At 43.7% G+C, this 103,952-nt stretch overlaps 3 protein-coding genes across 17 annotated transcripts; all 3 read right to left on the bottom strand.

Annotated features, from left to right (window-relative positions):
• Positions 1-37,932: 37,932 nt before the first annotated feature.
• LOC310870926 (mitochondrial coenzyme A transporter SLC25A42) lies at positions 37,933-55,053 on the bottom strand. 2 transcript variants are annotated; one of them, XM_083782303.1, is made up of 9 exons: positions 54,753-55,053; positions 52,049-52,095; positions 50,406-50,560; positions 47,689-47,800; positions 46,975-47,000; positions 46,123-46,289; positions 45,516-45,632; positions 43,749-43,900; positions 37,933-43,021 (listed from the first exon to the last, which is right to left on the bottom strand). In XM_083782303.1, exons 3-9 carry the CDS (start codon positions 50,490-50,492, stop codon positions 42,711-42,713), a joined length of 972 nt encoding a protein of 323 aa, XP_083638429.1. In that variant the 5' UTR covers positions 50,493-50,560; positions 52,049-52,095; positions 54,753-55,053; the 3' UTR covers positions 37,933-42,710. The 2 variants fall into 2 exon arrangements, with proteins under 2 accessions (XP_083638429.1, XP_083638428.1); XM_083782302.1 differs by lacking the exon at positions 52,049-52,095.
• Positions 55,054-57,256: 2,203 nt separating this feature from the next.
• Positions 57,257-65,283, bottom strand: LOC310870311 (armadillo repeat-containing protein 6-like). Of its 3 annotated transcripts, none has more exons than XM_083781484.1 (10): positions 65,258-65,283; positions 64,890-65,033; positions 64,603-64,667; positions 63,990-64,391; positions 63,661-63,820; positions 62,581-62,726; positions 59,943-60,074; positions 59,659-59,796; positions 58,529-58,823; positions 57,257-58,243 (listed from the first exon to the last, which is right to left on the bottom strand). In XM_083781484.1, exons 2-9 carry the CDS (start codon positions 65,008-65,010, stop codon positions 58,593-58,595), a joined length of 1,395 nt encoding a protein of 464 aa, XP_083637610.1. In that variant the 5' UTR covers positions 65,011-65,033; positions 65,258-65,283; the 3' UTR covers positions 57,257-58,243; positions 58,529-58,592. The 3 variants fall into 3 exon arrangements, with proteins under 3 accessions (XP_083637610.1, XP_083637608.1, XP_083637609.1); XM_083781482.1 differs by lacking the exon at positions 65,258-65,283 and adding an exon at positions 65,117-65,247 and having other exon boundaries at positions 64,890-65,019; XM_083781483.1 differs by lacking the exon at positions 65,258-65,283 and adding an exon at positions 65,117-65,247.
• Positions 65,284-66,816: 1,533 nt separating this feature from the next.
• LOC310871423 (transcriptional repressor p66-alpha-like) lies at positions 66,817-97,632 on the bottom strand. 12 transcript variants are annotated; one of them, XM_083782933.1, is made up of 12 exons: positions 97,474-97,632; positions 85,905-86,485; positions 81,609-81,747; positions 80,652-80,780; positions 80,000-80,077; positions 78,957-79,082; positions 77,551-77,742; positions 72,594-72,876; positions 71,740-72,083; positions 71,187-71,294; positions 70,204-70,465; positions 66,817-69,115 (listed from the first exon to the last, which is right to left on the bottom strand). In XM_083782933.1, exons 2-12 carry the CDS (start codon positions 86,480-86,482, stop codon positions 68,979-68,981), a joined length of 2,376 nt encoding a protein of 791 aa, XP_083639059.1. In that variant the 5' UTR covers positions 86,483-86,485; positions 97,474-97,632; the 3' UTR covers positions 66,817-68,978. The 12 variants fall into 12 exon arrangements, with proteins under 12 accessions (XP_083639059.1, XP_083639067.1, XP_083639066.1 ...); XM_083782941.1 differs by having other exon boundaries at positions 71,187-71,291; positions 77,551-77,763; positions 97,474-97,631; XM_083782940.1 differs by having other exon boundaries at positions 77,551-77,763; positions 97,474-97,631.
• Positions 97,633-103,952: the final 6,320 nt, after the last annotated feature.

Genomic DNA, 103,952 nt, shown 5'->3' on the forward strand with positions numbered 1-103,952 from the left:
AATGTCTGGCATTTTTTTACTGTATCTTTATTATTCTCTTTGTTTTGGTTGGTATTATTATAAGTGAATTATTTTCATGGATTAGATCATATTTTCGAATTCCTCTCTCTGAATGTCTCCGCATTATTGTCGACCATTCATCCTCCTGAGCTGCAATTATGGCATACGCTGTCGAATGCAGAGCACATCATTGGAGATGCGTTCAGAGAGGTGGATGAGTGTCCGTCTGTCTGTGAGCAGCGGCAGAGTGCCTGGGAGGCAGGTTACACAAGCTGCACGTTGCGTTTTGTTCACCCAACATTTATAATCAAAGTGTTACTGTTTACATTTGCATTTGCATCGTGCGGAGGGATGTCGAATGCTAAAGGTGAATTTTTGAAAAGCACACTTTTTTTTTAACCCTTTTTTCTCCTCCCTCCTCCCACAGATGGAACGCAGGAAAGGAGTGGGTGGCTGGGAGGATGATGACTGAACTATACTGTGCGAGCAGCTCATCATCATGGCCCGGGGGCGTCCTCCCTCCTGTGGCCTCTCTACCTCCATCCGGGGGGTCTCGCAGAGCCTAGTGAAGCCCAAGCACGGAGCAAGTGAGTGGGCTGGCAAGGATAAAGAAGCTCCCTGATGGCTACCAGCACCTCTGGAGCTAACGGCGTGGTGGAGAAATCAATACGGAGGAGAGAAGAGAGAGCCTCAGCAAAGCCCTGAGTGGGGTTTCCCCGTGTTCGTCTGTGGCCTAGGGGGCCCGCAGGCCTCCGAAGGACAGGCCTCTCTCGCCCCTCCCCAGCCTGGGCCCGGGCCGGGGACCCCTACCCCACCACACTGGCTGTGTGTGGTTCTGCCGGAGGGGATCTCTCCCAAAACAAGACCCCTCGACACTCCCAGAATGCACAAACAACCACCAAGAGGGATATCTCCTTTCTCTTGACTTTTTTTTCGTCTTTCATAAGATTGACGTACCCTTCGCAATGTCTGCCTCCGGCTGTTGTAAAATAAAATAAAATAGGCATTTTGGGAATTCTCCTTTTGGCTAAAATCTTCCTCCTCAAACGCATCCTTTTGTTAACTCCCCAACCTTTTTTCTTTCACATTTGACGAAGAGACAGTAAGGTCTTTATTTTCTACCCTGCACCACTGTGGTTTATCACAGCCCAGGTGTTTTTGACGAACCCAGAAACCCTGACACATTTGGCACAAACTGCAGAGGCAGCCATTGTGCACTTCCCAACTTTAAGCACACTCAGTGAAAAGCAAAGCCGGCAGGAGCAGAAGACCCGCTTCTCCACTGCAGCAATCCCAGCCTCTGACTCCAGAGGGGATGGAACCAAATGAGACCGTCTTTGCACCTAACATGGCAAGTACCTTTCTCTCTTTTGTTAATTTACCTCTGAAGAGAGTATACACTCCAAATAGTGTACACCACTGGTTCTCAAATTGGGGTCCGGGGACCAGCAGTTCTTGACAGGGTTTCAGGGGGTCCCCAGCAGAAACAGGTGAACCACTTTAACCCTATTTTATCCTAAAGTTATTCAAAAATAGCTGAGATTCAAGTTCACCACATGATGCGTTGCCAGCTTGTGCTGTAGATCGGCTATTTAAAAACAAAATGTAAGAATTTACAACAATTAGAAAAATGTGGAATTTTTGAACATTTTAACAAGACAAATCTTCTCTCAAGGGGGTCCTTGTTTCGGGTAGGGGTCCGGCAGTCAAACATATAACATTTGGTGTTGTTTGACATGAAAATGTTTGAGAACCAGAACCACTGGAATACAAACTATTTTTACAATGGCTAATATTGGCTATGCTTTCTTTATCTGATGTAGCATTGAGTATGACTAGCGTATTGGCTCTATAGACAAAGCTGTCATTTCATTTTCCCTTGGATGGAACAGAACCTAACGACATACACTACTGTTTACTATAGACACATGTGGAACTCAAAGACAATCAACACAGGGATTGGCTGATAGGGCAAACAGGACACTGGTGGCTCAAATTAACAATCAAGAGGGTTGCTGAAACAAGACAGACAACAGCTACAAAGACAACAAACACTATAGGTACTTCAAAATGAAGACAGCAGCAAAGTGAAACCTAATAACAACCACATAAAACAGGAAACAGTGTCACTACAAAATATATCCTGACAAATACAATTTACCTTAACAGAGAAATTACACGCAAATTGACAGTGTGTGTGTAGTCTAAAAACAGATTTCAAGTTTAAAGGTATCGAACATTGGTTCCCAACCTTTTTATACTGAAGTACCACCTCAGAAAATATTTGGCTCTCGAAGTATTCCTAATCCAATAATGCTGCTGCTCTGACAAAACTCTGTCTACTCACTAATCAGCACAACTGATGATATTTCTAACGTGATTAATCCGTTCTCAAATCTTCTATTAACGGCTAGGTGTGCTGTCATGTTCATTTCAGCACGGCTGGATAGCCTATTTCAACCAATTGCTTGGTCAGAAGAACTACCTGTATAAATAACACCATATAAATATTTCATTCCACTTTTGTCTTTTTTCTCCTGTTTTGGGCCCTCCTCTGTGTTTCACCAGAGGGAGGCTCAAGTACCACTAGTGGTACTTGTACCAGAGGTTGGGAACCTAACCTATGGTATAGAACACCTATAGTCAGACAACCCATAGTGAATTGTGATTGGTGATGAGTCACACCTGCTCTCATTGTGTGGGCGGCCAGCGGGTGATAGGATCATATATTACAGGACTGAAGAGGTGTTGTTTTGTTAATGACCTGAAGAAGATCCACAAAGGATCGAAAGGTCTCTTTGTCACGAATCAGTTTGTAAAACTGGCGTACCCAAAAGCAGAACACTTAAACAAAGTCCAAATCCAGGGGTGTTTATTAAAAAATACAAAGAAAGGGAAAACAAGGGTTGAGTTGGTGACGTGGTTGGAGCAGGTAACAATAAGGGTCCATTCGTACATTCTCAGAGTTATGGCGGTCCTTGTAATTGAAAACGTTTGAGAACCAATGACTTCTTAGAGCATCGCTAATACTGAAGATGCTGGGCTTGATTGATTGATTGATTGATTGAATACCTGTTAAGATGTTTGTTAACAGTTACAGGTCAGAGGTTATGCTAAAAGATAACATAAAAAGCCTCAGGGGGGGTCTTGTTTTCCATTTGTACTCAATTCAACAACATCAATACAATACAATACAATACAATACAATACAATACAATACAATACAATACAATACAATACAATACAATACAATACAATACATATCGGTAGAAAACTCAGTAGAATCTAAAGGTATATTACTATATTTACAGAGAAAGGAGGGGTGGGGGCTACCTGAGAGCAGCAGAGTGCCACCTTGTCTCCATACATCATACACAATAGAAATGTCAGAGAAATATGTGTGTGCGTGCGTGCATGCATGGATGCGCGTGTGTGTGTGTGTGTGGGTGTGCGCACACGTGCGAGGGTGTGTTTGCATGCACGCGCATAAGCGCATTGGTTTTAGAAAGCGCTCGTCGGCCAGATGCGGCAGTGTGTGCTCCGGAGCTCCGCTGGTACCCAGGCTGCCTCATGTCGTCACAGCAATGCAGCATGGGTTGTTTACATCCAGATGGGCACCGTTTCAGACAAAATGGCCGCCCACCACCCCCCCCCCCACAGCCCCTGTTCTTTGCCAAAGATGGCGGGCGCGTCGTCTTCTGTGCCGTTTGCCATCTGTGCGTCCGTCCGTCTGTCCGCTCGTCCACTCGTCCACTGGCGGGTTGCCGTATGCAAATCTCGGGGGCTAATAGCATTTGCATAAACACTTCATTTGGCTGTTTTCGGGGGAGACGCCGCTAATTGCACCGGCGAACGAACGCGGCGCTCGCGGCGAATGAGAGCGCTGTTTATTGTACGTATGATGCGTAGATTGTGCTCTCTTTTTTTTCCTCCTCTCCTGGGGTAATGTGTGTATATTTGCACTGTGAGATCATAGGAGTTTCTGATATGTGTCGGTGTGTGGGAGATAAAAGAGACTGGCACTATACCGTCGTACCATATGGGACGTGTGTGTGTGCGCTCGTGCGTGCGTGCGTGCGTCTGTGTGTGTGTGTGCACGCGTCTGGTGGTTAATTCCCTTGTATGTAAATGTGGCACCGTACAGAAGATTAAGCAGATTGTCTCCATGCATGTCTGACATGCATGTAGCCAGACACACACATGATGCACAGAGGGAAACATCATTACGCCAACTCAGTGTTTCTCAACCTTTTTCACATATTGATATTGATATGCGTCGGTACGCGGACCTCGTATACTGAAGCCCGTTCGCTCATGTACCATTTGTTTTTTATTCTACGCATTCTACGACCACAATTGACACTATAAAATCCCCAGTGTTAATTTAACTCCCGAGTGCGAAACAAAATGGAGCCAAACGGACCCTTATGGGTCCATTTTGTTCCATTTGATTCTGTACAGTTACAGAACCGTATAAGGGGGCTATTTGGACCCCTGGTGGTCCGCGGACCGGACGTTGAGAAACAGTGAGCAGACACACACACACACACACACACACACACACGCACACACACACACACACACACACACACACACACACACACACACACACACACACACACACACACACACACACACACACACACACACACACACACACACACGCACACACACACACACACACACACACACACACACACACACGCAGATTGTAATTAAGAAGCTGGGCTCACAGGCCCGATGAAGTCCAGACAGACGCACGCCATAATAGTCTCATTATCATGCACATGGGCTGTCTGGTTACCATGGCATTGAGAGGGGGGGGGGGGGGCTGTGGCACATGAAACATGAAAATAAAATATGACATGAAAGAAAATGGTGTAATGATAAATAATCCTATCGTGATGGAAGAAGTACTCACCAGTACGCCAGTAAAAATAGCAATACCACAATGTGAAATTAGTATAGTAAGTAAGTAAAGGGCACATATTCAATACCACAATGTGAAATTAGTATAGTAAGTAAGTAAAGGGCACATATTCAAAGACTATTTTCAGATGAAGTATAACATAGGGGGTTGCAATAATTATCTAAATCAAAGCGACTTAAAAAGTAACAAACATTGAGCAATAATTGTAGTGGAGTAAAAACTAAAGTACCATATTTGCCTCTGATATGTATAATAGTGAGTATATTAAGTACAGTAGGCTAAGTAAAAGTACTTTAGTTATACTATCCACCCCTGCTAGTGGTGGAGTTGTTTAAAACAGCACATCATCAGTATGTTCCAGTCAGACAGGAGCGAAATAAAGAGGAATCACTTGAGTTTCATCCCAGAGCATTTTGAACCCCTGAATAACAACTTGCTTATCTGGTTAAAAAAAAAAGGAAAAAAAAAGGCACACTATGTATGGCTGATCTAATAACTTGACATAGCAGTCAAACTATTGTTGTCAGCAGTTGTTTCATAATCAGAAAATTAAGGTTGCAATGGAACCACGTCCTTGCCCCCCTCCCCCCACCCGAGGAAAAGAAAAACAAATCTGCAGAGTATCGTTTCGTGGCCCATTTCGATGCGAGCGCCTCCATTTCGGGGGCACCACCACCACCACATTTATTCAGTGTGAACCGTGTGAGCGAGGGCGGGGGACACACAACCAACGTTGGTGTTTGCACGGCATCTGCAGCGCTTGTACAGTTATAGGTCGGTGTGTTACTTTGGGGCAGCAAAATGGCGGTCACGCGAATCACGCATGAGGGTCTGTCTGGCCCCGGTCGTGGGAAGCGAATACGAGTTTGGTTGGGTGGGGTGGGGGGAGGGAGGAGGGGCGGTGGGGATTTGGGGGTGTCTGGCTTGTGATAGAGGGATGTGCAGTGCAGTCTAGACTGCATGTTGGGGTAGTGGGGAGAGGGGGGGGGGGATGGGGGGGTGGGTGGGTGGAGAGAGAAAGATGGGGTGGAGGGGTTATTATTTGGGGTGTAGGGGGGGGTGTCTGGTTTGAACAAGAACCATTAATGAGGGACTGGGGGGGTAGTTTGTCTGGGTTCACATTTAAGTGTGTGTGTGTGTGTGTGTGTGTGTGTGTGTGGGTAATTTACATAGTCGCTGTGAAGAGGGTGCCCATATGCTCGGCAAAGAGGCACAGCCAGTCACAGTCTCTCGCATGCATGTGAAGAAGGACTCAAATTAAATCCCATCGCCTATAGCCTACATTTTAATTTCTCTGAGACACGCACGTACGCACGCACATGCACGTGCGCGAGCGCACACACACACACACACACACACACACACACACACACACACACACACACACACACACACACACACACACACACACACACACACACACACACACACACACACACACACACGTACACACACACGTACACACGCACAAGCACACGCACAGACACACACACACACACACACACACACAGTCAGTCCAACAGTCAACGTTCATATTCTACACCCGAAGCCTCGTGTTTGTTGAACACCTACCTCACTGTTTCTGCGTCTGCCCGTCGCTGTCCAATCAGAGGGTTTGAAGAAGCTTTCAGCCAATCAGGTCGGGAGCAGAATCAGGAAGAGGAAGGGAAGGCGAGGCGAGGAGGTTGAGTCGTGCGTTATGGTTGACCCTTTATGTGCCAGAGAGAGAGAGAGAGAGAGAGATGGAGGAACAAACAATGTAAGCGATGGAAGATGGGAGATTGGAGAGAGGACGGAGGGAGGGAGGGGTGCAAACTGCAAAGCAGTGAAATGTGCATGAGGCTGATGTTTGGACCCCCAAATTGATATGTTTTTGGCTGCGGATTGTGCGGAACCCCCATTTTGAAAGATTTTGTGAGAGATTTTGTAAGAGAAGATGATGTCAACCCCTTTTGAAAATGACACATCTACAAGCTCTTGTGACCTTTAGGCTATTTTTGAATAAAATAGGGCTTAAGTGTTTAAACTAATTTAAACTAACCCCTCAAAGACCCCCCCCCCCCCCCCCCCCCCCCCGGGCTGTCCAGCACCACACTTTGAGAATCAGTGCTCTAACTTAACAGGATGATAAAAATGTATTTCACCAATTTCTACGAGAGACAATTTCATGACCAAAAACTGAACGCTATATGCATGCTTTTATTGCATATGTATACGATGCCGTGTCACTTATTCTTTCCTCGCCAAGTTGAACTGTGGGCGGGAGAGGGGAATTAAATCACGTGAATCGTCTCAGTCAGTCATTATCAAGTGCAAATAACTGCGAGGGGAGGGGGTGTGCGAGCACAAGGGTCCCCTGAAAGGAACCGAGTTGGCGAGGGGCTTTTCACAGGGGCAGAGAACACTAGTCAGACAAGGCAGGCGGAGAGACAAAATGCTGATCTCCATAATGTGCCATTTATGTATAGTGACGGTGTAGTGATGGGTGATGGTTGGCGGGCCATAGTCCTGGAGGTCTGGGACCGGAGCGTGGGAACATCAGGGGGACATATGCAGAGTAGCCGGAGGCTCTGGCTAGACGGCCCTCTGCAGCAGCAGGTGAAAGCAGGACCCCAGAGTTCATGGGTCAAGGCCAATGAGGGGGTCGGTCGGTTGGCCGGCCTGCGTGCCTACTTGGTCTGTCTGGGTCTCCCGGTATGCTAATGAAGTTGGCAGGCTGTTTGATAAGCTAGTCTGTCCATTGTTTGCGCTGGGAGTTCAGACGGGTTCATCAGAGAGATGAACGTGTGTGTGTGTGTGTGTGTGTGTGTGTGTGTGTGTGTGTGTGTGTGTGTGTGTGTGTGTGTGTGTGTGTGTGTGTGGATGGAGACTCCGACTACAGTCTCATCATCTGCAGCCATGCCGTACAGACATGGGCAGCAGACTGGCAGTGGCTCAGGAGTTAGGGGTTAGGACTGGCAGCGGGTTAGGGGTTAGGGGCTTGGACTGGCAGTGGCTCAGGGGTAGAGCGGCCGCTTGGGAACCGAAAGAGTTCCCGGTTTGATCCCTGTGGGCTCCCCCAGAGTAGGCATCGAAGTGTCCTTGAGCAAGACACTGAGCCCTTAATTTGCTCCCGACGAGCCGGAGCCTTGCATGTTATCCTCCGCCATCGGCGTGTGAATGTAATGCACAATCTATGTAAAGCAGGCACTACTGTACATAAATGCACCTGCACCACCACCAGACAGAAAGATGGATGGATGGGCAGACAGAAAGATGGATGGACGGATAGACAGTCAGACGGACAGACGGGCTTGCCTGTTATATTAAAGTCAGACCTCTCCTTGCCGCGGTGCGCACACACGTGACATGACCGCCTGGAAGGGCCCTTTCCTTTCCTCGCCAACATCTCTGCTTGATGTGACATTTGTTTCTGTGAGTGGCACATTGGTTCCTGGGCTCTCCTCCAGTGTGGCGCCGCTAGTAGCCTTTGTTTCATGGGAGATTGACGGCAGCTTTGTACTGAGGGGACTCCACGGTCCCACAGCGGAAGGAGAAAGCCATTACAGTAGACACAGCCAAATCCACACACAGTGTCAATTTTACTTTGCCAGTGTGATTTTTTTTTCCTTTTTCTTTTAAACCCATTGAGACCCGAGACCGGATTCTACACATGTCTTCCAAATCGTGACTGAAAATCAGTCAGTGGTTCCTCAAACTATTTCATGTCAAGAACCTCCACACATTATCTGAAAATATGTTGTTCCTGGGACCCCCCAGAAGCAAAGATATGAGTTTAAAGTGTTTGCTGTGAAGGAATATATATTTCCATATTGCTATTACTAAATGTATGAAATCCAGATTTCCTTCTGAGGTTTTTGTTGTTTTTTGGTTCTTTTTTCCTTTTTTGTGTTTCTTTGTCTGTTCTTTTGCTTTCTTTCACTTGGATTAGCAAACGTATGTTGTGATATTTTATTTTAAATGGGGTAGTACACCTTTTTGGACCACTTTTAAAAATGTCCTTTTATGTACTGTACTACATTGTTTGTCAAAAGGACCGAAATAAACTAAACTAAATATATATTCAAAGACTAAAAAACTGCTAAAGTTTAAAATACTGCTTAAAGTGGTTAAAGCTAAGGTGATACACATGCATTCCAGGTCTTAATGGGTTACTTGACAATGTACTGTCCTACAGCCCAGAGGACACTACAGGGCTGTGAATCTTTTGCTACAGTAAATCATCATTTGATTCCAGTTCTTGGGGTCACGACTCACGATTCTATTAGAAAGTAATTATAATCTATAATTCAAAACATATATTTCTTTTAATTCACAATAGTCATATTGTTGTCATCTGGACTGAACAACCAAGTGAAAAAGCTTAAACTAAAAATAAATATATAATAGCCTACTATAGAGAAGGGTGGCTTGTACACATTCTTGGTTTTGATGGTTTCTTAGAATAGATCAGTGGTTCTCAACATTTCCCCAAAATAATCACATTTTAATTGGGGACCCCCCACCCTGATAAGCACTTGGAATGTATAAGATGAGGCATTAAAAAAAAATTGGCTCGATTCCACAGATAAATATTGGGAAAATAAATGAGCTAGCTAGATCGGCTATTTTCAAAATGTTTTCCTCTTTCTTATATTATTTGACAATTTGGCTAATGTTTACATCACTCTAACACAAACACATCCCGGTCTTACAAGCCTCGGCTACTGCGATTTTCTCTCACACAAATTCAAACCATTCGGGAGATAAGAGTTCAGCACCACAGTGCAGACGGGCCCACTTCAACTAATGAACTAAAATGTTTATAAGAATTGGCACATCCGGCGGCCAAACTATTCCAAGTACAAGCATTATAAGGCCACGATTTATAAGCAGGTTAAGTGAACTTCAATGAATAACATCACATTGCAGGCAGTGACAGTAACAGCTGTACTGTATAGCCTATTAGCCTTCTGTACCTGTTAATGATGTTTCTTTTGTTTTTTTCTACTCACCTAAGGCTGTGGAGGTTCCATGTTTAACGTACTTCCAAAGTGTGCACATTGTTTAAGTCACAGATGCATGGTTTTCATATCGTAAATATATGAACGTTGGCTAAAAGCTTTAGTCCACGTGGGTTCTTGTTTACTACTTGGTAGGACAGGTGGATAACCTGTTTCCAGTGTCCCATGAGCCTTTGCGTGAAATGTGGCCATCACTTCCTCTTGGCTGTAGCCAAAGATTGTTAATTTAGGAAGATAGTCCATCCTGATTTGAGCCACTAGAGGCGACATGGTACACAAATCCTACAAATGGTCTCCTAAAAAGGCGTCCACCTACTTCATGCAGATGGACTGCTGTGCAACGGAGATGGCATGTCTTGCTATTACCATCTTGGTTGTTGTTGTTGGCCAGTGTTGCCATATTTTGCAAACAGAAACAAGCGGCCAGGTCTATGAAAACAAGAACAAAAGAAGCACTGTGTTTTACCACTTTACATCGACCATTTGGAAATCGCAGATCTACAAGCTCACAGCAACACGTTGTGAAGTTTTAGATCTGTTATTTTATAAACAAATATTGAGAATAAATTGTTTGGTACAAAATATTTTCAGATTGAGGTGGACAATTACATATTAATCTGGGGGTCTTTGACGTGAAAGAATGTGTGCCCTTGGATATGATTGAAGAATCCACAATAATGTTGTACTGTGATTCAGAATCATTGATAATAAGCAACATTAAATTGACACAGAATTGTACTGTGTGTGTGTGTGTGTGTGTGTGTGTGTGTGTGTGTGTGTGTGTGTGTGTACGGTACTACATAGAGCAGATAGATGTAATTCTTATGGAAAAGCTAGATTTATGTTTTCACGAGGTCAAAAATGACAATCTCACTAATGACCCAATCAAGACGTTCAAATGTAGGCTACACGTCTCATCTCCAGTTTAATCACATGAACTTTGCGGCGCAATATCTTGCACACATTTTCACGATCATTGTTTTATTGGTATCTTTTTTTAATGACATAAAATAGTAGCTATGAAAGTTGTGTTGTTGTTGTGGCGCATCGTGAGCTCAGAGATCCGCTAGTTCGGGGTAAGACAAAGTATAGGCTTGGGCACTTAATCAACCTTCATCGATTTATCTAGTGCAGGATTTTGTTGTTGCTTTCAGAGGCAGCTGTAGCTGCTGTACTTGTTCTCCACTCCTCTCACGAGCCCATGTGTCTCCGACTCAGCGAGATAGATGATGCGCGGACTCGTGTGCGTGTGTGTTGTGTGTGCGTGTGTGTGTGTGGTGGATGTATTTCTGAAGTGTCCCTTAGCTTAAGTGCTGCTGTATCCGTGAAAGGTGTCATTGGTGTCCCTTTAAGAGAGAGAGAGAGCATTACCTCATCAGGGCCTGTGTGAGAGGCTCGCTCTCTCTCTCTCTCTCTCTCTCTCTCTCTCTCATTCCTTTATGTCCCTGTGCGTAGGCTTCATTAGCTCTGCAGAAAGGGACAGTCCCCTCAATAGACCCATAGACCTGTCTCAACTGGCACGGACGCCGCCTCTGTGGGAAGACAGGGTCCGTGCGTGCGTCCGTGCATTCCGCGCACGCACGTGTGTGTGTGTGACTGTGTGTGTGTGTGTGTTCCCACACCTTTCACAGGCCATCAGGCCTCATAGTCTCTTACTCATGCCTAAAGGAAAACCCAGCCGTTGAGACTGCGTATCTCTCTCTCTCTCCCCTCTCTCCGTCTCTCTTTGTGTCCCCTATTCTATCCTTCTCCCTTGCATGTGTTCCATTTTATCCTCCATTTCCCTCTTATAGAGGCATTGGTCTCTCAGATCTCTTACAGATTTGGACGTTTCAGCTCTCTGCAACAGATTTGGCTGTTTTTAGGTGTTATCTGCATGGCTGGTGAAGCTGTGTTTCACTGGTTTAGTCTTAACTATGTCTAATTCGACCACCTGGGGCAAAGGAGGCTCTTTAAATGTTGTTTTATGGAGCGAATAATTGAATGGAATTGAACTGTCTGTCATTACTGAGGAGCAAATAACACTGCTGACTGGCATAAAGAACGATTCATACCTTGTCGTATGCCGATGTTGCGTGCTGAAAGTAGCAGATCTGTAAGCTCATGCACATCATGTTGCAGTGAGCTTGCAGATCTGCTACTCTCAGATATTAGTAAATGGCGTGAACCCTAGTCAACAAACAACAGCGTAAATAGTCACATAAGTAGAAGGCAAAGAAAATACTTTAATGTTTCAAATAAACTATGATACCAGGTAAACAATGAACCTGTAGCATCTGGCCAAAACAAATAATCTACTTCTGTGCAGCTTTCTTTTCTGCACACTGTCAATATGCACCAAGCTATTGACGATATTCAGACCGCGGCCATCTTGCCAGTAAGGTGCTAACTAGTGCAACTTCCCATAGACATGCAGCCCATTCATCCAAACAGAAAGGTCCTATCTAATTGTATTAAACGACGTCAAACTCACCAACATTGCAGCTGTATGGAAAGCTTGAATTATCCTCTTTCAATCTGTAATGTTTTTGTTTAATAAAAATCCACTGTAGACATGTTATTATGAGCTACTTCCTGTCAAGAAATACAAAAGTAGTGGAGTTTGGAAGCACTCGTTTTTAGTAAAGCAACATCCTGCATTATGTGCAAATTCAAAACAGGTGGTACGCAGGGCTGTTGAGTGATATCCAACGAGCATTCCCAAACTCTGACAAAAATAACCTGCACGGAATTTCTTGAAATGAAGTAGCTCATAACATGTTTACTGTGTATTTTTATGAAACTAAAACTTTACAGATTGAAAGAGGATAATTCAAGCTTTTTTTTTTTTCTTTTAAGCATTTGAGAATATAGAATAGAAACACTGTGAAGGTGGGGTGGAGAAGGGAGATCATCTCACCTAAGAAATAAAAAAATAACGGGGCACCCATTTTTCCCCAACAGGCACTGTCTGCAGACAGCTAAGTCGTGGGGTCCTTGTGTAGTAAGGGGGAGGAGCCATGTGTAGTGCTAGGTGCTTGTGGAGATGATTAGCATGCCCGCCCGCCTTCCATCCATCCATCCATCCATCCATCTCCGGCTCTGCTTATTGTTACGATGCTGCATTAATGATCCCACAATGCAGCAGCCTAGCTGTGGAACAGAACACATGCCACTGACACACACAAAAGACGATGGATGCATACACAGTGTCATTGTTATGTGTAAACCTTGCATGTCCAAAATCGTTACTATACTTATAAGCTCTTGTTTATACGTTTCATTTGTTGAATATTTATAAAGCCAAGGGACACATTAACCACTCTCACTTTCAAAATGTGTTCAGAAAAATAAATTAAAATGTAATTAAATAAACAGTTACAAGCTTATTGGGTTCGAGGCGCATCAGCTACTTTTGTGAGACACGATGAAGTAGGCAGTAGGGCATTCATTGACAAGAAAACCTAAAAAGTTGAAATATGGACACTGGTGTATGCATGAAGTTTTCCTTTGACGTGTTCATATCTTGGGTCTTTTCTCCTTGCTCTTCCTCTATCTCAGTGGTGTTCAACCTTGATGATACATTACATACAATACATACAATAACGTAACTCTTGAGAGTATTAGGCTGGAACGATGCTGCCAAATGTGCCGGGGACCAACAGGCAAAGACACAGAAACAGGAATAGGGGTAAAATGAAATGTATTCAATAAAGGTTTACATCTAGGGGAGGAGAACATGAGGAGAGATCCATGGTGACCTATAAAGGAGCCTGGAACAAAACAGAGAACAAAGTTAACTTGAAAAACGCACATCTACAATGTTGGAAACCACACAGTCTTCTACAGGCTGTTACACTGACCACAATAGTTAACTTTCAAGCGTTGGGCGGCAGTTCTCAGCAGCTTATATTGGCAGCCTCCCTTGATGACGATCTGGAGCAGCTGGGCTGATTGGGGTCAGCCACACCTGAGCTGGCTGCTGGGAGACGCCTGGCCGTTGACGGATATGATTGCACCCACATCTTTATAGCTTGTAAACCTGTGATGTGACAATAAATAAAGATTCTTCTGATTCTGTAGACACTAAAATACTGCCAATATGCTAACTCCCAAAGTAGAATTAGCACTCATTAGAAGTCATTATTACCCACAATACTGCATGGCCGAGCTGAATACACACCTCTGAACGTCACACAGAAACACACGCAGTATTGAATCACGTGTCCCTCTTGGTGTCCCACAGAAGCATAATAGTGCATCCCTTTTATTTGGATCTCTCGCCAATGTGGCATCCATCCTTTACCCGTATGATAATAAAACATCCAAAGATAATATGGGCTGTCTCGAATCCTGATAGCCACGTAGTTACAGTAGGGTGCATAGTATCATATACCATATTGATGCAAAATGCAATTCCCCGGTTCGATTCCCAGGACAATTTGCTGTACCTTGTCATTTTCCTATATAGGCTCACCGCAATCCCCAACAAGAAAGGGTTAAAAGTGCTTAAAATAGATAAGATTACATTAAACACTTACTGTCTGTATGCCCCATTCTATAATTCTGTTTTTGTAGGAGAAATCTAGTCCACATATAGTTAAGTCTAGTCTAACAGATATTTTCAGGCTGTTCAAATGCCGGCCGTTTAACGCGCACATACAACTGGCAGTTCCAAGTGCGTCTACTCTGCAGCACTGGCGGTGTGTCCTATGGATTTGTTTCTCTCCCTCTAGTCCAGGTCACCTCTCTGGGGTCTGGAAAACTGGAGTGAAACTGGAGTGAAGAAAACTTCATTATAGACCAGGGAGGAACGGGAGGCCTTGACTCAGAAATAGAAGCCTTGATGTTATGAGGGAGAGAGAGAGAGAGAGAGAGAGAGAGAGAGATAGAGGGATGGTTGATGGTGGAGATGACCTGGTTCGGGGTTCCGCAGGGATAGAAACACTTTCGCTTCCTGCAAAATGAGGTGGGATGAGCTTTTTTAATGCACATGCACATACTTTAGGTCCACGAGCGCATGCACACGCACAGGCACACACGTGTGCACACGTATACATGCACGCACACGTGCAGGCACGCACACGTACGCATGCAAGTCGCACGTACGCACACACACAGACACGCACACACATGCAGACATGCACAAACTGGTTCCTGCTAAGTGAGTCAGGACTAGATTCACAGATCTCTTGTTGAGACAGCAGAAAAGTCGGTGTCCCAGATTCAAAACAGACCTAGCTCCAACATGCAGCACCTAGCCGTTAGCAAAACTCTGATTCCAGCGTTTCCCTTTCATTCATGTTAGCATTTTGGCAGTGTTCAGGTTTTACTTAAGTAAAAATAGCAATGACAAAATTATAGACAGGCCATATCTCATCCCATAACCCTTATCCCTAAACTAATTTGCCTTTTAAAATAGTTCAAATAGCCTATGTACAAGCTCACAATGTCTCGATGTACAGTAGATCGGCTAGTTGAACTATTTTAAAATGTTTTTCAAAATAGTAAAAAATGGCAAATACGTTTACGGGATTAAGGGATAAGGGCGGCGCAAGATGGAGCTTAGAGGGCTTTTCGTCCATGCTAAACCCCTTATCCCTAAACTTCTTTGCCTTTTTTTTTTTTACTATTTTGACAAACATTTGTGAATAGTTCAAATAGCCAAATACAAGCTCGCCACGTGTCGATGTAGATTGGCTATTTTAGCTATTAAAAAATGTTTTTCCATATATGGAGCTGGCCTGTTCATCACAAATATGTCTCCATATATGGGCATAAAAGGGACACAGACAGATGGGTGGAGCGGGTACTCTGACGCGGGTACAACGGGTATTGCATAGCCGGGTGGGGCATGGATCTCAACCTCCATCGTTACCGACTCGGTGCTCTACAGCCGGGCAGCGGCCTAGTATAAATAGACTCTGTGCTCTACAGCCGGGCAGCGGCCTAGTATAAATAGACTCGGTGCTCTACAGCCGGGCAGCGGTCTAGTATAAATAGACTCGGTGCTCTACAGCCGGGCAGCGGTCTAGTATAAATAGACTCGGTGCTCTACAGCCGGGCAGCGGCCTAGTATAAATAGACTCAGTGCTCTACAGCCGGGCAGCGGTCTAGTATAAATAGACTCGGTGCTCTACAGCCGGGCAGCGGCCTAGTATAAATAGACTCAGTGCTCTACAGCCGGGCAGCGGCCTAGTATAAATAGACTCGGTGCTCTACAGCCGGGCAGAGGCCTAGTATAAATAGACTCGGTGCTCTACAGCCGGGCAGCGGTCTAGTATAAATAGACTCAGTGCTCTACAGCCGGGCAGCGGTCTAGTATAAATAGACTCGGTGCTCTACAGCCGGGCAGCGGCCTAGTATAAATAGACTCAGTGCTCTACAGCCGGGCAGCGGTCTAGTATAAATAGACTCAGTGCTCTACAGCCGGGCAGCGGCCTAGTATAAATAGACTCAGTGCTCTACAGCCGGGCAGAGGCCTAGTATAAATAGACTCGGTGCTCTACAGCCGGGCAGCGGTCTAGTATAAATAGACTCGGTGCTCTACAGCCGGGCAGCGGTCTAGTATAAATAGACTCGGTGCTCTACAGCCGGGCAGCGGTCTAGTATAAATAGACTCGGTGCTCTACAGCCGGGCAGCGGTCTAGTATAAATAGACTCAGTGCTCTACAGCCGGGCAGCGGCCTAGTATAAATAGACTCAGTGCTCTACAGCCGGGCAGCGGTCTAGTATAAATAGACTCGGTGCTCTACAGCCGGGCAGCGGCCTAGTATAAATAGACTCAGTGCTCTACAGCCGGGCAGCGGTCTAGTATAAATAGACTCGGTGCTCTACAGCCGGGCAGCGGCCTAGTATAAATAGACTCGGTGCTCTACAGCCGGGCAGCGGCCTAGTATAAATAGACTCGGTGCTCTACAGCCGGGCAGCGGCCTAGTATAAATAGACTCGGTGCTCTACAGCCGGGCAGCGGTCTAGTATAAATAGACTCGGTGCTCTACAGCTGGGCAGCGGTCTAGTATAAATAGACTCGGTGCTCTACAGCCGGGCAGCGGCCTAGTATAAATAGACTCGGTGCTCTACAGCCGGGCAGCGGCCTAGTATAAATAGACTCGGTGCTCTACAGCCGGGCAGCGGTCTAGTATAAATAGACTCGGTGCTCTACAGCCGGGCAGCGGCCTAGTATAAATAGACTCAGTGCTCTACAGCCGGGCAGCGGCCTAGTATAAATAGACTCAGTGCTCTACAGCCGGGCAGAGGCCTAGTATAAATAGACTCGGTGCTCTACAGCCGGGCAGCGGCCTAGTATAAATAGACTGGGTGCTCTACAGCCGGGCAGCGGCCTAGTATAAATAGACTCAGTGCTCTACAGCCGGGCAGCGGCCTAGTATAAATAGACTCGGTGCTCTACAGCCGGGCAGCGGTCTAGTATAAATAGTCAATACCTCAAAATCATTCTCAAGTCCAGAACTTGAGTAATGTACTCAAGTACTCCTTATAATGTACTCAGTAATGTACTCAAGTACTCCTTCCACCTCTGCATTTTAGCGTTGCGCCTGAACTGAATAACAATAATTATCAGGTGACGTATGTGCATGTGTGTGTGTGTGTGTGTGTGTGTGTGTGTGTGTGTGAGCACAAGCGTGCGTGCATGCACTTGAATCTAACAGACAGCCTGACCCTTGACCTTTATCCCGCTGTGAAGCTTTGGTTCCCATAGGATGGGGGCTCTAGTACACACACACACACATATACGCACGCACACACGCACGCACGCACGCACACGCACACACACACACACACACACACACACGTGCACGCACGCACGCACAGGGTGAGTCGCCGGGCCACCCATTCAGGGCTCAGTCACGGCCACTTAGAGCACAGCGGACTGTGAGCTTCAGAGGAGCTGTGATCCAATGACATGTGTTCATCATGAGTGGAGCGGAGTGGGCCGCCCGCCCGACGTCTTTGTTGGACCCACACAATGTTCCGACTGCGTGTGTGTGTTCTTTATTGCTATACTTGTGAGGGCCAAATGTTGTTTCTCGCTCTTTTTTTCTCTCTCGTTCTCTCCCTCTTTCCTTCTCTCTTTCTCCCTCTCTTTCACTCTCCCCCCGCTCTCCCTCTTTTCCCCCTTCTCCCTCCTTCTCTCTTTGCAAAATAATATATGTTAATGACATTTACAGATTTAGAACACTTTCCTGGGGGTCTTTATGTGTGTAATATGTGGTTTTAGATTTTTTTGATTTTAGCAGTGAGCCCAGTGTCTCTGATGTCATGGACACTGGGCTGGGCTCACTTCCTTCCTGGACTACAATTCCCATAATGCTTTGGTGCACTGCTGCTCCTTGTGGATAGGGGGAGGGCTGTCTTACTGAGACAACCTTGTTACTTAAGTTAAATGTTACTTAAGTACAGTACTTGAGTAAATGTACTTAGTTTACTTTTTACACCATTGCTCTCTCTCTCTCTCTCTCTCTCTCTCTCTCTCTCTCTCTCTCTCTCTCTCTCATTCTCTCTCTCTCTCTCTCTCTCTCTCTCTCTCTCTCTCTCTCTGTCCTGTGCTCCTGATGCGTAGAAAGGATTTCCCTAGCTTGTTACCATAAGAATATCATCTGAGGCCACGTCGTACACAGCATTGCGTGTCCTGTTTTCTCGGCCGCTTTTTATGTTCCATAAATGTCTTTGTGTGCATGTGAACAGGGAAAAGAAAGAAGCCCCCATTGTAGAAGCAGGGGGTTTGTATGAATGCTGTAGCCTACAGTTTGTTTTGTGCAAAAGAGACGTGATCCGCTTAGGTCTGGCCCCTCTTGTTGTTCAGTTTCTCCAGTGTGTATTATGTAGGCCTATATGTATTTGTCACGCATTTAAGGTAAAGGTCTTTTGTTGAAATAATTGATAAGCTCTACATTCTGATATAGTAATCATTTCCAAATGGTGTTTGTTCAGTGACAGAACTCTCTGCTTCTCCAGCTCTTAAGTAAACAGAAAATTCAGGTTGGGATGCCAATTTTTATCAATTCAGAAGAGAGAACTCATATATAGGATTCAGGATACAGGTATACAGTTGCAACCCTCAGTCACAACAGACCCTAAACATACACGTACAAGCTACACACATGCACCATATGCGTTTTCATCGGGAGGGGAGACAATTGATTTTAACACTTTTAGCACTCGCACCTATAGTGACTGCACCTTTTCAACCCCATGGATGGTGGATCGGGCTACTAATGAGGGGAGCAGAACATGACACATGATGTATGTAAGCACTTAAAACAACTTCATTGTGGTAAACAACACAGTCTCAGTTTGATAGTATAGTCTAGTTAGTAGAGAGTCAGTAGAGAGAGACTGACATAGTCTCACACCATTTTCAAAGCATTTGGAAGTTCTGCCTAATAGTCTGTAGGTTACTGAAAATCTGTAGAAAATCAAGTGGATAGTCCCCCGCCCTGCACGCACGCACGCACGCGCACACACACACACACACACACACACACACACACACACACACACACACACACACACACACACACACACACACACACACACACACACACACACACACTTAAGTTTTGCCTGTGCTGTAGTGTCTCTTAATGTGTAACTCTTAATGCTAACCAAATTAGTAGCCTAGCTAGTGTAGCCTGCTGCCTGCCGCTTAGTAGAAATGGAAATTCAAAAATGTATTTAAAAAGTTTTGTCGCAAACGCTGAATGATTGGTCGAATACTGTACCTCTACCTTCCCGTTCTCAACTTTTATGGGGCAGAATTACAGTCTCTCTGTAGCATTCAAAGACTGCGGCGGAGAAGTGTCTGGCTCTGAGAGACTAATTGGGCGGTGAACGTTGAAAACCGGGACATTATAGTGTTTTACAGTTATTTATTCGGGAGGACACCCAGCTTGGAACCGGGACACTCCCGAAAAAAAAAGGAAAAAGAAAAACTGGGACATCTGGTCACCGTAATTCTTAAAACTCTCCGAGTTAAACTGTCACTAAGGATTGTACTGTACAGTGCAGATGACAGTAACATAGGCGCTCTTCTTTGTGTTCGTGTCTTTGAGGGAGGGGACACACACACACCATGGTACATGTAGGTCCCATCTGAATACATGATGACCCTATACGTTGGAGCCAGCATGGGCAGATAGATGTACACCCCCCCAGAGGATGGGAGGGGGGGGACCCAGACATGAAACCATTATAATGGCCCCATGTCTGAAATAGTGCTTCGGTCCAGACATTATAGTCCATTTGTGTTAATTTAAAGAGATAGGTACTTCATCCCCAAAATGACTTTTTTTTTAACGCAATCAATTACTCACCCCACGACGCCGTGCGTTTAGTCCCCATGAGTTTAAGGCTCCAGAACAACTCTCGCACTTCGGGGAGAATCCGAGGAGAATATATATCGCACTGTGGAGGTTATACATGTAAGCTAAGCTTTAGAGATGTAGTGTTACTCGTTAAGCTTGGCCTCCTATTTTAGTTCAATTAATCAAATATCTGAATATTGGACCAGGAATGTGTTTAAACAAAAACAACCTCCATTAATTCATTATGTTGAGTAATTGATTGAGGGAAAAAAGTCATTTTGGGGATGATCTACCCTTAACTCTGAGAGGGTGCAACGCCTCAGCCGTATAGGTGTCACATGTTGAGACTTGAGAACCCAAATGCATAAACGATATGAATGCTAACGAATGATAAAACGCACTAAGACATGTTTACATCATGGGTCCTGACTGGGGAACAAGACTGATACACATGAGGGCTGATTACAAATCAGATACAGCTGGGCCAAACAAAAGCATATAGAACCAAGCAAACTAGACCAGGGACCAGCCGAATACATGGAAATGACAAGACCTAGTCACGACAATCAATGACACAACGTCTGTGAATGTGACAATGGGTCCATTTGATTCCATGGACTCACTGTCATTATGACCTGAGGCCGATTCTACAAATGTCTTCTAAATCAACATACAGTAGGCTTTGGCTTTCTGAAAACCCTATGTTGCTATATTAGTGGTGCTCAAACTTTTTCATGTCAAGGACGCACAATATTATATGTATATGTATGCACAAGTGACACGCTGTGAGCTTGTATATCTGCTATTTTTGAATAGCTTTGAGCACTTGGAAAAGCGCTATAAAAATGCAATTCATCATCATCATCATCATTAATTAGGTTGTGGACTATCATGGTCAGTATCATCATGTCAGTATGTCCGTACCATTTACAGATTTAAACACACACACACACACACACACACACACACACACACACACACACACACACACACACACACACACACACACACACACCCCCCTCCGGCATAGTAGTGAGTCATTCCAAGTGCCTCTCCTTACTGTACTGTAGCTTATTATAGGGGAGGCAATTGTGTGCGTGCGTGAAGTGGTACTGTATGTTTTTTTTCGTTGAACATCGGTCGGTGCCCTGCTCTGTTTGCTCTGTGTAGAATTCACTCCCCTTTGTTGCTATATGGCCGTTTCATATAGAATCTGTTACCCAGATCAAATGGCAGAAAGATTAGACCCATTATCTCCTCCTATAGTCAGATCTTTATCCTCATCAGTCACGACAATGCAAAACCAGACAGTAGACGTGTGTGTGTGTGTGTGTGTGTGTGTGTGTGTGTGTGTGTGTGTGTGTGTGTGTGTGTGTGTGTGTGTGTGTGTGTGTGTGTGTGTCTCCCAAGTTTTCCCCGAGGCATAATTTTGGTAGTCCCCACTGACTGTGTTTCCTCTCAACACCCACACTCCAGACTTAGAGGTCAAAGGTGACAGGATCCAGACACACACACACACACACACACACACACACACACACACACACACACACACACACACACACACACACACACACACACACACACACACACGCTGCCTCTCCCTCGATATACTAGACTCAGACGCAGATCTGGTTTCTAGCATTTGACCGCATCTCAAAGTCCTTTGTAATTATGACAATGCAAATGGAAATAACACATTTTGTTTGTCTGTTCTGTGTCTCGGTTACACGCTGCACGAATCTCACTCTCTCTCTCTTATTTGTTGTCTTTTCCAGGTCTGCGTTAACAGCACGTAATAAGGAGCCTGCAAGACCTCTCTGGATTGGACCGACCGAGACCCCACGTGACGCCTCGAGGCTGTCTGATTGGCCAGCTAGGGGCTGTGACATCAGCACGTCGTTGGAGGGAGGGAGAGCCGTTAGGCGGACGGTGCCAACAGGAAGACATGAGGGGCTGCATGTGGATATTTGAACCTCCGCCGTATACAACCAGAGATGGAGAAAGGAACCATCCTTTGATTTGTATGGGTCCCTTTATTTTTGGTTTCCTACATTTTGTTTTAAATGTATTATTATTATTTTCAAAACATTAAAAAAAAAACATGCCCAACAAAGCAACATTATTCATGAATTAAATTAAATTAATTTCAAGAAGAAATCTAAGAAAAATCTAAGAAATTCCATCAATTAGAAAACAAATGTTTAATAGCCGATCTGCAAGCTCACAGAGCTTCTAGATCTGCTATGTTCACTAGTTTAAGTCCCGGGCAAATTACATCAAATTTCTCTTTTGAACCACTGATATTATAGCCGGTTCACTGGAAAATCCTGAATGTTCATTTTTAACGGGTCCATTTGGTTCCATTTGTACGCTCTCAAGAGTTACAGACTCGTAAGGGTCCATTTGGAACCCCATCAAGGAACCATCATTTGAATGAAATATTCCTATTTTCCTCCACCTATAGGTATTACAATAGCTTGTACACTGCACAATCCTAAACACTCCTCAGCTCCAAATGAACGCTGCCTGCTAGTAGCCAGTAGCCATGGTGTAAATATACAGTAATCGATTTCTTTCTTCTACTTTAATTTTCTCCATTTGTGTGCATATACAGCTATTCATTGCGAGTCATGTAATCATCACAATATTCAACAATGTCATGGCATATCGCATGTTTTTCTAATATTGTGCAGCCATAGTCCTACAGGCCCATTTGGTTCCATCTGTACACTCTCAGAGTTACGGACCCGTACAAATCCATTTGGTTCCAAACGATCAATCCTCGTTTGGAACCCAGCTAAATAGCTGGGTTATAAATGGGAAAGTTAAACACTCGGGATTTAACTGTGTACGGATATAAAAAGCATGCGTTATAATATGCTCCTTCCCTCTAACTGGGACGTTTCTAGGTTGTAAGGACACTGGAAAATGAGAGTCCTATCCCCAGTAGAGAGTCCAGGCCGGGGGCCTCCCCCTCGAGACTTTTTTGTATTTCGTTTATTTCTATTTTTAACAGCTTAAACGCCTTAATCTGCTGCATTCTGAAGTGAACCTACATGCACAAGTATCGAGGAAAACCTCAATACAGTAATAGATATGTCACACCACGGCCTGCCCGCAAAATCCTTCCTGGAAACTAAATGAAAATGATTGCGTTCAACGAATATGATCCAGCAGATCAGAATAGATGCAGATTGTCATTGGGGGTTGACAACAACACAGCATCTATATACTGCTACATTATGAGATTCAAACTACCGGTATCCAAGATGAAACATGGATATACTGTACTTGTATACAGGCAGCTGATATTTTATCATCATTAGTTGTGATACCTACTTTGTCGTGGATGTTATGTCATTTTTGATGATGATGATGATGATGATGACGATGATGATGAAGAGATATCATCATTGGAACATTACAGTGATGTCACGCTACTGTAACTTATGTTGTCCTTGACTTGACATACTGTAATGATGCCCCATGCCATGGCCACGCACATCGCACACACACACACACACACACACACACACACACACACACACACACACACACACACACACACACACACACACAGCTTTGCATGTAACTTTGCATGTCTTCATCTTTGATTTAAAAGACACATAATATACCACAGAAATACTTAGCATTACACCCACTGTGTATCCCCCAAGACAATAAACAGTATTATGCTAAACCCGCCTTTAATAGAGCCCAGATACAATATAGCGTAAAAGGCTGCCGATCTACAAGCTTACAATGTGACGCTATGTGATCCGTGAGCTTGTAGATCTGCTATTTTAGCTATTTGGGGACATTTGTGGCTATGCCATGCCCAATATAGGCATGCCAGCTCGAAGGTGCTTAAGACCACACAAGGAGTTGTCTAAATGTTTGCAGTCGGACACGATTGCAGCGCCATGAGCAACCATAGCGAAAGAAAGACGGCACTTCATCTATATAACACTAACAATAAAGTCTCAATAATTGCACAGAGTTGACAGACCAACACAGCAGCATATAGCATGTGTGAGCTAACTATATGCTTAGCCTCTGTTGGTGCTAAACTTTAGTTGCATTTAGCAATTTGGGTGTTTTTTATTTAGCAACAGTAGGTTAATCCCCATGAAGCTGACATTTCATATCTCTAATAAACAGAGCACATGCAATTTCTTAAACACTTAAGCCCTGTATACTGCACTTTGTTGTGCCACAGAAACAGCTGATCTACAAGCTCGCAACGCATCACATTGTGAAGCGTTGTGTTCTTATATGTCGGCTATTTTAGAAAGAATTTGAAATGTTTTGCCTATATGACACGCCACATTGTATACAGTTGTCACCTTTAGTCTTACATTCTAAAAACAATGGTGTTGGCATCAGTGCTGTTTACTAGTCCATACAAGACATAAGCTTGTGACTCTGCTCTCTTGCTACTTTTTGACACATACTACTACTCTCTTCAATTGAACTTGGACACACACACACACACACACACACACACACACACACACACACACACACACACACACACACACACACACACACACAAATGGGATATAAATCATAAACAAAAAGAAAAAAGAAAACAGAAAGGGGGGTTAGACATTTGTATTGTTCACTGAAATAAAATGTGTTATTGTTATTAATTAACATAATTCATCAAATGCATTCTCTGTTCCTGTTTAACTGTTCAGTGTTTGAGTGCATGGAGAATTCTTGTTTTCAGAATGAAAGAACGAACGTTTTTATATTCATCTCTTATGGCAATGATGTTGACATGCACTGTTTCACCAAGTCAGGAGAATCATTTGATCAGCCCTGAAGCTATCATCACACGTTCAACTGTTGTTTAAATTGTAGGTCATGCAAAAATGTAATGAAACGATATACTACTGTATCTTGGCCTGTATCATTCTCACATAACATTGCTTGTTTCTTATATGTCAAAAATAAAGACATGCACTACATTTGACCTCACTGCACTGTGCATTTATTATTGTATTGTATTCACTATATACAGTGATGAAGTTTGAAGTTTCAGGGAAGTAGGCTATGTGTTGGAATTTATAGCCTACTATTATTGTATTTATGGTTCATTTTTAAATTAATAATTTCTATAAAAGAAACGTTTTAGCAGAGCAGGCCCTAGTCAGTGAATGTAACCCAGTTAGTGTATGCATTTGTGAAGTCAAGACATACTGTATATTTATGAGACAAAAACCTATGCCTGATGTTATACTGCCTGATAGGCGACTGTCAGAAAATACAGCAATAATTAAAATTATAACAGTTTTAAAGTCAAATAAAATATATAATGATAATCGAAAATATGCTTAATATGGCACAATAGTAGGCTACAGGCCTAATAGGCTAATTGATTTATTTGTGTTTGTTTGTAAGGAATTGTATCATATATTAGGATAGGCTATACATAGAAAAAACTAGGCTATATATGTTTTATTTTACTCTTAACAGTATAGTTTTTATTTTATACAGACATTTTTAAAGAAAATGTGAATAGGAGTGTTGATAATTCTTATCAAATTAAAACGAAATTTAGGCCCACCTTAAAATATGAATTGTGTGATTTTAAATTAGCCAAATCACACATTGATAACAAAACAATGATGCCTGAGGTTTTTAAATAAAATCTTCTAAATTTTCTCATTATTGTTAATAGCCTATATAGCCTATACAATAATGAAAAAATGCAACATAATTAGAAGAAGATATTTACAAATCTCAGCTATAGGCAGCATTTGTGTCTTGTGTTGGCCCAACAGTTTTACTGTAGCCTACATTCAACCCTGTCTGATGATCCACTTGTTTACTAAAATAGGACTATAATAAAAAATTATACATTTATTGTTGACTAAACGAACGCAAAATAGAGCCAACAGAGTTGAACAGGAGAAATAGACGCTTTAGTTGTCTCCTAATTTAGCATATAGAGCTATCCTTATCAATCATGCTAACTTGAATAGCATGTAGGCCTAGTGTGTAACTGTGTATGCTAATTTCCAAATATATACAATATATCTAAAAAACCGACTAATGCTACATAAAATTCACATTGATTTCACGCACGCACGCACGCACGCACGCACACACACACAGTCACACACACACACACACACACACACACACACACACACACACACACACACACACACACACACACACACACACACACACACACACACACACACACACACACACACACACACACACACACACACACACACACAGTACACACACAGGAATACAGGAATACCCTTTCCGTATGGAATAAAAAAGCAGTCTTCAGAAAGTATTTTTTCTACATCATGTGGATTCATCTGACATTGCAGAATAGTGTGAGACAGTAGTAGGCCTATACTACACTACAATACTGCTAAGGCTTTATGGCAACTGGCAAGGCACTGCCAGAGCCAATTTAATGAGGCACTATAGGTTCAGTGTGTGTGTGTGTGTGTGTGTGTGTGTGTGTGTGTGTGTGTGTGTGTGTGTGTGTGTGTGTGTGTGTGTGTGTGTGTGTGTGTGCGTGCGTGCGTGCGAGAGAGAGAGAGAGAGGCGCAAGGAGCACTGAGCTAGCTATTATTATTATTATTTGAATAAATGCAAATGGGCTTTCCCCCTATTTGGCACCGTGCCAAGTATCTATAGCAACCACATTTTCTGCTCCTTTATCTTCCTTCATTTTGTCCCTCCTTCAGCCCCCCCCCCTCTCTCCTTTCTTCACAGAACGCGTGCTCCAGGACACACACACACACACACACACACACACACACACACACACCTCTGTCAAGTTCAAGAGCACAGAGCCTGGTCTGTTCACACATGGATGGAAACCACTATATACATCCTGTATCTCCGCACGCGCACACACACACACACACACACACACACAAACACACACACACACACACACACACACACACACACACACACACACACACACACACACACACACACACACACACACACACACACACACACACACACACACACACACACACACACACACACACACACACACACACACACACACAGTTGCTGTCAGGGCTGAAACCTGTAACTCCAACTTTTTATATTTTTTGATAACTTAATGCTCGCAGCCCTATAGGCCTACTACTTCAGAGTGTCACACCAAAATAGTGAAAACATTTTCAATATTATTATTATTATTATTATATAGGCCTATATATTTTTAAAGTAGGCCTATTGTTTAAATGATAATAAAAAAATGAATGTTTTTTTGGACAGATTACAGGGATAGTATGTTGACATGGCTGGCTACTGGGCTCTCGGAAGCTTTGGATTTCAGATCAGTTTCAAATTTTTGTCTTTTGTTTGTGAAAGAGAAAATAGCAGATGATCTATATAGGCTCACAATCCATTGCAATTGTAACCTGTTAGATCAGCCATTTTGGTTATGAATATGAAGTATAGCGCCTAGCCTACAGCAGGCGGTTTAGCTGGCTTTACGTGGGGGTTTTCTACGTGGGTTTTTTGCGTTGTTCATTATGAACAAAATCTAAACTGTCACGTAAAAATAGAGATGAATTAAAATCATTATATAACTTATATATTATTATATTTATATACTACAATGGCTGAGGCTAAACCGCGTTCAAATGGCCAACAATGCTGCAGTGTTGTGAGTTGGAGATTATCTCCGTCAAGGTCAAGTTCAAACTCACAGCATGGCCATTAGCCAAGGAGCGGCAAGATCCTGCTCCATCAACCCTATCCTCATCCAAGCGCTATGTTGCACTGACACCTACCGGTCACCTGGAGAAACTACACCCACGGAGCCCCCAGAGGGACGCTTCTGTTATTCTTGGTAATGTGGTGCCCTCTGTTGGCTACTTGCAGCTATTAAGATGGTTACTTGATCGTCAATCGTACATTTTGGCAGTTGTTAGTGTGTAGGGCAGGCGGCCTAGTCCCATTACGTCTAGTCTATTCTTCCAAGCATGTACTTGTACAGTCTACAGAGCTTTAAAAAGAAAACATGTACTGTGTATCGTATGTAGACTAGTAGCCTACCATCCACACACCAATGCCACATTTTAATATTGCATTATATTACACATATAGGCTACAGATATTAGAACGCAATTTATGTTAAGGGTCAAAGATGATTTTAATTTTTAAATCTAAATGACAAATGACTCACGCCCTGGAGAAAATGACTCACATGAAGATGGGGATGGAGAGCCAGCGAGAGTTAAACCACTTTAAACCATATGTTGGTTGACCGGAGTCCCCCAGGGCTCAATTCTAGTGTATTTTCTGTTTTCGGTAATTGTGGAGAAATCTTTCGCTGAATATAGCCAAACGTGACGAGTTGTGACCTTGTGGACCTGCTATTTTCAGAGATAGCTTTCCCCACAATACGGGATGCTGGGGTTTTAACTTTAAGTTGTTAAAGAGAATCCAGAAACTCAGAGTATTAAAAACCTCACCAGTCCAGTAAAGATACAAAGGAGAAAACGATAAAGCTGAGACAAAATGTGGGCAGGGCATCAAGGCCACTGTGGCCTGATGGGCATATAATTTCCACGGAGGCCATGCCTGGCCTTCAGGGCCTCCATAAAACCCTGCCCTGAACACAGTTGAATACCTTACAGTCTTAAGGCCTATTCATAGTCTAGCTTTCGGTGAAGGTGACCACCGAAACATTGGTTAGTAAAAACAGGGAGATGTGTTATGTGAGCAGTGACCACAGCAGCAACCACAGCAGTGTGGCATCATGTTGCTCCGTTTGTAAGCTCTGTAATCACGTAAGTTATCTGCTCTTGTGATAAATCAGGGGTTCATAAAGTGGGGTCAAAGGGTCGCCCAACATAGGTAGTTGACATAACAAAATGAGTTCATCCACTTTAACCCCTGTACAGTATGTTCATCTACAGGCTCACAGTGTGTCACACGCAGTGGGTTTGTACATTATGAAAAATGTTGAACATTGTAAATGTTTTACCAAACAACTCTTCTTCGATAGGAGTGCCTGGCACAATATCTATTCAGATGGGGGTCTGTGGCCTTACCGGCCTAATACAGTACATACATTTGGGGGTCCTTGACATGAAAAAAAAGAACCACCAAGGTTGTTCAATGTCTAGCTTTCAGTTTTAGCTGTGAAATAAGTCAAATAGAGAGCGAATCTTTTACAACATTCAGCTTTATTCAAGACTGTCTCACAGATACACCGTCATCACTAAAAGACTGCACACAGGTCACAGCATTAGTAGGAATACATTCTGTTGGCACAAATCACTACAATATACAAAACACTCTTCAGAATATTATCAGTGTCCAAAGAACGGCAAGACGTGAGCTACAAATGTCATAATTATGCAAATACACAAATGTCATGCTTGTATATCTGTATTAAGATTACAAATGATGAACATTAAAACAATCCAATTTGCATGGGCTATGTTAAGGTCTACTGAAATTCAGACGGAAGAAATCGCAAACTTTTTTTTTTTTTTTTTGGAATTATCTTTTTCCACTTTCCACCTATTTAGGCCACTTTCAGGTTTTACAAATATTTTTGTGCCATTCTTAAAAATAGAGAAACAAATCAACACTAGTCATAAAAACGAAGTTACTGCACTTTGGCATTGGTTTGATTGTCTTCGGGTGCTGCCATTTCTTACAGTGTGCAAATTTATCAGTTTTTATGTCCATGAGTGAACAAATCTAGGCAAATGGACCAGTTCACTCAGAGTTAAATGAACGGAAAACGTTTTGTCGTAGGTTACTTTTCGTGAAAACAATTTGGTGCACTTGTAGCTCCAACAGCATGCTACTGTCCTCCTCTTCCAGACCCATATAGTCCCTTACTCAACTCAGGTTAATGGAGCCGACGGTTTAAGTGTGCTTTCACTGGGCTACAAGGTCCTGCGTCACCACAGAGGACAGAATCAGGGACAGTTCCAAGGGATGACCTTGAACTGGGACAATTTAAACTTTTACTTCCATCGAGGCGACTTCAGGCTCGAAGTGTGGAGAACTCACTTTCATTACCCACCGCACTTGTTGAAAATACCTAAAATGCGTTATCCTTTCCTGCCTTACGCCAGGGCTCCACTGGGCGCGTTGCGTCTCCGTCGCGTCACGCGTGCGGCATGACAACGTCAACGTTACGCTAGAGGTGCTCCACCGCAGGCTTTTGAAAACTGCGCGTCAGCAACATTATTTTATACATGACTGGACGCGTGCGTGCGTCAAAAAACGAACCGGGGCAATTTTTGAGTCACCGAACGCAGCACAACGCAACGCCACGCGGGCAGTGGAGCCACCCTCCATTGATTAAAAGGGCACATTCCCGACACTGACGGAGACGCGACGCAGACGCGCCCAGTGGAGCCCTGGCGTTAGTTGTGGCGCGACAACGGGTCAGTATCGGATTGGCAGTGTTTCCAGGCCATTATTCATGTAACAACATGTCAGCCTAGAATTGAGATCTGTGATAACCTGCAAGGCAGTTCATTCACCCAAAGGGTTACAAAGTTCATAAACATGAACGGGACCTGAAATGAATACATTCAATCACAAAACTCTTTTACAATCCCTGAACTCCAAACCACTCGTCCTTGTTGGATATTAGAAAGAATGAAGGCGAAAAAACTAATTGCAAAAAAGGTCAGTAAAAATACTTTAGTAATAGTAATTGCTATTCCTAGCGAGGCACTTGACAATCAGTAGCTTAGAGACAAACTAAGATTCCAGTCATATTTGACACAGCACTCAGACTCCGTACTAACAGACAACCATCACTGGTTTAAGATCAAGCCGCCATTTGACACACTGATCTAGTATCGGTTTAACGTCATCTTCACCTTTCTCAGTTAAAACAAGCGTTATTGGTTAATGAACTCAAACACTGACATTTCACTGCAGCAGCATTGACCATTTTTACACAGCGGACATTTTTCTGACATCATACTTGGGGTGGGTGGGGTAAGAGAACAAGACAGGATTAACAACGCGATGCTTCCCTGTGCATTCGGTACTTGGAAGTAGGCCTGTCACAATTATTACATGATCGTCTACTCGCAATTATTTCAGCTAATCGCAATTATTTTGTCATAATCGTTTCTATGTTGAAAAATGTTCATACATTAAAAAAGCAATTTCTGCATGTTTTAACCATTTTTGGTCAGCAATTGTTGTATATTCCAGGTATTCGTGAACAGTTCAATGCCAAAAACACAATTAAATCGTTAATCACAATAATTTGTGTGAATATTAAACGTCGACTTAAATTTGTAATCGTGACAGGCCTAGAGGCCATGCATTACTCAATTTTTGGGCAAGATTTGGGTGAAATACATTCATCCGGGGACACAAATGCTGTTATAGACAGCTGATCCCTTTAGTGAGATGCTGCAAATTATGTCAAATAAATTTAAAAAGCCAGCCGTGTGAATATGGTAAATGTACACATAAATGAGACATCTGCACATCATATAATACACTCTACAAAGCAGAGACAGCTGTCCCCTCCCAGTGAGTGAAGATGGTACGACCCTTATTGCATCACCAGCCACTATACCACCAACCTCCTTCTTGTTGGGCTGATCTGCATGTATGCTGCTCACTTTGTGCCGATATGAATGTGGCCTGAATATGATCAGGTGTGTGCTTAGATGTACAGCGCTACATGAATATGATCAGGTGTGTGCTTAGATGTACAGCGCTACATGAACATGATCAGGTGTGTGCTTAGCTGTACAGCGCTACATGAACATGATCAGGTGTGTGCTTGGCTGTACAGCGCTACATGAACATGATCAGGTGTGTGCTTGGCTGTACAGCGCTACATGAATATGATCAGGTGTGTGCTTAGCTGTACAGCGCTACATGAATATGATCAGGTGTGTGCTTAGCCGTACAGCGCTACATGAATATGATCAGGTGTGTGCTTAGCTGTACAGCGCTACATGAATATGATCAGGTGTGTGCTTAGCCGTACAGCGCTACATGAATATGATCAGGTGTGTGCTTAGCCGTACAGCGCTACATGAATATGATCAGGTGTGTGCTTAGCTGTACAGCACTACATGAATATGATCAGGTGTGTGCTTAGCCGTACAGCGCTACATGAATATGATCAGGTGTGTGCTTAGATGTACAGCACTACATGAACATGATCAGGTGTGTGCTTAGATGTACAGCACTACATGAATATGATCAGGTGTGTGCTTAGCCGTACAGCGCTACATGAATATGATCAGGTGTGTGCTTAGCCGTACAGCGCTACATGAACATGATCAGGTGTGTGCTTAGATGTACAGCGCTACATGAATATGATCAGGTGTGTGCTTAGCTGTGCTGTACAGCGTGACATGAATATGATCAGGTGTGTGCTTAGCTGTACAGCACTACATGAATATGACCAGGTGTGTGCTTAGCCGTACAGCGCTACATGAACATGATCAGGTGTGTGCTTAGATGTACAGCGCTACATGAATATGATCAGGTGTGTGCTTAGCCGTACAGCGCTACATGAACATGATCAGGTGTGTGCTTAGATGTACAGCGCTACATGAACATGATCAGGTGTGTGCTTGGCTGTACAGCGCTACATGAACATGATCAGGTGTGTGCTTAGCTGTACAGCGCTACATGAACATGATCAGGTGTGTGCTTGGCTGTACAGCGCTACATGAATATGATCAGGTGTGTGCTTAGCTGTACAGCGCTACATGAACATGATCAGGTGTGTGCTTGGCTGTACAGCGCTACATGAATATGATCAGGTGTGTGCTTAGATGTACAGCGCTACATGAATATGATCAGGTGTGTGCTTGGCTGTACAGCGCTACATGAATATGATCAGGTGTGTGCTTAGATGTACAGCGCTACATGAATATGATCAGGTGTGTGCTTAGCCGTACAGCACTACATGAACATGATCAGGTGTGTGCTTAGATGTACAGCGCTACATGAATATGATCAGGTGTGTGCTTAGCTGTGCTGTACAGCGTGACATGAATATGATCAGGTGTGTGCTTAGCTGTACAGCACTACATGAATATGACCAGGTGTGTGCTTAGCCGTACAGCGCTACATGAACATGATCAGGTGTGTGCTTAGATGTACAGCGCTACATGAATATGATCAGGTGTGTGCTTAGCCGTACAGCGCTACATGAACATGATCAGGTGTGTGCTTAGATGTACAGCGCTACATGAACATGATCAGGTGTGTGCTTGGCTGTACAGCGCTACATGAACATGATCAGGTGTGTGCTTAGCTGTACAGCGCTACATGAACATGATCAGGTGTGTGCTTGGCTGTACAGCGCTACATGAACATGATCAGGTGTGTGCTTGGCTGTACAGCACTACATGAATATGATCAGGTGTGTGCTTGGCTGTACAGCGCTACATGAATATGATCAGGTGTGTGCTTGGCTGTACAGCGCTACATGAATATGATCAGGTGTGTGCTTAGCTGTACAGCGCTACATGAACATGATCAGGTGTGTGCTTGGCTGTACAGCGCTACATGAATATGATCAGGTGTGTGCTTAGATGTACAGCGCTACATGAATATGATCAGGTGTGTGCTTAGCCGTACAGCGCTACATGAACATGATCAGGTGTGTGCTTAGATGTACAGCGCTACATGAATATGATCAGGTGTGTGCTTAGCTGTGCTGTACAGCGTGACATGAATATGATCAGGTGTGTGCTTAGCTGTACAGCACTACATGAATATGACCAGGTGTGTGCTTAGCCGTACAGCGCTACATGAACATGATCAAGTGTGTGCTTAGATGTACAGCGCTACATGAATATGATCAGGTGTGTGCTTAGCCGTACAGCGCTACATGAACATGATCAGGTGTGTGCTTAGATGTACAGCGCTACATGAACATGATCAGGTGTGTGCTTGGCTGTACAGCGCTACATGAACATGATCAGGTGTGTGCTTAGCTGTACAGCGCTACATGAACATGATCAGGTGTGTGCTTGGCTGTACAGCGCTACATGAACATGATCAGGTGTGTGCTTGGCTGTACAGCACTACATGAATATGATCAGGTGTGTGCTTGGCTGTACAGCGCTACATGAATATGATCAGGTGTGTGCTTGGCTGTACAGCGCTACATGAATATGATCAGGTGTGTGCTTAGCTGTACAGCGCTACATGAATATGATCAGGTGTGTGCTTGGCTGTACAGCGCTACATGAATATGATCAGGTGTGTGCTTAGCTGTACAGCGCTACATGAACATGATCAGGTGTGTGCTTGGCTGTACAGCACTACATGAATATGATCAGGTGTGTGCTTGGCTGTACAGCGCTACATGAATATGATCAGGTGTGTGCTTGGCTGTACAGCACTACATGAATATGATCAGGTGTGTGCTTGGCTGTACAGCGCTACATGAACATGATCAGGTGTGTGCTTAGATGTACAGCGCTACATGAATATGATCAGGTGTGTGCTTAGCCGTACAGCGCTACATGAACATGATCAGGTGTGTGCTTAGATGTACAGCGCTACATGAACATGATCAGGTGTGTGCTTGGCTGTACAGCGCTACATGAACATGATCAGGTGTGTGCTTAGCTGTACAGCGCTACATGAACATGATCAGGTGTGTGCTTGGCTGTACAGCGCTACATGAACATGATCAGGTGTGTGCTTGGCTGTACAGCACTACATGAATATGATCAGGTGTGTGCTTGGCTGTACAGCGCTACATGAATATGATCAGGTGTGTGCTTGGCTGTACAGCGCTACATGAATATGATCAGGTGTGTGCTTAGCTGTACAGCGCTACATGAACATGATCAGGTGTGTGCTTGGCTGTACAGCGCTACATGAATATGATCAGGTGTGTGCTTAGATGTACAGCGCTACATGAATATGATCAGGTGTGTGCTTAGCCGTACAGCGCTACATGAACATGATCAGGTGTGTGCTTAGATGTACAGCGCTACATGAATATGATCAGGTGTGTGCTTAGCTGTGCTGTACAGCGTGACATGAATATGATCAGGTGTGTGCTTAGCTGTACAGCACTACATGAATATGACCAGGTGTGTGCTTAGCCGTACAGCGCTACATGAACATGATCAAGTGTGTGCTTAGATGTACAGCGCTACATGAATATGATCAGGTGTGTGCTTAGCCGTACAGCGCTACATGAACATGATCAGGTGTGTGCTTAGATGTACAGCGCTACATGAACATGATCAGGTGTGTGCTTGGCTGTACAGCGCTACATGAACATGATCAGGTGTGTGCTTAGCTGTACAGCGCTACATGAACATGATCAGGTGTGTGCTTGGCTGTACAGCGCTACATGAACATGATCAGGTGTGTGCTTGGCTGTACAGCACTACATGAATATGATCAGGTGTGTGCTTGGCTGTACAGCGCTACATGAATATGATCAGGTGTGTGCTTGGCTGTACAGCGCTACATGAATATGATCAGGTGTGTGCTTAGCTGTACAGCGCTACATGAATATGATCAGGTGTGTGCTTGGCTGTACAGCGCTACATGAATATGATCAGGTGTGTGCTTAGCTGTACAGCGCTACATGAACATGATCAGGTGTGTGCTTGGCTGTACAGCACTACATGAATATGATCAGGTGTGTGCTTGGCTGTACAGCGCTACATGAATATGATCAGGTGTGTGCTTGGCTGTACAGCACTACATGAATATGATCAGGTGTGTGCTTGGCTGTACAGCGCTACATGAATATGATCAGGTGTGTGCTTAGCTGTACAGCGCTACATGAACATGATCAGGTGTGTGCTTGGCTGTACAGCACTACATGAATATGATCAGGTGTGTGCTTGGCTGTACAGCGCTACATGAATATGATCAGGTGTGTGCTTGGCTGTACAGCACTACATGAATATGATCAGGTGTGTGCTTGGCTGTACAGCGCTACATGAATATGATCAGGTGTGTGCTTGGCTGTACAGCACTACATGAATATGATCTTAGCTGTACAGCACTACATGAATATGATCTTAGCTGTACAGCACTACATGAATATGATCTTAGCTGTACAGCACTACATGAACATGATCAGGTGTGTGCTTAGCCGTACAGCGCTACATGAACATGATCAGGTGTGTGCTTAGCTGTACAGCGCTACATGAACATGATCAGGTGTGTGCTTGGCTGTACAGCGCTACATGAACATGATCAGGTGTGTGCTTAGCCGTACAGCGCTACATGAACATGATCAGGTGTGTGCTTAGCCGTACAGCGCTACATGAACATGATCAGGTGTGTGCTTAGCTGTACAGCGCTACATGAACATGATCAGGTGTGTGCTTAGCTGTACAGCGCTACATGAACATGATCAGGTGTGTGCTTAGCCGTACAGCGCTACATGAACATGATCAGGTGTGTGCTTAGCTGTACAGCGCTACATGAATATGATCAGGTGTGTGCTTGGCTGTACAGCGCTACATGAATATGATCAGGTGTGTGCTTAGCTGTGCTGTACAGCGCTACATGAACATGATCAGGTGTGTGCTTAGATGTACAGCGCTACATGAATATGATCAGGTGTGTGCTTAGCTGTACAGCGCTACATGAATATGATCAGGTGTGTGCTTAGCTGTACAGCGCTACATGAATATGATCAGGTGTGTGCTTAGCCGTACAGCGCTACATGAATATGATCAGGTGTGTGCTTAGCTGTACAGCGCTACATGAACATGATCAGGTGTGTGCTTAGCTGTACAGCGCTACATGAATATGATCAGGTGTGTGCTTAGCTGTACAGCGCTACATGAACATGATCAGGTGTGTGCTTGGCTGTACAGCACTACATGAATATGATCAGGTGTGTGCTTGGCTGTACAGCGCTACATGAATATGATCAGGTGTGTGCTTGGCTGTACAGCACTACATGAATATGATCAGGTGTGTGCTTAGCCGTACAGCGCTACATGAACATGATCAGGTGTGTGCTTAGATGTACAGCGCTACATGAATATGATCAGGTGTGTGCTTAGCTGTGCTGTACAGCGTGACATGAATATGATCAGGTGTGTGCTTAGCTGTACAGCACTACATGAATATGACCAGGTGTGTGCTTAGCCGTACAGCGCTACATGAACATGATCAGGTGTGTGCTTAGATGTACAGCGCTACATGAATATGATCAGGTGTGTGCTTAGCTGTACAGCGCTACATGAACATGATCAGGTGTGTGCTTAGCTGTACAGCGCTACATGAATATGATCAGGTGTGTGCTTAGCTGTACAGCGCTACATGAATATGATCAGGTGTGTGCTTAGATGTACAGCGCTACATGAATATGATCAGGTGTGTGCTTAGCTGTACAGCGCTACATGAATATGATCAGGTGTGTGCTTGGCTGTACAGCGCTACATGAATATGATCTTAGCTGTACAGCACTACATGAATATGATCTTAGCTGTACAGCACTACATGAATATGATCTTAGCTGTACAGCGCTACATGAACATGATCAGGTGTGTGCTTAGCCGTACAGCGCTACATGAACATGATCAGGTGTGTGCTTAGCCGTACAGCGCTACATGAACATGATCAGGTGTGTGCTTAGCTGTACAGCGCTACATGAACATGATCAGGTGTGTGCTTAGCCGTACAGCGCTACATGAACATGATCAGGTGTGTGCTTAGCTGTACAGCGCTACATGAACATGATCAGGTGTGTGCTTAGCTGTACAGCGCTACATGAACATGATCAGGTGTGTGCTTAGCTGTACAGCGCTACATGAATATGATCAGGCGTGTGCTTAGTCTGGCTCAGCCAGTGTGATTTCTGGTATAGCGGGGCGGGTGCCGGCTGGATGCCTGGATCAGTCCTATTGGTTCACCAAGCGGAGTGCCCGCCCCCTTCCTCCACTTAACCCTCCTCCGTTGGAAAACAGCGGAGAATACTCACCCCTTCAGTTCAGCCACTCTGTAGAACTGTAGTTCACTCGCACTCACCAATGTGGCTCGTTTGCCGAGGCGTTTCTTTTTTCTTGTGACTAAACGAAACTCCTGTGGTCTCCGAGGCTAGTGTGTGCTTAGCTGTGCTGTACAGCGTGACATGAATATGATCAGGTGTGTGCTTAGATGTACAGCGCTACATGAATATGATCAGGTGTGCGCTTAGCTGTACAGCGCTACATGAATATGATCACGTGTGTGCTTAGCTATGTGAATTCCAGATTCACAATGACTGAATACAATCACGACGTCTTTCAACACAAGGATAAGATGACGGTCACAATGGTCTGGACAGAGACGGGGGACGGGGGGGGTTTAGCCCAATTTATACCTAGTCTATATGACGGTGTCCGGCGCTGAACAGTCGATCTACAAGCTCACAACGCGTTGCGATGTAGACGCATTGTAGGCTTGTACATTGTTCGGTGGGAGATTGCATGTATGATGAAGCAAAAATTAAGCATTGGGTAGAACATCTAGTCTAGTACAATACTGGAGTCTCTATAGAAGTAGGCCAGTCTCTCTCTCTCTCTCTCTCTCTCTCTCACACACACACACACACACACACACACACACACACACACACACACACGGTCGTACCCACCCCTAAACATAAATACCATGGTGGTTTATTTCTGAACTCCGTCTGTGCACAATCAGAGAAACGGAGCATCACGGTAGTTCAGACAGGCACGCAGAACCGTTCTCACGACTATTTAAGCACCAACACTGTCTCACTTACGCATCTACAGTACAAGCTTACAAACACGTATTGTACGCTTGTAGATCAACTATTTCTGCTATTTTGTGGAAAGATATATTCTTTTAATTATTAAATATGTCAGTGATATCCTTCTGTATTTGTTAGAAAAGATTGCACATCTTCCATGTGCAATTTGTGATTACAAAGCCTAAAAGGCAAAGGGAATTCCTAATTCCTAATGTTCGATGCAAGACGCAATTAAATTGTTAATTGCAATTTGTGGGACAATTAATCATCAACTTAATCCTGTAAGAACTGTGTATATTTAACCCATTTAGACTCGACGTCGAAATCTAAAAAATGTCTTCTAAAGACAGTTTTCTGAAATACCCGTTTCTATGTCAGAGCCTCAGAGGAGCTCAATATTTCATGTCAAGGATCCCAAAAATGATGTAATTGGCCACCAACCTCCATCTGAAAATATGATGTTCCAGGGACCTCCCAGAAGAAAAGATTTGAGTTTAAAACGCTCTGAAAGAATATATATTCAAAGATTTGCGCCACATTTGTGATTTTTCTAAAATAGCAGACCTACAAGCTCGTAAGCTGCTATGAGCTTGTAGATCTGCTATTTTTCAATAGCTAAAGCATAACATAATGCTTAAAACACCAAAAGAGGTTCCCACCCAAAATGGGTTAAGTCTCTGCTAACTCAAGAGTCTGTAACACTTGCGCACATCGTTCTGAAGCATCGCCGGAGCAAAGCCACACATAAACGTTTTTTTTCCATCTAGACGAAAGTGCCCAGGCCAAACCAACCAAAGTGGACGGAGCCAAACCCCCCTCCGCCCCCCATTACCCCCACTTAAAAGTGTCCAGCTGCTCTCTCAATCTGCAGAGCGAATGCTGACGGCCAGTAGGCCATGCTCTCTCTCTCTCTGTGTGTGTGTGTGTGTGTGTGTGTGTGTGTGTGTGTGTTTTCTCTAAATATAGAGACTACGGACACGAGGACTGCATCAACACTGTGTGTGGACGTGTTAAACTGTCTTGGCAGCCTGCCCACATACTGACTGCATGGATGTGGTCGCATACGTTTTGACACTCCTCACGGCTCACACGTTAATGTCCAAACGTGAGAACTTTACGGGCGTTCCGTGTTTACACAACATCCTCCCTGAATACATACTGGACACGTGTTACATACCATACTTAACCGCTTGAGCCTGCGGCGAAAACAGCCGATAGGTTGAAAATGGTTAAAGTAATAGGCATTCAAACACTTTCTGTTCGACAGAGCTCGATGTGAGCCAGGTTAGCAAAACTAGAGGCTGCTGTATACAGCTCTTCAGACTGTGGAATCGAGTTAGTTCCACATACAGTAGATTCCACAGGTTCCAATGGGTTGAAATTTGATCAAGTCTCTTTCAAAGCTGGAAATGAGAGAGACAATTCCTTCTGCAATCGTGAAGGGAGGCAAGCTCATTCGCAGAGAAATCTGGATAGCAGAATGTCAGGCTTAGTACTATAGGCTGTGGCGTCTATGGGTCAAACTTTAACGGTTGGCACTAGAATTGCAATATAGGCGTAATTCAGTGTGGTTCTTCTGAACGTGAAACCTCAACCTCTAAGAAAAAAAGAGAAGCTCCCGTTTCGATGCGACCTGTGTCGTCTTGTGAAAAAGGTCAAAGCTCACAGCTTTTGTTATTGGATTTCTAACACGGGATAAGATTATTTTATTTTACCGACTGAACTGTTGAGAACCATTCATTCCATTTTATGACACACACACACACACACACACACACACACACACACACACACACACACACACACACACACACACACACACACACACACACACACACACACACACAATTACGATTGCAGAGAGCGTGACAGCCTATCCGTTAGAAATGGATTCTGGGTCATAGTGCTGATGAGGGTAAATATCTACAGTAGTATATGGCACCATAGCTGTGGTTACGGTTCTGTCATTTGTAATTCCTAAAAGGGTGACAAATGATAGGCTACTGCAGTTATTTGCCTGCTATGTAGTGGGTACTACAATACTATTATTATTATTATTCTGAGTGACTACATTTATCCTATGATGAAACACTTCTGTCCTGATGGGAGTGGTATCTTCCAGGATGACGATGACAAGGTGACTGGTTTGACGAGAATTATAAAATGATTATGAATAATATACTGTACCTACACGAGGGGCCTCATATTTAAAAGACTGCGTAGCTTTCATACTGAAAGATGGCGTACGGTACCCACAAAACATTAAAAAGACATTCACACAGAAACCTCTGCATACCGGATATAAATCTGTGTGCACGGCACGCCAGGTCTTGCGCACGTCATACACCCCAATTAACATGAAATTGAGTCAGTGTGCACAAGCCGAATAAAAACCCACCAGTTAACTCCCACAGTTAATCATAAATAGTTAAAAATGATGATGAAACCAAGCATGATGGAGTGGTACTGTGGTAAAGCACAGACTTGTACAGTTAAAAAGATAATGGTTAACAGAGCACCATCTCTGTGATAAGTGTAGAATTATTAAAACTACAGCCATCGTCATAGTCATCATAGATACTGCACAGTAAATTGAGTGATGAATACATGAAACAGTTGTTAAGGTTCTGTACTTACGGATGCAACAAGTATGAATCGGGCCCATTTAAGGGCCTTTCACACAGGGAGAGACACTACACCGCCATACTCGCTTGCATCTGTGAGGTCGCATTGCGCTCCTCGTGTGAATAGACAATTCATTGCATAGACAAACGCTCAACACAAGGCGGGCATGTATGCAAGATGAACGTGAACTTGAACGTGCCCACTTTGTCGCTATACGTCTGTCAGGTATCCTGCCTAGCTGCCCGCTCGTCTCAGTTTGACAATTAATGACCAAGCACGTCAATCGGTCCCTGTGTTAAAACTTAAAAGACTATCTCCACCAAACGAGGGATTACCTTTTGTTAGAATGGTGTTCCTTTCCGTCCAGTAGACTTCCAGACACACCAATCTATGCCAAGGTACATTGAAACTATTCTGGGGGCTCGTGGTGAACCAATACCTTACCAAGACACTTTATAATTGGTTTTCCCTTTAAAATGCCACCCTTACGTACTCTCTCTCTCTCTCTCTCTCTCTCTCTGTGCGTGTGTGGTCTAATTCCTTTAAACCCAATTCAAACACAACAAACACAATCTCATAGGGCCACATGTGACGAACAAAATTAAATGTCACCAAGGGGAGGGGTAATCTAGTTTGCGTTGGAAGGGTGTCTGCGTACACAAGGCAGTAAGGTGGGTAGGAGGGGGCTCTGTGATTGATTGACACACACCCGGGGGTTGAGAGAGAGGCAGGTATTCTGTGTGCAAAAAGAATGAAAGAAAAACTGTAGAAATGGAAAATGAAAAATTGAGCTTATTGCACTTGGACATACTGTACAGGACATGTACCTTGTGTACAGGGTTGCCTTACCTCGTGCCCGTGGGGGGGGGGGGGGGGGGGGACTCGCTCGTCTCGGGACCCCTACGTGCACACGTAAAAGCTGTTAAATAGTACACTCAACGATGCCCACAAAATCCTGAGCCAGTTGACGTTAGGAGAGTGATTGCTCGTGCTACGAGGTGAACCCTCCTTGTGTTCCTCTCTTCGCCTCAACTCGCCTGGTCAGTCTCACGACGGTGCCGCTCGCCGGAAAAACAGCTCCCCGCCCCGGCGCGGCGCAGCTCCAGCTTCACCGATCGGGGCTATTTGTAGCCCGCTTGTCTGAGCAGGATCTGCGTGAGGTCGAAGGTGGTGAAGCTGATGCCCACGGCGATGGGCCCCTTCACCCAGTTCATGCTGAGGCCCTTGTACAGTCCGCGGATGACGCCTTCCTCCGCCACGATCTCCCGCATGGTGCCCAGGATGGTGCCGTACGTGTGGCCCGTGACGCCTGCCGTCTGCATGCGGCGCCGCACCACGTCCAGCGGGTACGACGCCGACTGGCCGAGGAGGCCGGCGCACGCTCCGAACGCCAGGCGCTCGTACGAGTAGGGCTGATGCCGCCCGCTTCGCTCTGGGCGGGAAGGAGTTACAAAAAGAAACGAGTCGGTTGGTTAACTAGGGCTGTCATGATTACAAATTTGAATTTAATTGTTGCACAAGTAATTGCGATTAACGATTTAATTGTGTTTGTGGCATTGAATATTGGAACATAAAGAATACATTCAAATGTTCGTCTGGTAATCGAAAAATGCACAGGGCAGATATGACAAATAACTGAAATATCTTATCTATAAATGTCTCTGTCTGTACAGTACGTGTGTACGTCTGTAATGCACGTAACTCGAGAACCGTTCGTCCCAGACTTCAAATTCGACACGCGCGTTCCACACCCCCACAGGGCGTGCAGTGCCGGTGTCGGTCGGACCCATGGTTGTCCAGAACCGCCACAAAAGGCCTCTGCCTGGGCTCTGGACAGGACCCCTGGCCGGGCTCTGGATAGGGTCCCTGTCCAGAGCCCGGGCAGGGGCCCTGCATAGACTCCATATTTGGGCATGCCCGACAAAGAACTCCATATATGGGCATAAAGGGACACAGACATAACTGTGGGGCATTCATTAGCAACTTGCATCGTTCCAAGTAGGCCAGTGCCCAACAGGAACCACTGTTCCCAAATCATCACAATGATTTGGGAGGGGAAAAGCAAACATTCCACATATTTTAAAAGCTCTCTCATTTTAGCATTTCATTTCTTAATTCGTTTTTGTATCCATATAAGGTGTAACATCAGAGCGTCGTACCTGCATGGAGCTTCTTCAGAGTCTCGTAGGTGAAGAAGCTCAGCCCGGCGTAGGGCATGACGCCCAGGATGGTGGGGGCGAAACCTCTATACAACGTCTTCATGCCTTCTTCTCGTGAGATCCTCACAAACACATGCATGATGTTACTGTACCTGAGCACACAGGGGGAGATGGAACGACTCAAGCCCGGGTGTCACATTATGGATTATTGTTTTGCCTCATCTATTTTCTATATATATATATATATATATATATATATATATATATATATATATATATATATACACACACACACAATTGAGAAGTGTATCCCACGATTTTGTAACCCATTTTTCACCCCTGTGTCAATTATCTAATGTGATCCTGGGCTCTACACACCCTCCGCCAACCTGGGGAGAGCAACGGACTTGAACTCATGCTTCCTTCATGCCTGAGTGTCCAAGTTGCTCCTTTACACCTGACAGCGGGGAGTTTCCCTGGTTGGACGTAGCGTGTGGAAGGAACACGTTATTCCAACCAGTTCCTTTCCCCGGCTGTGTGCACAGCTTTGTGCACACACAGCTTTGTGCACGGTTCAGATGGTCAAATCATAGACCGTGACGTATGCGGAGTATGCGGAAGTGCCGTTTATGCCTGCACTTTGTGGCCGTGACGTCACTGACATCACCTCTGCGTTTTCAACCCGGCTTTGTGGGTGTTCGCAGTTTCCCTTTCCGTGATGCGATGGACCGATTACACAGTGCCCACACAACCTGCCCAGAACGGGGAAAAACACTGTCAGAGGGCCAAAGACACATCGCTGTGTGTGTGTGTCTCTCTCACTCGGACACACGATCTTCACGGAGAAACGACAACATGGACCGCGTGGCATTAGATGTGAGCACGCTGCAAGAGCGCATATAATTGGCCCTCACTAATGCTAATTATAAGATCACAAAGAGACGTCCAACACACTTCAGCCAAGTTGTGGGTAGGGGGATCAGTGATGAACAGTGGGGACAAATTGAATATTAAAAAGAAAATCACTTAACACAAATTTAGAACAAACATGGGAAAATAACCAGAGTTACAAGCCAACAACACATCACATTCTTATTAGCAAGATACACTGTTGTACTACGGAGTATGAATTAGGCTTAAAGGTGTAGTGAAATGAAAAATACGTTTTTCACACGTTTAGACCATATCCGTGGTCATCATATGGGCATCCATACCAATGGATGACAAAAAGAAAATGGGAAAATTCTCATTTGTGCGTTTTTATATTAAAGGTTCATACAATTAAAAATGTATTACATCCTTAAAACAAAAACGTGTTGCGTGATGACGTGTAGAGAAGAGATACACATCAATAAAAGCCAATGAAGCTCACCCATTTGTCCTCCAAACACAGGTGGTTTTGATTACAGAAATACTCATTTAATCTCATTCAAGATGACATCCAGACAGTGTATTACTCGTTTTAAACATAATAATCACGCTAAAATATGTACATTGGTTATGTACAGGTTAGAAAAAAATCCCCTGGCTTTCCTGCCGTCTCTCTGTCACTTTGTAAACAAACCACTCTGCATATGTGCAGGTGTCAGATCTATGTCCCTGTCGTCCCATAGCCTGGAGGGATGCGACACTCTGATTGGTTCAGAAACTAAGATCTTGCCGTCTTGAGGCTGAAACTTCTAAATAAAATGCCCAAAAAGCCATTTCACTATACCTTTAATATACCACTCTATGATTTTTGCATAAGCGTCCAGCACAAGTCCTTACATCTCCTTGGGAGTGACAGCCATCCTGGCTCGTACCATGTCCAGGGGGTAGGTGAGTATGGCTGCGGTGGTACCAGCCATGGAGCCAGCCAGTAACCTTGGAAATGGAGGCAGGGCTCTGGAACAGAGAAGAAAGATTAAACACATGGATCAGAGTGATGCTCATGGGCAAAACGGGGCCCCAAAATCAGCAGGCTAGATCAGGTGATGCATTGTGAGATAAATTGATATTATGGCCAGAGGGTGGCGCTAGAGGATAGCTAGGAGGATGGAGTCGGTCAAATAGTGGGTTCATCTGCCGGGAAGCATAAATGCACTGAACATGTTTCATGGCATTATGTCTATTAGTTTATTTTATTTGTCACGTTTTTGCCCTGGCTAGCTTGTTCATGTGTCTACATAGCCACATGACATGACCCTGTGGCTACTGTAGCCACCATACAGCATCATCTGAAATCGGTTGGGGTGGCTTGGATATTTGATTATTCAGAGAGCGTTGCTGACTCACCGTCCCTCAGTTGTGTGTGTGTGTGTGTGTGTGTGTGTGTGTGTGTGTGTGTGTGTGTGTGTGTGTGAGTGATTGCGTGCGTGCACAAAAAGCCACTCACTTCCCCTGGAATCCATAGTAGCCTCCCAGCAGTATCTTGTACTGCTCATGGGCACAGAACTGGATGGCAGCATACGGGATGACTCGCACCATGGTGGCAGAGTTGCCCCGCCACAAGCTGAAGAAGCCATCCTTCAGGTAGGTCCTGTAGATCAGCCTGTAGGCCTCCTGCATGGGAAACACACACACACACACACACACACACACACACACACACACACACACACACACACACACACACACACACACACACACACACACACACACACACACACACACACACACACACACACACACGTATGAGCAGCAGGGAAACACATGCCATGAAGGAAAGATCCAATACAACAGGGAAATAAACGTGAATGGAAAATGAGATAGAATAAGTCTGTGTGGAAGGAATTTAGTGGCATCAGAGAAAAACAAAATAGAAAATAAGAGATTTCAGACTGAATTTGTACATTTGAAAATGTAAATACAACATTTAAAGATGCAATCTGTTATGTTCTACCCGATATCTGAACACCTGCTGTTTAATATGGAAAGCCTGTTTGTTAACTGCACTTTTGAGCTTCACGCAGTACCACTTGTCCACCAGCAGGTGTCCTACCCGACCACAGGATATAGTTAGTGTACATTTCTCAATAGAAGAGCAGGGAGAGCATCTCCAATCACCAAGATTATGGAATGAAGATTTAACTGTATTTAGGTTTTTTTCAAGGCCTGGGAATAAGAGGAACACGCCCACACAAACTGTGATACAGGCAAGTACTTAGGACTGTTTAAAAAATAAAGACCTTTGTTGGTAAAAGAAAAACAACACTCTGGAGGTGAATCTTATTTTCCGCCGACATACCTTGGCAGAGAATCTGGCTGAGGACACTGCAAAGAAAATAAAAACAAAAAACACATCAAGCTCAAACATTCTTCATCATGGAAACACATACATAGCCTACAATTTAAAAGAATCTTGTGCAATTAAGACTTACAAACCATCCATTGTTTCCCATTCTAACCATCAAAAATGTATCTGGGGACCCCCTGGAAACCCATCAAGGACCACTGGACCCCACTGTGTAGACCACTGTTCTAGACCAGGTGTTTAACAGTAAATGAAGTATAGCGAAGTAATGAAGGATTTGTTGATTAAAAAAAAAAAAAATCTTTCCACTAGTAGAGAACTGAATGACCTGGTGACCTATGATGACTATGCGTGTAGTCATTTACAGACAAGTTGAAGGTCAAGAAATTCAACAGAAAAAGGCAGTTAGTGCACCGGATTGTCTGGTTGAGTCATTATTTTTAGGAAATTATTAGTAGTCAATGGTTGAGAAACAGTGGGATACAAATGGGATGCATAGCAAGTGTTACAAAAGCACTAATCTTAGCCGATATCCCCACCCAACACAACAGAATCAACGCAACCAGGTTGATTCTAAGTCAGGGTGGTGGTCCCTCGTTCACAATCAGTCGAAAACCCCTGTTCTAGAATCTAGACCATTCTGTGTCCATGTCCTATAATCAAAACTATTTTAAGCCAGCAGAAGTATAAATGGAGCATCCAGCCTGCCTTGGAAGATGATTTTGGTCCTGTCCAGTGGGGCTACAGCCGTCTTTGCTACGGCTCCAGCTAAAGCCCCCGAGAGGAGAGAATTGAGGATGGACGGAGTCTGCTTCAGGCCCTGCACACAGAGACAGAGAGAGAGAGAATATAGTCACTCTTACATTGAGTGAAACATTAGATTTTCCCACTGGTAAAAACCTATTTTCATTTAGATATTTAGCAATTTGCTGATTACATTGTAGTAATAAAACATGATTACACACTAGTCACTAGTAGCCACCTAAATCAAATCTCCATTTCTGCCTCTTAGTCTTAGGTTAATGTTTTTTTCTTTGCTCAGATTTTGAGGGGCGCTAGGCCCTCCTATGCCCAGCTTTCCAGGTTTGTGCAAACAGTGACCAACAAGCTTTCAAGGTAGTAGCTGGTCGACAAGCTTAATCAATGATAGTTAATCGATAATTGCTATTTGCGATTAAGTACCAATTGTGACACGGTTAAATGTATATAATGCTCAGAAAAACAGGTCTATGTCTGGATGGAGAGGAGAGGGCAGGTGTATGCATGACGAGAGCCTGTTTTCACACCGATGTCAGTGCTAAGGAAAACGCGAAGGCACAGCAAATAGCACAAGCTGGTACAGTATGTGGGCCGGATCATAGCCAGGCGGTACGGGAGGGGGGGGCACCTTTAGTAGTGTTCTACTACTAAACATAGCCTTGTTCAAGTAGTATTTGAGGAAGAGTAGATCATTAAACGGGGCTTATCAGGATAATGGCTGAATGTGCTTTCAAGTGATGTTGGGCCAGATGTTTTCTCCCACCCTGGAATACGTCACACCTTTTTACTTGATAATGAATTGTTACATACGTAATTGCAATTACCAATTTTACTTTGCATTGTACTGTAGCGGTTTGTTGGGGCGAGCTCGCGTCGGGGTGCCAGTCAGAGACCCAGTCTGACAAAATAGGTAAAATAATAACAGCCCCAACCACCGTACAAGGGATAGATAAATAAATATATCAACCCCTGGAACAAACAGTAGACACACAACAATACCATACAGAATCATAAAGGAAACACGCACACACAGAGGACTTCATTTAAGTGAGCAGTGTATTGTATATTCAATCAACAGTGACCCCAAACCAAATCAAATAATAAATGTTCAATGTTCCGTTCCCACGTCACGTCACGTGGGAAACAATATGACGTACAAATAATGTTCAGGCACGCAGCACCAGTATCCACAGTTTATTAATTGAGTGTTCCCCCAAACAAATAAAAGAACAAAACAAAGTCAGTCCGAACGTCAGACAGTCATGGTCAGAGCGCTGTGTAAATCCCTTACTGATAGTTGATGACGCGGTTAGCGTTTCCTCATCTACGATCCGGGGTGATCCACACCGACACGGTGTTGTCAGCGACGCCAGCGAGAACCGGGCGTCGGACGAGCAGCCACGCTCCGACGAGGAAATCACTACTCTCACAGTTGGGGTGGTTTTGTGTTGGCTAGTCCCACTGCTGGCTACACACTCTGCGTGCATGTGCATGTGCATGTGCGGGCTTGCGTGCATGCGCGTAGTTGAGTTTTACAGGCGCGGAGCGCCACAGTACATGGGTTAGCATTATGAATAAATATTACATTACTGTTTTGCTTTTAGGCTTTGTAAACAAACACAGCACAGATAAGACATATAACTATAATATTCAAATTAATTACTGACAAATGTAATATAAAAGAGTTGGAAAACTGAAAGAAAGATCTTCCATATGTATAGCTTAGCTTCTCATACAAGTCCAGGCCTAGCCTGTTAGCCATTCCTACTAGGCAGAAGAGGATGCCGCCCGCTGCTGTCGTCTCTCATCTCCATATTTTTACTTTATTTTTTTTCCCGTAAATGAAGTGGCCTACTTCATCACACGACGTCGACTATAGCGTCACACAATAGTATCAAAAGTAGTAGAACTGCAGGCTCGAAGCGCGCCGAGAGACACTTTTACGTAACTAGTTTTGAATTTGAATCCCGAAAAGTATACAGTACGTACAGGTAGGGCTGCACAATCTCGATTTCCCTCCACAAGAATTGACGATTCTCATATTTTCCATGAAAATATGCATTATAAAAACATTAACAATAACATAAGAGCAATAACTCAAATGTATTGGACTGCCAACTAGTGCTGCACGACTATTCACAAAATGAGACTGCATAGGTGTCCGACTCTAGATCTCGACCTTTCAATTAATTGTGCAGCACAACCTACAGGGCTTGTAACCGATTCCTTCAGACACAGAGGATATACTGTAACTAATTGACTAATCTAATTTGGCTTTTAACCATTTTCAACCTGATTATAGGCAAAATAATAGTCCAAAATTGACAAGAATGATCCAAAACAGTCAAAATTGCACATCTACATGCTCACAATGCATCACGAATCATACGACAGGGAAAGGCTGTGACAAGACTTTAAGGAATTTCTGGGTGTCAACACAACTGCCCCTCTGCAGTTTATCTTAACCACACTTTCAACCCAGTGTCACCATTATGGGCCTAATAGGGACACTACCTAGTACCTTCCAAATATTCCCAAAATAGTGCAAACAGCAGACCACAACACATCACAATACGATACGTTGTGAGAGCTGGTAGATTGGCTATTTTAGCACGAGACCATGATCGTACGCTGATCATCAATGTAATTTCACGCCAGTAGCTTACCTCTGGTTGGCTGGAGGAGGCCACCGGCCGCACCTCTGCTTGTGGGAGCGCCACCCGCTGTTCCTGGACTCCATTCCCCATCCCCATGGACTACACACTGATGTCACTGGACACACTCATGTACCCCAGCCTCCAGGGGGAGACAGCACCAGATGCTGCCAATGACAAAGAGGGAGAGACATTCATCTTAGATGAGGCAATGAAATATCAAGACTCAGGTGGGCTGACAATTCCTTTCATCGTGTCAACAACACAATCAATGCCCAAATCGTAGTTGTAGACCTTACACTTAAAGGGTGAAATTATTTTTCATACAAGCTCCCGTTATTTGTAGTTTACAGGAAAAGGAAGAAGAATAGAGTTGGAAAGAATTGAAAGTACAAGCCAAGGAAAACAACAGGTCAGATATTCCAAATATGCCTGATATGAGTACCGAATAGAAGAATACAATATCATACTCAGTGGAAAACGATAATTATTACAATGGAAAGGGCAGATAATCTGACTAGGATTTCCATTTTTTTTAAACTAGGCTAATTGTGTGTGTTATTTTAATCTGCTTTGATATCTCTTTTTTTTTTGTCTGCAACACAACAACACTGTCTGGTACGACAACATCACACAATGTCCGCCGGTGTTCCCATGAGCAGCAGAGTGGAGAGAGAGAGAGAGAGAGAGAGAGAGAGAGAGAGAGAGAAGGGGTGGGGGTTCAAATGACACAGATTAAGGAGGATGGATTTTCATGCGACCGTCCATCCGGTAACGTTACATTCAGGTGCGACTACGTCAGGCCATTCAGCATCAGCAGTGAGTTGCACAACCATAACGAGCCTAACCTACCCTACTGTATAATTCATCAATAAGCATGGAAGCAGATATCTCAGAGTCAAATCACAAAATCAGTACTAAACTATTAAGACACACTGATGGAGCCAGAAGTGGAACCATATACTTATTACTGGTACCTAAAATAGCATGTACATACTGTACTCATTGTGTCACATTATTGAAGATGTATGTATAGAGGGTAGGGTATGCACGTGACATCTGGAATTGGAAGTTATGCAGGAGCAGCCTACCGAGTGGCAAAAAATACTTTCTGGCCTCGTCCTTGACAGCTCCTACATCCAAACAGAAAGGTCCTATCTGATTGCATTAAACAGCGTTGAACTCACTTTGCCACTCGATTTGCCTCTCACTTTATGCATGCAAATACCTTGCCTTTATACGTTTGAATAGGGCTTTTTTCACAAAAACATTGGTCAGTTATCGTTGCGGTTTAGGAGTCTCCAAAAATGGGATCATCATCAGCGTTGGACAGACCGGTCCAATCGGTCGGTCAGGCTCTACATGCACAACTGTTTTTTGATCAATCGGATTGTTGTGTTGTCACAGCCGGGGATATTCCAACTGTTGGGCACACACACCTTCCAAAAGCTATAAAAAGGCCCTGACTAAGCCATGCAGAGCTATGCAACAACACACAACAGCAATATTGTCCTTAGACTGACAACTTTCATGACCTCTCTGGGTGAAAGGTGTCTGTACAAGGAAAGTCAGCCAACCCATGGGCCCCTCCAGAGTCCACACGCATAGAACTGTCAGGAGTCAGGACTTAACTATACTAGACATACTATACTTACAGAACACAAATAGTCTCTGGGGTGGAGCTCATTAAACAGATCAGTCTCTGGTGAAACAAGAACACCTAGAAGTATTTAATACATTCATGGGTGGATGAAGAACTGATATTAAACATTTGTGTAAGTAAAGGTACCAAGTTTAATTCCTACAAGAAAGAACGTACAGAAAAACTTCTAAATAAGGCTAATCATTTACACTCCACACAATCAGTCTCGCTTGAAAGCCAGCAGGTCAAAGTACCCCTTAGTAATAGTGTGAGGAAGGGAAATCGGGGGAAGAAAAGATGGATAGAGGCAGTGATGAGATGACAACAGAGAGAAAGTGATAGCAAACAGAGGGGCAGTTGACATGGGCGAGTAGTCAGGGGCAACTATGCTTGGCATCACCACAATATAGGGCATCAGGCCAGACCCTGGAAAGGGCCTTAATAGCCCCCTTATCCCGGCGCCTCTCCCACCTCTTCACCCTCACTCCCCCTGGCCCAAGCGTGCCCTCTCCCTCCCAGACTCCATTCACACAGCAGGCATATCAGTTTACACTTCAAGCTGGTGGGAATATAGGGTTTGTCTGGAGCTTTGCTACAGCTGCAATGGAGATGATTGAACCACTTGCTGTTTCCACAATTTATTTTATATCCATTAAAGAACACTGAGGATTTCACTGAGTGTGAACTGAACACACAGTCATCTGTTGTAATAATGGTCAGCAAATCATCAAGCAGTGGTGACAGTCTGGAAGGTCATAGTCTATAGATAGATGCTACACAACAGCATTAAAAAACATGATATGTGTTATGACGACTGACATTATCACTTTATGTATGATTCCAATGATTACACTTTCACTGGCACTGCACGGGCACAATCACTTGCATACAGTACGCACTTAGATGTACTGTATGACATGTCCCTAGCCCCGACGACCTTACAGGCATATGCAAAGGCTCAATTTATGTAACTTAGATAGCATTTTATGTAGACTTATAGTACTTGCCATCTGTTTGCTTAGTTATTAGAGTTGTAATAGTAGTAGTAGATTGATTGTTTGATTGAAGTATGTATTAACAGTTTTCAGAATGGGTACAACTACATTTCACATGAAAGCACAACTTAATACAAATACTGTTACTGTAGACTGATAAAGCATTACACTTGTTTACAACTGGGTCCACCATTTTCAATTCATCAGAAGGTAACCTTAGACCCTGCTGGGACACAGACACTTGTATATTGTATCCCAGATAAGATCAGAGTAGATAGATAAAAATATTTATCATTATTAATTGCTGTCAGATTTGCAGTATAATTATTTGTTTTACACGAAAGTTACATTCATTTCATCCCTTCTTCACCTGAGAGAGACAACACATTTTACAACCCTGTCTAGTAGAGACAAGACATGTTACAACCCTGTCTAGTAGACTACAGGGTCAGGGTTATAGATAGCCGCTCTCGGAACCCTCCATAAAGCTTTTCTGAAATTTGGATGTCGCTTTGTGTAGGGTCCCTGTACATATCTATATTTTCGTATGGGAATTTTGGAACGCGGACATAAATATGCTCGGTAACATCATATCTGCGCAGTTTGACGGCCTGTTTTCCTTTGAGGGCTTCTGAATCTGTAAACTATAAGTACCTATACATACCGCTGCGAATATCTCCTGTGACGCGGAAGCCGTTAAGTATTTTTAATCTTTGTTTGACCGATTTGGTCGCTTTGATTCTTCTTGTTTATTGACATCCAATTGTACCGCCTCCCGATGTGCGGTTGGCTTGTGCCGGCTACGTCCCTGCCTCTGATCTGCTCTGTCATAGCTATAGCGCCACTAGCTAGCCAGATAGGCGGTACAATGAGGTGTCAATAAACAAGGAAGGAAAAGAAGAATCAAAGCGACCAAATCGGTCAAACAAAGATTAAAAATACTTAACGGCTTCCGCGCCACAGGATATATTCGCAGCGGTATTTATAGGTACTTATAGTTCACATATTCAGAAGCCCTCACACGAAAAAAAAAGTCGTCAAAGAGCGCAGACAGGCCGTAAACACAGTGTTTTGTTTTATTTATGTCCGCGTACCAGGTGGCAGGGTAGAGCTGGAACAGGACCCCATGGTCTGGGTCTAAAAAAAATCAGAAACTTCAGTACCATTGGGTTCTGCTTGTAGGGCTAGGTTATAGAATGTGTTGTCTCTCTCACACTTGCACAAGACTGATTCTTCTTGCTGTTCTTTATATATCGATGTTTCAAATGTCTGTCACCTGCACAGACAGGTAGTTCCTCTACATCACAATCACTGCTGAATCACTTCTTTTATTGCCATTTTTAAGCATGCACATTTCAAAATTGATATGCAATTTAGCACAGACTACTTTGCCATTTTATTTTGTTTCCTCGGTTCGTTTGGTAAAGTTGAATATATTGTGAAAGTGTTCTGTGGCAATTTGCATTTCAATTAAGTTTACACATGTAATCGGGTATTTTGTGCACCAGTGGTCAACGCGTGCCTACACGTTCATAGAGAACAGTCCAGAAGATTTCGACACATTCCTGTGTCTTTGAAGACAAGACAACAAGTTGCAACACATTATATTAACCTGGCTCGGCTTGGCTGTATGGATCCACACTCTTTACAAGAAGCCTTATCTTTGCAAGCCATTTCCAACCAAACGGTGACTTATCCGAGCATAAACTCTAAACATCTTACCTTACAGATTCTTGACACCAGTCGTTGCTTTCTGTCTCTCTCTGGGGTGTTATTTTAGGGTCGTTAGCAAGGTTGCTGCTAACAGATTCTGCACACCAACTGAGCTAACGTTTGTTGTTTGGCTAACGTTATTAACAATACAACCTGTTGGATAATGTTGATAACATCCAAACACGAAAAAATTTAACATTGTCTGTTGTCTGTAACCTTGTCATGTCCTCCTAAAGGCATTTTCTCTCACATATTTCCAGGACTCGTTGCCCCCAACTGTGACTTTGGCTGGGATCGTCCATGCTGATAAGTGTTTTACTACTGTCGCTACGCGGATGGACCAGCCGATTGACAAGGGCGACCACCGTGGCATTGTGGGAAATGCAGTCAGTGGGAGGTAGCGTATATTTGATAGGTCCGTTAGAGGGGCGTGATATGTGAGCACGCCAAAACAATGATGACCCATTTAGTAGCCTCGGTCCCAGCCCCCAGGCTTACTTATCTGCGACCCATCTAGGCACTTTTTGCTCAATAACTGAAACTGTATAAAGGTCTGCTTTCCTTCTTCAAACCTTTCTATAACATTTCTATGGTATATTCCCTATCTCTCTTGGACAGCCAGGCAGGCCACTAGGAGGCAGGCCACCGGGCCTGATTCTAGAATTCAAGCAGTCCAATTATCTCAGTGGAAGCACACTAGCCCAGAATATAGAATATATAAGTTAGGCTTTTATAATTACCACGTGCTACGCCGTGCAGATTTCTGCAATGGGTGTCATTACTTACCTGATGTTTTCTGAGGCTGATTTGAAAACTGTCAAGTGACATTTCTTCCTCAGCCTATAGTGGGAATATAGGCATGCACGGCTTGGGGAGTGGATATGCTCCTGAGGAGGAGGATTCTAAAAACGACTTATAAATCCTAAAGCCTTGTTTATACTTCACTGTGCAACGGTCCTATGCTGGAAAATAGCAGATATGCAAACTCACAGCCCATCTCATTCAAGACACTGAACTTGAACCAAATGCATGGTTAAATGGGCCCTAGGCCTAGATGCAGAAACTAACTAGAAAAAGTGCCCTTCTGGGCACAGGTCTCCACCAGGAGGATAGGAGAGGCTACTTGGCTTTGCGTTGGTGCATCTATCCAAATGGTAGCTGTCTGCAGCAATACCGTACTATTTTCAGAGTTGCTTGCTACACTACTAACTGCATCTGCAACACTGTGGTCAGCCTGTCTGTGGTTGCCGTGGTCGGCGCGTCTATCATGCGCTGTATATTGACTGGCTGTTTGATTGCAAACTGTTTTGTGGTGTCTGCGCCCGCACTCTTCACAGTGAATGCCCTGCATTCTACAATTACGCGCGACATGCCTGCCTTCCAGACATACAAAACACCTGCCTTGTTTCCTCAGTGTTTCTCTTAGTTCAACAGTCAGTTCAGTACAGTTCTTGGATTTGTGATTACCATTACCATTACAGAATATGCATTTTGAAACTCTCTGAAACTCGCAGCATGGAATGCAGCTGTCGAGACAGCGCCGCCGCTGTAGGGTTTCCTTTTTTCCGTTCTTTTCTCCCAGTTCAAGTTGCGCTCTGAGCGCTCTCTTGATTCTCTCTCTGGGGGATCATGCGTTCCTTGCATAAGATTGGCCGTTCTCTCACGGCTCTCCACTTCTTTTTGTACAAATGACATTAGGTTTTTTACACTGAACGTATTGTTCTTTCCATCACCATCCTCATCACCGCCAGTTTGACGAGTGAACCCTAATGTGATTTCCTCCGGTATCATTTTCATGAGAATTGGGCACAATACGTTTCCATACGTGTCGGATAGGGATACACGTAAACAAGTGTAATGCTTAATTGGGTCGTCCACTCACAGTTAACAGTCTTTGTATTGAGTTTGTGCTTGAAATGTACTGTAATTCTGCAAACTGTTAATAAATATTTAAATCAATCAATACTACTACTAGGCCTACTAATATAATAATAGACAAAGCAGACTAGAAATAAAGGTAACAGAACAAGTAGGCATCAAAATGCATTTCTTCTTTCTATTTCCATCATATGTATAGTAACTGGAATTTCAGATACTTTGATCTAAAATATGTCAGAATTCATTTTAAATGACTTATTTACTTTTAATCCGAGTTTGGCACCTCTATACATTTCAAAGCCCCTCATCCCCTATACAGTCCAGCACAGTTCAACACTTTTATGTATGTATGGCACTTTGTAAACCTGCATGGTTTAAAAATAAACTAAACTATATAGTTATGATTACACCTGCACATCCTGTTACACTACCACCCCAACGATCATATAGACATATAGATCATATAGACAACATATAGACTCACAAGAACATACTCACATTTGACAAACAATGTGATTCCTGAATATTCAGAACATTAAAGGTGGAATAGATGAAAAGGTGCTCTTGTTGCAAAATTAAGTTTGCAGGCCAAAGGAGTGGGGACCAAATTAGTAATTAAATTATGAGATGGCAAAGGGCGACAGCACTTGTCAGAAGCCCAAGAGGGCAAAGCCAACGCTCCCCAGTCGAGTAAGGAGGATTATATTAATGTGGAGGTTGAATGGGAATGATACCAGGGAAAGATAAGACCCCCCAAACCCCTAACCAAGGTGACTACACAACCCAAACCTCGACCAATAGAAAGTGTGTTATAAAGCTCCCGGTGTGCGGTAACTTGGTACGGTAACAGAGCGATTTGTTACAGCTTCCCTGCACAGTGGACAAAATGAACACCATCGTGTAGCTTGTTGCCCTCACTGCATTGCATAACCTCTGCTTCAAGTTATTTCCTTTACCGATAATTTGTTTCCTAGCTACTAATGAGATTTAAAAACATACAAACAACTATAAATATCGTTTTAATCATTGTGTGGCATTTGTTTTGATTTTCCATACACAGATGTGAGTCCTCCATACACAAGAGCAGCATGCAGACAGAACAATCAGTTCAACAGCAAATGCTGATTTGCTCTCTTTTGTGATACCTGATGAAGGTCATAGACCAAAAACTCTAACTCTGACTCCAGTAGCCTAATAAACTACTGCTAGCTATAAGTGAGGACAGTGTGCGGGACTTCCTTTTTTCTCTCAAACACATTTTGTCCAAGCGGGGTCAAGAATGTAGGGCATTGCTTAAAAATAAAATACACACATACTAACACCGGGGCTCCGCGTCACCGTCAGGGAATGTTCCCTTTTTAATCAATGAAGGGTGGCTCCACTGCCCGCGTTGCATTGCGTGACTGCATAAAAATTGCCCCGGTTCGTTTTTTGACGCATGTGACGGAGACGCAACGCGCCCGGTGGAGCCCCAAAACAAACAGACATGTCAGAAAACAAAAGTAAAACAACACATCTAAACCAGGACTGGGCAATTATCCAATAACATATCAAACATCCGAGATGTTTGCCTCTGTAATCGAGGCAAATGTTTGTAATAATTGTGATCATGTCATCCAGCCCTAATCTGAATCATTCGAACAGGGCAATTTTTCTGTCGAGCCTGAAAACCAAGAATGTTGGGTGCAAAGCTAGACAAATGGTTCTCAACGTCGGTTCCGGGGACCACAAGGTATCCAAATGGACCCTTCGTATCTGTCACTCTGAGTCTGAGGGTGTGCAAATAGAAACAAATAGACCTGTAAGGTTCCATTTGTACACCCTCGCAGTTGAATAAAAAATTAAGATTGTAGGCTATAGTGTACCAGTTTGGTCGCAAGAAATAAAGAAAAAGAAAAATGGGGGACCGTGGCCTAATGCATATCCAACTGGGGATCCTTGAAATGACAAAGATTGTAGTTCCAAAGACGGCTAGTTCCAACGGTCGTTGGCTATGCTGCCCTTCTTGCCCGTCCACAGCTCTTTGAGCTCCACTTTACATCCCAGGTCTCTCAGGGCCGCTCGGAACACATCACCATCTCCCACATCGTTGAAGGAGCGCAGCGCCTCCAATATCAGGGCCTCTGCTCCCATCTCCAGGATGGGCTGGCTGAACGCCTCAACGCGCCCCACCAGGTTCCTCAAAAGCATGCAAGCCTGTTTCTGTTTGGATGTGAAGAAAAGGAAGCTATATTAAAGGAGCATGTTCAGTGATTTGAAAAAAAAAAAAAAGTCCGCCACGGTAACAAGATGTGCACATGCACACAGTCTACAGTGTGGCCCACACTCGATCATGATTTGAGGAAGGCCCCTCTCATCCTGATTGGATGAAGGCTGGGCCCCAAAAAACGAAACCTAAGGGGTTCACTGGGGACAGGGAGGAACTCGTGATATGGTCAGCACACTCTAGTAGGGAGGATTATCCAAAAAATAAAAATGTGATATTTGAATTAAGTGAAATCACTGAATATACCTTTAATGAAGACATTGCAGAACACCTAAAAAGGTGAAAGGCTTGATATACGCAATAGCATGCCATGGTCAAGCACCGAATATAACCAATCTACTTTGTGCAGTGATGCGTTTGCACTGTAGGTATTGTAGCTTGTAGATATTTTTGGTGCGTGACAAATAGTCCCCACATACATGTCTGAGGGGAGTAGCCAACACATGCCATTGCATCGAACACATTAGAGTTACCCATATTGTTTTGCAGAATGTCTGCTTACAGTGACTATTTACTGGTGTGTAGTTCATTTTACTTAAATAAGAGCGGTTGGCTCACTGAAATAAACTACCAAAAAGGCTGCCAGGTGGGGTCAATGGAACCACATGCTTCTTTGACACGCGGTCATACTGTAATTTATCAATGTTGAGCTCCACTCCTTCACTTCCATAGAATGAAAGGGAAGGGAATGAGTCAATTTGTGAGACTAAATCCAGCTTTAATGACTTCAAGGGAGCTTGTTAATTACTGTATGAGGCCCTCTTGAGTTACCTGCACCATGACTACGCCAGGGTGAGACTTCATGGCCTGTATGGCAGCCAGGGGTCCCCCATTGTCCATGATGACCTGGCAGTTGCTGGGTTTTCGAAGACCCACGACAGCCAGACACGCGCAGCCCTGCTCACACACCTACAGGAGAATAAGAAAACAGATCCTAAGCCTATTTTATACTCTTCCTCGAGTAGGACGGTGTTGCTTGCCGTTAGATCGTAGATTTTACAGACCTTAAACAACTTACATTTAATGTAAACACAATATTTAAACATTAAACTCACATTGGAGTTGCCAATGTGTCTGTTCATGGCGACCACAATGAGTGGCACCCCACCCGAGTTCACCACCGCGTCCTTCACGTCATCATTCCCTGCTATGGCTCCTATAGCACTCAGCACCTGTCGAACTATTACCTGTAAAAGAAAAGGGCAGCTCAATGAGAGGACTGCTAGGACAGCATGGAAGATCTTTGTCCTAGCACAGTTAAAAAGCCACACAAGTGTTATCATGATATTAGATGTAGTGTGCCTGACAGGTGTTGACACTAAGGCCCAATCCCAATTCCTTTTTTAACCCTACCCCTCAGCCCTTGCCCCTTCCCCTTGTCCCTACATAATGAGTGTCAAGGGGTAGGGAGATAAATCATCCCCCTAGGAATTGGAATGTCCCTAAATATTGAACGTCCCTTGTAGAAATTGATATACAACCTGTTCTCAGAAAATAGCTGATCTGCAAGCTCACTACAGGCCAGTGGTCCCCAAACTTTGATGGCATTTCTGTCTCTAGGACCCCCAATTTATATTGTAAAATCAATGTTAATTAACTCTGAGAGTGTACAAACTATCATTTAGCCCATAACCCACTTTGGAAACTACTTTCCATTTGATTTAAGCTGTAGAGATGGAACGTAAATATAACATTGCTGTGGTTATGATGAAATAAATATGTTGTAATTTTGTCTCATGTTGGTAGCCCATGTATGTAATTCAGCTAGATATAGCTCATTCTGACACCTGCTCAACAGTTGTACCTGATTAATTGATTATTGTATTAACAGTTTGTATAGCATGGGTACAGATATATATACAGGGTTAGAAAAAGGAAAAACAATTTACAGTATAGAAAGAAGGGGCTGTGGTCACTGTTCATTGTTTTTAATATCATTAAGAACAGAGTCATTTTCTATCAATGAAAATGCCATTGTGATTCATCTCCATCCAATGTACAGTCTGTACAGCAGCTTGCAATCTGTTCAGTAGCTGGTTTGCCTGGGGAAAAAACACCATTGCTAATTAGTTATGCAAGTTTTGCAACTTGTGGGGATTAGTTTAACATTGGTCATGATAAAACCATAGCTATCACTGCAGCGAGTAGCCAACGTTATGCAGTGACAGCGTTATGTAGGTACAGTAGGCTATTTCACGGCTTTTAAGAGCTCCAAAAGCAGAATGTTGACATATCGTGGTCTGGGGGGTCGGACTGATGCCTGCTAATAAGCTATAGCTTGCATCCGAGTTGTATCACCGGCGCACCGGCGATAAATAAAAAAGAATAAAGCGCCGATGCGGCGCCAAATGAATGGGTAACGTTGTATGAATGCAACGCCGTATCATATCGTTAGTTCACGTGAAGTAACGTTAACCTTTGCTAGAGATTGCGATATTTTTGGCGATGCAGATTGTTAATACATTCAAATAATATTGGTTATTATAATATTTTTCCATAATAAAGGACATAAAAGGCTTCTTACCTCGTCCGCCTTTCAGCCCTCAGTGATGTTGCTCCGTTTGAAGTCCCGTCGAGATATCCCTTCAAACGAAGGGGATTCTACCCCTCACCCTCGGCCCTTCCCCTCCATCCAAAGACAATTGAGATAACCCTTCCCCCTCACGTGAACGCGCATAAGCAAGGGAAAGGGCTAAGGGCCAGGACGAAGGGGGGAATTGGGATTGGGCCTAAGGGTTGCCTACCTGCCCCTGGGTGGTAAATAAAACTTTCAGGGCAGGTGGAGTAAGCGGGCAAGTGCTTGTTTGAGATGGGACGCAACCGTCTATATAAGCAAAACATGTCTAAACACTTGAATGTGGACAGAACGCTCTGTCTTCTGGTCTTTGGAATGTAAAATAAGAGCACTGTTTAACACTGTTGCCACACTTAAAAATAAGTGAACCCATAGTTATATATACTGTAGCTATGTAGGTATTTGGCATAGAAATTGAGGTAAGATTTTCTTATCGCTCAGGCCTAGAAAGTAAAAAAACAATGTGTTAAATTATACAGTAATTCAAATTTTACATCATTTTATAATGGACAATTTTCTTTTAGGGCAAGTGGGCATGACCTTTGGGCGAGTAGATCATGACCTGTACTTGCCCGACAGGCAAGTGCCTCGATGACTTTAGTATCAACCCCAGCATGACATTGATATTCAATCTCATCCCATTTTCTCTGTACTTTGTGAATTACACATAATGTACAATAATCCTTATACAGGTTAAATGCCTTCGTTTAGCTAAATCGGGCTTTGTTCAGACTGCAAGGAAATCAGATTTGTTCCTCAAATATGATCTTAAGGGACTGACTGTCCACACTGTTATTTGCAAGTGATTAAACTGGATTTGTGTATTCAGACATCATCGACCTGCCTGCTTTGCGTTTCTGTGGTAATGACGACATACGACATGCATGCAAGCAATGTAACTAAGCAACTCAGTGTCTTTTGTATGACGGTCAAAAGTATAAATATTACACACCTTTAGAAATATTTGAATCGCATTGCTCACCATCTAGGAATGTAGTTCAAATCTGATTCGCTAAACGTTTTTCAGACTTGATCAAATAAATCAGATTCCAATCTGGCAATTATATCTTACTGCTGACATTTTCACATCATCAACATATCTTGTAGAGTAAACGTACCTGCGACTCAAAGCTCTCTGCAAGCAGTGTCATCATGAATTTTAACCCTCCAAGGTCACAGATGTCTTGACAGAACTCGTTCCTCACAGCCAGACGGGACAAGGTGGCACACAGATCACTGAGAACAGAGACCTTATCGGGATGAGCTGAAAGGGAGATAGATGGCAGAGACATACATATAAGAAAATAGTATAAACATCAGCAAAATGGATGTTGAAAAATGAAAAGAAAAACATATTTAATTGAAGTATTTCTCAGTATTTTGACAGTAGCCTAATTGTAGTATGCCACAAATAACAGATCTACATTCTACCCTTGGGTGATGGAGCTGGAGCATAAGGGCATGCACGTCAGACATGTGCTTCCTACGCATCAGAAACATCAGCTTCTCGGTTCACTTCCATTCTATGGAAGCAAAGGGGTGGAGCTCTTTGTCGCAGCCTTTTGACATGCGTCTCTTTCCAAGTAGCCTGCCCCAGCCAGTGCGATTTCTGGTCTAGAGGTGACGGATTCAAATTTGCCGGCAAAAACAGCTGGTGGATTCTATTGGTTCACCGATCTGTGCTATCTCTATAGTCATGTGTTCGAGACGGATCTGTCCAATATTTCATATTCCATCCTAATTGGCTAACATTGGCTTTCAAAGTTTGCAGGAATGGCCCGTTTTGATCAAAAAGCCTCAATCATGAACGCAGCACGCAATTTACGTGTAATCTTTCACAGACTTTCCTACTAGGCTGAGGAATATATCCCAACCTTTTCACATTGGCCTGTTATAGCGCCACCAACAGGTGGACTTTTGCAAAAACCCATTTTTGGAACAAAATGCCTCAAATCATCCAATTGCCATCCAAGAGTGAGAAGAAATGGCACCCTTTTCACATTGGCCTATTATAGCGCCACCAGGAGGCCACAACCTGACCTGCCCTGGTGGAGACCTGTGCCCCAAGGGGCACTTTATCTAGTTAGTTAGTTAGTGAAATTCAAGGTTCACTCCCACTACTTTGACTTTTTTGGCTTGTATTTTTTTTATTTCAGCAAGGACAACCGCTCCAATGGATAAATGCGTGTCTGTCTTACATTTGGCAGCCTCGATGATGACCTTCAGTCCATTGTTTTCCATTACGATGAGCTTGGCGTGGTCGTGAGCGTGTCCGAACGGAACTCTGATGTCGTCATCGAAGGTCATGACCCTGAGAGCTGCACTGGCCTCCTTAACCACCTCTGCACTTGCGATGTGCTGTGTGATTAAAGATGTTTGAAATGTTTGAGTGGCATGCTCGGCAGACTGTGTCAATAATAGATCACAATAAAATAAAGATATAATTTTTAAAAAACTGTAAAACTAAGCGGCAATAAATAAGGTATGAACTGTGAAGTGTGACACACTGTAGAAAATTCAAAATAACCTTAGTGATGGCACGCGTCATCAGTGGCAGAATACCAGCCTTGACCAAGTCCTGTCGGTTTTGCTCGTGCTTCAAACAGCAGTGGCGCACGGTGCGAAAGCCCACGCGTGTCACAGCGGGGTCTTCACAGTACTTATTTAGGATAGTGACGAGGAGGCCCACGCCCTCTGCGTTTAACAAGTCCGGCTGTCCATCCGTCAACATGGCCAGGGCAGCGAGAGCCACCAACAGATCTCCTTGCTTCTCCAAGCTCTTTCCGCAGCAGGAGAGAAGAATGGGGAAGGCACCTTTCTGACCCGCCAGGTACCTCTGTGCAAATCCCACAGAGCACTGCTCAGTGAAGCGTCTGAGGTCTGCAGTCATGTTGGGATTGTCTTGTCTGAGTCGAAGGGACTCCAAGGCCTGTCAGAGAAGAGACAAGGGGGTCTAAATGGACTCTTACATGTCTGTAACTCCGAGTGTACAAATGGAACCAAAGGAAGCCTTATGGGTCAATTTTGTTTAATATGTAGACTATCAGAGTTATGTCTGTCCTCAATATTAAAACATTTCAGAACCACTTATTTAGACTGTGTGGGGCATAAGGGCATTATTAGTTTCCCCCAACTCTCACCTGCAAGACCTCATGAGTTTGGCCCTCTGTCGCTACAGCCTTCACTATAAAGCTTAGTTCCACACCTGACAAAACAGGCAGAATAGAATATAACTATGACTTGTCATTTACTGGTTAGTGCATAACAAACATGCCAAATTATCGCATGTAGTCCATTCAGAAATGGGTTAATTAATACATAGGTATACTACTATGTATTAAATATAGATGGTAAATATTAGCATGACATTAAATCTAAGGATGCAAGTATAGCGTAGCATCAGACAGTGTCCGTCCATGTTTGTTACCTTGAGACTCAAACTGCTCCACAGCTTCTCTTAGTGCCTCATCTGGATCCATGTCAAACTCCTCGACGTTCTCCCTGACAACATCATCAAAGGTCTCCTGTGTGATCCTGCGCTTGGACATCTTCAGTCTCTGGATGGGAGAGGCTGTTTTATTAACACAAAACGATGTCATTCAGTTTAGCGTTCATGATATCCACAGTGGCTACTACAGCGTCATATCAACTTACCTAACCCTTCTGCTTCTGGTGTAAGTTAACAAAGATAACAGCAAAACAACCAAACAATGAAATGACAAACTGCTTCCACCCATCCACTGCCCAAGTGACAAGTTAACCAACCGCTTGAATGGATGAGAGAACAATATTTACGCTGTTTACGTAGCAAGTTCAGCACAGAACCAACGTTGTCCAGGCACGTCAATTTTACAGAATAGCAGACAGCACAAATGTGCTACCCATAACTATGCTCGTGTGTGTACAATAATATAGAACAATAGTTCTGTGGGGTAAATATGAGGAGAAAACAAGTTTATTTATTTATTTATTCTGGAGTTGTACAGTGTGGCTTATAAAACTAAACATCTACAACTGAGGCAGAAATACTGTAATATCGACTATTAAAAGGTGGAGTGATATTTCAATCGTGTAGGAACCCCGAGTCGGTAGGAACCATAGGGTTAGGACCTTTAATACTCTATGGGTTAGGAACAAATCGTTTCCGGTACATATAGCAACTCATGTATTTTTAAACAAAGTAGTATCTTAGAGTATATAATGAATATATATACTCTAAGAGTAGTACCTTAGGGCTTAGAGTATAGTACACTCTTGTTTTTAAACATCCTTTTCGCGTATCCCGTGCATCTTTATATATATAGGCTATATAGCCTATATTATTATTATATTATTATTATTATTATTATTTTGAGCAGGGGTTTTCAACTGATTACCATGTAGGCTAATGTGTCTATAATGCATAGGCTGATTGCCTTTAATAACACTGTATAATTATAGTTGTAAAAACCATAAATAGATCTACTCAATGCTTTATAAGTAGTGGTTCATGTGGCATAGCCGACCCTAATTAGGCTACAGGTGGTTCAAGGGAAAACCATAAAATATGAATAAATAGTATCTTTGTCAAATGTATTAAATTATGTTTAAATAATATTTCATATTAGGTCCCAAAGCTGCAACTTAAAAAGTGGGGTGGGGTGCTCCATAGCTCAAAAAAGTTGGGAACCTGCACTAATGATCCATATTCCTCTTACTTTATCCAACCAACCTTTCCTTAAACTGATAGCCTATATATATATCCTACTGATTTGTAACCTTTACGAGTGGGCAGATACATTTTCTGGCTCCAACGCATACTTGTACACATTCTTCACAGGCATGTTAGTGTGGAAATACCACTCACAGATAGTTACAAAAGGTCAAAAACATTGAAGATGGAATGGGAATTCTGCCCCGACAACTCATCCAGAACTTTTAGTCTGTGCCTCTGTGGACATCATACACATACATGTCAATGATCCTCTTTAGTAGCCTAGTTAAGCTTTGAAAGTCATTTTGGAATTGAAGCACAAGCCTCCTCAAATGACGACTCATAATGATGCTAATGTCTTTAATTCCACTGTCCTCACATCACAACAAGCTTCTCCAAAATAAAATGGGGGGGGGGGGGGGGGAATCTTCACTTTTCTACATACTGAAAGCATGGTCAGGGACCACATGCAAAATCTTCACAGACCAACTTCCATTTTAAGCATTTAGCAGACACTTTAGTCTTAATTCATGAAACATGTATGCACCTAATAAGTGAACATTTTAAAGGAATGGTTGCGTACATTCTGGTATCATGTGTATGGACTCACACCTATGTACACAAATGCAAAACGAAAACAAATGCCACACAGTGATTCAAATTATTTATAGTTTTTTGTTTATTTTATTATCTCTTTAGGAGCTAGGAAACAAAGTAAACCAAATAAATTGTAACATAACTTTGTACAAATGCCAGAAGCAGAGGTTATGCAATACAGTGAAGGGAAACAAGCTACACGATGGTGTTCATGTTGTCCAGGGAAGCTGTAACAAATCGCTCCCCAAATCGCACCCGGCGGTGTCGTGTGTCAAAAAAACTGATCTACAAGCTCGCAATGGGTCACGTCTGCGACACATTGCCACCTGGTACGTAGAGCGGCTTTTCGGCGCGTGGCGGGACGACGGGAGCATAAATTAAGCATAACACTGATTCAGGGCCGGGGACACAGCAGGGTCACATGAGGAGAATGGTTGATCAAAATCTCATTGAAAATATCTGTGGTTCCAGTGTGTCAGATTCAGCTCCTGCAAGTTTTTTTTTCCTTTTCTTTTTATTTTATCAGCGATGGCATAACACTCAAAATAATCTTACAATGTTGACATTAATATAAAATAAGCAAAATACAGATGGTAATTACAGATGAGTAAAGGAATAACATCGTCGTGCTCCTTCTTGCTAAGGCGCACAGCGAACGGAGAGATTTAAGGGTAGGACTCGTAGGAGGCATGCTCTGTCGTACAGACAAAAAAGAAAAGAAAAAGAAAAACAATGAAATAGATTAAATTGTTCTTTTCCCGTTGAAACCACAATATATTGACGGTAATTTCCTTTAAACATCAGTCAAAGTAACCAAATAATTTACTGTAAAGTACAAAGAAATCCCAAACGAGTTTATGTGCTGAAAAACTTTTAACTTTAAAAAAAAGAAAAATAACAGATATTTGATTTCCTCTCATATTGTCAACATTCTATTTCCTTAAATGTGAAGTCCGTGTTTCAATGTTATGCGAGTAGTCCAGTCACTTTGCCCCATAATGTCCCATCGTTTTTTGTCTGTAATCCATTCGTTGGCCTGGGACTATACATGAGGAAGGAGGGTCTATAGTATATAGACTCTATACCCCGCACAGACTGAGCAGTTCCATCATTTCCAAATGGGGAGAAATTTATCCCGCATAAACATCAACATTTCAGTACAGCAACATTCTCAAGCCATCATTTAGAACTTGTTCACACCGCAGGCAAATCTCACTTGTTTGAATCTCAGCTGTCCCGAGAGTCGAGACTGAGACACATATTTAGAAAACAGGATTTGAATCGCATTTCAGACAATCTAGGAATGTGGTTCAAATCTGATCTACAAAAATCCAATTCCATGTGTTTTTTTTATGGTGTCCAGACTTAAACAAATCTCGTACGATTTAGTTAGGCCCTAAAAGGTATTTGGATTTGGCCTGCCAGTGTGAACAAACATAGCCTTCAGCGCAATACATGCTCCTTCCGATGTCCGAACTTAATTACATTTTTCGGAAAGGGAGGTGAACTTTTTTTCCGGACACTCCTGCACCTCCAGATGTCCTGACTATCCAGACAAGTTTGGAAAGCCCGTCCGAAACGCAACTTTTCAGATGTCGGAAGGCACATGCATTGACGTTTACGGTCAACGTGATTGTGGCTAACAACAGTAACAAAAGGAAAGCCCTTGATTTTTTTTTGTTTTTGTTTTGTTTTTTAAGTTTTTTGTTGCCCCAATCAAATTGAAACAGTTTCTGCAAAATGATGAGATTGATGAACACAACAATGAACAGTGATCCTCAAAATAATAATAATAATAAAGAAACAGACTTGAAAATAAAGATTGAAGTCAATTGAAAATCGTAAAAGGTTAAAGAAGAAACGTGTCTTTGCTGAAAGAGAGATTGCATTACCTTAACCACTTTAACCCTGGCGTCCCTGTTTCTTTTTTTGGGTATGTCGTTATAGGCGAACATTTTCAAAACATTTCAAGAGTTTAAAACAAAATCTAAAAAAATTGCCAATCTACAAGCTCACATCGCAGCACATGGCGAGCTTTTAGATTGGCTATTTTCACTATTCGTCACGACAAACCATATAGGGCTCAAGTGGTTAAAAAAAGAGATTGCATTTCCTTAACTGTCCACCATGGGGTGCTGTTGACTCTGTAATGGGGGGGGGGGGGGTGCTGCTGAGGAAACAATGACATGTTGGACAAGAATGAATAGTATGACTAGATTGTTTTCATTATTTCCATGTGTTTGCGGTCTGGGAGATGGAGCGTGAGGGGATCATGTCCAGCAGGTACTCCCTCTGACGGGCATCCGCGCTGCTCGAGGACTTATGGCCTGACAGGCTGGGGTTCACATAGGCCATGGTCACGCCTGTGTGACACACACATACACACAAAACAAACAGGAGGGAAAGTCAGTCAGTTGACAACAACTTGGCAGTGAGTGAGTGGGGCATGATTCAGAAAAATAACATTTGGTTCGTAAAGAGACACACACACACACACACACACATCTCTATGGTATAAAGTAATGATACCAGGAAGAAACCAAACCACCAATCTAAGAGTCTAAAACGGGAAGATGAGAGGTCATTGATAGTGGGGTGATATGTGGGGAGCCTCGTCCGAAAACAACTTTGCCATTTCGATTCCTCCTGCATGCGTCATATTAGCCCCCTTTTCACCAAAACATCGAGGAACTAGATTAACTGGTAGTCTCGCACAGCCAAACATACCAAAATTGATATTTCAATTCTTAGGGAAATCTTGGGAAAGCTCCTCTGGTTGAAAAGGGGCTACTGAAGACTTATATAGATAACCTTTGTCACTCCTTTCTACTCCTAATGCATTCACAGTGAATTGTCAACACAGTCCCGACAACTGGGCCTTCTGACGGATAGGATTGTTTTTGGACCAGACAGGAAGTTGAGAAGTAGGAAAGAGGACAGACGTGACGGTGTGAGTGAGCCCAGTGGAGTTTAGTGAGAACCTACTGGTTTTAGTGCACTGGATCTCATCACCAAGGTGGGTCCTTAGTGGTTTTAGTGGGACTCTTGTCTACTGGGTTTAGTGGGGAGTCATTCTACTGGGTAGGGCTAGGCAATCCAAACCGATATTTAGAACCAATAACTGACTGAATAATCGAGAAGCAAGGTATTAAAAAAATATGTATTTTCTTATTATTATATCAACAAATTGGCGGTAAAATAATTCTAAATTGTTTATATCCAACTAACTAGTACTTTGTTATACAATGGCGGGGTACAAAAAATGTGAAAATAACCGTAACTAGTGAGCTTATTGATCGGTTATTTTCACTATATATACTGTACATAGACGAAACGTTCCATTAATCGTAATTGAGGCAAAGGTTTGAAAAAACGGTAATAGTGATTTGAAGTCATGTCGCCCAGCCCTACCACTGGTTTTAGTGGGAGAGAGACGGTCGTTTTGGTCTACCTGTGTTGCCTGTGCTGCTCTGCTTCCTCCATGCAGTGGCTGAGGCACTGCTGCCTCCGCTGACATTGCTGCCGCCGACGATCCCACCACTGCTGCCGACCTTTGAACTCAGGGAAGAGGGGCGGGAAACATAGGTGATGTGCTTACCTGGCCGGTTGACCAAGGCCGCGGCCGCCACCGCACTCTGCAGCTGAGAGGAGGAGGAGAAGGTGTGGGGACCACCCCTCACCCCCATGGATGAGACATTGCGGGACAGCTGGCCCTGGAGGGGACAGGGGATTAATAATCGACTCAATAACAACAGTAATATAGTGACAATTCTACATAAGAGAAACAAGGATAGAATGACAAATCATTATACAACATGAACCTGTAGTAACATGTAACAAGTAGGCTAGGCTCAGAAAAAAAAAAGGGTACTGCCCCAGGCAATCAGGTTCATGAGAGCACGAGCGCATGCACGCACGCACGCACACGTGTCAAACTAAGGTCCCGGACCAGACGTTGAAAACAGGGATCTTCACCATACTGGCTTATGGTGGACATTTTTGTCAAAATTACAGTTTTTCCACCGTCGGACATACAAAATGAGTGAATAATAATATTACCAGAAACACACAAAGAGCCCTGAATGACTGGTCCATAACATGTCTGTAACAGGTACAGTTAGAGTACAAATGGAATCAAATGGACCCACAACAAAACATTTGAGAACTCGCCATATGCCATAGTGTCATAGTAAATAAGTCTCATACATATTCCGAAAAATACCTGTAGACTGGACATTCAGTAATTGGGTCTTTATTATGCTAAAAATAAGAACATTATAATTTATAAATGGCGTGTAAAAAATAAAATCCAAAAAGGTGTCACGGACAAGGCCTTGTCTAAATGTGTCCATGTACGGACATGTTGATGACCCGTCCCCTGGTTGAAAACATTGGGCTGGAACTCATGCAGAGACAGTGACCATCCTCCTATACCTGCTTCATGTTGGAGGAGTGGTGGTGAACCATGCTCTGCTGTGCCCTGCTGTGCTGGTGGTGGTGGTGTTGCATGGAGGACGAAGACCTGGCCTGGGCCTGCTGCTGCTTCAGAGGCGCAAGTAGGGGATGGAAAAAAATAAAATAGGTTAAGCTTCTTTTTTTTTAAAGAGAGAAAATAGTTGATCAACAAGCTCTCAACGCGTCGCCATGGCGACGCATTGAGAGCTTGTAGATCAACTATTTTTGCCATTTGTTATTTGGGGAAAAAAGAGAATATGTTTGAAATTTTTCACCTACAATGACATTCCCAAAATTGGGATGCCATGTTGGAAAGTGGTTAATAAATTAATGGTTGCATACAATAAACCGCTTATCTAAATTCTAACACGTGTTACATGTAGATGGACGGGCATCCATTGCGATGAAAAATCAGATTAATCTGCAAAAAACAAGTCGGGGAAAATATGCATAAAACAACTGAATGTGAGGTTAAATGTGAAGACTAGGGGGTTGGCGATTGCCATCTCCCTGATTAAATGACGCCCCTGACCTGCTTCAGCTGCTGGGACACCAGCTGCTCCACGCGCATCGACGGCGAGGAGGAGGACGAGGAGGAGGAGGCAGCGTGGGAGACGGGCGAGGAGGCCGCCTGCTGTAGGATGCGCTGCTCGATCTCCTGCTCCTGCTGCAGGGCCTTGACGAACGCCGCCTTCAGCCGGTTGGTGTGCTCGGCCTTCAAGGCCTTTTTCTGATTGGATGACATACAGTCCTCACAGAGGATGGTCCCACCTTTGGCCTTGTCCTGCCTCCAGCGGCAAGTGAAGTCGGTCTTGCACTGGGTGCAGGTGTAGGGCTCTCTGGCAGCAGGCTTGGACATAGACACGCCTGACTTTCCTGCGGAAGGACAGTGAAGAGGAAACACCCCCCCCCCCCCCCAAATTAGTGAGTGGAAGACATTCCAGAGAGATTTTTATTCGCCACATGCACATGTGAAATGTTGGTGTGGCAGAAACCGCTAACAATGTCCACCGTAGTGTACATTTAGGGTGAATTCAGAGTTCTCCGAGTGCCGCCGTTTGAAAATTCAGAGTGATGGTTGTCGGTCTGAACGTTGGCGACAATGGGCGCGTAAGCGTTAGTCCGACGGTCCCAAATAATCCGACATCACTAACCTTAGCCTTAACCCCAACCCAGTAACCACACGCAGAAGCCACGGGTGAGTCTTAACCGGCCACACATGTCGGGCTATTGGTACGTCGGACTAACGTATGCCCCCCAGCAAGGAAGTCAATACAAAATGCAATGGTTGCGGCTTGCTTGGTGCCATTAACATGCATCTATGCATAACAAAACAGCAGTAATCATTTATAGGATGAATACAAAACCATGCAACATATTATATACCTCTGTGGAGGTTATCCAGTAGGTTCTGGACCACCTCCTCCAAGCCCACCAGGTAGATGAACTCGTTGTTGGCGGCAGAGGGCAGGAAGTTGAACTCGGGCGCGGGGGGTTTGGGCGGGGGGATCTCCAGCAGGGTCTTCTCCAGCTGCTTCCTCAGGGCCAGCTTGGCGGCGGCCTGGCGGCTGGCGGGGGTGTCGTTCACGTTGACCACGGACACACTGCCGCCCCCCAGCTGGGACTGGGACGTCAGGCTGGACGAGGCCTTCAGGCCACCACTAGACGCCTGGCGGAGAGAATATTCAGAACAATTCAGTCTACAATTCATTTATGCAGTGGTGGAGAAAGTGTTAGTTGTCGATTGTTCCAGTGGCTTGTATAAAGATGTGTTCCTCTCCGTTTTCACATTTAAGGTCCCTGCACACTGCTGCGTTTTTCGGATCTTTTGAATTTTTAGTTTGCAAGGACCTTTTGTCTGAGGAAGAGCCTTCACTTCTGGTGCAATAAAAGCATCTGTCGCATTAGAGCCCTCATTGTGCAAGCACTTTCTTCATTTTATTTTGGAAGAAGTACTCCATTTTTTGAGTGGCGCAACCACTCCAAGGAACAGCAAATGTCCCTATGTCCATCCCAACAGGGGGTGCTGTTTCACCATTCACTGGTCTGATTTTTTTTAAAGGTATCAATACTACAGTGTAGAAATACTCTTTTCAGAAGAAAAGCCCGGAATTCAAAAGTTACTTGAGTTAAAGTACAAGTATTGGCATCAAAATGTACTTCAAAGTACCAAAAGTTAAAGACAAAGTACTCATTGTGCATAATGTCACGTTTCACAAGTTCAAAATGTATTAATAAATTATTGAAATCGTACAGCACTTGAGTAAATTTACTTAGTCACTTTCCACCACTGATAATATGACAATTTATTCTATTATGCCACCAAAATGTGGAATGCCCTACTATCACCAGCCGTCAAGTATGACTCCCCAGACCTTCTGGTGCGCTCATATGCTTTCCTCTGTCTCCAGTCATGTCGGTTCTCAGTATTGTTCACTTCCCATTGTTGTCGACGCTCTGTTGTTTTTGTCTCGCTACTTGTATTTTATTTCCTTGTTTTAATTGTAAATGTATGTGAAGTTGTTTGTGTGTATGAGTGTATAATATATATTTGTTGGTGGATGCATTTATATAGTGCCTTTATCCAAAGCGCTTTACATAGATTGTGCATTACATGTGCATTACATTCACCCATTCACCCAGTCACACACCGATGGCAGAGGAAACCATGCAACAACCGGTAGTGCACATCGGGAGCAATTAGGGGTTCAGTCAGAGTCTTTCAAGGACACTTCGATACCAACTCTGGGGGAGCCCAGGATCGACCTGGGAACCTCATGATTCCCATCCAGCTTCTCTACCGGCCACTCTACCCCAGAGCCACTGTCGCTGTGTATGTGCTGCCAATGAATCGTATATTTTGTTTTCCCTATGGGGATTTATAATAATATACTGTAGGTGCATGGTAAAGTACCTAAATCTTAGTCTTCTAGCTTGCCAAAATAAAGTACCCCACAGTTTTTGCTGCAAATATTTTTTTTTACATCTCCTAGTATTGATGATTTATTGTACAGTACCACATATTGCATGTCTTTACGTGCATGATTAAGCCCTCAAGGCTTTTAGCATCATTTAACTGCTGTACTGGACCTTTTTGCAAGTTGTTAATAAAGTATTCAATCAATCAAAAAAACCCGAAAAACCCCCCACCAATAACACAGAGTTGTCAGCACAAGACACAATGTTATTTCCCATAAATGAGGCTGTTGTAACCACTTACACCATATACATGTCAGTGATTCTCAACTCTTTTAATTTCAAGGAGTTTTATGTGCAGAAGGCCATGGATACTTTTTCCCCCTCACTTTCTCTGGGACTCCAATCTGATGAATCATCATGACATATCCACAACCAAACATGTGTTTCCAGGGAGATAACGCCTGCAGAAGTGTCGTCCGTTTATTTACAAACATCAAGTGTGATCTGGTGTTAACAACTCTGGGAGTTTTTTCTTTCCCACTTGGTTCCATTTTGTACACACTGTCACTCGGTGCTACACGGGGCCCATTTGGACCGCTGCTGCAGGTGGTCTATTCCGGACGGCCGGAACGTAAAGTTAATAAACCGTAAAATAGTGGGAGATATGTATTTAGCCTAGTTTTCGGTAATTTAATTACATCAATCAATCAATCAGTAACGTTGAGAATAAGTTATATATGATTGGTCTCAACTTAACATCGCGGCACATACGAACTAAGACTAAGACTGTATTTTTATCGATTCATGTCAAAATCGATCAAATACATCTACGAGCCTTAGAACATGTCCCGTCTTGCTTCGTAGCCTCCTCCCTGCTCCTCGGTGCAGGATGCAAGTAAGGCACATGTTGTCCCGCATCATCATAACTTTATTAACTCGGTTGCTTGCAATTATCGCTACGCTACCAGTCAACACATTTTCTAGAGACATACCGTAACTTTTTGACCATCTGTTCTGCGAAAGAAGTTAGTGATGGGTAGTTGCCAAGCCATTTTCACTCGGAGCGGAGGTCAGAAGAAGCACGAAATGTGTTGACGACGTTACACCAGTATTGATGTCCACTCACCAAAACATTGGCCTGCACGTGTGTTTTGACCGGGGGCCCCGCCCACCAGATCAGTGGTTCTCAACCAGTGGTCCGGGGACCGCCAGTGGTCGGGTTCCAGCTGGCCCCGCAGGCCCAGCTAAACGATGGAGAGTTTGTTTTTGTAACCAAATGGATTCTAAATGAAACCAAATGGATTCGTAATTGTATGGTCTCAAGAGTTAAATTATTGTTAAATATCTGCATTACTTAATTTACAACTAGAAGTAAAAATACTTGATCAATGTTTGCCTGTTATCTCTCCTATTATTATTTTATAGCCTACCAACATCAATAGGGTCAGTGCATAGGGAGGAGTTTCACTCAGAACGGGTTATTCTGGTTGCCATTTCCCTGCCTACCAGTAGGCTATAGTAGTGTAGGCTATACGGTACTCTTTAGTCGACTGGTTAACGTACCTTGGAATGGGGAACCCGGGTTTGCCTCCCGTCCGAGGCTACAGTAATAGGCTGCGAGGCTACATTTTCCAGCCTCACTGTGGAGACATATACCATTATAGATATTAAATAATTAAATAAACACTGTATGGTTTGGGTGTCAGGTGACAAAATAACATAACCTTGATCCACAACAGTAATGGGTCTGCCCTGTTAGTTTATAGTATACACTAATTTGTCCATTCCACCGTGGGCCGTCAGAATTATGCTTCCATTGTAGCCTTCCAGCATGGAATTGTGGACAAAACATCATCCAAAGATAACGAAATATTCTTTAATTTTGGGTCTGAGAGGCTACATCTCATCAACAGTTAGTTCTGAGAACCACACTGGCCCAGTCAGCCCAGCCAACATGGCTGCAGTGAATCTGCACCTGCTGCAATGTCCTCCGATCCGCACTATCACTGACAGACTGCAGTGTGTGAAAGTGTCTGAATTCCCATCCCCTTCCCTCCACCACTCGTCCTTGCTTGGAGGCACAGAAGACATTGCCATAATACTGTAAGTAAAGGCTGACTCTATCATTTGTAAACGTAGGCTCTGTATTTGGTCCCCCCCCCCCCCAACCGTTCCCCTCTACACTGAATATCGAACCAATCAAAGTGCTCACAACATGGCGGGTTTTAGATCAGTGGTTTTCTGCAAATGTTCCCCTCAGAATAGAGATGATAGGTTTCATAACTACACGAAACCTAGCATCCCAATTCTGAACAGCAGATCTTTGTGTTTTTGTAATCGGGGCGTAGGGGAAATTCATAAGTCATGTGGCTCAAGTCAAAGACTAGACAATGTGGTAGTGGATGTTGAAAATCGGGACATTTTGGTCACCCCAAACCAGCGGCTAGCTAACACTATATGACTGCATACGATCAATGACTTGAACCTCAGCATCCATATTCTGGGCCGAATAATGGCCAAAAATAACCTTACAACGCGTTGCAAGTAAGTACAGTTATAACTGTTTTACTATGAATAGTTTTACTATGAATAGAGGGCTTAAGTGGTTAAATTATTGTGGAGGGTTAGACCAGGCTCAACACTCATTATCCACTACCAAACAATACTGAAAACACTTTTCAATAATGAATGACAATGAAAACAAATGATATGTTGCAAATTGTCGACATATATTTTAGCAACACAGCTATACTAAAACTTGACACCAAAGCTCTTCCCAATAATGTTCTTACATTATTACACAACTGGACCACAGCACATACATTCCCATTAAGGAATGTATTCAGGAACAATGCCAGTGGACATTTTACACATCGTTGCTGTCTGGCAGAAACCTCTTAACTCTTTATTGAAACTTTTTATTAGGGCTGTCAAACGATGAAACATTTTAATCAGATTAATTAAAGCTTCAAAATGATGATCGCCATTCGAACTATGTCCAAAATATGCCATATGTTCTCTCTCTCTCTCTCTCCACGTCTCTCACCCCGTTGTCGTGCTATTTGACAACGGGGCTACCTATGTAAATAGAGCAGCCTTTTATGACAATAACCGACATGGTTTTCTTCCCCCCCCCCATCCAGATAAGGGCTTCTCTTTCCATCTCGATTGGATCTATCAGCCATCGGATACCAGAGCGATGACTAGTGCAGAATGGAATAGCGGGTCATCTAAGCATGCATTAATTGCGTTAAAAAATTAACTAGCTCAGTTACCTCAGTTATTTTGACAGCCCTACTTTTTATGTTTTATTTTAGTTTGCAAATTGGTGAAACTGAAACTGGCACTGGACATACACGTTTTCCAGCGACAGCGACGGCGCGTTCCGTCGCGGTTCACCTTCGGCACCGACAGCTCTGCTCACCTGTGTGATGCTGACCAGCAGGCTGGCGTTTCCAACGCTGTTGACTCGGATGAGGCCCGACGGTACCATGCCTCTCTGGTTCAGCCCGCCTGGCGCCAAGGCCCGGGGCGCCAGCAGCAGAGGAGGGGGACCGCCCGAGTCGCCGGACGCTGCCAACTGCTGCTGCTGCTGCTGCCGGAGGGCCTGGATCTGCTGCGGAGACACAGAGATGGGCTAAAACCGCCACACACACAGAGGAAGGAAGGAGGAAAGGAAGGCCGGGGACGGTCAAGGGTGGACAAACATACGCAGCGAGGAGCACAAGCGGCACGGCAGCAATGGACAGATACCAAGAGAGGAGAGAGAGAGAGAGACACACACACACAGAGAAACCCAAATTAGCCGCCCAGCTTGATACAGTGTACTGCAATGTAGTGCATCGCTACACACAGTAAAGCACTGAGTGTAACTGGGAGTGTACACATATGACCATATTTGTACACTCTCACAGTTGCAAATGGATAGATGAACACATAAATGAACACACAAATGGATGAATTAACTTAAAAACTTTAACTGAAATTAAACACAAATGTGGAACTGTATCTAAGAATAAAGAATAAAGCGGTAGACACAATTAAAAATCACGGTCCATTACACACCATTTTCCTAAACGATATAGCACTGGCAATCATTGCTAGTGTTCAGAAAAGGCGCTCTCCGTCTCTCCAGCTGATTACTAAACAAAGTATACATTTTCAGGTTGGGACACCAATTAGATCCAATCAGAAGAGATAGATTGGATAGGATAAACAAGTGAAATCGGAAGTGATTTAACAAAACAAAACAAAAAAGAGCAGATACAATTGGAACAGGAAACTCTAAGGGCCGATTCATACTCTTATTTTAAAGCTGTAGTGCCGAAATTATTTCGGCTCGTCAGAGATTTTCACTAGCACCGAAGAGCCGACTTTAGGACTGTACCCGCCCCCCTCCCGAACCTCAAATGACGTCACATTGTAGGCTCTACAGAGCCGAACCGACTTTTATTCGGCTCTAAAATAGGAGTATGAATCGCGCCTAACACTGAAGGTGATACTGTACATGATGATCTTTGTGGTGTTCTCTCTCGTCTGCTGGTTGGATAAAATTGGTAGCCTATCCTGGGCCTGAAAATGTATTTTGTGTTTACCAAAGAGCTGAAGAGATGAGGGCGACTGCTGTCACTGAACAAACTATAACAATGATTACAATTAGATCTATAAACTAATATATAAGCTTACAAGGGGTCGCAGTGAGACGCGTTGTGAGCTTGTAGCTTGTCTACTATGTTCAGAGTGCAACAACCAAGCGCAACTCTAGTAGTGTAGTAGTAGTAGTAGACGAACATTTTTTGAACACTGCATCATCATCACACAGTGGCTCACCTGGGAGCCTCTGACCAGAGGTGGCATGATGATCTGGGAGCCGCCATGTTTGGATGAGACCTGCTGCTGGCCGCCTCGCACCAGCGGGGGAGGGATGACGGTGCCTGAACTCCTGCCCGTCGACATCTGCTGTATACACCACGACAAATCATCACTGTTAAAACACACTGACTGCCAGGAACGTCTATAGACGATGTCTTTTCAAATCCAACGCTTCACTACCTATCCACACTTTTCCTGGGCTGTGTGTGCTCCAGTTCCTGTCGATTTGATCCAATGAAAGCCAATGAAACTGGTCAGATGACCAATGATATCCAATGAAATCAACAGGAACTGGAGCGCCACACACAGCCCAGGAAAAGTGTGGATAGACGTCTAATAGATGTCTAATCTAATAGATGCCAACGTATGAATGGTTCTAGGTCGCCAGGCGACGGATACAACCGGAAATGAACCGGAAGTGAAAACGTGCGTTTCTTTGGTCAAAACAAGCTTTATTCAACGGCCCATAACTAAAGAACCGATGATTGCGGTTACAACATTTATTTTCAGGGTGAAAGTAGAGATGATCGTCCGCCACTCCACACAGCATTTCCGTTTGGGAACCACTGTTCTAGAGGGCTGTGTCTCCTACAGAGCCACTCTAACATTTACAATTATTTAAGCAATTAGTAGATGCTCTTAAAAACAGAGCGGCAAGTTAAACACAATACTTAAAATGCATTATTTGTAAGAAAAGAAAATCGTGTTTTTACTCGAGTTGTGACCTATAAAAATCAGTGTGTGACCCGGCCACAAATGGGTCCCAACCCAGTGTTTGGGAACCACAGTGGTCTAAATAAACATGCAATCAATCTAGATTGGAACAATGTGGTTGAGGAAAAAACAAGCCTTTAAAGTGACAAAAACATGAGAACAAAATAATGAGCACGGTAAGTCTGCATGCTAGTCATAACTAGGTCAAGTGCTATGGGCTAAGGTGGAGTACGATGACTAATGTATTTGTGTGTGTGCGTGTGTGCGTGTGTGACGTATCCACTGACCTGCTGGGAACCTTTGTTACCGGTGCTGGTTCCCCTGATCAGAGGAGGCGGAGCCACTGAGCCGGACATGCCCGAGGGCTGAGAGGCACAAAAAAAAAACAATGTCACGATCATCACATTTTATTGACGATTTAGAGCGAATGATAAAGTTTGGCTGTGTTTCTGACATTGTCTTGAGTTATAACAAAAACACTACACAACTAAAGCAGTGTGTGCTGATGGTCTTTCAAACGTCTTACGTCAAGTATGTGTCCTTGGTATGTTAACTCTTTTTTTTGCTAAGTACGAACATATTCGTAATATGAGCGCTGTCCATGATAGTCGCCGTCCATCCAATGTCATTTGTGATTTTGTCGCGCATCGTTTTATTTCTCACAGCTAGCACTACTCAAACACTACTAGCGGCCAGCGGGATTACATTTCTTGTCAACATTCAAGTAGAACTATCAGAAGGTAATGTACTGTGCTTTCACATCGCAGAATTCTGGTATCGGAGTACGCTTCAATCAGTCCCTGGGATTTGCTAAATGGTCCAGATTGCGCACCCGGGACCATAGTGTGAATCTGCTCTTATAGACGTCACGTTTCCTCTCTCCTGGGTTCAGAACAGGTTGGGACTAGGATTTTGGTGTGTGCTTGGTTGATTGGTTACCTTCTGTAGGGTGTCTTTCTGGATCTGGCTCTGGCGGAGTTTCTTCAACAGCACCAGCTTGGCCTCCTCCAACCTCAGCTCCTCCTTCAGCTGCTTGATGATGCGCTCCCGCTCCTCCTGAGTGCTCCTCTGCACGCGCACACACACACACACACAACATTGAAGAGTCACCGTCAACGGAAAGGGATGACAGTACTGTATGTCTGGCCGACATCAGGATGAAACATGCCATTGTCACAGTCGGGCAGAAATCGTGCATGTCCAATATTTCATCTCTCATATATTTTCAGGGACGCAAGCCCCTCCAAACGTCTGGCTTTTTAAATGATGTCATGTTACGTATAAGAGTTTAACATACATTACCAGGCACCCCTCACTTCACGAGTGTGAATCTGTTTTCTTTCCCTACTTTTTTTCATAAATTATAAATGTCATATTTTAGCTGCATTTTTTTAATAGATGGATAAAGTGGTTAAAGTTAAGTTGCAAAGTTGCATTATCCCCCCCCCGCCCCCCCTCCCCCGAAGGACCCCACTTTGAGAACCACGATACTACATAGCTAAAGTGTCTGTGTGTGTTCCCGTCTTTGCTAAAGAATCCGTCCCACACCCTTGGGGTCACCTCTGCAAAAAATGTGATGTGTCAGCAATTCTAAACAAATAAATAAATAATGCTGATAACAGAGGTGACTTTATGTGTAGACTTTCTTTTTCCATTTCAGGTACCGGTTGGTACCGCTCTGATTTAAACACTATTAGTGGTGGAAACGATATACATAAAGCATGTTGTTTTTGTTTAAAAGTTTAAAGCTCTATATTATGGTAGTATTCTTCTATATAAGAGTGTTTGTTTTTTATTTGTTTTACCAAAACAAAAGATAACTTACACCACTGTTAAGAGCATGGTAAAGTGGATAGGCATGTTATTTTCACAGGTGTGTGTGAAAGCTGGTCTTACCATGAGCAAGTCTGTATCCAGCTCCCTGAAGTGGCTTAAGCCGTTCATGGGTGGACTACTAGGGGAGGAGTCATTGTCAGACAGGATGATACAATCATCATCATCATCAGGGGACGGCGGACGCTTCTCCCTCTTCACGCTACTGGACACAGGACACACAGGGACATGTTCTGATGAATTTCATTACCCTTCCCTCTCTCACAAGTTGTTCACACACACCTCAAGTCAAAATTTGTGTTTGGAACCTACGCTATAGCTCAGGGATGAGGTTCAGAGAAAAGCTATCCCTGTGCCGGTAGAAATGGAGTCTAGCTGGGTCGAGCCCGTCCAAAAGTAGATGAAACCCCTTTCGCAGTATTTATTTAAAAAAGTAAAAGGCATCAGAACCAAGATACAGTTTATAAACTTAACATAGGCCCCTAACATTTTAACTTAGGCATCAAACTACCGCTTACAAAGCGGTTGTTTGTCAGCCAGTACAATTTGTTTCCCCAATGCAATCTTACGTAAGCAGTACTGGGCATGTGAACTGGGGTTGACTGGACTTGACTAAATTTTTATTTAAGCCTGATTTAAGCGGTTGTTTGATGCCTCAGTTAAAATGTTCATTCAACCTTTATTTAAATTCTCGGAGAGACCATTGAGGGAACCCCTCATTCACAATGATGCCGAGATTACATACAAACAATACAACAATTAGTTACAACAAACCGTTAAAACAATTATATATATTCAGCAATCAGTTAAAACAGCAACATACAGGTGATGGACGGTTATTGAGTAAATTCCTAAAATGACCAATTGATGCCAGGGTATTAAGTTTAAGTTCATGTTGCAAGACATTCCAAGAATCAGGTGCACCGATGCTGAAAGCAGCCTTTCCAAGTTCAGAGTTGGCAAAAGGGACCAGAAGGCATAGCCAATCACTGGAGCGAGTTAGGTGTCTATGTTAAGTTTATCAACTGTATCTTGGTTCTGATACCTTTATTTTTTGAAAAATACTTGTCGACGGGCTCGACCCAGCTAGACTCCATTTCTACCAGTGCAGAAATAGCTTTTCTCTGAACCTCATCTCGGAGCTAAAGCGTAGCAGCGTGGATATAGAGGTTCCAATTCCAAACGGAGCTAAATTTGTGTCAGATCCTGTGTCTAGGTGAGACGTGACTTTTGACACAAAAGTCAAGTCAAAATGTCTCAATAGAATAGCAGGGGGATAAAATACAACAACCCCATTGTACAAGTTATATTGTATTAAAATACCATACCCTACCATACGGATTGGATAAATGTACATTTTCTTCAACATAAAAAAAAGAAAAACACATCTAAGAAATTCCATAAATAAAAATTAAAATGTAATAATTAGCCCTTCGCTAAGCCCCACCCACTCAAGTCTGTGATGACAATACTAATATACTAATACTAATCACAGGTGATTAGTATTATTGCCATCACCTGGGTGGGTCAGTGTAAGGGCCGATTCTTACTCCTATTTTAGAGCTGAATAAAAGTCGGTTCGGCTCTGTAGAGCCTACAATGTGACGTCATTTGAGGTTCGGGGGGAGTACCGTCCTAAAGTCGGCTGTATGTGTTCAACATCACAGCCATGCAAAATAACATCGACATGCTATGAGGTGGCGAAAGCTTGGCATCCTTAGCAACAGTTGCTAAACTATTTGGATTGGCATTGGACAATCACTTTTGGGGTGGGGTTTAGTGAAGGGCTAATTAAGAAGTAGTGAAAAAAGCCGATCTACAAACTCAGAATTCTGTGACACATTGCGAGCTTGTAGATCTGCTATCTTCACTAGTTTGGGTCCCGGGCAAATATATCTCTTTTGGGTCAAAGGCTAAAAAGTTTGGGAACCACTGGATTAGAGGGTCAATCGGTTGTCTGTCCGTGTGTCAAGTCAAAGGGGCTCTGAGCAGGCTGAAACCGTCCAAATTGACATACAATACATCCTACAGTAGATACAGCATGGCATAGAACTGTGGTTCCAAAACGTTTTAGCTCGAGACCCAAGATACTTTACTTATTTATTTATTTTTATTCATACATAAAGTATTTTACATACACAATTATTTTTTTGTGGGTGCTTGACCTAAAACTGGGTCCATACTCAGTGTTTGGGAAACACTGTCCTGGACAACAGACATGACAGGCTGGTCCCATGAAGTCCAAGATGGCCGTTCCCATGCGCATCCCATGAGATCAACGCCATTCAATTTGCACTGCAGTTTGGCCTAAAATGCCCTCTTATCTACTATACGGGTGACACGAGAAGGCTGTAAGTTAAGGGTGGATGTAGCACACATTATGATTAACAATACATACTGTATTGTTAATACAGTTAATTAACAATACATACTGTATTGTTAATCAGAGCTGCCGTTTCCACCTGCAGAAAATGGAAGATTTTCACAACACAAGCGAGAAAAATAACGTTGAAATTGATGATAATTAATTCATATTAACATAAGAAGCGGCACTGGAAACTGCATGCTGGTGACTGGAAAAGTGAGGCCTGTCTCGCATCCACCCTTGCGTGTGTGTGTGTGTGTGCGTGCGTGCGTGCGTGTCCCTCTCTCTCTACAGCTCTCCCCCCTCTCTCTCTCTCTGCAGGGCTTAGCGTCATCATCACTTCCGGTTGTATGTGTTCAACATCACAGCCATGCAAAATAACATCGACATGCTATGAGGTGGCGAAAGCTTGGCATCCTTAGCAACAGTTGCTAAACTATTTGGATTGGCATTGGACAATCACTTTTGGGGTGGGGTTTAGTGAAGGGCTAATTAAGAAGTAGTGAAAAAAGCCGAACTACAAACTCAGAATTCTGTGACACATTGCGAGCTTGTAGATCTGCTATCTTCACTAGTTTGGGTCCCGGGCAAATATATCTCTTTTGGGTCAAAGGCTAAAAAGTTTGGGAACCACTGGATTAGAGGGTCAATCGGTTGTCTGTCCGTGTGTCAAGTCAAAGGGGCTCTGAGCAGGCTGAAACCGTCCAAATTGACATACAATACATCCTACAGTAGATACAGCATGGCATAGAACTGTGGTTCCAAAACGTTTTAGCTCGAGACCCAAGATACTTTACTTATTTATTTATTTTTATTCATACATAAAGTATTTTACATACACAATTATTTTTTTGTGGGTGCTTGACCTAAAACTGGGTCCAGACTCAGTGTTTGGGAAACACTGTCCTGGACAACAGACATGACAGGCTGGTCCCATGAAGTCCAAGATGGCCGTTCCCATGCGCATCCCATGAGATCAACGCCATTCAATTTGCACTGCAGTTTGGCCTAAAATGCCCTCTTATCTACTATACGGGTGACACGAGAAGGCTGTAAGTTAAGGGTGGATGTAGCACACATTATGATTAACAATACATACTGTATTGTTAATACAGTTAATTAACAATACATACTGTATTGTTAATCAGAGCTGCCGTTTCCACCTGCAGAAAATGGAAGATTTTCACAACACAAGCGAGAAAAATAACGTTGAAATTGATGATAATTAATTCATATTAACATAAGAAGCGGCACTGGAAACTGCATGCTGGTGACTGGAAAAGTGAGGCCTGTCTCGCATCCACCCTTGCGTGTGTGTGTGTGCGTGCGTGCGTGCGTGTCCCTCTCTCTCTACAGCTCTCCCCCCTCTCTCTCTCTCTGCAGGGCTTAGCGTCATCATCACTTCCTGTGGATTAATCACTACTCTTCCAAAGAGGTCACATGACCTCAAAGTCATTATCACGTGACCACACCCCCCCCCCCCCCCCCCCTCCTCACTGTGTCTCCCTCCTCCCCTCCTTGTTCCTTCCAACTGGTGGTAACCATGGAAACAGCCAGTTAGAACCGGTTTTTGTGACACACGGACGCGGGCTACATTTTGTGTGAGGGAGTTTTTCTTTTTTTTCTTTTTTTTTTTTTAGGGTTCAGGTGCTGGAGTGGGGAAAATGGAGGGACAGTTGTGAGAGGATAAACTTTAGAAGCCTGTTTGGGGAGCCCCCCCCACACACCCCCCACCAAGTCACAGACCAGGCTGCACTCTGAGTCTACACAGTAGGGTGACCTTTTAGGCACATACAACCTGGCGTCCCCATTTTGGGCATTTTTCAAAATAGCGAAAAAAACAAATGCATAAATATTACCCGCTTCGTCGGTCAAGTACGGTAGTTAAAACAAGGGTGGGCACCCTTTTCGGGCACATGATCATATATATATAAATAATAGTATGTAGTGTATATTCATCACTTAGCATAGAATGTAGACCGTGATTTCCTCACCCTTTGGTGGCACTACTCATGTCCACCGGCTGCTCCCTCGTCTGGACTTCCACTTTGATGGTGGCCTTCACCTCCCCCGCGGACAGCAGGCCACCGGACGCCCTCGGCTCCGACGGTCGCAGACGGCTCCTCGCGTCTGCGACCGGCGTCTCCGTCTTTGCCGCCCTGCCAGCCTGGTCGTTACATTCAGTCCGATTGTCTGGGCCTGGTTCGGCCTGCTGCTGCTGCTGCTGTCTCTGGTGCCGCTCCGGTTCTTTTATCAGCTGGGGTATAGGTAACACTAAAGGGGGCAGGGGCAGGGGCGGGGGCGGCGGAAGCAGCGGGCCTTGGTCGGGTCCGGGCGGCTGCTCTCGCTCAGCCTCGGGTCCAGTCCTAGTCCGGCTCTGGGCGTCCTCTGCCAGTGTTGGGGTTTCGGGCTCGTTGGGCGGTAGGTCCGGGGGCGACGACGGCGGGTCGTCAAGTTTGGGCTTCTTGCAGTCCGTTTCGACAGCGGAGGGTTCCGTGGTCGGGGGAAGAGGCGCATCTCTCTCCAGCGCCCTCTTCTGGCTGCGCGTCTGACGAACAGCCTCTTCAGACATCCCCTTAGACAAGAAGAGAGATACACGTATTAGCCTCCATCATTATATCAAACAGCCTCTTCAGACATCCCCTTAACAGACAAGAAGAGAGATAACTAGAAAAAGTGCCCTTCTGGGCACAGGTCTCCACCAGGATAGGAATGTAGGACATTGCAGCTTGCCTTCATCTGGTGGTTGGATAAAAGGGCAACAAAAGTAAATTATCCACAGATCCGTGCAGTTAGAGGTAAAAACACTTTTCGGCCAGTTATAGCGCCACCTTGAGGCTGAGTTGAAATTGTTCATGTGGCATTTCGTCCACGGCCTAGTGGGAATGTGCGTGCACAATTTCACGGAAATCACGCGATGTGTTCATGATTTGCAGCATTTTTTTTAAAACTGAGCACTCCTGTGAACTAGGAATGGGTCCGATTAATCGATGAATCGATTATCGTTGATAGGACCCGAAATCGATTATGAAAATTAATAATTGATAATCGTTTTTTTTCCGTTTTTTTCCCCGTTTTTTTTTAAATGAAAATCTGTTGGAAAGGCAATATTGTCATCCAAACAGGACAGGGCTATAGGCCTACCAAAGTGTGCCTGGGATGTGTCTGTGTAGCTGCATGACTGAGAGGTGTGAGAGTGGAGATTGATTCCAATCAAGATACAGGTAACTAATCAGGCCTAGGCTGGGGTTGCTATGGTGATCAATTGGATCAACAGTGGTCCAGGGACCACCAGTGGTCCTCATTTAAAAGATGGAGTTAGTAAACAAATGGACCCTTATTAACTCTCAAGAGTTACAATTATTATTAATCAACTACATCAGGGGTTCCCAAACTTTTTTGACTTAGGTACCCCTTGGGGGGAAGATTTTTTTTATTTGTAGGGTTCATTAAAAAAAAAAAAAAAAAAAAAAGGAAATTATAACCCCCCCCCCCCCCCCCCACCACTACTGTGAACTTTGGAAGCCAATCTTAACCAATCAGGATGGAGTCTGAGAAATCTGAAAGACCGGTTTCGTTGAATGGCTCTAGAGAGACTGTGTACCAATTTGCGCGATGTTTGGACAAAATCTGTAGGTGTACTGTGCAAAAACTTGTTTTGCACAAAGCGGCCTCCTGGTGGCGCTATAACAGGCCGTTCGGGAAAGTTTGGGGCAGAGGTTCATCGTTGGCATCCAGGGAGTGTGTGTGCAAAATTTGGCATTGACCGGGTTAACGGTGGCCGAGATTAGCTGCTCACGGACACACACACGGACGGACACACGGACGGACGGACGGACGGAGTGCAAAACATACTCTCCCCCCATGCCTTCGGCCTGGTGGAGACAATAAAAGTCTTGGATTGGTTTTAGAATCTGCAATAGTTGAATTTAAAATCCTATACAGCAGGGGTAAGCAACTAAGTTTGTCCTCAGGCCAATATCTCTCCAGTACTTTTTTAATGGGGGGCCAGACTACAGACTAAGCCATTTTGGCCTTTCTTTAACGTCAATTTAGATTAAAATAAAGGCCAAATTAGAGGAATATCTCAATTTAAATTAACATAAGACCGTTTTCACCTCCATGTCAGCTGGCCTCCTTGCAGACAGTCACTCTCAACATGGAGTATCATATTATATTATATAGGAAATAATCCTTCTCTAGGTGGGGATAGTTTCTCAATTTGGACTATGTGTGAGACTGTCTGATATTGTATAAAAAAATATATATTTCCAAAGGAAATATAATTGGGAGAAAAATCATATTCTCCCAATTATCTCACGGGGCAGATTTCTGGGGGGCCAGTTTGGGCCTGTTGCCTCATTCGACCAGAATCCCCCAGGGTTTATACGAGGCCCCCTCCATGTGTCCCGCACAGGAACACTAGGGTCCATGTGGTTACAAATTAAGTGTCTTTAGTTATGAGCTGGTTTGGTTTATACCTATGCACTGTGTAGTGTGTAGTACAGTGTAAAGTACACAAACGATATCTAGGCCATCTCACTATCAAGGCCATGGGGTCTGAATGGGGGGGTGGGGGTGGGTTCACAGAATAGTCATTTCCGTTACATCTATTCATGGCCACCAGGGTTATATGACCTGACGAACGCCCCATTCACCCAAAACACAAGTGTTTGTGCTACCACTAAAAACAGTACTGCCACGCACCAGGCTTCTTCTATCCCTAGCTATGGTTGAGAGAGAGAGAGAGAGGCAACATAGGCAAACATTCACTTCAAATAGCAGATCAACCTGCTCGAGATGCATCACAACATGATTGTGAGTCAGTGTGTACATACTACTCGAGGGGAAAAGGAAGGTGACCATGTACTATCTATCGCCATCTGTCTCACTAAGCAAAAAGATCACTAAGCAAAAAGAGAAATTTGTATTTCTCACATTTTGCGAGCTTGTAGATTGTCTAATTCCACTAAATCTTAAAAGTATTTAAAATTCCTCTGCAAATTAATGTGTTCCCCCCCCCCCCCCCCATCTCTTTCATTTAGCTTTTTTGACACGCATACTTCAACTGAAGAAAATTATAGATTTTGTTGTAGGAAAATGCAGGAAACAAAATAAGAATTGGTCCGCGACCCCTATGGGTTTTTTTTGTAAACAGTAGTATATAGGGTTTAAGAAGGGGTTAAAGACCATCAGCAGTCCGATAAATTGGACAATGAGCAGCAGCTGCCTCAAATGCAATCTGGGAACCCATCGTAAAAGGGGGGGGGGGGGTGATTTCTTTCTGACTTTGAATCTGTCTTGAGAGATTACCTAAAATGTAATACAGCTCCAGTGCAGGAAGGGAGACATCTATGGGTGTCTCTAGAGATCTCTTACATTTTTGTCACTCCTCCACACAACTGTGGCCACGTGTTGTTGTGGCTGGAACATGCTGAGATAATTGCTGGTCAGCAGCGCTGGGCACTTAAAGGAGTAGTTCACCCAAAAAAAAAAAACTTATTTTCCTATCAATTACACACCCCATGAAGCCTTGAATTCATGGAATTTTTTGGGGGGTCAAATGGGTCAATAGAGTCAGGCACGAAAGTTATTTTCAATAATAGGTCCTATAATGGAAACGAATATTCTTTTTTTGTTGTGACATATAGCATTTCTTAGAAGGAAAGAATTAAATATTTACGTGCCGTAATACGACATATAATGTATCCTCTAATTAACCCATTTTGGGGCTGGAACCCCTTTTGGTGTTTCAAGCATTCTGAAAAAATAGAAGATCTACAAGCTCATAGCGTGCCACTCGGTGGCGCGCTATGAACTTGTAGGTCTGCTATTTTTGAAAAATCGTAAAAATGCGGCACAAATCTTTTAATATGTATATATTCTTTCAGAGCGAACAATTTTTTTATTTCGACGTCAGGCCTAAATGGGTTAAGGTGTGATTCAGGGGTGGATGAAAATGTATATGAAACCACTGCTCTACTACATCAAGGTGTTAATGTGACCTGCTGAGACACTGGGATAAAAGGCTTGCCAACCTGTCCGTTGGCCTACACTAGCGCATTGGTCAGACACAGCGCGTCTCATTCTATGCATCCTGGCTTAACCTTGGTGGATTGAACGAATGGCCTTGAACCAAATGTATTCAGCAACAGCCGACACATTACTCTGCTCAGAAACACACCATTTCAGAAACACAAGCGACGAAAGAAAAAGGAAGTCAGAGTCATGGAGTCATGTAAAGGTCGACGTTAAAACTGAAAGTAAAACCACATTTATATACACAGTGGTAGCAGTATGAAGTCTCCGAACATATTGAAAGGGCCACCATGCCAGTGTTTAATCAAGAAAACGTTAATGCATGCAAGTGAACGATACTGCCCGATTTAATTTACAGTGTTGCACACTGAAAATAGCCAATCTATGAGCTCACAGTGCTTGTTCCAATGTTTTGACCTGGTAGGAGAGTTATTTTCGTTGTGTGGCATCAACACGCAACTAAGTATAACTCAGGCTTACGGTTGAGCTTGGTAGAAATATGTTTCTTGGGGTGAATATAAAACGTTCCAACATATTACAATTTATGTATGCACATGGGCGAATAGCAAACGCCTACATAGATACCATAATAATAATACTAGAAACCATATCAGTAACCAGACGGTAGACCGTGTCACACAACAACACTACATTGAGTTGGAGCACATACTGAATTCAATCCCACCAGATGTTGACATATCAACATTAGTGGAGACTCACTCAGATGGTTGAGGGATTGACACTGAAAAGAATGGTTGCACTTGCGCACGCACATATACATAACCATCTTGATGCGTGCCAGCTACCCAGATGCTGTCTGGTCATAATCCCTGCGTGAGTGCATGGCTCCCAAAACCACACGCAGATCAACTAAACACCATAAAGGTAGACCAGACACAGGGCAGGGCGTGGGGGTTTCTGAAGCTCAAAAAGCTCCACTGTTTATAGAAGCCAGTTCAGAACTTCAGACTGAACTGAAGAATCGATAAAGAGTTACACCAGGTCCAGAACTTGCAGATGGACTTGCATCAATCATGGCATTATTATTGGGGTCAAATACCGATCAATTCCAGAGAGTCTATAACTGTACGTTTTAACAGCGGGAGAACAACGGCGACATTGGGCGATACAAATCTCCTAGTGGCCGTTCCTGCTGTCGTTACCCATGTCCTCGTATAGGTGGTATGGAGGGTAAACAATGCAACACATGGATTTGACTGGCTATCGCCGGACGATGTCGTCCAAAGATAAAATATTTTAAGGGTGACGTTCCTCCGCCCACTTTGACTATCACCTCTTCGTCTGCTATCGCCAGTAGCAGTTGCCAGGTCCAATAGACAAATAACGCACTTCTAGGAAATACTTCAGGCTGCTGCCTGCCGCCTGCTGTTAAAACGCACTGTTAGGCCATCGATTAACCAATATCTTTTGAATGATATTGTGTAAAGAAGTGCAAAAGAAACCCTTGGATTTTACAGTATTTACGTTTTTCAAAAATGGAGAATTCCAAAATAGCCAATCCACAAGCTCACAGCGCATTGTGGGCTGGTAGAACGACTTATTTTGAAAACTTGTGAAACCTTGTTTTGAACATTTTTCAGTTCACCAACACGTGACGTGACATGGCCCAAAATCGGGACGTCAGATTGAAAATCTGACGTCGGCTAAATTGCCCCGATGTAGACAGTCATAAATAATGGCCGATATACGTAGGTCTGGCACTATACTTTATTGAGAGACGTTGGACGGACGAAGACTGTGCACAGTCACAATGCGTCCTGTGTGTGTGTGTGTGTGTGTGTGTGTCATATTCATACAGGCCACAGTCTGGGGCCCTTCATGAATAAACACTCCCTCCTCGCTTCGCTCTGGCCTCCAGTCTGCCCAGCGACGCACCACAGGAAGCCATGTTTTTTTCTTCTTTTTTTTCCTTTTTTTTAAGAAAAAGAAATAGACCATCCATCATTAACCCTTTCAACCTGGGATACTTTTCAGTGACACACACGTAGACGCCATACACACTTTTCCCCACAACCCCGGCACCCCCCCCCCCTCCACCTCCACCCGAACGGATATGGCGGCAAGCTTATGGCACGCGCTATGAAACCATATTGTACCTGTACAACACACACACAAACACATACACACAGAGGCCAATCATCTGATAAGAGAAAGCTGACTAAGTTCTTCTTCTTTTTTTGTCAAACACTGTGACATCACTGAGACACACATGACATGACCCTTCCCAGCATTCAGTGGGACACACAAAGCACTTTTCCAGGGAACCGGTTTAAACCGGTTGGCTTGTGTGTGTGTGTGTGTGTGTGTGTGTGTGTGTGAGTGTGAGTGTGAGTGTGTGCGTGTGAGAGAGAGAGGGAGAGAGAGAGAGGCTGAAGCAGGTTTTAACCCTTTAGGTGCTGGCATCTACAATGACAGACATAATAATACAGTTTGAGGGGGGGGGGGGGTGTTGAAAGTAGCAGAGCTCGATCGGCGACACATGGCGTTTTGGGGATGGGACATGGTGGGAGGGGTCCTGAGAGTAAGGGGGGGGGGGGGGGGGATGCATAGTTGTGGCTGTGATGTCGAAGAATGGCGACACTTGTATCCTGACGTGGATCACTCTGGATTCTCAAACGATGTGAAACTCTGAGGATGATCGCCCTGCTGTCACCCAACCCCCTCTCCGTATCACACCCTCACCGCTCCGTCCACTCGCCGTATCCCCCCCCCCCCCCCCGTGCGGGTGAGCGCACGGTGGATGTTGACCCCTACGCTCCTGTATGCAGAGAGTACATTATCTTCGTAAAAGGCAGTGATGTAAAGTAACTGAGTACATTTGAAAACTTGTGAAACAGGATATTCGGCATAACGAGTACTTTCTACTTTTGGTACATTGAGTACATTTTGATACCAAATACACTTTTGCACTTTCACTCAAGTAAATGTTGAATTCCGGACTTTTACAGAGTAACGGAGTATTTCTATATTGAAGTATTCATACTTTCACTTAAGTAAAAAATGTGTGTACATTTTCCACCACTGACCCCTACTCTCCTGTAGGAGAGAGTACTTTATCTTCCTAACAGGGGAGACCAAGACCTGAATGGCTGACAGGTATCAGGTTTCATCTCCATGGCAGCTCCCATACATCTCCTTCTACTCAACCTGCCACGCACACACACACACGCACACACGCGCGCACGTGCACACACCAAGATGGCGGCGGAACACCCCAAAGAAGAACTTGTACGCTGCACGTAACCACAATCCCAAATTATCCCGCTATCTGCAGCTGTGGTCACATGAAGCCTGTAAACCAGTGGTTCTCATCAAGGGAGGTCCAGGAACACCCCCCCCAGGGGGTCCTTGGGTGGGTTACAGGGGGTCCCCAGCTAAATTAGTTTACATAATCAAAATCTGTTTAACCAGAATATACATAGCACCACGCTGTATACACATGGACTGTTTGAAAATAGCCGATCTACAAGCTCACACACGTCGTGATGCGTTCTTGTGAGCTTGTGTGTTTTACATTTTCACAACGCAAACCTTCGTATGGTCATTGGGTGTCCCAGGCCCAAAATATTCTCACATGATGGGGGGTCCGCGGCCAAATACTTGATTTAGAGGTCCTTGACGTTTTCAGAACCACAACTTTGAATTACATAACATTAAATTTAGTCCAACACAACTTGAATGTCTGTACCCTACGTCCCAGGTTTTGAGACTGAAACACAGTACAGAAACTAAAGAGAGTTAGACGTATGGTTTCTGAAATAATGTGGTCCCAATTGTGTGACTTGAGCGCATGTATCTTCAATGTATTATTATTATTAGTCAGTGATTCAGCTCGACCCTATCAATTTCAGGGGTCCCAGTTTGAGGCCACGGCACATCAGACCAGTGAGACCACCATTTGATCTTTGATTTGATTTCATCTACACTGTATCTCTCTGTGTACAAGTGATAGGGGTCCATTTGGACCCTCATCATTTCTCCCACATTGAGAATCAGTCCCAGCACAATGAGCACATCACATGAACATGGGTTATACTTATACTTGGTTGTGTGCCATCCATGTCACACAACAGATCTCACACGTTGCGAGATTGTAGGTGGGCTATTTTCAGTATGGGACACTTGCACTCAACTAAGTACAAGTCACCCTTAAGACTGACCATTCTTTGACCATTCTTTTTTAGCCCTGATCCTGGCAGGATTCATTGCTTTAATATCCAGTCTGGGAAAGTTAATTACCAAGTAACAGCACTATGCTTAATGTTGCCGTTATTCTCTGCGATGCACCGACCTAACCAAGGCAAATTCCTCGTATGTGCAAACATACCTGGCAAATAAAAGAAGTCCGATGCTGGAATGTATCACCCAAGCATCACCTGAAATAGCATTTACGGGTCATCAGCTATCGCCATTAAAGCTACAGTCCTGGACTTAATTTAATGAATAAAACATTGTTTAAACAATCTGTCTGTACGGTATGTTAATACCGTATGTTAATACAATACAACTAATACATTCTGCAGTGGTTGGAGGTGGGCTCCCTGCGCTACGCTTAGCCTTTAATTGAGACAATTACACTCATCATGGTGTCGGCCTGTCGGGTAGGACTGACAATGTCAATAAAGTCATTTGAGGAAAGACAGCGCACATTGGACACTAGATTGTGTTATATCTTGAAGTACATTGTTGCAATTATTACCTCAGATTGCTGGGAGAGCGAGACAATGGACATGAAACATACGGATTGTAGCTTTTTAAAACTAATGCAAGTTTCATACTTGTCAGCACGGTGTTTGCTCAATGACTGACCTTCACCCTGTGAAAGGATATTTCTGCACTGTACTCTCCTACGAGTCCTAAAACTGACACTGCACTAGGGGTGCAATACTATACTCTTCAACAAACCGAATAACCACTTAAGACTCATACTTTGTCACACAAAAAAAATAGGGATTGATAATGAATTGATTATTAGATTAAATCATTATTTGTTATAATCTATGAAATGGATAAGTTTGATTAAATGTTGTACCTCTACATTGCACGGCCCGTTAACTTGCTACACCATGATCCGTTATTATTAATAATGTAAACTAGCTGTGCAATAGAGGCAGGTACATGCATACAATTAATTTCCCCAAACGGTATAGCTTCTATGTTTGATGCAGTCATCATGGCGGAGAGGTTATCAAACTAGTGACCTATGACCCTGGTCCAGCAGCTTACAGCCTGGCCAACCACTGACCCATTCCAGAACAGTGGCTTATTGCACAACTATACTCTGGAACACTCTTGGTATGTAATCATTTGGAAGCTACAAATACAACAAAATTATACAGTGTACCCGACTGCCGGTTGAGTCAGATAAGAGTTAGTTCAACATACCTGAGGTATACCTACATAAGAGGAAGACAACTCAAGCCTCCTTGTGCTGCTGAATGGAGGCATTTATTAACATGTAATAAATTAATTGGTACTACGAGAATGAAAGCAAACGTAAAAGGGAAGCCCTCTTAAGTGAAGAGAGTCAGGATCCTGTTCACAATGCCCAAGTGAGAGTACCCATCAATGCAAACATGTGACTTATTGTCATCAGGAAGACAATACCTTGTCATCCATGTCATTGTTTAGATCAACAACTGCTTGCTCATTCCAGAATTCCACCTAAAAAGAAGGCTGTGCATGCACAGTCAGTCACATAGGCTTACTGTAGCTCTCACACAAAAACTAATTGTAACAATGTACAATAACTTTGTCCTGCACATTCATGTTAAGATAAACTTAATTATATTCCTTTTTCCTGTCTTTTGTCTGATGAGGAACTCCTGAACAAAATGACAGACTTCTGGTCCATTGAGAAAACATGTATAGCTTTGCCAGATTAATCAAAAACGACACTTTTTAAGATCTAAATGAATAAACAGTAGTTTTTCATTTATATTAAAAAATGTCATTTTATTCTTCCAGTAACGTCGCAATTACAATTCCTTCCTTTCTGGTATTTTATAGATTTTTTTAATAGAGCACAATTACAATAACATCAGGTCCGTTGACTACTACACATCAATCTAGACAAACATCAGCATCGTCAACAACAATGTAATTCCATTGTTTTATTTCAAGGCGTTGAAAACTCCTGTCATGTCACTACACTGTACCGTGCGGTGGTCGCAGCCTAGTAGAAGGGGAAACAACGTGCGTGCGTGTGTGTGTGTGTGTGTGTGTGTGCGTGCGTGCCCGTCTGTACGAGTGTGAGCGGGCGGGCGCGCGCGTCTGGGTTGAGAGGGGAGGAAGAGTTTGTGTGAACGTATGCGTGTGTGTTCAGCTTTAAGAGGAGGAAGACTACGGTTTGTCACAGTGAAGTAGGAAGATTAGCTACCAGATAGCAGAACCAACAGTGGTGCCACGGGGCTTAACACACACACAGTCCACCATTAAAAAAAACACAGACATCACCCATCCAATACTTAAAAAAAACTAAACTCACCCCCTTTAAATCACACAGACACACACCTAAACCCAACACACATACACACACACACACACACACACACACAGCAGCATGTGCAACCCAGCCAGCCGGCTTCCCCATTATTGAGACCACCTCACAAGATAACAGCATGTTTATTAGCCGGGGAAAGCTAACGTTAGCTGATCGAAAACAAAAACAACAAAAAAAGACACATCAAGCCTCTTCTTCATCACACAATCCGAACCCTGATCGCTGCTAGCTGGCACCAGGTCAAAGTCCAATAAAAAAGCCCCAGACACTAGACATAAGCATCACACTCTGGTAGTAGGATATGATGATGGTCCACACACACAAACAGAGACAGAACCACCACCAAGAAAGAACCGAGTCCGGATCTTACATTGAAATGCGAAGGAGCAGGGGGGACTATAGTGGCCAGGTCAAGGGGGGAACAAACTTTCAACATACTGTCCCAAACTCCTCGTCGATTATGTTTACCTGGCCAACCTGGGGTTCATTCACTTTCAAAAGGCTCCCCGGCACCACCGTTTCGGAACTCATAAATTCCAACTACATACTTAATAATCCTCCACGACAACCAACCGAGCCCGATGGCGATCTGCCGATAAAAACAATCCTTACCTCATTCAACGAACTCTGGGGGGGGGAAACGAAAACACCGAATCCCAACGTAAACCAAGTAGTTCCGAAATAACAGCACACATTATGCAAACATCATGAATGAGGAGGTTGAAAAACGGTGCGATTAGTGTGGCCCAGGAGGGAGAAGAAGAAGCCACCCCTCCCAGAGCTTCAACCTTTGGCTGTGTGTGCGGGGCTGAAGTGTTACTTTTCAACAGCCCATCAGCTTCTTTATCGTCACACAGAGAGAGGTGGAGGAGAACCTGGCTGGCTGGCTGGCTCCTCTCTCTCTCTCTCACGACGAGTCCGACTCAAACCCCCCCGAAGAACCCCGACCATCCACGGCAACGAAAACAACTTGCTTGCCTTTAACACCTCCGTCAACTTACTCGGTCGATCCGTCGCCCGATCCTCGTATTCTGGGGGTCGACCAAGGAATGTTTCCCTGTAATTAACCTCGATAAATCGTCGCTTTTTTGAAATCCTGGGGATATCCTCTTTTTTTACGGCCCTCCCCGCTGCCGCTTCTGTTGCCAAATAATGCGCCTCGGCACACATGGAGCCGCTGCGTCCTCGTAGTGGGCATGCGCGCCTTCGACATACCAGGGCAACCTAGGGAACATCATGTAACCGAGGGCCAACACGATGCCCGGGGGCCACTGACTATATAGCCAGGGGACCCCGGGCTCCAAGGGGCTCTATGATTCAGGGTTGTCCCCCCTCTTTAAGTTTAACTCATATATGAGTAATGAGTTGCATGCAGGTGAGGGTTTTCGGGATTTGAGGGGTGGGGGGGGGGGACCCAGCTGTGTGCCAGCGAGGCAGACACTTATGTGGTCCACCATGTTCCATTCATCATAACATTTAGAGATGTCCAAATATACACTTCTAATAGTCTACCCTTTTTTTTCTTTTCAAGGACCCCCAGTTCTATATGCATGATTTTATAGCACACAGACCACATGCATATAGGCAAGGGGAGGATAAAGTTTGTTTTAAATATCTGGGGAACCTGCATTATTTTTAAATGAGACTCTTATGGACGTGTATGGGACCATTATATAGGACCCCATTGGCCCCCAGACCCGCCATCAAGAAACATTGATTAATGGCTATACAATTTATCCCTACAACCATGCACCTTAAGTTCAAACAAGTACTCACCTATAATCTTGAGTACCCAGTTCTCACAGGCTCTGCAAGTAGCATACTCACATAACAATGTTTCAAGGACCGCACACACAAACAAACAAGACATCATCTTATCCATTTGGAGTTGCAAGAAAGCCAAAGTTGCTCTCCATGGGGGAGATGGGTTGAGGCCAATTCTAACAGGTGGGGAAGAAAATACAATAAAAAAGAAGCCTGGGAGCTTTGTCACATCAGTCATCCTTCTGGTCTTTTAATGACACAAAGAAGATGTTGCTGTGTCATCAAAAGCCATTGTTCTCTCATCTCCATCTCTGCTGTCACATGTAGGCTGCATGGCTGGTCCAGCCTTGTACCACAACAACACAATGACAATATCATATCATTGCTGTCAGCCAGAAACATCTTATCTCCTTTAACTTGTAAATTAATGCTCTAATATTGATCACAGTCCATCCTTCCTTCCATCCATCCATCTTCAACCGCTTATCCGTAGTCGGGTTGTGGGGGCAACAGCTCCACCATGAGAGCTCCAGACTTCCCTCTCCAGAGCAACAGTAACTTCATTCTCTCGGATCCCGAGGCGTTCCCGACAGATATTGGAGATATAAACCCTCCAACTCATCCTTGGTCTACACAGTGTCACACAAAAGTATCAAAATTAGCAGAACTACAAGCTTGAAATGGCATGAAGCCACAACGTTTTGCGCTCGTCGATCTGCTATTTTTTAATTTGAATTATGAAAAGTAACCCTTTTGGACATAATGTGGTTTCCACCAGACAGATACAACATCATATCCTAATATTAGATCATAGGGCATGTTAACGCCTATTTAAACACCCTTTTTATACTTTAATCATAGGGCCTCAACATCAGTCTTTTCATTTCTGTGCGTATAATGCTTTCTCTGATGTATAGAGTCGCGAGCACCTCAGAATGACTCAGAGATTCACACAGAGAATGTCATGTAATCAGAAAACTGAATTGGGCCACCTGGCATGTGCATTTGTGACCAACAACCACTTTATTTGATAATATGTTATAATATAATATAACATAACATAATATGGATGGACATTTTTTGTAGATAGCCTAAAGTTTTGATTGTGTTACACCATTTTGTATGTGTCCTCAGTGTTATGTTTGACCCCCCCCCCCCTTTTCATTATTATTATTCTTCCTATATCTCTATCAAATGATTGACATCAGACTCAATCAATGATTGGACATTGGTCCATTCATGTTGGCTGAGGGATGGTCAGATTCTGTGTAGTGTGTGTGTGTGTGTGTGTGTGTGTGTGTGTGTGTGTGTGTGTGTGTGTGTGTGTGTGTGTGTGTTGGGGGGGGGGGGGGGGGTAATGGCCGCCCGTCCGCAACAACATGACAGCGTCAACTTGATCTTCATTAAGTACTGTAACAATGTAACAATGCAGGAAGTAGCTGCTGCGCCGACGATTAGACGGGCTCACTATTTGGCAGGAAACGACTCCTCTCGGTGGCGTCCGACGCCAAACACAAATGTATCCTAAAAACTTTTGCACTTACCCACCGCCACTTATCCTCTTCTTTCTCACCGTTTTTACACACCCAGCCGTCCGCGGGATGTGAGATGTAGGGAAAGGACACGGGGAGAAAATGGAGAGAATTCCGATGTCCGTTGTTTGTCTCTGCCTTGACACGAGCAGTGGAAAGTAAACGAGTACATTTACTCAAGTACTCTACTTGAGTATTTTTAAGTATTTGTACTTTTACTTGAGTATCTCCATTGTCTGCCACTTTACACGTTTACACACTGCACAACATTACATAGAGATATATTGTAGGCCTATTTCTTCCCCCACTACATTTATTTGGCATCATAAGGCCTACTCCGGAGAGATTGTATGATACAGTTTTAACAATATAAGACTTGATCCCCTAATTTGGTTCATGGAGAAATTTAGGCTACAAGCTGGGTAGTTTGTACAAATAAATAAATAAATGTATTTCTATGCACGCACGCACGCGCGCACAAATACGCGCGCACACACACGCACGCACGCACACACACACACACACACACACACACACACACACACACACACACACACACACACACACACACACACACACGTTATCTGCAATAATGATAATGAATCGATCATTATATATATATATTTCAGTAGTCTACAGGTATTTCCAAATAATCACTCATTCTGCATATTGCCTATAGGCCTACTTTTACTTGTTTAATATTTTTATGCTTGAGGCCTATTCAATACAGGGCTCTTGCCTACTTTGCACTTTTGTCAGGGGTCCTCAACTTCTTTCGTCAGGCCAACGACCCCTTAGCTAACCGAGAGAGAGAAATAAAGCATGCAGGACGAGGGACCCCCACTTCATTAGCCTATACAATTATGTTCCACATTGAATTTTTTTATAGCTTTCATAAATTCATATAGCTCGATTAGCTTCGACTTGTTTAACAGCACCAATAAAATTGGCGGCCCCACTGTGGTAACTCTGAGGACCCCTATAAGGGTCCCGGACCTGCTTGGGGTCTCGGAACCCTGTTGAAGACTCATTAAATTTAGACTTAAAGGGGAATACCACTCATTTTCATTAATATAGAGTTGTTGTGAGGAAATCATTTAAAAAAGTACCCCCCTTCTGTTTAGCCTGAACTGGTAGGTCTAGAACTTGGGGTCATGTATTGACCCATTACAACCGCTAAAGCATCTGTGTCATTTTAGCTTTTTGCCAGGGACCCACATAGCTGTCTATAGGAGTGGTTGCACCACTCAACAAAAAAGGTTTAGAAGGCATTTGTGGAATCGACCTCAGGCCTACTCTTAAAGGATCAGGGGTGCGGGTAACTTTGATGATGGAGAGGGTCAGAGGGCCACTATACTTACTGTCAACACTCACTCCAGAGGACCACATCACCAAAGGCTTAAGACAGTTTTAAGCGGTGTCCCAGCAGTGTGATATATGTCCTGTTGCACGTTGATCCACGTCGTCCCAAATGATTCAACTGGTTGAATTCAATGGCCCAATTAACCACACCAAAGGGTCACCTGCAACCGCTTGGACCCAAGGAGTCGCATGGCGAGTGGCGACCCTTTGGTGTGGTTTGGGCTTTATCTCCGTATTTTAACTATCTACAAGCTCAAAACATGTGCAAAGCGTTTTAAACTTAATTCTAGATCTATTCTTTTATTTGATTATTGCTACTGTAGGTCACATTTACTATGAAAACCTGCATCTCCCGTCCGTTTGTCATGCCTCCATATGGTCACGCCTTGTGACATCACGCCTCCATATATGGTAACACCTCATGACATGGCGCCTCCATAATATATGGTCACGCCTTGTGACACGTCATGCCACCAAATATGGCCATCTCTATATATGAAGATCATGACACTGACCTATAATGTAACCCTGGATAACCATACATGGAGAAGACTGGATCATCACCTAGATCTGCATATGGAGCCAGCCAGCAACTTCAAATCTGACCTCAAACCTCAAACCCTTAAATCTCCATATATGGAGGTGACCTGTTCTGACATTCCATATGTTGATCCTTCCCCACCCATCCTTCCTGTTCTGACATTCCATATGTTGATCTGAATTCATCAAACCCTGAACACTCAAGACACACTACCGCACTGTTGTGACGAAGAAAGAGTTGAGCCAGAAGGCAAAGCTCTCTACCGAGCAATCTTCGTTCCTACTCTCACCTATGGTCATGAAGTGTGGGTCATGACCGAAAGAATAAGGTTGCGAATAAAAGCGGACGAAATTCGTTTTTTTCGACGGGTGGCTGGCATCTCCCTTAAGAGATAGGGTGAGAAGTTCAGTCACACGAGAGAGACTCGGAGTAGAGTCGCTGCTTCTTCGCCTGGAAAGGAGCCAGCTTAGGTGGTTTGGGAATCTGGCGTCTCCCTAGGGAGGTCCTCGAGGCACATCCCACACTGGGAGGAGACCCCGGGGCAGACCAGTTGGAGGAAACACATCGACTCGCTGGCAAGTTAAGGTGGGGGCCTCATGTAGCCCCCGGGCCACCGGTTGCCCATGGATTAAAGGCCTATTCATAGTCCAGTTTTAGGTGATGAGGTGACCACCGAAATTCAATTTAGTTTCTCATTTCAGTTCAGATAAATATTTGTGCCTCTTTCTTAGGTAATATTTGACATCAATTTGGCATACTGGTTATTGATTAATTTTGACACCATTTTATCTATTATATTTTATTTTAGAGTTATTAAAAAGGTCTTAATAGTACTTCAATTGTCACTTTAAAAATGTGCAGATACCCTGTGTATACTATGTGTTGGTTTGTTGCAGTTGTGTGAGACAACAATGTTGCACATTAAGCATCTGGGAAGAGTATGTTTTGCACTCCGTCCGTCCGTCTGTCTGTGTACAGGTAAGGCTCTATTTTCGTCCATGCTAAACCCCTTATCCCATTCCCTAAACTACTTAATTTTGTTTTACTCTTTAGAAAAACATTTTTGAATACCGGTAGTTAACATAGCCAATCTACATCAATACGTTGTGATGTTTTTCAAAATAGTAAAAAAATAAATTCTAAGTAGTTTAGAGATAAGGGGTTTAGCATGACGAAAATGGAGCCCCTAATCTGGATGCCAACCAACCACAGCCCCACATTTTCGAGCTAGGCCTGTTATAGCACCACCATGAGGCAGATCTTCAGATTTTTACCTATAACTGAAACTTTGCATGCACACACCCTAGAGGCCAAGGAAAACCTGCTTTTTATAGCGCCACCAAAAAACACATATTTCTTATATTACTCCTCCAGATTCTGTACAAAAATCCCGCAAATCGGTACACAGTATCTCTACAGTGATGTTATCAAGACGGATCTGTCCGATATTTCATATTCCATCTAAATTGGCTTACATTGGCTTCCAAAGTTTGCAGAATTGGCCATCAAATCTTGAACGCAGAATGCAATTTATGTGAAAACACATTTTTGTAACAAAATGCCTCAAATCATTAATTTGAAGAAGAAATGGCACCCTTTTCACATTGGCCTATTATAGAGCGTCATGCCCCTTTCAGAACGACGGGGGTACCAGAAGAAGATTCCCCATTCATTTTTCCCATAGACTTTTAGAAAAGTATTTAAAGACCTGTAAACCTCATACAAAGCCAACAGCTGAGTTGACAAATCATGACAATAAACAATTTTTGGGCCGAACAAATAATTAGAAAGAAGAAAAACGGTCAGGGGTAGGCAACCTCAGGCATGGGTGCCAACAATGGCACAGGGGAGGGTGGTCACTGGCATATGTGTGTGAGAGAGAACTTTTATTTATTGTTAAGTATTCAAAAAAGTTTAGACTGTGAAATGAAGTCCCCTCACATCTATATATAAATTACACCTTGCACATAATTCTACATTCACTCAAACTCTGGGCTCTGAGTCTGTGTGAAAGGGCTAAATTGGAACCGGACCACTGTCAACTTGAATGAAATTGACAACCGATCAGATAATGTATTTTCTGTTTACTGAAGAGCTGGTGAGATGGGAAGACCCTTTACTGAACATATAGAGCAGGGGTTTACAACAGGTGGTCCGTGGAAGGTATTGCATGTGGTCCCTGACCATGCATTTAGTAATGTAGGATGTGTTGATTTTTAAAAGTGAACTGAACGACCTAGTGACCAATGATGACCATAGTCATTTACGGACAAGTCAACAG

Source organism: Protomyctophum parallelum, assembly GCF_964188405.1.
Source record: "Protomyctophum parallelum genome assembly, chromosome: 14".
Classification (NCBI taxonomy): domain Eukaryota; kingdom Metazoa; phylum Chordata; class Actinopteri; order Myctophiformes; family Myctophidae; genus Protomyctophum; species Protomyctophum parallelum.

Coding starts and splice junctions, on each gene's coding strand:
- LOC310870926 (XM_083782302.1), bottom strand. CDS start 50,492: ATGGGGATGGGGAATGGAGTCCAGGAACAGCGGGTGGCGCTCCCACAA. Junction 47,801..50,405: donor CCTCCTCCAGCCAACCAGAG/GTAAGCTACTGG, acceptor CTCTGTGTGCAG/GGCCTGAAGCAGACTCCGTC. Junction 43,901..45,515: donor GCTGTCACTCCCAAGGAGAT/GTAAGGACTTGT, acceptor CTGTGTGCTCAG/GTACAGTAACATCATGCATG.
- LOC310870311 (XM_083781484.1), bottom strand. CDS start 65,010: ATGTCCAAGCGCAGGATCACACAGGAGACCTTTGATGATGTTGTCAGG. Junction 64,392..64,602: donor AAACTCATGAGGTCTTGCAG/GTGAGAGTTGGG, acceptor CTTCTCTGACAG/GCCTTGGAGTCCCTTCGACT. Junction 58,824..59,658: donor CTGGCGTAGTCATGGTGCAG/GTAACTCAAGAG, acceptor ACATCCAAACAG/AAACAGGCTTGCATGCTTTT.
- LOC310871423 (XM_083782932.1), bottom strand. CDS start 86,482: ATGTCTGAAGAGGCTGTTCGTCAGACGCGCAGCCAGAAGAGGGCGCTG. Junction 77,764..78,956: donor CTCTGGTCAGAGGCTCCCAG/GTGAGCCACTGT, acceptor TGGCGGTTTTAG/CCCATCTCTGTGTCTCCGCA. Junction 70,466..71,186: donor ACTCCTCCAACATGAAGCAG/GTATAGGAGGAT, acceptor TGTCCCCTCCAG/GGCCAGCTGTCCCGCAATGT.